Raw genomic sequence first — 108,429 nt, 5'->3', positions numbered from 1 at the left:
GCAGAAAAAACAACATGATTTTTCTTTCCCAGTTTGGTAGATTTTTTTCTCCACTGCTCTAAATAAACATTTTTTTCTTGTTTAAGTAAGAGTTATCTTACTCAGTATTTTCAATGTTTCTTCTTAAGAACTACCGTATGGCACTCTGCTAGAACAACTCTTTTCTTTTCTTTTTCCTTTTCTTTTCTTTTCTTTTCTTTTCTTTTCTTTTCTTTTCTTTTCTTTTCTTTTCTTTTCTTTTCTTTTCTTTTCTTTTCTCTCTTCTCTTCTCTTCTCTTCTCTTCTCTTCTCTTCTCTTCTCTTCTCTTCTCTTCTCTTCTCTTCTCTTCTCTTCTCCTTCCTTTTCCTTTTCCTTTTCCTTCCTTTTCCTTCCTTTTCCTTTTCCTTCCCCTCCCCTCCCCTCCCCTCCCCTCCCCTCCCCTCCCCTCCCCTCCCCTCCCTCTCTTCCCCTTCCCCTTCCCCTTCCCCTTCCCCTTCCCCCTTTTCTTTCTTTCTCTCTTTCTCTTTCTCTTTCTCTTTCTCTTTCTCTTTCTCTTTCTCTTCCTCTTTCTCTCTTTCTCTTTCTCTTTCTTTTTTTTTTTTTTTGCCTTTCATAAAGGGAGCACCAGGGTCAAAGTTGAAAAATTTGGACTCAATAAACCTTTCACACAAGTCTGATAAGAAGAGCAGATGTTTTATTATAGTATGGCTTTTTGGCTGGTTTTCACCTCTATACATTTTCCAGTGGATAGGAAGGAAAGAAAAAAGTCCCAGCTGTAGACTACTAGACAGCAAAGTGTCTTTCTTAATCACCATCTGTGGACTCACCAGTACCAAAAACCTGCAGAGCACAGGCTGTAAATCACTGCTCTAACATTTTGCAGTCACAAACAGCCTAGATTATAAAAATTCCCTGTCGTGTCTGGTTGATGGCCCAGTCCAGCACTTGAATGAACTTCTGTTGTGATGGCACAGGAAACTCTGTCATCAGCTTCTCTTCTGAAATGAAAATGTTTAGACATGTCCCTCTTCTGCAGAGGAGGAAGGGATGTTAAGTTCTAGGCATCCCTGCTAAGGAAAGGGAGAAGTGTTCATTCACACTTCCAAGTCATGCACTTCAAAATTATGTGGGCTGCAAGATGTGAAGCATGACTGTGAAGTGCCGTGGGAGTAGCCCTAACCTTAGTAAATAATGGTTTACTTTATGACTAAAGACAACAATCTGTAGGATTTTCAAGGGCAGGACCAAAAGGACATGTCTATGCTGGGGTGTGTATGGGTAGACAGCCACATACCTGATGATGTACATGCAGTAATCTCCTGTGCAGCAGATCTGGCATAAGCCAGTCTTGATGCTGCTATACAGAAAAACTTACACGCGCAAGTGTTTGCACTGCTGAACATACACCTGTGCAGATCCATCTAACCCCACTCACAGAAAAGGAGCTGCAGGGGAAATGTAACACTAACATTCACAAAGGGCTCATTTTTTGTATCTTTTTCTTTCAGGTTGCCCAAGAAAAATAAAAGTTGAGACGCTAAATTAGTCTCCAGCATATCTCCACTGAGGAGCACAGAGCTTTGCCAAAGATATTATCTGGGGAAAAAACAGATCCCCTGTTAACAGACTATGAAGATCATATTTTCAGACACTAGGAGACAGCTGATGGAAAAGCTGGTGACAGTCCAATTTAAACTGTCTGCTAATTGATTATTGCAATGCTAAGAATTTGTGTTGTCTCATTTTGAAGGCAATTGACAACATTTCTGATAGTTCAGTGGGAGTGCGATCAAGCTGCCGATATGCATTTTTTTGTATTCTGTGTGTTAAAGTCATTCCCTGGGTTGCTTCTGTAAAAGCCAGGAGAAATCTTGGCAGAAGGTCCTTGGCTAAAAAGTCAAGAATCTAGAGTCAGGAAAGGATTGCCACAATGGAAACTACCCAAACCTCTTTTACACAGGGTGCTCACATACAGCACAAGCTGCCTTAGTTTCTGATAGTAAGCCCTGCCAGCTTTTGAGGAGGGTAAAGCTTCCCCTCCTACTGGAATTGCTCAAAATACAGGATGAGGTTATTTAGTTTCCCCAATTGGAATCTGTCACTGGTTATCACAGTGGATGCAATGAGGTGTCTGGGCACACAAGAGCTGTGAGACCTTTTAAATATCTCTGTATTTTTTCATCATATTTAAATGTGATAGCATCTTGCTGACTTCTTGTACTGAGGAATTACATATAAACAGCTATAAACTCCCTGCCATAGGGACTGGCCAATCTGTGATTCCTGAACAACTTCTGCATCACTTCTAAGTAGTTCAGCAACAGCTCTCATAATAACATTACATCACATAATTGGCAATGGGGCTGTCTAGCACCAGGGCAGCTGGTCCATTCAAATCCCCAGCCACAGGGGAAGCTGAGAGTGACTTTGCCCAGACACCCTGTGCCGCAGCTGCACGCCTGGGCTTCAGGCTGGAGCAGGGTCCGTGGGTTGCTGGTGAGCTGCTGTCACGCCCTGTCTGCAAACCTGTCTCCTGGGAGCAGTGAGGTATGGAGCGAGAGCCTTGTGGCTCTCCTCTATTTGCAGATCTCTGTAAACCACTTGGAGATTTTGGAGGCTGACCACCTTGTGTTCTACACATTCCCAAGAATTAGTATGGAATAGGTATTAGTGAGGATTAAGTATGCTGTGACAGGCTTACAGCATCAGTCATCAGTCTGAATAGGAAAATACTTTAAGAGGCATTATATAATACATTTTGAATTTTCATTAAAGCTACAACACATAAAGCACAGTAACATCTTTTATTTTAAAAGAAGTCTTAGCTAAGCATGTTTCAACCATAAGTAACTACACTGCAGATTATCTTGTTTATCTTCTTGGAAGTCAGCTGTATTTTTACAATGCATGTATTTTTAAAAATCTGTCATTTTCAAGAAGTGCTTTGCCACTAGGCTATATCTACCACCCCAGTGCTTTCACCCAACAGTTCTATGAAGCTGATATCTACACCATATGCTTTTGTTCATGCTATGTATTCAAATACAAAGGCGTGGTTAAATTCTGATGTCCTTTTTGAGGGGAAGACTGAGGAAAACATCTGCCTCTTGATGGAAGCCATCTGGTATAACCAGACATGAAGTCAAGCATCCTAACACGATGTGCTCCTTAGGATTCTACTAGATTAATAGAATTACAGTTCTTCCCCTAATGCTCTCATCACATGCCATCTCAGGGATTCTCCCTTGCACCTACCTAGGATTGATTGGTGCAATTATTTTGCAAACTTTTGCCTCAGGGCAATGAAAGTAACCAGAAACAATAATAATTGTTATGCAGATTTCTGTTGTTATTCCCCCATCCGAGCTGTTCCTCTGCATAATTACAGGTGCAGAGAAAATCACAAAATAGTTACTGTGGAAGGAGAGGCTGCAGAGGCTTCTTGAGGTCAGCAGTACTGCAGAAGGTGCAGCACACCTTTAGTTTGTTCCAGAGATAAGTTAATGCATCAGAATTAGTAAGGGGAGGTGAGCTCTTCTCAATTCATCCCGTACTTGAAGTGTCAGACTTCAGTCACTCCATCAAACCCACCAGTGAGAGATCAAATATTGTCTATCCTTATCCAGTGAGGGATCAAATATTGTCTATCCTTAACCCTCCAAGGAGGTCTGGTAAGACAGATATGACATTGAAACATAAAAGTGGTAGAGCAGCTCTCAAGGAAACAGCAGCTGTTAAAGCTGCATGCCTTAAATGTGTGTCTTTGACTGAGTGGGATTAGCAGGTAAAAGGAAAACAGAGTAACCATAAGTTTAAGATACGTGTAGGGCAAACAAAGCCAGATCATTTTTGTGCTATGGTTCTGCTCTGCTGCCAAGACTATCTTCTCCACATACAATAACGGGACATTCAGACCAACAAAGTTTGTTTACCTGAGCTGATCTTCAAACACGAGGCAAGATTACACTCAGGGAATCTGGATAAAGTTAACAGTCCTCACTGATTTTCTTAAAGAGGTTATTCTCTAAGTCAGAAATGGAAAAAAAGAAGAAATTATGAATAGGGCTTCCTGGTAGAGTTCAAAGGTGGCCTCATCAGAGCTCACTGGGGATTCAAAGTTCAGTTTTCATGAGCAAGAGGACATGGGCATATTGCTTCAGTGCTGATTATTTTTATTTTCATTTCAGATTTTCGGATTTTATTTATTTCAGATTATGAAAGAGCAAATAAAGCAACACAAGTAGTAGAGAGATAGAATACTATGCAAAAAGTACTCACCTTTTATGAAGTAGCTTTGCCACATATGCAGGACAGCATGAAAAGAACATTAAGAATAATGTACACTAGGGAACACTGTGTCATTGTGCCTGTGTAGAAGGAGCTGATAAAAGAGGCACAGCAACTTTTACTCCAAAATGTCCCAGTCTCTGGTTGTTGGTGATGATGGCTGCCTCACAACCCAAGCTCATCATGATGTTCATGGCAATGTCTTGCAGGTCAAATTCTCACCCAGTCTACACTGGTCTTGTTTTAACATCTCTCTTAACTAATGTAAAGAGGAAGAAACTCAGGAATACATACTGTTTAGAGACTGCTCGTAGACTGTACGCTAACAGGCTTCTCCCTGTTGAGGAAACTTCCCTGTCCAACCATCCAGAAGCCACTCTGACATCACTTAAACTGGGAACAAGGCCCTTTTGGCAGCTACATTCCCCATACTCCCAGTCAGACCAGTTTTCCTTATGAGCTCAACGCCAGGTTTCCCTTAGCTGAGTCTCAGATATCCTGATCCTTAAAATAATTTAATCATAGAGCAATATCAAAATAACAGCTTGAGGTGGGTGCCTCTAAGGAGTGACAAAGGAAACCCTGGGCTTTTATACCCTCTAAGTTCAAGCATGGGAAAGTCTGGAGTCTCCTGTGTCTCTGTGTTGTCCAGGTCCCCTGGGTGGGTCACAGGTCCCCAGGCCCTCTGTTATGCAAAGGGTTGGCAGGTCAGGGCTTTTCGCCTTGGGCTCAGGCTCCTGCCCCTCCAGAGCTCCACCTGCAGCTCACATTGCACCTGCATACCGAGCTATGGGCACTAAATGTATTCCTCAACATCCCTATCAAAATCCTATCCAGTAGCAAGCCAGTCACTATCTGGAAAAGACTTTTGGTGGAAGCCTCTGGTGTCTGCTGCTCTGAGCTCTAAGGTTAAGATGTTAATTCAGGGAACACGAAGTAAAAACAAGGTAAAAAGACTTGGTGCACTTGCTACACAAGCACTAGAGATGCTGAGGTAGTTGAGCATTCCCAGGGAAGCTCAGACCATCTCATTGCTCTGTAGCAGGCTGCACAAAACTTGGCCCATGGCACGAGGCCTCCATCCTTGGCATGTGGCTGAAGAGATAAAAGTACCCTGCTGTGTGGCTGCCAGGGGTGGGAAGCACGTCCATGGCATCTTTTGATGGAGATGCACACATGCCCTTAGGGGCATCTCTGACCTCAGCTCCAGACAGCCCTGCTGGCCTGTGGAGGACAGCAGGGGGGTCCCTGTTAGGCTGTGCCTCTGCAGGGCCCCGTCCACATCCAAGCTACTCCATGGATATGTCCACATCCGAACTCCTCGCTGCCAGACATTGCTATTCCTCCTCCTTGCTCTGCCCATGTACTGTGGTGTGGGGCCAGAGCCCAGGGGAGGTGGCTGCTCTGCCAGGCAAGGGCACTCTCCTTTTCCTGCCCTCTCACCCAGGGGACACCTGGAGAGTGCTGCAGAGCTTCCACAGGCTCCTCAGGGTCCAGCACAGAGCAGAGTGAGGTGACTGTCCCTTATGTGCTCTGCAAAGGTGCAGCCTCACGTCCAGTGCTGTGTGCAGTTTTGGGCACCACAAAATTAAAAAGATATAAAGCTACTAGAGAGTGTTGAAAGGAGGGCCATGAGGATGGTGAAGGGTCTTGAGGGGAGGCTGTATGAGAAGCAGCTGAGGTCACTTGGGCTGTTCAGGCTGGGGGAGACTGAGAGGGGACCTCACTGCAGTTACAGCTCCCTCATAATAGAAGAGGAGGAGCAGGCACCGATCTCTTCTCTGTGGTGACCAGGGACAGAACCTGAGGGAATGGCCTGAAGCTGTGTAAAGTGAGATTTAGATTATTGTTCTGGTTTTTGCTAGGGTAGCGTTAACTTTGTTCACAGTGGTCGGTATGGAGCTGTGTTTTGGATTTGTGCTGAGCACAGGGTTGATAATTTAGCGATATTTTTGTTATTGCTGAGCAGGGATTGCACAGAGCCAAGGCCTTTTCTGCTTTCCATAGTGCCGCACTGGCAAGGAGTGTGAGTGTGCTTGGGAGGAGACAGAGCCAGGACAGGTGACCCCAACTGACCAGAGGGACACTCCAGACCACATGACATCATGGTCAGGAAAAATGTGGTGGAAGGAGGGAGACATTTGGAGTGATGGTGTTTGTATTCCCAACTTGTTCCATGTGATGGGGCCCTGCTGTCCCAGGGATGGCTGAACCCCTGCCTGCCCACGGGAAGCAGTGAATCAATTCCTTGTTTTGCTTTGCTTGTGTGCATGGCTTTTGCTTTTCCTATTAAACTGTCTTCATTTCAACCCACGAGTTTTCCAGCCTTTACCCTTCCAAGTCTCTCCCCAGTTCTGCTGCTGGGGGAGTGAGAAAGTGGCTGCATAGGGCATGGCTGCTGGCTGGGGTTAAATCAAGACAGTTGGATATCAGGAAAACTTTCTTCACGCAAAGGATGGCTGAGCATTGGAAAAGGCTCCCCAGGGAAGTGGTCACAGCACCAAGCCTGAGAGAGTTCAAGAAAAGCTGGAAAAACGCTCTCAGGCACATAATGTGATTCTTGGGGGGGGGGGGGGTTCTGTGCAGGGCCAGGACTCGAACTCGGGACACCGTCCAATTCCGGTGACGCCACTCGGGGCGGCGGGCGGGGCCGCGGGGGCTGCCGGGAGCCGTAGTTCCTCCCCGCGCCGCCCCGCGGGCCGGGCCGCCCGCGCCTGTGCCTTTAAGCGCGGCCGGACGCGCGGCGCGGCGCCTGCGCGGAGCCGCCGTGACCCCGCCGCCGTCGGCGCCGCCGGTGACTATCGGGGCGCCCCGAACCCCCCCGGCGGCGGCAGCGCCAGGTCCGGCCCCCCTGCCGGGCACCCCTGACCCACCCTCCGCCCCCGGCCGGGGCGATGGAGGAGCGGTCGGAGCGGGGCGGCGGGCCCGGCGCGGAGGGCCCGGCGTCGGTGGCGGAGATCCGCGCTCCCGGCCCGCGGCCGCTGCGTCTGCTGGAGTGGAAGGTGTCGGTGGGGGCGGCGGTGCAGATCGGGTCGGTGCTGGCGCTCTGCGCCCCGCTGCCGCCGCCTCCGCCCGCCCCGCGCCCCGCCGCCGCCGCCGCCCCGCTGCCGCCCGCCGCCAGCGGCGCCTCCGCCCGCCCGCAGCGCGGCGGCCCCGAGCGCAGGCTGCGCGCCGAGCGCCCCGGCGTGGTGCGCGAGCTCTGCGCGCGGCCCGGACAGGTCATCGCGCCCGGGTGAGTGCGGGGCGGGGGCGCGCGGGCTTGGCGGGACGCGGCGTTGGCGCCTCTGCCGAGGGGGCCGGGCCCGGCCCTGCTCACAAAGGCCCTTCCTCCCGAGCTCTGCGCAGGGAAGCTGCCCCGCGAGGAGAAGGAGGAGGAGGAGGAAGCGGCTGGGGAGGTGCCGAGGGATCGTGCTCCACTCCCGTGTTTCAGAGCTGAGCCCTTGGCTGTGAGCTCTGTCTCAGAGACCTGGGCATCCCTCTTGCTCTCTCGAGGTTCTCTAAACACAGCTCTTACTGGAAGAGCTACTTGGGAATCACACAATCACGGAATGAGTTAGTTTGAAAGGGACCACAGTCATCTGGTCCAACCTCGCTGCTCACGCAGGGTCCCCCTAGGGCATATTGAACGGGATAACATCCAGACCGCTCTGGGAGGGATATCTGTAGTGAGGGAGGCCCCTCTTCTAGTGCACAGTCACCAGCACAATCGTTCCCCGTATTCAGGTGGAACTTCCTGTGCATCAGTTTCTGCCTACTGCCCCTTCTCTTAATATACTCTTTTTTTTAGTTTGGCAGTTAGGTTGGTGCAAAACTCAGGGAGCAAACAGATCTTTTTGTGCTTAACAGAAGAAATTTTAATGGGAAACAACAAGTGCGGCAAGGCGTTTTAAAATTACTAAGTACCTTACTCATAATATTGGTAGCCTAAATGTTTTTAATAATGTAGATGTTTTAATGTATAAGGCTTCACAAATATAACCTGGTGTTGTAATTTTAACTTTCAGAAGATCAAAGGATTAAAAAAAGACTCTTTTTTCTTATAGTTTAGCAATGGGTTTGCCTTTATAGGGCTGAATGTTGGTTGACTTTTTAATTGTTAAATGCCTGACAGGTAGTTGGCACTCAGATTTCTGGGTTAAATTGGGCAAATAGCCTGCTACCATGTACTTTAAACAGATTATTCTTTCTCAACAGGAAACCAGTTAAACAATCTACTTTCCCCGTTTTATGACAGCAGGCTGTTTTCTTTTTTTAGGCAGCCAGGCCTAAACTTTTCTTGACTGGAAGTCACTGGTATACGCAAAACATCTGTATACTGGGGTGCTCTCAAAGGTTTAAGAAGAAAACCAGTCTGATGCATTTTTATATCTGTCAGTCATGATAAACATGAGGCGGTGCAAGCTATGTTTCTTGCTATAGAGGTATCTCTTTCTGACATAATACAGTGCCTTTCCTTTTGTTCCACATCAGCATTTTGCTGTTGCATCTAGTGTGGCATGGGCAATCTTTAATACCTGATGTAGAACAAAGGTACAGTAAACATTAGGTCAGACTAAAAAAGATCTTAAAAGTACAGACTGAAATTTTAAAACGCCATATGCACGACGAAATTCATGTTGCTGGCACTGAATAGAAGGGGAGATAACTTTATCTGGTCTTTTCATTGTGTTAGCCAAGCACTTGGAAGAAAAACCAAACTAAAAATATTCTAAGTGAAAAATGTAATCAATTTAAAGTAGTCTGGGTCTCCTGCTGGTGTAGCATTTTAGTTTTAGCTTTGTTCAATGTTAACTTCATGGACTGGAATCCACCAATTTTTATACAGTGTTCTTATTGGATTTGCCTGGTCATAAGTCACTTGATAATAATTAGTAAGTCCTTGCTTTGAGACAATTAGAAAATACAGTGTTCTTTATTACCGTTCTTGGCTTCTCAGATATTTGTATCTTACACAACTGAAAGATGGTATTTGATATTGACCATTGCTAGGCCTTACGTTTCTGGAATTCTGACTTTTCAGTCAGGCTCCTCTGTTGCATGTTGCAGTGGAATTTACTGGGTGAGTGCAAGGGAACAGTTCAAGTGAAGAAGTAGAATAAGCATGACCTATAGGTAGTGGAACTGGTCAGCAATTGAAGACATAACTGCATTTCCTTGGTCATGTAAAAGGTTTTTTTTGGCAAGCATTTGATATCTTGCCTGTGGCTTCCTATTTTGTGGAATTGAAATAAAAACATATTGCTAATTATCAACAATATTTCAATATGTGTTAAGACTTTGCATTATTAAAACACAGGTGTGATTAAAGTAAGTAACATAGCTGAAATTTATTCATCTTCTGCAGAAGATGCCCTTTTTGTCATCCAAACTATCCAGAGTGGTAGACGCTGTCCTGCCCTCAGGAAAGTGAACTTGGCTGATTTAGTGCTGAATTCTCAATGAAACAAAGATTTTTGGAAGTATTTGTCAGATTCTGAAACACTGTAGAAGTACTGTTTCTATTCAAAATATTTTTCCTTTTCATTAGAACATGAGAAGATAAGAATGATCAAACCCTTTTATTTGAGGATAAACAATATGAGTGGCTGGATTTTCTTGTATGTCAGTTAGGTCATAATAATTCTGGAAATAAAGACATCTTTTAGCAGAAGTCTCTCCCAATTAAGAAGGCACATATCTAACTTTTGATTTTTTTTTCATATCAAGCATTAGATTAAATCTTTTGCTGCATGAAAGTCGTTTTGCACATTTATAACACTTAATTTTTTGTAATGTTATTACCCACTTTGTAGCATTGTCAGGGGTGCAGACTTTCCCCAAGGGAGAGCCCAAGGCAGGCAGGCACTAGGTAGGTTTTGCTTATTTTTGCAGAGGTAGGCTTGCATCACATGTCAGACTGGAACTTGAGAGAGAAAGGGTGTCTAACCTTTTAGGACTGTAAATAGCAGGGAGTACAGGAATCAGTTAATGAAAGGCCTTTGATGTCAAGGAAGCATAATTTTGATGGGTAGCAGAAGCAACAAATTAAATGCCAAAAATCCTGTACTGCTCTGTGTGTATCATTAGTGCCAGTTACCATCATGGTTAATTATTCTGAAGGTGCTACAGGTGTGTCAGGATGCTGGGTTGAGTCAGTATTAATGCTTTATGCAAATACTTATATAAGCATTTCTAATATAAAATGGTTGCCCTGCTGATGGGACAGACTATTGCAAGCGTGTGTTTGGTTCACATTAAAAGAGTCTTCTGAAATATTTATTACCTGCATGTTTAACCTGGGTATCTTGGTGTCTTACCACATACCTTTAATAGCAAAAATTCACATTGTTCTACAGAGTATATTTGTGTTGTTATAAAAATCTTGTTTAAACTATCTGGATCCTAGTGAAGCACAACTTGTCATTGTTAGAGAAGATAGCAGGAAAGAGGTAGGGATTTGTTCTCTAAAACTGTAGTTTTTTGTGTCATTGCTTGATTTTTTTTGTGCCAGAAACTTGATTATATATTTTAAAAGGAATGTCTTCTTTTGGGTATCTAAAGTCACACAGGCTCGCAGCCTTGTTTACTGTCCACTTGACCCCAGACCCCAGTATCATGCATCTTATCATCTTAAGGGGAATAAAATGCTAGTGAATTGCAGTTTATTTTAACCTTGTTGTTTGTTAGACACAAATGTTTTCAGAATAGCCTGGTAAATATCTAATGAAGTTATGAGTCTAAAAAAAATCTCAGTGCTGAATATTGAGGATTGTTAAATAATACTTAACAACCCCAACTTATTGTATAATTCCTTTTTATGCCTGAATTCATCCCATTATTTTTTTAGTAAATTTTGGTATGCATCTTTCTGACTTGTGACTCTTTTTTTTTAAAATTTTCCCCCTCTCCTTTCTGCCATATACTATGATACTAAGAAACATTAAAAGAAGCCTGTCTCTCTGGTGTTTGGTTGAACTGTATAGTGAAAACAATGCAAGTTCTAAATGAGGGGCTTTGTCTTTCATTGCCTTCTCTTTCTCCTGTTCCTAGGCACCTAACAAGTTGGAAGCCCACAAGATAGCTCATTATACTGAATGGTAGAGGACAACATTCTGTTTCTGTACATGGCCATTGTAGGAGCTTCTTTATCTAAGAGGATCAAGCTGCTCCATCAGATTTGGTTGGAAACAGGCATCAGGCTTGGAATATACCAGCAGTGTGGTTGTAGCAGCCTTGTGTATGCAGTTTTTCTCAGGGTGACTTTCTTAGACCATGGTTTCCTGATTGCTTCGTGCAGATATGAGAGTTGGCTGGAAGTGCCTTCTGCCTGCATTGAGTAGGGTGTTGGAAATCGTGTAGTTAAAGACGGCTTGGTTTCTCATCTTTTTTTCTTTCTGTCCTTCCTGCCCAATCTCTTCTAAAATGGTCTTTAGTAATCAATTCCCTCATTTTCTTCAGTTGCTTCAGCAGGAGTGTTGTGTAGGGGAAGGGGGAGTAATTTATCCTTTCAGCAGCACCCCATAGATAGGTCAGATCAAAGTGATTGTGTAAACACCAGTAGAGTCATCAAGGGAATAAATGACAGGTCAGCACTGGGGAATAGCATTTTTGAGGTTGTGTATGTTCCATTTGGCATTTTGTATGATAATCTTTAGTAGCGTTCTTATCTTTACAAAGTTTCTCCCAAACCAGGGAATTTTCTGCTCTATTTGTTTGTACTGTGAGTTGATTGTCTTACTTGAGCTGTGTTGTGGTTTGAAAGCAAAACAAGTGAGAGGCTCTAAGTCAGAAATAAAATTTAATAAGAAGAAAGGTAAAAAGGTAAAATAAAATAAAATGCAGTAACACAAAGGATCACTGACAGAGTCAGAATACAACCTGAGCCAGGATGGTTGGAGCAGTCCAGATGAGATGGTCTTCCTGAAGCAGTGATCCTGTAGAAAGGTCTGGTAGCTCTGCTCCTCTGGGAATCCAGTGGGTCAGGGCTGCTTGTCCTGTCCCAAATACCAGCTTATATCCAGGTGAGAATGCTTGGCTCCTCCCCCTGGGTGGAGCATCTCACAATGGGATGAGGAGTTGTGAAGTGGGTCCTTGATGGCCCATTAACAGAGATAACTCCTGGAGGGAGTTACCTGTGAGTCATGGGCCAGGCATTGATGGGCCATTAGCAAAAGACAGCCCAACACTAGAGCACTGCCCCACTTGGTTTTAACAGTTCATGAAGATGGTGATAGAATAAATACTTTGTGTACATCCTACACTGCAACCCAGGACAAGCTGAAAGACATTTTGCTGTGTGTGACTGTGTGGGCCAGCAGACAGAATGAGACAGGTCTTTTATGCATTCCATTGTAGGACTACTAGCAGGTTATAGCAGTTTTTTAAAAATGATGGTTTGTAGATGTCTGTGCTGGAAATAGATTTTATTTTTACCCGAATGGTAATGGATTTTCTTTTTTAGTTATTGCTGTCTAGTTTCTTTAGGACATTTTTGAGCTTTACTTTAATATTAGAGTTGTTTAGAAAAACAGTTTTCAAAGGCAAATGGGCATGGTGTTTCTTCTCAGCAACTGCCACATGGTTTTCTGTAAATGTTCTCTTCTGAAGAGAAAACACATGAACTAAAATTCTCAAAGGGGGCTGCAATGCAACATATTTTTTATGTTGCACAATACATAGACATTTGTCCTGGGAGGGATTGGAAAAGTTTGAGAAAGGAAGAGAGCGACAAGACTTCAGCTTTGACTAGTTCTTAAAGTTTGTCTTGACACAAGGAGGTTTTTTTTCTCTTGAGCAATCTCGGTAGTACAACTTGCATGTCTGCTTGGACCTTTCTGATTTGATGTCTGTGTGTTTGGTGTTAACTTAAGGGCTTGCCCTAGCAGGGATCACAGTTTGGATTTTCAAGGTCAGATTTACCTAGTGGAAGACTCCCCTTAGGTAAATGGCTAATGAAGCATTTGAACTTGCTGAATAAAAGTGAGTATGGGGTGATAGTATTGCAAATTCTTAAATATCAGCAAGAATATATAAAAATATTTGCGGATGGAACATACTGGCCTAAAGGTTCAATAAAGAGCTGCCAGCTTTTAATTTTTGGGACCCCTTTTGGGAAATGAAAATAGACAGTTCATTGTAAATTGTCACTTAAAAAGTGGATATCTGGATATCTAATATGGATATCTATTTTGTATAGTTAATAAATTAAAGGTTAGCTTAAGGTCTTCTACCATGTGTGGGTAGCTGAATTGGCAGTAGTTGCCTTTTAAAGCATATTGGGGAACAAGAAATGACTTCTGGGAGAGCAGGTAATGCATTACAGGTTACAGTTTAAGGATCTTGATTATACATTTTGTTTAGGTTTGGTTTTGCTGAAGTTAGACCTATGGAATTCAAAATATGGGAAGGGTTGAACTGTCACCAACAGGAGAGACTACTGGTCTTAAAAAGGCTTTGGAAGATGGAAAGGTTTCCCCGGTTTTCTTTAACACAGTGTTGCTGTGTTAAAGAAAATGCTTCCTTTTTTAAGGCAGTAGTTGAGATACTGCTAGGTCACTATTGCACTAATATCTTAAAAAACTCAAAAGAAATGGCTTTCGTACAACTGTTGTAAGAAAAAGTGTAACATAAGGTAGAGATTTTGACACTGTAGAATTGAATAATGACTGACTGTTTGCCTTCTAGCACTTCCTAGTTTAAAAATTGCATCTAAGACTTCGCAGCATTCAGAAAGGTGTGAAAGGAAAATGGTCTTGGTCCAAGCTTAGTGGAGTGAATGCTGTCACAGAAGGGCCCTGAGTGGGGCAAGTGGCCCCAGCCAAGGAAAGCATTGCTCGAGAACTTCATTAACTTAACAGCTGTTTATCACACGTGTCTTTTATAAGCTAAGCAGCTTCCCAAACTGTTGTACTCTGCTTTCAGAGTGTGTTGGGTTTCTGGGCTCACATGATGCTGTTGTTGTCAAATGTGGAGCTGCTGCTCCTCGTTTGAACATTGTGGTGTAACTTAGGACTGTTTGGTTCATGATTGCACTTAAGGGTGTTAAGAGTTAATTTTTCCCGTGTAAGTGTGTTCATTTGTTTTAATTTGTTTTAAGTCCTAGAGGAAAGCATGCAGGATGTAGTGTCCAGGTGAGTTTGCCACAGTATTTATAAAGGGAAAGGATGGGAGGACGCTGCTAGAGTTGAGGATTGTGCATCCTGCATTAAGCCTCTTCCCGTTTTATTTATTTGGAAGTAACAGACAAAGGGATTGTGATTGCCTGAGTGCATGGTTTCAGTGGGAAAGGTGATAAAAAGTTTGCAGAAGGTGTAATATTCTATTAATAGATGCAACTTTCCAAGGCAGAGGGGGAGAGATCACAGGATCCTCCCAGATTTCTTAGCACAGGAAGAAGTAAAGCCTATGTTTATAGCTTTGATGTCAGCTCTGTGTGTGTTTGAAACTGTCTCTTTCTCAGTCAACTTTCTCTGCTTTGATGGCCAGGCTGTTTTGGTGTTCATCTGTTTCTGTTTCTCTAGATATGCACCTACAGGGGCAGGAGGCAAACCAGATTTATTCCAGTAATTACAGGTGATCTTGACTAGGCGTAGGAGGAATGCAGGGTTAAGTTGGTCTGAGGTAAGGGGATGTTGTGTGCCTTTATCTGAAGGAGAGGTGTATGCCTGAAAAAACCCAAAAATTAGTCAATGGTGGAATTAGTCCAAGACTGTTGTCTGGATTTGCAGCAGTTCATCTGCAAGTACTATTCTTCAGTAAGTGATGTGAAAGTTCAAGGCTTAGGTTAATTACTGTTCTGTCAATTAGAAGGCTGTGCAGTCACTACTCAGCCACTTCAAATTTTTGAGTAAGTGCCACTTAGATTGCTAGGGTTTATTGCATAGATTTGGATTGATCCTGCTGTCAGATGGATGTTCCTCAACTCCCAGGTGGAGTTTTGCAACAGCTGTTCGAGAGCTACTGCATGACTGCTCACACTGCAGTCAGAGAAGTGGCAATAGAAAAGCAGATGCATAAAAGTAATGTCAGCAGTTGATAACAATAATGAGGGGAGTGGGCTGCAGAACTGTTTATTGCTTAAATGAATTACTGAGATATGACAGGCTGTTTTCTTCTGTGATTATTAGAAATACTTATTATTGCTAAATGAACAAGTTACAGGGTTACAGGCTTGCATCTTTCCACTTCTGAATTCATTCTGTGTGAACTGAATGTTTTGAAGGGGTTCTATGTAAAAGCATTGGGAACTATATTTTTACCTTTTCCCTTAAAAAAATAAAAGTCTTGAATTCTTCTAAATAATAATACTTCTGGTTTTAAATGTTCTAAATTAAAAAAAACCACGTAAATAATGTTTGAAAGATGTACTAGATTTTATACAAAGGGCACTGCAAGCCCATTTGTTTGGGGTTTTTTGTATCTTTTATTATATATTAACTCTTAGAAGTGGCTTTTTGAAACATGCAAGAAGCTGTTCACAGATATTGGCATAGAAGGTGAAAGAGGGTTACCTTGTTGCTTATAATGCAAACTCTTCTCCAGAAGTAAATAGAAATACTTAAAGCCTTAAAAATCATGAAAATAGACTTCCTTCAAGCTTACAATGTTTTTTTGATTATAAATAAAACCCAGGAACTCCGGGCCTGTGTTTCTGTTGGCATTTATGACCTCAGTCTAAACCTGAATAGGTATTTTGCCTGAAAAGTAGAAGAAAAAAGTTCAGAACACCTTAACTCCTAGTTGTGAATAGTCTGTATTTAACAGAGGAAAAATAATCTCAAGACCGGTAATTTCCCCATTAGCTTTGGAGAACTGAGATGATGCCTTGAAGTGTGAACTGTGCTTTCTGTGAGCTACTGCTCATACCAGTTGTTGCCTAGTTGTCTAGGCTAGGGTATGGGGATTTTGTTTGGATTTGGGGGGATTCTGTCAAAGGACATGACTTGTTTGGATGAGGCCTTTGGGGTTCATGCATATTTGGAAAGCATCCATCTGTATTCGCTGTCCTTGAGTGTAAGTCAGGTGTAGTGGACATTCCCCCCAACAGCTTGAAGAGGCTGGAGGCCATGTGTTGTGCCTGTAGCAAGAAGGGCCAGGTGTCCTTGTGAATCCTTGGCATTTTTAATCAATTATTCAAGGACTCTCTCTGCTTCCTCACAGATATTGATGAGGATTAAATAAATTTATAAATCCAATTGTTGAACACTCTTACATGGTTTGACTAAGGTGATTCAGGCTTTGAAAACATCCTTGCTACAAAACTGGAGTCCTGTGTACAAAGGCTGTAGTTTGATGTAAATTGATTATAAGGGCGCTTAGTAGGGGCTCTAAATGCTGCAGACAAACCACAAAGTACTGTTCTGGTATAAGCAAACAAAAATGTCTGACTGAAGAAACTGTAGAAGTTGCTTTAGGTTGATTCTAACTTCATCTGACAACTAAAGGATTTGGTGCTCATATTTGTTCTAGATTGGTTGGTTAATTCAGTAGTGGCTGGTATTATTAATAACTGATCTGAAAATGTGTTCATCTGGTATTTTTACCCCTTGACAGTTTGCCAGTAACACCCCCTTGAGCATTTTGCTGAACCAGGGCAGCGACTTCACTTGCACACCAGCATTTCCTTTTGCTGCATTAGTACACTTAGACATCTTCCAATGCAATCTGGAAGGGCATATGGCATCAGATTGAGGACAGCAGCTTTAAATGATCACAGGGACAATTTGGTCTGTGTGTTTCTTGTGGTATTTGACATCTCTCTTTATACCATACAGATCTGAGGAAATCCAGCAATTGCTTGGCTGCCAACGCTCACATGAGCTACAAGTCAGTAAAGGGTAGTAGCTTCATCTTGTAAATTTGCATTATACTGCACTATATTTTCAATGTCAGTGCATGGTACCTTGAAGCAGACTTTAAAATAATAATTAAAACTTGTGTTTCCATGACTTGGAGTTGTCCAAGGTAGTTGTCTTTACAGATAAACAAATTCTAGCAAAGTGGCCTGGTTACTGTGGAGAGAAAATGTGAGTTGCTTGGACCATGTCTGTCTTTCCCCAGTCTTAGCCCTATTTTTGAAACATTTGCAGCTTTGATCAGTCGCCCTTGCTGGACTACTCTTACCAGCTGCTTGACTCTAAAACCAGCAGAAAACTTGGTTAGGATTGGTGAGTTCTACCTTACAGGGTACTGAAATCATCTTTTCTGGAAATGCAAGAGGAGGGGTGGGCTTTCAGAGGAAACACAAGGGTGGGGAGTAAAGAAAGTAGGCCATTGCCTTTCTATGGCAGCATGACGTTGGAGCTGTTGACTCTGGAAGTGAAGCTGAGCTGTGATAGAAGGCCATGGTTAATGTAACAGTCAGGTTAGACTCTGAGTAACAGAGAGAACCTCTCTGTTCTTGTCTTATGCTGAGTATCCTTAAGATACTGAGCTTTATTGTAGACAACTGCAAAGAGATCTTGTGGCCATTGTACTCGTGTGCTGCTGCTGGCCAGCCCTCCTGATGTAGGTAGTTAACTTATTATGGAAAAAAATCTCAAGAAGTTCTTGTGTCTGTTCTATTATTTCTGTACTTGCTGCTGGAAGTGTTAGATCATGCTTAAGAAAAAGGACAGACCAACAAAAAAAAAAAAAAGCAATAATAAAATGTTTAGGGGAATGTTTTCTGTTTGCAGTGAGTTCCCTCCAGTGATCCAGTAAACTGGTTGCTACAACTGAGGTGTAGCACAGATATGAGAACTCTGTTTTGGCTTTCCAGTGTAATTCAGTTACCAGAAACCAGTTCCATGGTTATGTTGCATACAAAGTTCTTCCATTTGGAGTCAACAGTAATGACCAGGCCTTAGGATTACCACGTATTGGATTTCATGAAAGCTTTCCCCCTTTTTTTTCTTTACCATGCTGCTGACTTAAAACAGATATTACTAAAAGACTTGGTTTAGAAACAGGATGTAAGTGTGGAAGTACTGGGAGAACAGTGATGAGCTTATGGTCACCTGCATCCTGAGGCTGTTGGTAAATTCTGTTAGTTCCTATTCAAGATTGTGGCCACAAAAAATAAAATTTTACCTTAATGACACACCTGATTTCTGTGTTGTTTACAAGTACATCTGGAATGAATGTGAATAGGGGCCCAGAGTGAGTTTCCTTATTTACTGTTTGAAGTTTCATTGTACCAAAGAAACCACGTAGGTAGTTTGTGGTTCTGTTGCAGTAATTTAGCTCTCAGGCTGGTATTGGAATGACCTACCACCTCCACGATTGCTCAGGAGAAGTGTTTGCGTGTCACAGCACCGTGGCTCTTACCCAGTTGCTTCACCTGGCTCATCTGCACAGCTGGGACAGTTTGTAAAACTAGAAAAAGATTTTTGCATCTTTTGTGGCAGTTTCCTTGTAATGCTATTGTTGAAGTAGCCAATTAGCTCTGCTTATTACTGTGTGGACCCTGAAGAAGAGGAAGATGCTGTTAATGTTGCCAGCAGTAAAGTATGCTGTAGGTCCTCATATTTGGAGGGGATGGGAGGGGGAATCTGTTTATTCTTTGTAGAAATGAAGTAGGGAAAGGCTCTGTTCTTCTAAGTGGGTTTCACTTAGAACCTGGAGAAGAGAACAGGCAGAAACCTAAACCTATGTTTGGTATATGCGGCCATTTAAAACAAGACATGCACACTTTAATTCAGCTCACTTTTGTCTGATAATTGACTTCGCTTCCAGGTGTGAAATTTTAAAAAGTCATTCTACTGGAGGTCTATGTTTGTTCCTTTTTAGTAATTAAAACACATGTGCTAAAATTTAAGTATTCCCAGGTGTTCCTAGAGTTCAGGCTTTCTTTCTGTAGCACTAAGTAGTGTTGGGCTTTTTCCCTGAGAGAAGTCGGCCTGATATCCTGACAGCTGGAACTGAAACTTGACCCTTTGGTTGTGTGTTGCTCAGACATTTATCAGGGCTCTGAAGTTCTTCCTATGTCCTTTGGGTTAAGCATCACAGAGAACAGTATGACAGAGGACTTTGTATCATGTATATTATATTTTATATCTTGACACACCCAAGTGTGGCCAGGAGTTCTGGTTATGTTTAGATTTTGCAGGGACAAAACTGCTATTTAGTGGTAATGCTTGGTATGAGATAAGGTACAGAGGTGTTTTTTATGAACAGTATCAATGAATAATTTTGAACTCTAATTTTCTTTTAAAAATATTTGCTCTTGCATGCCCAATATTGAATTGCATCTCAGCCCAGGAGAATGCCAGCTTCTCCTGTTGCATACTCCTCATATGGAGCGTGAGGTTACCTTGACTGTGAAGTAGAGAATGTCTAGAGATATTGTGGCTTCTAAGCTGGCATTGAAAGGCTTTTGTCTTTTTTCTATTGAAAACCAATTCATTTGGGGTATAAACTCAGTCAATGTAATCTCTTAAGCATGTTTCTGTAGCTTGTACCATGGCAGGGGCAGGGGGGTTTGGCCATATAGGTGTGTCTGTAATTTCTGATTCATACACTCAAACACATGATGAGGATGAAAAATTCTGACATGGTCATTAGTGTGTGTTGGTAGCCTAAAAAGGAGCTTAGCAGTAAATCAAGGTAAAAGACAGCAAGATAGACATATTGTCAAAGGGAGTGGGGAGAAGAGTCAAATGAAATAATGCAAACATAGCGGGATGAGAGGAGACATAAAATCTGTGAAATAATCACGCATCAAATTGCCACTAGTGGAGGGCCACTAAAATACAAAAACAAGTCTCTTACAGTGTCTGTTAAGTGTTTGAAAGAAAATAAATAATGATATTTTCAAGACATGGGATTTTGATAACTGGATGAGGAATACTTTAGTTGGAGTATTCAACTGAAAAGTAGAGTTTGTCTTCTAAAGTGATTGGAATATTGAATGTCACATTTCTGTTTCCAGCTCTGATTTCTGGTTTGGTTTAGCCATTGTTTAAAAGAAAGACTAAAATATCAGCTCATATGTCTTTATTTTAAGATGTGGTGAGGCAAGGCTTAAGGATCAGAAATTAAAATATTTATATGAGAAAATTGAAGCAATATATGTCTGCCATGAAAATTATAAACTAAGATGAAGTTAGTATAGAACTTGTCTGCCCCTGTGTTTGGCACTGGTGAGGCTACACCTCAAATCCTGGGTTAAATTTTGGACTTCTCAGTAGAAAAATGACATTGAAGTCCTGGAGCACATGCAGAGAAGGGCAGGAAAGCTGGTAAAGGATCTGGAGCACCCATCTGATGCATCTGAGGGATCTGGGGGTGTTTAGTCTGGAGAAAAGGAGGTTTAAGGGAGGGCTTTATCGCTGTCTACAACTGCCTGAAAGGAGGTTATAGCCAGGTGGGAGTTGCTTCTTCCAAGTACCAAGCAATGGGAGGAGGGGAAATTACCTCAGTTGTGTTAGGGCTGATTTATACTGAATATGAGGATAAATTTCTTCATGGGAAGGGTTGTCAAGCAATGGAATGGGCTGCCCAGTGAAAGGATCAAGACACCATCCCTAGATGAATTTAAGACGTGCAGGTGTGGTGCTTAGTTACATGGTTTAGTGATGGGCAGTGTTAGGTTAATGGTTGGTCTCAGTGATTTTAAAAGAAGAGAATCTGAGCTGTTCTGTCATGTTGAAGTCTCCGCATTTGGTTTTCATTACTGTGTAGCTCAGTAGGGTATCAATGGGGAGTTGTATCTAAGTGAATGTAAACTGTTTCTGGACAAACAAAGTCGTTCTCATCAAACTTCCTTGCTGAACTGTGGTTAGAAACTGACCTTAGTATATGAGTCAGTGACTCCTAAATGTTTGAAAATTAATAATTTGAAAATTTACATGGTTGTCTTTTTTACCATGTTGTGGCAAAAGCATGTATCTTAAGGGGCTGACACTCAAGTCATAACCAGAATTTATTCTTTCAGTTCATTCAATCTGTGTGTTACTAATCTGAGTGCCTGTAATCTGCCTTCTGTAAGTGGAATGTCTGTCTCTTTTTCAGGACCGTCTTGGTGAGACTGGAAGGATGCAGCCATCCTGTTGTTATGAAAGGCTTGTGTGCAGAATGTGGCCAAGATTTAACTCAGTAAGTACTGTCAGCTCTTTTCTCCAACTTCTTGCTTCTGATTAGGAATTCAAACTCTTCCTTCTCTCATCTAATGGAGTCATAAAATATCCTGGGCTGGAAGGAACTTGGAAGTCATCTAGTTCCAAACCCCTTGCTGTGAGGAGTGATATTTTCTACTCAACAAAGTTGCTCAGGGTCCCATCCAGTCTGGCCCTTAAACACTCTCAAGGGTGGGGCATCCACAGCTTCTCTGGGCAAGCTGTTTCCTGTGCCTCATGACCCTCACAGAAAATAATTTCATTCTTATAGCTAATGAAACCTACCCTTTTTTGTTTAAAGCCATTCCCTCTTGTCCTGTCTCTACACATCCTTGTAAATAGTTCCTCTCCAGGTCTCTTTTAGGCCCTTCCGGTTGCTAAAGGTAAGGAGAAGGCTGCTCTGAGGTCTCCACTCATTTAGGATTTAAGAACTGTGCATGCTCTTTTTTCATGGAGATAATGCAGGGTAACTCAGGTAGAAAATATAAGGAGTGTGTGTGGGAGAGGTAAATTCTCATCACACTTTGCTTTCCGTGTACTCACTACTGAGACTGAGAGTTGTATGGTGTGCCAACAGTGGCTTGCTTAGTAAACCTGAGAGCCTTATCTGTGCAGGTGCAAGTAGCCGAGAGGTAATAGCAGTCTCATTCGTCTCAAGGTCATGAAGACCTTGCTTCATTTGTACTGTGAATGGGAGCTAGCTTGTCTCCAGTGCTTTCCGTTTAAGGCTTCTTAACTGTTTTTTAATTTTTTGTGAAATACTCTGCCATGGAACTAAAGGAATTTAAGCCATAGCTGAAAAAGAAAGCACATTCAGGAGATGATTGTGTTTCTCCTTTGCTGTGTCTCATGCTTGGTAAAGAGAATGTTTCTTATGCATATCAAATTCTATTTCAACAAGCTGTATAGTTGCCTGGATTTTATAAATTAATTTTGAATACTCATTTCATTTGGCTGGAAATACTTTGGTTTCATTTTAATTCATGCTCATTGTTAAGAATTGTTTTGTGAACATTATCCCACGAACCAGTACAAGTGAACTGAATATTGAGAGTGCTATGCAAGAAGTAGCCTAGTTAATGTTTGAATGTAACTTTTTATTTAAAGTTAAATGTTAATATTTTGTAAACAAGTATTATTTGGCAAACCTAGTGAAGTTAGGATGATCATGAATAGGGCTTTGTCTATCCTGAATAAATACTTGGTTTGAGGTTTGAATACAGTTGCATCTAAATATTGCTCTACTGCTATAATTTCATTTGATAAATCCACACAAATTAAGTTTTTTCACTTAATGCTTCTTACTATGTCTTATGTCTTTTTCCTCACTTTATACAAAATGGCTTATACATCTGATATATTGTGTTATGACTGCTGAGCCTACATCAGAATACAATTCAAAAGCATTGATGCTTTTCTTGCTTGGAGAAGAGCAAGTACAGCATTCTTAGTAGTCCTACAACTAGTGGTCTGAAAATGGTTAATAGTTTTTAAAGGCTTATTTAAAATGCCACTCAGAGTTATAGATTAAGTTTTCTGAACTTTGAAGCAAAGAATGTAAGACGCTAAAATGTACACGTAAACTTTACACTAAATAAATACTTTTGTTCCTGGATATTAGCAATGTCATACACTGTGGTACAGGGAAAGACTTTGTATTTGTGTGTGCACTTATGTACAATCTGTCTCACACACGTGTACCCACACAAGGGTGACACCTATTCTGTGTTGGTATCTGTATATGCAAACATCTGTATACCAGTAAGACTGTATGTATAATATACACATAAATAAAATAGACACAGGCATACAGAGTTCCTCACTGTTTTTTGCCAATGGAAAGAGCATGTTAAGGGGATTTTTTTTTTTTGGATGGTATTTTTGAAGCCGCAGTCACTGGTAAGGCACTCTGTGTGCAGATAGTAACTTTGCCTACCCTTTGCTTATATTTTTCATACTCTGGCTTGGAAAACAAGTAGATAATTGCATGCTGAGTGATTGCAGAAAAAAAAAAGCAGAGTAGTTTTAAATTTGAGTGGTTGGGTGGTTATACCTAGTTTATAGCTTGTTTTTTCATGCAAATCAATACAAAGATGCTTTTCATCTTAGTGTCATGAAATAATTGCATGGAAGTATAACTTACTACAGTGACTTTTTGCAGGGTGTTTCTGGTGAGCTTCTTTGATCTCTATCCATTTTGTCTACTAACTTGCAATAGCAAGAATTTAAAAGAATATGTTAGTTAAAAGAGCTCTTTTTAATCATTTTTGGTGGTGATTAGTTTGAGGCTACAGATTTTAGTCTGTTTAACATTTCACTAAACTATTATTCTCTCATGTGAACCTTCTTTTCCCTATGTGATTAGGATACGAAGCAAGAATGGAAAACAGAGCGTGCCATTATCCACAGCAACTGTATCAATGGTTCACAGTGTCCCAGAACTGAAAGTTAGCTCTGAGGTAAGTACCATCATGCTTTTCTTGTTCACACCTTTCACAGTAGCTCCACAGCTGAGAAACTTAATTGCAGTGGTTTTGTAAATGTTGTATGTACTTGATACGGGAAGTTTGGCTTCCCTTTGAAGAGGAATTTGGAGTTGAACATTAGTAGCTCCGGGGTTTTGTGAGCTTATCTTAGTACAGACTGATTTGTAGGCTGGCTTATACTGGATTTTTTAGAACTGTACACTGAGAAGATGTCACTTTGACAGCAGCCTGTAAGCTTAATAGTGGAACGTTTTTGTCACTAAGAGTGAACATTAAAGTGAAAAGTTCCATTAGCTGAAATCTGTTCAAAGCTTGCAATGTTTTTTAAACCTAGCTTTAACCTTCACCTTGAAATTGACCCACTAGATACAGTGAAGCTAGTTTGCTGCAACTTACCTGTATGGTAAAATTATTTCATTGTTTTTCAAATACTCCAAGTATTCTGAATTCATTAATATTTCTAATATTCATCTGTGTTATCAAAATATGCTTGTTTACCCCTCAGTTTTTGTATGGGGAAGGAACATGTTTATTTTGAAGTAAAACATTCTGTTTATCTTCTTTATCAACCTGATCCCTTTTAACTTTTTTTATGTTGCTACTTGATTTTTTTTTTTCTTCTGGTAATTCTTCAAAGAACACCAATGAAGGGGAACTGTGAAGATGTAAGCAGTTAGAGGTGTCCCCATCATAGAGCAGTGTTTCAAAGGCCGTTTGCACTTGATCCTTGCTGCTGTGTAGTGCTCTAACTTTACTTTCAAGTTCAGCTGTCGTGCGGGTAGCACTGCAACTTGCTGTCAGAAGTGAATCAAGTGAACACAGAGCTTCACATGGTACTTGGAAAGTTTGTAAATACGCACAGGAAGAGTAAACTTTACTCATATTTCCTGGATTATAAGGTCTTAATGGTAGTGCCTGTGTGGCACTGCATAATCTTAGCTATTTATGTCAGAAGGCATACGTTCTGTAATCTGAAGTTCACAGGTATCATTTCTGTCACCAGCAGCTTCAATTTTATACTTAGTGTGGAGTTTTCAGATGTATTGTACTGAATGATGCAAAATTGCTGGATGTAGCAGTCAGAAGTTCTGAGACCTACTGATGAATTTTCCTTTGTGTTCAAAGCTACTGTTATTTCCTATCAGGACGCTGGGCCTTAAATCAGTGGTTATTTATTTACTACATTTGCAAGTTTTGTGTTGAGTTTTTGAATTTTAAGAGTTAATAGTGTCACAAAGATTCTAGAGTAGACTTTGAGAGCATTTTTCTTCTATAGCAAGAACTACTCCACAGATGCCATTGCTACAGTTATGTTGAGGCATCGTTTTTAGTGCAATTAGTTTGTAGCAGAAGGGTTTCTCACCTGTACAGTACACAAAAGGCAATAAACCTAATTTATTTCTATGGTGCTAAGCTTAGCAGTGAATATTCTGTTACAGCAAGCTGAGCAGCTGGGAAGAGAAGATCAACAGCGACTACATCGAAACAGAAAACTGGTTCTCATGGTAGATTTGGACCAGACATTGATCCATACTACAGAACAGCACTGCCAGCAAATGTCCAATAAGGTATTTGGTACTTTTCAATCCAATATAACAAGAGGAATGTTTCTAACAATACTTAAATGATGGTTCTTTAAAAGAACATTCCGTGGTTAGGTAAAATTGTAGTTGAAGAATAAAAGAAAATGAGAAAGAAGTCTTCTGTAGTATGTTCCTTTTTCTCTGCATTCAAATTAACATTTTTCTTTCTTCCATTCATGCTTTCCTGCACTTTCTTTTCTAATCATTTTGAGAGATGTTTCAGGCAGCTATTTTTAGTCTCTGCTTTCCTTCCTCTGCAATTCACAAGCTGAGTACTCAGTAATGAGACTATTTTCCCTCCAAGTCTGAGGTATATACAGTGAATTACTGTTCTAAGTCCCTTTTGGAGCAATCCTGTGAGTTCCTATGTCTGTCATTTCATGAGTATGTGTAGGGATTTTTTTTTTAACCTTTTTTGGGGGAGTGAGGAGGGGAGAGGTTGTGTGTTGTGGTTTAATTTCTTCATGAAATGCTTGTTATTGAACTGACAAGGGGTATTGGCTTGTAACATTTCTGGGAGCGCTAAAACAAGAAACATGTTGTAATGTGTACAGTGTCTGGAACAAGAGGATGCAAACTCAAACATCAATATCATGCAAACTATGATTGCTTAGTTCTTCTCTTTCCTCTTGCCATTCTTGCATGTCCATTAGGTTCAGCATATGTTCACAATTGCTAGGAAAAAGCAAGCTAGAAATGTACATTGCAATTAAGAGGAAAGGGAACCATGAATATTCAACGTAAGGATTAAAAAATCTTGTGTGTCCGAAAGGCTATGCCTTTATCAGTATAAATTCATTGTTTGAAGAAAAATAATCTTAAAAATATTTTGAGGTTTTTAACTGGTATCTTTATCTGCAAGCTTCCTTCATGTTTCCATAGACAATGCTATGTTTCCATAGACAGACTTTGTTGGAGGAAGAAAATACTTTCTCTGAGATCAATGCATATTGAAATGAGTCCGTCAGAAGTTCACTGAGAGGTATTGATTGTAGTGAGATCCTCACCTTCTGTGAAACAAGCAGGTTGAGAAATTTCCCAGATTGGTTTGCCATAAGTAAAGATTTGAATGAAAGCCACCTGCATCATAAATTTTTCAACAGTACAGGTTCCTGCATTTGAAAGCCTTATTGTTGGACTGCCAGGCACAGAGCAAAAATGTGCTTTGCATTTTATTTATCCACACAATCTTGTGGACAAAACTTGCTTTGATCTAGTAGGACCAGATAAAGTCAAAGTGAGGGAAGAGGGTAGCTCTGGAATACTGGCATTTTTGTTTGCTATTTTGATAATATTCGACGTGGTTTTTCTTCTAGGGAATATTTCATTTCCAGTTAGGTCGAGGTGAGCCTATGTTGCACACACGTTTGCGTCCTCATTGTAAGGAATTCCTGGAAAAAATTGCCAAGCTCTATGAATTACATGTTTTTACTTTTGGCAGCAGACTGTATGCACATACAATTGCAGGTGAGTAATATGTTACATTTAACAATATTTACCTACCCTACCTTCATACCCAAATAATTAATTTTCTCTACGGAGTTGTTTTCAAGTATTTGTTCTTTGTTGTGCAAAGCCTAAATAGTCCTGTAAGTAGAATTCTTAGCTTGTTTACAAGGCGGTGCCTGTATGGCCTGTAATTTTAGAAATAATCCCTTTTTTTCCCCATCAGATGTGCTTTGCTTTGCTGATGGTTAGAGAATCAGTGTTAACTACTGCCTTCTTATTAAGTGAGAAATAATGTTGATGGACCTTAACAATGATCTGCAACTTCACTTGTCTTACAAATCTAACGTAACTGTTCTATAAAATTCCAGCAATCTGGCATCATCTCATCCTGTGGGGAACATCACCCCCATATGGTTTCCTTTCACCAAAGGAAGTTCTGATGCTATAAATCAATTTACAGCAGTTCTGTTTGTGTCCTGGAGCCGAGTTACACTTACTTCATGAAAAACAGAAATCTAGCAGTATTTTCACATAATTTTCTCAAGAACTTAAAAATATTTTCTCCTAGCAAGCGAAAGCTTTTATTTGAATTATAACAGTAGTAGTCTATTGTGTGGGTCACTGGCTGAAATGTAGTTTTTTTTCCAAGAAGCATAAAAGAAATAATTGCCCTGGTTGTGCAAGTGTATGGGTCTGAATAATGTTAGGAGGGACACCATGTGTTTAAACTGTCAAGATGTGGTAAAAGCCAATTTTAGTCTTCCCTGTCAGAAGAGCATTTTCTCCTCAAACTTCCCTTTATCAGCTCCATTGGTCTAAGACAATATAATAAACGATATTTTAGGTTATGGCTGTGTCAAACTACCCATGCTTCTGTTCCATGTCTCCTAGCATTTTTTTGTATTGTCTTTCATGTTTGCTTTTTTTTTTTTTTTTTGTCATATTGCCAGGAGTGTTTTTAACAGCAATGTCCCAGTAATCTCACTTCTTGGCAAGAAAGGAAGATTCCAAAATAGTTAGAGAGCTAGCTATCCTAGTTAGCTCTAAAATAATTCAGAAAAAAAAAAAATCAAACAATTCTTTATGCATGTTAAGTGGAAGAGGCTTGTAATGACAATTATAGGAGACTTCTGAATGACGACATAGAATATTTCCGTAATCAGAATGTGATGCTAATTTGTGGTCTCCAGCTAATATTCCTTGAAAGGTTTAAGGCATGTCCTGTCCTGCCAATCCAAGTCAATGTTTCTGTGTCACTCAGTCTTTGACCATAGTTTGAAGAATCTTCCTAAAGCTTCGTCAGTCTTGCTGTTGGATTAAGTGTTGTGTACTGCTAATGCATGAACAATTCTGTACTTTTCTGTCCTTCTTAGAATGTTTTTTTATCTTCTGTGGCAAAAGAGGAATAGTTTTCTTATGTGCTAGGTTTAAATACATGGTAGTCAGAAAGTGAGGGGGCAGTCTTCCTTGCCTGGATCTGTGTGCCATGATCTGGCCTAAGGTCAGAAGCAAATGGACTTCAGAGCCAGGGAGGGGTTGCAGAGGTAGTTAACTCACTATGTCTAAGTGCTTTCCCTGTCTTCTCTCAATGTGTGATTTGGTCCTCTGCCCATTTCAGTCTGATTCCCTTTGTGGATTACCCTGCAGTCCTTGTACAGCCACAGGCTGACACTTATTGAGGTCATCATTCTCAAGCTCCCCATTTATTCCACAGAGGGAACAGCCACCAAATGAGCAAATTAGGGGTATCACTGCTTCCTGTCACAGACTTCTGGATTTCTGCCTGAAGCTGTTTAACCTCATCAAAAGCAGTCAAACTGCAAGTGGGTTATTTGCGCAGTTGGTGTTAGTTTCAGCTGAAATCTGTGGACAAACACTGGATATAGCCTTTGGTTCACTTGTGCAGCCAAGTTGCAGTGAAATACATAGAGAAATACATAGCTGATACATATAGAGAACACTATATAGAGCTGCGGTGAATACTAGAGAAATACATAGCTGATACATATAGAGAACACTTGATGGCAGTATTGGTTAAATGGTTTCTCACAGAGCTGTCAGTTTGATACTTTATTGTTATCCCTATGTTACCTAAAGAACATTGTATTAAAATGCTGGGGATCTTTTTCATAAGGAAATGGTTGTTTGCTTAGGTCCTCTGTAGACATACTATATATCTTCGTGAATTCTGAACTCTGGGTTGCTCCTTTCATGTCCTAGAAGACTTTTGAAAAGAGATGACATCTCAGTCCTTTTCTCTCTCGTCTCAGCTGACTCTTGCCAGCTGTTAAGTGGGATTAGCTGGTATTTGTAAACACCATTATCTAGAGCTCCCTGGAGTATTTCTCTACTAAATAGTTATTTCGAGCACTTGTTACTTAATTTCTTTTTCTGCTCTATATAAGAAGTTTGGTATATTTAAAACCAATGTCATCTTAAAAGCTAGTTGTAAAATGCCACAGAGAATTTTGAGTTCAGAAGCTATTAAGCAACAATAAAGCAATGTGAAATCACTCCGGATTTACAATGAAAGTTAGGACCAAGTTGAGAGCATTCATATGTATGTATGGTTTACTACAGCAAGTGTATTACAGAATGTATACAGTGTATATGTATAATCACCAGTGTCTGAAATTGTCCCAGCTTTTGAAAGATTGGGTCAACAGCTCTTTCCAGATGTAAAGTAGAATCTCAGAACTGAAGGTAACTTGATTCTTCCAAAATTCAGTTTTAGTTTTATTTATAATTACTCAAATTCATGTTGGTTCTCACTGTTGTATAACTTCTCCTGGGAACTGTTATTTACCTAAATCTTTCTCTAAGATTTGAGACATCCCCAATATGAGTTAATTTTCAACATTGTGTCTTCCGATGGTTTTAACTTAGTTTTTACTGTTCTTTTTTAAGAGAGTTTTTGTAAGAGCAGGCAATACAGTTGGGTAAGTCTATGTGCAGAGAACCAATCTGAGATAATGGGAAACAAACTACTGGGGCAATAGCTAGGTGAGTCTACTGGATAGTCCTTCCTGAAATGGTGAAGAATAATGATAGTGTCTTCCGTTTGTTCAAGAAACTTGGGGGCATACCTAGCTAAGCATCTAATTTATGAGACTAAATGGAAGCTCAGTTTGTCCTAGTCTCTCTTGGTCCCTATCTCAACCCATGAACCCATCATTACATTTTATCTCCCCTGTCCAGCTGCAGAGGAGTGTGGGAGAGTGGCTTTGTTGGGTGCCTGGTGTGTTGTAGAAAACAAATGATGTATGATGAATGAAATATTACTTCCACTTTCCCTGAGATGTGAAAATATCAAATTGTTACATTGATTTAGTTGGCTAGGAAACATCTAGAAGAAACCAAACAGTTTGACCTGGAAAGAATTTTTTTTGAAAAGAGACCAGTGCTGTTTTCTATGTTGTTACTCGGGTAGCTGAGCTTCAGATTCTTCTAAGGTGGGCTTGTATCTTTGCAGATGGATCTTCAATGAACTTCTATCCTCAGGGTATTTTTAGTTTAGCGATAAAGCATTACTGTGGGGCTGTGGAATGCTACCTAGTCTATAATCTCTGGCAGCCAGGCTTTCTGCACTTGGACCTTTTTAGTTCAACTTCATTCTTCTTACAGTTTTAGCTCAGCAACGTTGCAACTGAGTGCTTTATTGAAGTTTTGCCATGTGGTCAGTGCACTTCTGTCTAATTCAGTGTAGAGAGTTCCTTTGTATTCAGACAATCAGCTGAAGAAAATTTTGTTGAGGAGAACAGCAACTTGTATGACAGCTTTTGTAGTTTGTCAAAGTATCTGTGTGTACAGCAATAAATCTTTGTAGCTAATTCTCTCAATTCATTATGCCTAGGTACTGCAAGGGTCTCACTACAGGGGATGATTCTACGAGTTTGCAGCAATTCTTAAGCATAGTCGGGTGAGTTAAGGTTGAACCTCTGTCCTTAACTCAGAATTTTCTTGCTTTTATGGGTTTTAAGTTATTCCAGTTACACATCAATATTAATTACACGCAGGATCAACTTTCAGAAGTGATGACTAATTTTTAGGGGTTTTTTTAAACTTTGTTTTTGAAGTCCCAACTTAAGGTACTCTTGGGAGCTGGACTGTTAAAAGGAGTTGAACATATGTTCTGTGAAAATCTGAGCTCCTTGAAAGAAAATTAAAGTTGGTCCATAGAGTCTGTATTCATTTTGAATTCTGTTTCTGGTTATAATATGGCCATCATTTAAAGTAAAAGACAGTAGAACTTGAAAAGATGGTTCCCAAGTAAGTATTGACTGCCTTGTATTATTCATAAGAATAATGAGAAGTTGATACTAGCTTCAGTACAAATTCAGTAAAACAGAAAATGCAGGTTAGCATGTAGTATGCCAGTTTCTTTCTAAGCAATTATGTGGCTGTGATCTGTTCATGAAGGTGAATTTCATTATTGGAGACTAGGTTCAGAAGCATGTGCATGTGTGTTTGTACAACCAAGTCATCATTTCCCTGAATAGTGGCACTTTATCTTGCTTTAAGATCAGCTAGCACAGCTTCTGTTCTGGCTTTGGGGTTCTTTTTTGTTTGGTTGGTTGATTTTTTTTTTTTTTTTAAAGAGCGCATTCAGAAAAGTTGCTACAACTGGGCCTAGATATTTCTAGAAGTCCCAGGATATGTTCATTGTGTGTAAATGTATTGAAGTAGTTGTTAGAGGTACAACTTAAAACCTACAAACGCAAGAGCTCTGGCTGGAACTGTCCTGTAACTTCCTACTGTGCTTAAACATTGCAGCACATTGCCAACTCTTGTGAGACTTCTCTGCAGTCCCTAGGCATAATGAGCTAAGGAGAGCATTTAGTTTTTAAGGAACCAACTATAGAGAGATAAATATAAGTTGCAAAAATCATGTATCACCTGCTGTTATCTCTTTCAGCCGTATTTATTTGGCTGTCACAAATTCAGTTTTGTTGCCATCTTGAAAGAAAATTAGATGGAATTTTTTTAAATTAATCTCAGTGAATTAGCTACAAATACTTGCTCCTCTGTACTTTCTCCCATCTGATCTCATGCTTTAAAATTTCTGTTAAACTGCTGTTCCACAGATTTAAATAGCAGAAGTATATAAGACAAAAACAAGGAACAAACATCTTGAACATTAACTTTTTAATTTCTTCTTCCAAAAGGATTTTTGGACCCTGAAAAGAAGCTTTTTTCCCATCGGATATTGTCAAGGGATGAATGTATCGATCCATTTTCTAAAACTGGGAATCTTAGGTATGTATATGGGTCATAGGCATTATACAAAACAGGACAACAAACAGAGAAAATATGCTAAATAAAATAAAAATTACTCCCTCTGTACTTAATGTGTTTATATCCTTCTTTGTCTGCCTCTTAAATATCAACACCATCTTAGTAAAACTGAGGTGTTGAGCATTGCAGCATTTCCTCTACTTAATGGGTTCTGTGTTAGCAGAACAGTAAGAGTTTGATGGCATGGCATCATGTTTTCACTTACACTTCTTATTCTTGTAATAACAACCATATTGCCACTTCATCTTGTGATCTTTTATGACGACTTTTATGCTGTGCTATTTTTAAGTAAACCAAAATTCTCAGTTTGCATTTAATTCATAATTGAATACCTAGTATTCTAGTTTTCAAATGTGCTAAAAGCACCTTCTGTTCCTAGTGTTTCTTGAAATTAGGTCATCTAGAACCTTGAATTCATGTTTTAGTCTAAATTCACATTCTGATCTTTTTCAGAGTATAAAGCCAAGATTTTTTCTAAGACAGATATGTTAAATGCAGCTTCATAAAATACTGAAAGTTATTGCCTCTTCATACCTGACTGTAGCAAACGAGAAGCTTTTTTTCTTTTCTTGCTCTGTTTTTTATATGCATCTTAAATACTCTTCCTCCTAGGTGATGGGTGATGTTAGTACTTCTGTTTCCTTTATCTTGGATTGAATTAATGTACTTTTTAAAAACTCTTCTTGTGTCTTTCACCTATCTGTATTAGGTAGTGTATTGTAAGTTCCATGTTCTGCAGACATGCTCATAATAAACCGGAGCATCAAGAGAAAGTGATTTCATTGCTATATGAATTTCTAAAACTGACATAATTTATCAACTATTTTATCTCTTAGAGATCTCTTTCCTTGTGGAGATTCCATGGTTTGCATCATTGATGATAGAGAGGATGTCTGGAAGTTTGCACCCAATTTGATAACTGTGAAGAAATATGTGTACTTTCAGGGGATAGGAGATATTAATGCACCTCCTGGATCAAGAGAAATGCAAATGAAGAAGAAAGGTAATTAGGTTGTTTTAAACCACGTTTATAACTTTGTCTACTTTTCAAACATGATTGATGCAAGTCATTGAGATGGTCTTAGTAATATTGCTGTTGTGCTCAGATGGGCAATCCCCGACTATTGAAGTTGACAGCGCAAATGTGAATAGCTTGGTAAAACTGGACTGTTCTTACTGAGCTTTTGGCATCAACCAGAGCAGAAGCAAAGCAGCAGTAAGTGTTGTGGCTGAGAGCTCTGGCAATACACCAAACTTCAAGGATGTGTCGAGGGGAACAGTTTCTCCCTCACACTCCCATGTAAAACATGCTGACTTTTTCTTCTTCAGTCCCCTTCCTTGCCTGTGAGACTTGGAGGAATAGGTAATGAAGTCTGGCCTCAACCCACTGCTGTAAATGAATGTTGAAATCTGCTTGCCTCCCATTCTAAATCGTACTAATAAAACTAGGGTGAATTTTTAGCATCTGCTGAACATGATGTTCTGGCATTGGACACAAGAACCTTATGTTCAACAGGCTCAGCAGTGTAATACACATAATGGATTTAGAAAGTACACATTACTAGATTGGTAATTATTTGGGGGCAAAATGTATTGGAAACACAATGCTATAAGAAAGAATTGTTGGGCTTTTTCCAGTTTAGCCAAGGGCTTGGATTTTTTTAAAATTTAACACTTATGACATTGCTCTTTCCCTTGTTGAAATAGAAGTGTCCAATACAACAATAGAAATGTATGATCAACCTGAATCGTGTGACTGTGGTGTAGGACCTCTACACTTGATTCCTGTTGTTACTTGCAGGGCAGGAACATGCACACAAAAGGGAGACAAAGTAGCATGATTTCACAAATTGTTACCAGTGAATGTTTGCGTTCAAAGTTTTGGAAGTCTGTGGTTGCTTTGTCTCCCTACTTCTGCAGACATTTGCAGACACATCCTAAAACTGTTCTTCTGCTTTTGACTCTATTACTCTTTTACTTGCATTCAATCAGTCTTAAATTGAGCTTGAGTGGCATCTTGTGCTGTTAAAATACATATGTCTTTTCAAGGACAGTTCAGTTATTTTGTTATGAAAATTAGGTAATATGAAAGACATGGCTGTTTATAAATAAAGTTCTTGCACTGTAGTTCTGGATTACAACCTTACAAAGCAAATTCTGCCTGTCTGCCTCCCATTTGTTTGTTTTCTTTGATCTAAGTTGTAATAGTAAAACTTACACTACTAGATAAATCCTTTAATGTTTGTGGAGTTAACAAATAATTACTTATGATCTGTGATTTTAAGAAAAAGAAACTGCTTATATAACTTCCTTACAAAAGTAATGTTTGTCAGGTTTGACAGTCCTTTCTAGTAATCATTGACATCTGGAGAATTTTAACAACTTTGAAAAGCCTAGTGATTACTTCCAAGCTTAATGATATCTAAGTCCATATGTAAACTCTGTGTTTAAGGTCAATGAAAATTAAATTTTGGTTAATCTTTAAAAAAAGGAAAAATACGTATATGTTTTCTTTCTTTCCCATGTCTTAGCAAACCACTCTACAAAACCCGAGGCATTGGATTCAACAGTGATTTCAGCAAAAGATGTTGAAGAAATAAAGAATGTTATATGTGTAGAAGAGCACAGTAATGGTCTCAAGAACACGGCAAAGGCCACTTGCACTGCAAATGGGAGTACTTCTGTAAGCAGTGAAACATCTGATGGGGATGTGAACTCTCATGACAAAGTTAATACCCAGGACTCCTTAAATGATAGCACTGGTCACAAAATGGACAGTGAGGTCCCTGATGACTTGGCAAATACAAAAGAATCTCAGATTTTTTCAGAACAAGTTGATACAACAGTTACAGAGAAGCAGCAAACCCAAGAGAAGACAACAAATGACTTGGACTTTGAACTGTCTAGTGACAGTGAAAGTGATGATGGATTGGATACCAAAAAGTCATCCACTTCTGTATCAGATAGTGAGAATGAGGAAAAGAGAAGCTGGAAGAAATCGGAACAATCTCTGCAGGATGAAAATCTGCAGCAAGAGAGTTGCACTGATGTGAGTGAGAAAAAGGATGGTCTGGTGAACCATTCTGAGGACACACAGTCTAGTGAAAATATCCAGGACAAAACTGATCTTGAAGCACAAGAGGAAAGTGAACAGGAAAGCCTTGGTGATTTAGGAAATGGGTCTGGAGACAAGAAAGAAGCTGAAACAGAATCTCAGATTAGTGAACAGTCTGGATTTACAATGGGCGAGTCCTTAGACCAGAGCATGGAGGAGGAAGAGGAGGAAGATGATACAGATGATGACGACCATTTAATATACCTCGAGGAGATCCTTGTGCGAGTTCACACTGATTATTACACAAAGTATGATAAATACCTGAAAAAAGAGATTGAGGAAATTCCAGACATCAGAAAAATAGTACCAGAACTAAAAAGTAAAGTCTTGGCAGATGTAACCATAATATTTAGCGGACTTTACCCAACAAACTTCCCTATTGAAAAGACACGGGAACACTATCACGCCACAGCGCTTGGAGCTAAAATTGTGAAGAATCTCGTACTGAGTGCTGATGATCCTGATAAAGCAACACATCTCATTGCAGCAAGGACAGGTAGGTGTTTGAGCAGCTTTTAGTCTGTTAAGAGTTCATGCATTGAGCTCTTTTTTATAATCTTTACAGACTTTAATGTGACTGAGATTAGAATCAAAATCAAAGGGAAGATTCTTCCTGAAACAATTTAGCAGCCTTTTTAAAAGGATCTTTCTCTTCTTTTTGCTCAAATGTGACTTTTAATTGTTAAAAGTAGGCCCCACTAAATACCCTCTGATGTAATGTGTCATGTCTCAGTTTTTTTGTTAAGAATTGGCAATACTAATAGTCAAAGATTCAAAGTTGTTGAATAGAAACTTTTAATATTTGTGTCAAAGAAAAGTTTATGGTCATCTCGCTGTAAAGGTATAGCAAGGTATAGCTCTCTTCCTCAGTTTTTCAGATTCACCTCTCGTGGTTCAGTTTCACTTGAAATGGAATTGAAACAAATTATTTTAAGAGACTGCTAATACCCTGTCATTGCACTGTACTTAAACCGGAATTGTTTTGTCAAAGAAAATGTAAAGAGTTTAGGTTGTCTTTGACAAAGCTGCCTGTTTCTTCATAGCTGTAATGGGTAGGAATGTACCATTGGCAACTGCCACAGAGGAGCTACCAGTCAGCACCTCTAGCTTCTAGCACACTTTTTTTGGGGGGTGCACCCTGATGCTTGGTTCCCTCATTGCTGACCTTTCAAATTTACATGGAATCTAAATATCTGATAGTCAAACCCATGAAATCCAAAAGTAAAACTGCATGCTTTACATCATCTAAAACTTGCAGGTACTTTTAGGACACACTTAGATGTTGTAAGCAAAGAAATACATTATCTACCACCTACTGGATTTTTTTTTTTTTTTTTACTGCTATTCATGTGGGGGTTTAGTACATCAGGAGCAGCTTGGTTTCATTGGCTTGTATTTTAAAGAGAAGGTACTTTTCTCAAAAGTGTGTATGTTGAGAGGCATTTAATTAGTAAAAGCATATGGTATAAATGGAAATAGACATTTAATAGTAAAAACAACTGGAAGCTCAGGAGATGGAACTAGATGCATTGAGATTAGCTGGGATTCTGCGTTGTGAAGATGTGATAATTACAACAGTGAATGTGAAGTTTTGAAATCAATGGATGCATCAGTTTGGGATTCCATTGTTTTACCACAGTTGCTGAACAGCTGTTTTAAAACTTCATAAATAGTAATACTCATTTCAGCAAGGAATTATGCAAGTTCATTGTACTTCATTGGAGGCATAATAGCCATCAATATAAGAGATGTTTTTCCAATTTCAAATCTTAAAATGCTTGATTTCACAGTTGCTTTGTTTATCTTAAACTAGATGACTTCTGAATGTAGCTACACATCAGATGCAACTATTGTGTGATGGGGTAAAATTGATAAGATAAATGTAAATGAGACCCTCCCAAACATATTCATTTCTCTGGAGTAAAAAGTTTTGAAAAACTTGTCACATCATGTGATAATGAGAGGCAGTTGACTTTTTTTTTGAGTTTTTTTGGAATGTACAGTTTGAGGATTGTGTGTTTATGTAGATGCTATTTTTAAAAGTAAATGATTTGCCACCTGCACATTTTTAGTGAAACGTACTAAAATGCATCTGAATATGAAAAACTATTTTAACTTTGTTTTTTGATTAAATGGAATATTGCACTAATTCTACATGAGGTAAATTGGCAGTCCTTTCTGCCTAATGGGCAGTACTGTTGTCATTTTCATCATCACTTAATTATTTCTGTAACAATGGCAGTGAAACAGAGGGATTTAGAGTGAATAAAAATGTATTCTCCAATAACCCTTTATAAGATACTTGTGGATTGACTGGTTCTGGTTTTGTGATGGGGTTTTGGGTTTTTTTCCAACTGGAGACTATTATTCTCACCTCTGGAAGGTGGGAATAGTTATGCTGCATTGTTCTAATTTCACGAAGGAAACTTCTTAATCAGAGATTTTCAGGATATAAATTTTGTCCTGTCACAGCTGGATTTGTGATAATTCATCTGTCAATGTGATTTTCATAGTGATTCTTTTACGGTTAAGAGAGCAAATTCTTACAAGCCTCTTGCTGACAGCAAGCCATACAAATATTGTATCTTTGGCTCCCATGGCAAACATATGAAGCACTGCTTGATGTCTAATTCCTGGTGAAAAGGAGAAACAAAAGCATGTCACTTCTTGAATTTTATTCAGAAGTCAATAATGTGAGACCAGGCAGCATCGTTATCTGTACTTTTATCTTTTTTTTGTCTTTTTTAACGTGTTTGTGAAAAGTGATTCTAAAATACCTGAGTTCAGTCCTTCTGGGTGGCACCACTAACAGCAGCAGACCTGGGACTCTGACAAGCAGCTTAATGTGTATGTTTACTTTGCTCTAGCTGAGATGTAAGGAAAGGCACATACTTAATCTGCAGCAGTGTTTGGGGGTAAATACTATTAGCTTTCTAATTTTGAAGACAAAGGAAGAATTTGGCAGGGGACGTAAAAAGGAAGAAGTCTCTGTGAAACAGAGTTACCCCTTAGGTCTGGACGTGCTGGGGTTTCTCTTGCAAAGTGACCTCGTCATGGCTTGGTGCATTGAAATGAACAGCTACTGAAAAACGTTTTGGGTTGTTGCTACAGCATTCTTCCCAGCCCATTAGAATAAATAATATAAATTTATTTTATTCTTTATATATACTTATCTCTTTCTCTGCAGTTTGTTTCCCTGTAGACACAGGCACTCTGAATTCTGAAATTAATTAAATCCTCGTTCTTGAATAAAAGTAGGACTTTCTTCATTACATAGGGCAGAAAATACTGTCTGCATTACTGTAAAATACAGTATCTTTGCATCATCTAATCAACTTTCATAAATCTGAGTGACTGAGAACAGGCGATCCTATACTCCTTTCCACTTGTCTATGGGCTGCATAAATCTTGCTTCAGTTTCTGAAGCATCTGCTGTTTGCTTTAAGCATCAGTAAACTGCACTGTAGGATGAGATTTTATAGCTGTGTACACACTTGGCTAAGCAGTTATCACACTATTTCATACACCTTGTTATATTCTTTCCTGAACAAGATGAAAGACACTAGTTGATTCCTGTGTTGAGTTTTTGTTGGTGGAGCAGATAGAGCTGTTTAGATCTCTCAAAAATTATTTTAGTGTGGTAGGAATGGAAATACATCAAATTTAGACCCCAAACTTTTCTTCTATTTTTCACAATATATTTGAGTCCATGCCATTTCCTACTCCTGTGATGTGTCAACAGTGTTTTTTCCTGAAAAATATGTTCAAGGGCTGTGTCTTTCTAAAAAAAACGAGTTAAGCATTGCTCTAAACTTGGCCACTGACCAGGTAAGCCTGTTGCTTTTATTGGTAAGGCACAGTGCAGAGTTAAACCTGAACTTTAGGCATAGCTTCAGAACAGCACATCTGTCACTTGTCTTAGGTTGGTGTTCTTGCAGAAGAGCTTCAGGATTTGCTTATAAGTCAAGATCTGTATATAAAGATTATCTGAAGAGAAATAAACTTTTAGTGATCAGATTTTCTGAGCAATGTCTGGCAGCCTGGTTGCAAACTTCCATAAGGATATGTTGGTTTTGGTGTGTTGGAATCAGGAGAGAGTTCTGCAAGGGCTGCTGGTGCTCTCTCCCCATCATGTGCTTTGATTAGTCCTGGCACAGCCTTGGGCACTCACACTGAGTTCCTCTTGGGTGAGATTGAATCAGAGGCCACAGTCAACTGAGAACTGTTTTCAACAAGTGCAGAAGTAGATTTGATGAGCACCTTCCCCAGCTTTGAAAATAACATTTCCCAATACTATCTGCTTCAGACTGTATCCATCAGAAAGTAGATGTGATTAATTTGGCTCCCAGTTGCTTCATGTGGAAAACCTTCTGTGCCTTTTTAACTTTTTGGAACTACTTTAGAATTTGAAGTTGGGAAAGGTGATTAGATGACAACAATGCAAAAAGTAGCCTGGAAAATCAGTTTTTCTCTAAGTGATTTTCAGCTCAGCTGGGTAATTCAGATGTTTTTAGCTGCATCAGAAATACCATTACTTGGATAGATTAAAATCTTTTTGCTGTTTTGTCTTAAGTGTAATTCAAAAAGGAGAAGTTACACTGGGGAAAGGGAGAGGGGGCAACAAACATCACGGTGCTGTTTCTCCTCACAGTTAAATTTGATGTTCCACCAAATGTTGCTTTCAAGTACATTATACTTGTGAAATCTTGATTTATGAGGATGTCACCTAGAAATAGGAAACCCTCCCCAAGAGAACGCAGTTATGTTTCCTCATGGAGTTTTCAGTATGCTGGAGTGTGCAATGGGCCACTGCACTTCAGAAATGGGGAGGAGGCAGAAAGCCTTGATGTTGTGGAGGTGAGAAAGGCAAGACTTTTGACTCCTGGGAGGTGGGTTTGGTAACACACAAGTCTGTGTCCCCAGCTTTGACAGAATCCTAGAACATTTAGCTTGTTAGGCACCTTAAAGACCATCTTCTTCTAGTAGCAACTTCATACAAAATTGTGCTGTTTTGGCTTTCATGTTTAAGTCTTCTGTCACAATCCTGTCGACTAGAAGAACTTACAAAGCTCCTCAGCATGCATCCAGTATGAAACAATCAGATGTATGAGAATGCAGAATGTGGGGGTGGGGAGGAAGGGGCAGCAAGATGAAACACCTGGCATCAGTACAGAAACTTGAGTTTGAAAAATAGTTGAGAAAGTCGTCTCCTCGTATAACTTCACAAATTTAACATGAGGTGAAGGTGCAGTTTTACAGTTTTGTCCAGGTTTCCCCTGATGAAGTCCAAAAGGAGCAGCATAGTCTCATCTATCCAACAGCATCACCAGCTCTGGTTAACTGCTGTGTATGCTTATTAGTGAAACCACTGCTATTTTTTTGTGGTATTCAGTCAGCTCCAGAGCTGGTATGTGCAGGACTGTATTGCCAGCTGTGTCTGATATTTGATTCAGTATCTAATAATAAGCACAGGTACCAAAATTTCCACCAGACTTCTTGCTCTCGTTGCTTTTTTTTGCTCCTCTTGTTGCCTTTTTTTTTTTCTCTGAAACTCTTATGCTTATGAACCTGGTTTTAGCATCCTCTTTATAACAGCTGGTTTGTTTTCTGATGTAGTTCCTTTTCTCCTTTATTATCAAAAGAAATGTCCAAGCTAAGCCTTAAACTTCTTCAATCCTTTTTTCCCCAGATCTCCTAAACTGATTCTCTTTCAGAACCTTTGCTTTATTTCCTCTGAAATACACCGTGTGTATGAATTAAATACAGCTTTATACACAACTGTTTCTAACTGCAGGTATTTCTACAATTCGTATTGAGGTTAATTAAGTATTAATAATACCTCCAGTCAGAGCTCCTTCTGGCACTGTGAACAGGCTCATTTCCAGCAACTGTTGCATGTTTCTCTCAGTTGCTTTTGTAACTGATAATTAATTGGAAAACAGATTTCTTAAATCAGGGCATGTATGATTTCAGGGACTACATTGACCTCCCTTATTAGGGTTTTATGTTTTAGCCAGTTAAAGCCTCTTGAACTGCAAAGGTGTGCTGGGTTTAACACAGTTGCAGTTGTAAAATTGTTTTCACTTTCACTTTTCAATTGTTTCTAAAATTGTTGAATCGTTGTTGGACAGTGGTTTTATTTCTATTTCATGGCAAAAATTAAAATATGACATGTCCAAATTATTAGAGGTTTGGACAGGGCTATATCTTAAAATACTTATTTTTTATGTTTGCGTTTCTCTGGGGTTCTTAAATTAACTTTTTTTTTCTCAATTATACTAGTATGGAGTAAAGCTTTATATGTACAGCTCTTACATCCTGAACTGTGCAATTTAGAGCTGAAAAAATAAATCTATTTGTGCACACAGCATTGTTTTCTATTAATCTAAATCCAAGAAAGGGTGTGTATCTAGAGAAAAAAATGCAGCCCTACTCCTGTATTCGATTGGGTTTGGGGGATGAAAGGCAGGGAAAGAGAGGCTTTCAGCAGTTTGATAAAGGAGAATTATCTCATGCCCTTTCTGTTTATTTAGTCTTTTAGTCTTACAGATGTCTTGAACTGAGCTGCCTAACCAACTAGCTGGGTGAATCCTCAAGTGCATTTCCATTCATCTGTCTGTCCCAGTGGATTGTAGTTCAGGTTGTACTAAGTGTATTAAATATTTGAGATTAACTGCTTTGTCTCATCTTCAAATTATGTGAAGTATGGGTACTTCAAGATTTTCATCTAAATTGAAACAAGTAAAATCATGTTGTTAAATGACAATCATGAAAATGAAACTCCAGGGAACTGTGATGAAAACATCAAATTAATTTACTGTTCTTGCTTCCTTGTCAGAATTGTTCTGAAACTTGATTTTTTTTTCTGGAGGCTTCATTGCTTCATTGTTCTCGCATGTGTGAAAACAGACTGGGGCTCATATTATTAGTATCATTATATTTTACTTTGTTTCAATAGCTGTTGTCAACTCCCTAGTGTTAATATTTTTTTCCCTGGTTCTCTTCCCCGTCCCACTAAGATCATTGGAGGAGTCAAAGAGTGTATTTGACTAAAACCACAGCACTGATTTTGATGCTTTTTGGCAGATTTGCAGCACCTTTACTGAGTTTCTCTCTTCCTCTGGCATCCCCAGAGAGTAGAATTTGAGATCAGCTGTTACTTGCAAGCTGCACTTATTATTGTTTCACCTGGACTGCATGCTAGCCTGCCCTGTTTAACTTCACATTCTTTGTTCCTGTTTCAGCACAAAGGAATTCTGTCTGCCTTGCCTCCCCTTCTGGTTGGAGGCAAAGTGGAGGCTGGGTGGGGACAGCCTGTTAAAAAGTAGCACGCTGTATGAACAGGGGACCATGTGTAAAAAAAGTTACTATGATAAGTTGGTCAGGCTTCAACAGCATTGAAAAGCTGCTTCTTCTTGGACTACTAACAAATATAAGTGAAGGAGATGTTAAACAAAAATGCACTTGTGTTGTTTGTTGGGCTAACATGCTGAGGAGATGCAGAGATTTTCTGTATAAATCTTAGTGGGCTACTTCCATGGTGCCAGTTCTTCAGAAAGTTACCTTCATCCAGCTTGAGTCTGAGGTACTGCATCTGACTTAGATTCTCACTTTTATTTGCTGTGGTTGTTTTGTCGTGCTGGGGAGGAGTGTTGCTTTGTTTTTTTTCCTGTACAATTGATGACAAAATGTTCGTAGTTACTACACTGGTTATCTTTTGTGTTTCTGGGAACACTGTCATGTTGTGTTTGACTCTGTAATAGGCACAGAAAAAGTACGGCAAGCTCAGGACTGCAAGGATCTCCATGTTGTAAACCCTGATTGGCTGTGGAGCTGCCTGGAGCGCTGGGACAAGGTTGAGGAACAGCTCTTTCCCTTAAAGGATGACTACATCAAAACACACAGGTAGGTGCTATTCCTTGAGGGAATAGGGGCCATGAAAACAGGTTATTCATACAGTAATGCTGATACATTAATAAATTGATTTCTGACAAGTTCAGAATGGTGTGCAATGCTTATGGATTCTATGGAAGAAGTCCATGTTTTTGTCCATTTCTCCTTTGCTTAAAGAGAAGACTTTTAAGGGAGCCAGAGGCAGTTCAGTAACTAACATAGTCAAGAGAAAGCTCATAGAAAAGTTGTGGTAACATTGCTCTCTTCAGCAGTTACTGTTGTTAGCTCTTTTAATTTGGAGAAGTTGCCCTTTTCAGTTTATCTATAAGCTAACATAGGGAATGCCACCAAGGCACAGAATCATTCATGCTGCCAAAAAATGTACATCCTTTGACTACATGAAGAACTGGTAAAGTATGGCATTTTTTGGTGAAATTTGGTAGTGATGAGAGAGAGAGAAACAGAAAAATACCATAGAAAATTCTAAGAGGAATTGAAAGGCATGAAGAAAAGAGCAAAAACTGGAAAAAAGGGAGTAGTGAGAGGCAGTTTTGGGATGACAACAACATACTGAAAGAGAAAAGATAAAAAATAATTAGTACACTAGGGTGACAGTAAGTATAAGAGGCAGCCAAAAACATTATTAACAAAGAGAAAGTCGAACTGCTATCAGTAACAGTCCCCTGCAGGATAGTGGCATGGCTAAAGTAACTCACAAGGTACTGTCAAGCCAGCTTCTGCTTCTTGACTTGATCTGTTTGGATAGACCTGCATTTTGCAACCCTAAGAGAGGATCTTCCCTTCCATGTTTAGACAGGAAGGAGCACAGCGTAATGGGGTTTCTGTATTAAACTGATACTGGTGTGATTGACTATGCTAGAGATTTACTTTCTACTTACAAGATGCCCTTTGGGGACAGAACATGGATGTGTAAGGCTTTGAAGACACTAAAAGAAGAAATGTGGAAGTGAGGGCATTTATCAAATGTAACATGAGACAGCATTCCTATAAATGGGAAAGGCATGGCCTGCTTATGGCTTTACTAGGTACTTAGTCTTCAGTAAGTACTATCAGATGGTTTTTAATCAAACTTTGAAATATTTGCATGGGATGTTTAATTTGTCTCAGAGACCTGACACTGCTAATTATGCATTAGAAACCTGGACAGTGGTTTGTGAACATTGTTTTTTGATGTCTGGATGAATGTTAGTCTTCTTCCCTCTATTAATTTAGTCTTCCATTTTACTGGAACATGATAATTTTTCCTTCTTTCGTGTTTCAAATACAGTGCATCTTCATACTTCCCCCCACCCAAGCCTCCGTCAGTAAGATACCTATCTTAATGCAAATACTTTTACTTTAACCCAGTTAGGTGCAGCTATTTTGCAAAAGATTTTTCTCCTTAATGAAGCTGCTTGAAATAGTGATTACGGGTCCAAAGCACTTATAAACTAGAGGAGGGGAGAAGTCTGAGAAAACATTTGCATGTAAAATGAACCTAAGATAGCAAGAAAAGAATAGGTGAACTTGGAATTGGTTTACCGTGTTATTGCTGCAAGACTGCTTCAGAAACATCCATAACAGCATCTGGTAAAAATGGTTTTTGACACTTGTAATATTTGTAACAAATCGATTGAATCTTTTTTAACGTGGTGTTGCTTTCATGGAGTATAACATGCTGTTTATTTGATGATTTAAAGAATTATTCGATTTGCTTGCACTTTTTTTTGTGGCACTTCATCATAACTGGATAATTGGATAGTATGCCTAAAGGTGATTCCTGCAAGACTGATCTCTGAATGTTTCTCCTGACACTTCTGAAGTTATGTTTTTAAAATGCAGCAGGGTGATCATAGGCAGTTTAGTGTTTTAAAAAATTAGTTAGGATGACTTGCAAGTTAATACTACTTGTTTATTTTCTCTCAGAGCAAATTTGGAGAGCAAATAGATTGATAAAATAGCCTGCTTTTCTCTTTGTTGCATATATGCAGATTATCATGCTGTGCTAACTGTGCTGTGTTACTACCTGGAAGCCATTTCAATAACTTTGTGTTTAGACAATTTTTAAGGCACACTTATTAATATTTTAGTAATTTAAACATGACATTATCTTGTATTGGCAGTTTTGTGTTTTAAATTCAGTGAGTCTTTAATGAGGTGGAGGAGGAGAAATGTTACTTTAGAGATTTTCCAAGTCATTTTCCTCTTCTGCTTTAGAAGAAAAGGGAATGCTTGTTTTTTATGTTCTGGTTAGATAGCTCATTTAAATTTCTAATGCAATTTTTTTCTGAACTTCATCTAACAGAGAAAACAGCCCTGCCACGTTTCCTGATACACCCAGCACATTTCAGACAGCTGTGTTTCACCCAACACCCATCCATCCGAAGTCTCAACCTGGTCCTGAAGTTCGAATTTATGATCCTAACACTGGAAAGCTGATCAGGAAAGGCACACAGACATCTGGGCAGTCAATGTACATCCAGTCTCCAGCTCCTCCCATCACGTTGCCAGTCCACGGTGAACACTCATCCTTCAGGTACCTAAAGCACAGCTAAGAGTCACTTTATCTACATTTTTAGATTCTGTAGTAAATCTTATTATCCTTTCATTTGATCAAATTGGCATTTTTGCTTTACTTTGTTTGCTTTCTGAAAACGAGCAAAATGAGCAAAAGTGAATAATCAGCTGAGGTCAGGATGCTACAATTCCAGATGCTTTTTGTGCCTCACTGAAGTGGAAATCTCAAACCAACTAAATTCAGCATGTAATGTGTGTAGTCTTAACAAATGTTACAGTAACTGATCTCTAAAGTGAGGCAGTTTGATGTTCCTTAATGAGTATTAGAATACTGGATTGTTTTTTTGTTTAAAAAAATATACCTTTTAGCCTTTGGTTCTTGTTTGTAAAATTTTCCTCTTCACATAATTCCTTCAAATGGGGCATTAACTTTGTCTTTGAGGAATATCAGAAGTGATGGAAGAGATGTGTAGCTGACTGAGCATTGTGAAATAAGGCCATATGGCTGAGTGCTCATTACTAATCCTTAGACCGCTGAGTCAAGACACTAACTCTGGAGGTGGAAGAGACAGTCTGATTTTTGAAGTACAAAGGCTAATATCTATCTGGACTTTGTCAAAATTTGTGTTAAGTTGCAAAAACACCTCTTGTCTCTTAATGTGTAAAATACCTAGAATTCATCCCCAGTTATCTAAATAAAAGATCAAGCTTAGCAAGGCTCATTCATTCCCATGGTAAAGAAGTATCCAGTTGAAGGCAACGCTTTTCTTTGTAAAGTGTAATCAGCATTCCCTTGTACAATGTGATCAGTACAGCAGTTGTTACAAAGCAATTCAATTTTCAAAACGTATAGATCACAACTGCACTGTTTTCTACCTTTCTTCTCCCTTCCCTGCCACTTTAGCAGTATTATCACTTGTAAAGATTTAGTATAGTGGTGTAGCTTGTTATGTTTCCACTCTATTTTCCTGTTGTTAAAAATGTCAGCCGGGTTTTTTTGAGTTGTTATCTGTTTATAGCCTTTTTCTTATTTCAGCTTTCCTGTTGTTGTCAACACAGGTTTTCTGAGTCTCTCTTGTTTCTAAAGATGTCCTTTTTCAGTTCCTTTTTAGCTGTGTCTTTTTTAAAGTCTGTTTTAGTTTACTATGACATGGTAAATGAGCATTAGAAATTTTAAATAATCAAGGCACGGCATGCATCCAGAGAGGAGCTAAAAAGTTTTTTGATTTTCTGGTCAGTTATTGTGGAAATAAAGTTTTCTGGAATAAAGCTGGGCAGGCTTTACCTGTGTGTAATTGTCATGATGCTTCAAGTGCTTCAGTATGATGGGTTATGTTGATATTAATACATCACTGAATGCTTTCAAAAGAATAGGTTTTAATGATTTCCCTACCTATGTCAACAACTTGATGAGGAGATTGTCCACACCTAAGCGCATTTTTCTGTAATGCTAAAGTGCTTCTTAACTTGAGTATCTTATTTAAAAGCAGAGAAGTAATAGTTTAGCTGTCTCTTGAGTTTCATAGAGCTTCAGACAGGTTTTGAGGGCAGAGTGAGGCTGTGTCTCCTTTTCCACTCCCTTCTTTTATTTTATTTCAGTTGGGGTTTTTTGTGACAGTGCTCATAATTGAAATGTTTTAATCTGACTGTGGATCCGATTACTCTGTGCTGCAACTTTACCCCACAACTAAGCAGCATAAAAAAAGAGATGAGTGTAAGATCTATGCTGAGAAAAAATTTCATTCCATTTCCTGTTGATTTTGTTCTAATGGTGAAGCTGGTGACCTGAAAACGCTAATCTCTTAATTGGGGGACATCTCTGTTCCTCCAAGCAGTTCCACCTTCTTGAGTTAAGATCCTGAGGAGTGTTTTGGCAAAGACTAGGGGAAAAGCAAGGCAGTGTTTAAATACCACAGTGCAGGCAGAGCAGGAAGGCTGTGAAGAAATAACAAAAAGCTGAACAGAAACAGCTTTGCTGTGTCTTGACTGAGGAAGAGCTGAGGCAGTACGGTGAGCTTTATCTTAATGCATACGTCAGTGATAGCTTTTTAAAAAAGCTTCACATCCACTTTAAAATTTTATATAGTGCTTTTCTTAAGAGAAAACTACATTAGTGCAGCAATCTATTGGTAGAGGACAATGTATTTTGTGACCTGACAGACTTCATGTGCTCCCTTGTTCACAATCTACAGAAAGAGGTGAATATTTGTAACTAAAGCATTGATTTTAAGCAGAGTTAAAGTTGTTGGCACTCACAACTGCTCCTGTTGTGGGTGGGTGTAGTCAAAGCCTCCAATAATTTTCTCAAATCTTCATATGAGTCTGAATTTCAGATAGTGGGAAACAGAATTGCACTTCTGTGAGTGGAAGCCCTTGGGGACATGGTAGCTGCACGTGGCATAGCAATGGTTCTTGATGTCTTAGTCTAAGAATAGACCTCCTTGTGCTTAGGAGAGAACCTCTTCCTTGCAGGGCTGATAATTGCAAAGGGCTTCAAGTTATCTGAATACCATTTCATAAGAATTGTTTCTGTTCTCACTGTGTTAGATTTCAACAGTTTCAGTTTCTTTCCGGGATTCAACTTAAAACATAATTTAAAATTGGATATAAATAGTTTAAATTTGTACATGCAGTTTGCAGTGAAACTGTCACCAGGGAATTACAGATGGTTCAGTTAATGTAGTCAACATTTCAAGCAACAGGTCCTGCCATTGTGCTCAGCTCTGAGACTTGAGCACCTGCTTTTTTATCATCACGGCTGTTGCAGCCCATGCAGAAGAGTGAAAAAGGTTTGCAGCTAGTAGAAGGAAGGAGAATACAATGCTGTTCAGGGGCTACTGGTGGTCAGCAGCTCTTCTTTGTCTGAGAACAGGAAGGATTCCTCTCTAAAAATAACCTACATGTCAGAGCTTTGACATGCCTTATATATCTCAACAATTTGCATTTTCATACAGAACAGTCTTTTACAATCATTGCAGGAAACACTAAAGTTGTAATGGGTCATGAGACATGTCATGTAATGCTGTTCAAAGTAATGCAAAAGCTAGTGGCAGCTTGGACTAGAATAAAGAAAAAAGTTATACTGCAAGTTGCATATTCGTGAACGCTAGTAATATTCTAACAGATGAGGCAAAGCTTAAAATATGGGTGTCATTTACATGTAAGAAGTTAAAACTGGCACCCTGGCTTAAAATAATGCTAAGATGCACCAAATGCTTGGTTTGAAGAGGTGTGTCAAGCAGATGTTGGTGACTTAAGCCATACTTTAAGATTTGTATACAGAAATCTCACTTAAAACATTTTTGTCTGAATTTATATGCTCATAGTTACTATTTCTCCTACTTAACATTATCATGTTATAATGTTATTATGACAGCAAAAATATGAAGTGCCAAATTGAACATGTGACTGGAATTTAAATATTTTTAACACTTCTGTGATGATAATGTTATTTTAGCTTTTACCCTGATGTATCAAGGAAAGTGCTTGTTACTTTTGCAAATGTTGAGCCCACCCTGCACATATATGTCCTTGTGCATGTAAGGCTGGGAAGCACCAACCAACCTCTGCAGGGTTGAATATGGTGTTATTTTTTAAAAAGTACTTATGAATCTCATTTAGTTAGAAATAAATGTAAATTCCTGCATTTTTATGTCTTTAATTTTTATTCAGCTTTACAGGCAGCTGAAAATGTAAAAGTCCAAAAAATGTTTTTGACAAAATAAAAACGCCTTACAAACCTTTAAGAAGACTTTATTTCACATTGCTTTTGGAAGGCTTTCATGAGAAGACCCAGTGTTTAACTAGTAGCAGTGGGAACATACTGGGAAAAACATCTGACAGAAGCCTTTAGAAGCTATTAATATAGTTATTTTACAGTTAATATTTGTGTGTAATGTAATCAAGTATGATCTCACACTGTGTTCTACAAAAGGAGAAGTTCTCGTCAATTGTATGACAATGTGTTCTTAAAAAATAATCTAGACTTATTTAGATTTATTTCTAGTCTAAGAAAATCTACTTGGCTATCATGCTACATATAACTTCTCTGTAATTCTTGGAATGGTCAAGCTTGTCATATTTTTAATAGAGTTGTGTAAGATGCCTGTAGCTTTTGTTTTGTCATTCTGTTTTGCTAAGAATGTAAATGGCATCACCACCTGTCCTTCCTAGGCAGGGAAATCATACTTTAAAAGAACTTTTTGGAAAATATAGTGGAATGCCATATTATTTTCATCATCTGCCTATGAAAATTACTGTCTGAGAGCAATTTAATAGCAAAAGAAAGCAGTGATCTTTAAAGTAGAAAACATAGTAGAAGGAAGAATAAACCACCCAACCCAAAAACTGTTAGCCGTGGTGAGAAACTCTTGCAAAAAAATGGTTTGGTTAGTTCTTTTTCACAGCATCCAAATTGTTTAAGCTTCACAAGAAATTCCACCGTACATGAACAAGAGACTACAAAGGGGCACATGTCTGCTGTGCTGCTGAGTTGTGCTGTGCTGCTGGGGGTCTTCTGCAGCAGATAGTCCAGGTCTGGGTAGTAAGGCAGTGGCTTGGCTCTTTCCCCTTCCATTCAAAACAAGATTTTGAATTTCCTGCAACTGTCCGTGGGATCTGAGAAGAGAGATGTGTATTTGCAAAATACGAGCTGTCAAAATGAGCAAAATTGACAGCTTTGTATGGCTTTCAGATTTAATACATTCTGGAATTTAAGTACTGAGGTAAAGAAAACCCTTGGTAATTAGATAACCTTCTTAAGAAGTTGTCAAAAGGCAAAATAATTTTTTAGGACCTTGCCTACAACTGACTGGATTTGCATAAGTTAGTAATGGCTTTTTTTGTGGAAGACTGTTGGTCTAAAGCTGATTCTTGTAAATCCTGGCCTGATGATAATTAGCCATTCTGCATAGAAACTTTTCTGTACCCTTTTTCAGCCACTGCCACACTCAGAAATGGGTTGATGATCTCTCAGCTGGTAGTTGCAACTTTAAACTGCTTGTGATTTCAAATACAGTCACTTTTATACCTGCTTTTGGTAGTCATTCTCTAAATACACAGTCTTATGGCTAATGTAAATATTTTGTGACCCGTGAGCTTTATGACCTTTGGATTGGATTCTAGGGGGTGCTGAGCTGCTGTAATTTGTTCCAGGAGGCTAATGTGACAGACCACTACTGGTAGTTAATCTGTATTATGTAGTAACTTTAGCTTCTAGAAGTCTTTAGTACTTAAGTAATAGTCACAGAAAAATTTACCCAAGGAAGATAGAAGTTTCCTACTGTTGTTGCACATGTAGTCTATCTTTTTATTACTATCATAAAGTAATTCTCATGAAACTGTGATTATTTTACCCACTTTAATGAAGATTTTGATATTCCTTTTTGTATCTGCATATTTGAATTAAGTAGTGCAATTAACAATGTAATAGAATACAGACTAAAAGAAAAAGCTACCATATTTCAATACACTAGCTAAAAATAAATATTGACTATTTTGCATCTTATTGAGGCTTAGCATGTGGGAAATGTCTGAAGATTGACACAGCTAAAGTGCTCTTTGTACATGCAGAACTCTCATCTGTAAGGTTGAGAAATAGAAGAGTATATTTAGAGACTCAAAATTAAAAGCCTAGCATAGATCAGGAAAAACACATTAGAATGTAGGAATTGCTTCTGGAATAATAAATTTGTCAAGTGATGGAGAAACTCCACTTGTGCAGGAATATTAATGTATTTTAAGGGTAACACATGTGCAATTGCCACAAGAAAGGTTTGATGGCTACTTAAAAGAGAAATATGAAGGCAGGAGAGAGTGAGTGCCTTGTAAAATATAGAATAAAAACTTTAGCTGTCAGACTGAAAATAAAAGCATTTATCAGGAGACTTGACTAACCTGTTGATGAACACAGAGCTTTATTAAGCAAAGTCCTACATACATGGCAGTCATAAATTGTATATAGAATTTCATTTGTAGCTCTGAACCAAGTAAATCTTTCTTATGTGAGACCCCTGATTTTTTTCAGAGTTGTTCAGCCACATCAACAGCAGATGTTTGAAGAAGATGACCTACCAGCAAGTGAAAATGAAGAGCAGCCTGGTCCATCAAAGAGGAAACGCCAGCCAAGTATGTCTGAAACAATGCCCCTGTACACTCTATGTAAAGAAGATTTAGAGAGTATGGATAAAGAGGTGAGCTTAACTAATTCTGACAGATTTCAAACATGACATAAGTTCTAACTTTTGTTAAATTATGCATGTATGTGAACTGACCTTGTATGCCACTACAGTAACTTTAAATAAAAGCCACAGCAGACAAAAGTATGACTCAGGCTAAAATGCTGTTAGGTTCTGCAAAGCAGAACAAAATACTATGGTGTGTAAGTAGAGCTTTAAAGTAGAACTTCACTTAAGAATAGCTTTTTCAAATTAAACATGTTATTGAATTTGCTCTGTGGAGAGCTTTGCCATGTGTCACTTTAGAGTTGTTTTGCTTTGCCTTTTTTTTTTTTTTTTAAACAGTAAATTTCAAAATAATCTGGACAAAAATCAGTGATGGGATGGGAGAAGAGAGATTTGCAGGTGCAAAAGGCACAGACTGTATGGAAGACTGGGGAGACAAACAAGCATGGGGCCTCATTATCCATAGACATGTAATTGCAGCGTTGTTAAGTCATAGCTGCGGTTGTTTTGCAGGTGAAGGGAGCTTTCTGTTGCAGAGTGAACTGCTCATCTTTCATACAAAAGCACATTATTTGCGATTCATTGCGAACCTCTGGCTACCCACTTTTCACTTGCCATTCTATGCACTTTTTTCAAATGAGTCACCATCTTACATAATATTAAATGATACATAGAAGAAAAATTACCTGTCATTGTGCGCCATGTTTTCATTAATTTATCCTCTGTGTGACTTTACTATAAAATCTAGTGACCCTGGAGCTTGAATTCATCTTCAAGCTTAGATAGTTCATTGGGGTGGGGACAGGAGCATATAACTTGCCATATTCTTGGCAGTAAGTTCATTACAAGGTTCTAGCTATAACAGGTTTTGAGTTCTCTTCAGAAAATGTCATAAAAGTATGAGAAGGGAACTGCATACTTCACCAAAAAGAGACTGTATATATACAGTACAGGGTAAATTAGGGATGGACTTTGGGAAGAAATCCAATTCCCCAGAATATCTGGTATTCTGGGGAAATGTCCCATAACTTCCAAGTGCTGTGCTGATCTCCATTGAATTTCAGGTGACTTCAGGCTTTTACCTTTATCTGGTAACTCTTGGAGTTAACAGCTTTTGATTTCTTTTGCTTTTTGTTCTGAGGTATTTTGCCCATTTGATCTGAAACTTTCCCAGAAATACTATTTCTTCTTGACGTGATACCACTCCCTAAATCCATCTGTGCCTTCCATATGTATTGTCAGTGATGCTTAAAGACAATTGATATTGTGGGTCACCTTTATGATTTTATGTGCTAACTTTTTTTCTAATTGTGTGGCTTCTGAAAAATAATAATGAATTGCTGATGCAGTGTGTGCAGTGAATCAAAAGGAAGTATGCACGTTTTTCAGACTCACTGCATAAATTATTTATTGTTCTGTTTTTAAAGATACTATTTAGGAACCTTGTAAAAAGTCTGACTCTTTTGGCACTGTTTTTGTGGTTGATTGCTCTCTGCCACTACATTTATGACTAAAGAAATTAAAGTTTTTCTACGTCTCCCACAACTATAAACATCTTAAATTACAATGATTTGTTTTTAAATTATGCTTTTGCTTAAGCAGCATATTGTGCTTGGAAACTAGACTACATGAATTTCAGAAAAAATGAAGGCCAAATTCCAGTGACTCTGTCATAGTTGGCTTTGCTTTGATTCCAGGTGTGTGATTTGAGGTAAAAGTTGCTGCCAAAAGTTTTCCCTTCCACCAAGTCTCTCTTCCTTGGGTAACTGAACCAGTGGGGGGGGGATATGTTTGGGGTTTGTTTGGTGCAGAAGCAGGATGGGATTTTTCTGGTATTTCATCTTCCCCATAGGATTTTATCAAGGATCAAATATTAGCACTGAGACATGGAGGAAGTATGCACAGAGGACATATATCAGGGAGGTTGAACTGTACATGGTAGTGCCAGCAGGTCACTGTCTCCTGGAAGCTGACTATAAAAGACAGGCAAGGAAAACTTGAGACTGCTAGCGTCACCTCAGTAAACGTGTTGTGTTCGTGTAGAAGAAATGTAACACAAGTAATTAAGCAGGATTTTATGGCGTTGTGTGGGAGTACGCTTAGTAAAAAGAAATGACGTGTGGTAACATAGTCTATAAAATATAAGTTTAGTGGACTGTACACAGGAGAGTCTGCTGTCAGGAACATTATCAAATAAAGTGAAACTAAGCTTAATCACCCTTGCTAATTTGGGACTCAATTCACTTTGCTTACACTGTGACTGCTTTCAGGTCCAGAGAAACATGTTTGCCCCCATCTGATTCTTTATCAAAACATGTTAAAGGGTAAGAACCTTTTTGGAATCAAATTGTCACTGAGAGATGTGAAATTTAGGCTTTTGCCACAGAAATGCTTTTGTTTCATTTGTATGTATTCAGGTGGTTATGGCAGCCACAAGAACTGCAGCTGACTGCAGACTACCTGGGCAGAGCAAGGTAATTGGTTCCAGTCACAGCAGTAATTTCTTGCTTCACTTCTCAGGTGCTCATGCTGAGGCTGTTTGGGTCAGGGGCATGTGGTTCAAGCAGAGGGAAAGAAAGTTCCAGTGGGACTTCACTGCAGTGTGAGCCAGTCCAGGCTCAACTGTTCTGTCTCTGCCCTAAGCCACTATTGGCATTCATGGGGACCCTATGGCAAGCCAGCTCAGGGAGCTGGTTGGGACAAAGATGATAATTTCTAGATTAATCTTCATCATTCCAGCTTCCTGAAATAACCTACCATTGCTGCTGCATGAGTGCTAGTACCAGGAACAGGCAGAAGATGGGAAGGTCTGGAAATAAGAGTGAAGGCAGAACTGCATTTAAAGCTTTAAAACTGCATTCTCAATATTTCTACTGAATTCCCTCACAAATTCAGATAAGACCAAAAGGAGCCTTTTAGATTTAGGCACTGAGATCTTTTTAAATGAAATTAGATAGGAAATGCAAGCATTAATACATACTGTTTCTATGGGTATAACTAGCAATAAATTACTCCTTTGCTGTTAACATCTAAAGAAAATCTTGCTTTTTCTTTACAAAAATCTGTGAAAGGCCACACAGCCCCAGGTAATACAGAATTTGCATTAGTTTATATGTGGGAGAGTTTTGTTAGAAGCATTAAAACGGAAGCTGATAAAGAGAATTTAATTATGATATATTCCCAAATTAAATCCCTTTCCTTCCTTAACCTATTTGAAAGTGTGTTTGTCACTTTTCCTAGTAAAAAAGCTGTAGCTCTTGGGAAGAACAACTGTGGATAAGCAGCTCTCTTAAAATTTGATCTTGTGTAGATTTTTTTATCTTCTCTTATTTTTTCAGTTGTAGTTGTGCTATGCATACCAAGGAAATCAAAGGAACTGAATAGCATTTCAGCTATTGGGTTGCGGTTTAAGGTCACTTAGCCTTTTATATCTTTTTCAGTGCCAAAGATCTGGAAGATCGGATCCAATGGTAGCTCCCTTTCCCTCTGACATGAAGGACTGTTAGAATTTTAGAAAAGTAGAAGCACGAGAGTGTTCAGGGAATAGAATTGCCATTCAAAGGGCAATTCTCAATTCGGAGTAAGTGCATAAGGAATATATCCCTATTTAGGAAATATGCAGCCTCCTGGTGCCGCTGCCTCACAGTCAAGCGAATGTTTTCCCCTTTTCCTATACTAGCCTGACACAGGTGGTTTCCAACTGATTACTGCTGTTTGTCTCCATTATGGGACAGTAAAGGGCAGCAGAATTAAATGCTGCCAGTCAAATTAGCTTGTTTATAGTCATTTTTACAGGACTGGATAATTTTTTACTTTTAAATAACTGGTTATCTGCTATGTAACCTGCAAAAGATCATTCCATAAAAATGATATATTTATATGGAGTTGTATTTAGTGTGCTGTAATCATCACTAAAGAAAAATCTTTAGAGGAATGGTTTCCAATCAATTAAATGGAGTCAATAATTAGAAGCCTATTATCCCTAATAGCTGTTCCAGGATGAATTTGGTTTTCTCAGGATCAATTCTATCACTTTACAGAGAGGTGATCTGCTTTTGCTTTCAGTGTCTGAGTTGGTAAGTAACTGTTGCAGAAGCCTGTCCTGTAGGGAGAAGAAACTGGGCTGTCTGCAGCTCTTCTTGTTCCCCATTTCAGCAGGAATGGACTTCTTACCTGCAGGAGCCTTTGTTACATTCTCAGGGTGGGACTGTCATCCTTTGCCAGGGATAGGTGGAAGTTCCTGGCCTACCAGTCACTACAATGTGTGGATCTGCTGTAGCTTACTGAGAAAAAACAGACAGTGGAGTCCAGGCTTCAAATGACTCTTATTTGTTTCCAGAAATAAGATCTATTAGCTAAAGTAAGTTGTGGAAAGGAAAGGAAAGGAATGACATGCAAACCACGTAGAGATGTCTTCCCATTCATAACTGATTATCTCAGTATAAGATGCCATGTAGCTCCCCTTCCCAGAGGTTACTCATCTTGTGATCATCTTGTGAGCCTATTTCTTCAGAACTAATTGCTAGTTCCTTTTTATTAGGGATCATTTTCTTCTAAATTTGTGTTCCTAAATTATATTTGGAGGGAACGTTATGACTGGGGTAGTATCATGCACAGTTACTTAGTTAAGTTGATCTAATCCTAACAGTGTTGTGTCCTGTGTGTTACAAATAAGCTGTTTGATTTTACATACTAATTGCTTCCTGATGGACCTTGCATTTTACAGAAAAGCAAAGTCATTCTTTCTTCATGGGCATTTGTTGCAGACACAAAAGGTGATTTTTTGCATCGTGCTAGCTTCTTTTAAAATTTGAGTCAGCTTTATAAAATCTTAAATGTTTTCCCTTTTTTAGTAAGTGTCCCTTTCATAATTAGGTTGACATTTTTGTGATTAATGACTTCTATGATAAATGACTTCACCATGAAATAAGTAAACAAGGTCAAGAGTTTTCATTCCTCTCTTCCTTTTGGCTACAAATTATTCTCATCTGTTCCTTTTAGAGCCATGGCTGTCAGTACAGTTTCCTTATGTTACTTTTCAGGTGCCTTTTAATTCATCAGTACATGTAAATAGTAGAAATGCATAGCAAGAATCTGAGATGCTCCCTTTATAAAATGTCAGTGATAAAGGAAAAAGAAATTACCTTGAACTGAGCATAAGGTCCTGCTCTCAATTGCTCATATTTCAGCTGCTGCTACATCCATGGTAACAGTAGAAGGCAGACAGCCATAGGTCCTCATATGTGTCAGTACTTTCAGGACCAGTCCTTGACAGATGCCAGCATGGGTTTCACCAATGGGAAGGAAGTTGAACAGGGACTTCCAGTAAGGCAGAAAGATTAAACAAGTTCAGTAAGGCAGAAAGATTTCTGTTTGTTCTGCAGTACCTTCTCCTCCAGCATGGCCTGGGATTACTAACATCCTGGAACAGCTGTGCACACAGTTTACTGGCTGTATGATGCTTAAGCTTTTGTGTTTGTTACTGTGGTTTGGTCACGGTGTTTGAGAGAAGCATCTGTGTCTTGTCAAGTGTCATCATCTCTGCCATCTAAGGTAAAATATTTTGCTGGTTTAAATTCCTTCAGTTTGGGACTTGGGACAGAGGAAGAGAGGGAGTGAATCTGATACCAGTCCAACCTCTAGCTTTCCCATCTCTCACTTCAGTTAGTGGAGTTGCAGAGATTCCTACCATCTGGTTGAGATATGTGGTCAGCAGCTGCAAAGTGACCACATTGCAAAGGTATGTTCTGTGCACGAGTGCATTTAACTATAAAGATATTTCTTTAGTGGGAATTGCCTAATGAACTACTTTTGCATCAACATGGTTCTGTTGATTTGGGATGTATTCTGCGCGTGCTTTTCCTTTAAGTCATAATTTAAATGACACGTACAAAGACTGAAATTGCAACATTCTGCTCTTATATAAGGCCACTTATGCTCTTACATTTTGTCAATCTGCATTTTGCTTTTATCTAAGCAAATGTATCCTTAATTTCTGGTTTTTATTCAAGTTAGTGACTGTACCATGCAGTGAATTAGGAGGGAGTGTTTTTCTCCTTCAAATTGTTGAAAACTATTATCTCAGTAAGTGGTTAGCTCTTGGTTAGTTAAAAAGTACTAATTTAATGTGGAGGATGTGGTCTCTAGAGCAAATAATAGCTGCCTGGGCTCCCTTGGACAATTATCTTGTACATTAACAGTTCTTTGAATTTCCACAACTGTTTCTCATACAAATTTTCTTGTTTGACACCTCAGCATGTGCTATGTCATAAATTGTACAAATGCTAAATTTGGTTAGCTGCTTATAAACTGTACCTTGTGTGGAAGTAAAAAGAATAAGCCTGCATATACACTTTCTGTTAGTGATTGTCATCCAGGCCCCTTGGCCCTTGGAAGTGATGACGTCTTGCTGCAGTTGTCAAGACAGCTTTCACTTGAACTTGTAAAAACAATTTGAAGTAACTATTAGTGAAAGTACACATACTGAGAAGTAAAAAAGGCAAACGTGCTGCTCTTCATCAAGACAGTAGGAGACTGTTAGGAAAAGGATTTTCCAGAGCATCTTCTGATATAAGCAGACCTGAGGAGACCCAGATTGGCTGGTGTCAGTCCATTGGTGCTTCCTGGTGCTGTTTCCTTACTGAACAGCCCTGTTGTCATCTTCCTTTACATGTTGACTCTCACATCCCCTCTGGTCCCCATGCTCGGGACAGTGTTTTGTTTTCAGTGTGGAGTGCTTATTACCAAATGGCTTAACCCAGCAAGACTATATGCATTGCTTGCTTTCTTTTCCTGGGAGTTTTCTGGAGAGAAATGGTGAGGCCACAGTGCTAGGAATCAGGTTGCTGGCTTGTCTTCATGACCAAGCGATGGCTGGCTGATGCACCAAGAAATGTAATGTGTTGTTTTGGGTTTTTTTAAGAACATACTTAAAGCAGTTGTATAAGAAGGAAAGTATATTTACTGCTTCTCTCCGGTTTTATGATTTTGACACTCACCCTTCTCTGTTATGGTTAAATAATACAGAAGTAATTGAGCATTAATATATTATAATGTTAAAGCAATTATTTCACCCATATCTCATCTGATTAGTAGAGAAAGCTGAATAAAGTTTTCCAATTTTTTTTTTAATAGTTTGGCAGTGAGAATCAGAATTAAGATACTGGTACAGTGCATTGGAGAGAAGAAAGATGAGGACTTAAAAGAAGCTGGCCATCAGTAGTTTGCTTCTGCCATTGTTTTGCTTTGAAGAATTCATTTTCTACCAGAAAATAGAAACTAATCTAAAAAAGCAGCTAGGCTTTCCTCTTTTGTCTTTTAGTTTCAGAAGACATAAATATATATTTTTTAAAAAAAATCAGTATTGGTTATGCTTAAATTGTAAATCATCCTGACCAGAAACATTGACACTCTGATTGTTATTCACCTAATAGAAAGAACACCAAAATACATGTAGTGTTGATAAGACTAGTGAGATTCAAATAGGTTATCAAAATCTGAAACATGAGTTTGCCAATTTTTTTGTCTGATATTTCTCTGCAGACCATTAATTTATGCACTAATTGCATTGTGCTGATTGTCTGCAGTTTTGTTTAAGAGAGCATCATGGTTCAAGCTTGCTTAGCACTTTTTAGAAGTGTTTGGAAAGAGGCTTTTTAATGTAATACCATGTTTTACAAGGAGACAACTCATTACCAAAATAGGAAAAGGATTTTTATCAAAGTTAATATTATCTCAAGTAGGCAATCAGTTGTGGATCACTTCTGTTTTTCTGCACAGGTTGCTTAGAAAATACTGTTTAAACATGGGTTTTCAGTGTACTTCAGTGTCTTATTTTCATCTTAGAGGGTTTTTTTTTTGAATTTGTGTATCATGAGGAAATATGGGAAATATACTGTAACCTTTTGGTATTCAGATGTCACATGGTATAAGTATCTGCATTTTGTAGATAAAAATGGAGACTACCTATATATGTAAGAATTAGTTTAATGGCAGTAATGACAAGTTGTTAATTAAAATGTGATATAAGACTTTTGAGCAAAATGAGATCAATCAAGTTCTTGGCTGGTCAGGCTGTTAAGGGGAAAATAAAACATTTCACACTATAAGCTGGATGGGAAGGACCCAGGAGGATCATTGAGTCCAACTCCTGGCCCTGCACAGGACCATCCCCAAGAGTCACACCATGTACTCAAGAATGTTGTCCAAACACCCCTTGAACCAGGCTTGGTGCTGTTACCACTTCACTGGGGAGACTGTTCCCATGGCCAACCACCCTCTGGGTAAAGAACCTTTTTCTGATATCCAGCCCAAACCTGACATGACTTCTGGTTGTTCCCTTTTTTATTGAGACTTCACTTCTATTATGATTACTTTATTCATAAGCTAAGTACAAATACTTGTGCTACAATAGATATTAGTAATGGGCTGCACCAAGTGGACATCAGCTAAAGAAGTAGTCATGCTTGCTTCAGCACTAACTTCTTTTTGAGGAATATGATAAAACTCAAAGTAATAAGATTGATGAATTATCAATAGAAAAACAGGGAAATCCAGGCAAAACTTAGTCCTAGACTGGTCTGATATACTTGTCAGGAAGGATGCTTCTGCCATCTTACAGAGTCTTCATACTTTTTTGGTTCATTCAACAGTTGATTCAGATCCTCTTCCATTCTCTCAAAGGTGTTCACAAAATTGTTTCATTGTAAGCTTGGGTTTTTATAAGAGTAGCTTCTTTTTCCATGTTGCTATCATTCTGTTAAGCATAGAGTAAAAATCATTATGCAAATAAGGATAAATCTTGAGCTCTCTGTACTGCAGATATGAACAACTTCTGGCTTTTAAACTATGGCCGATTTTATAGCAAATGTGTTATTCTAATATTACTCCATATGAAATGGAAAGTAGTTCTATAAAGCTTCCACCTCTAGAATGTATATACAAGGTGTTGGTTATTCTATAGGGAAGAAGGCTTTTCCATACATTCTGTGAAGGTTTTTCAGCCAACTCTGGTAGTACATTATATCTCTACCTGGTCTTAGTAAAGAGAAGCTGAAAGCCTTTTTCAGCTGTTTGTTTACTCAACAAAATGGGGCAAAACCTCTTTAAATAGCGTTCAATAACCTTATTTTAACATGTATGTCTACCTCCATATGCTAAATGAAATGCAGCTAGGCTGTCAACACTAATTGGCCACAGTTAAAAATGAGTTGTGTGAGCTGTGTTAAACAATTTGTAAGCTGATCTCTAACATAATTCTGAGCAGCTGCATACAGGGCCTGATTGAGCCTCATCACGAGTCTAACATGGTTTTACATTTAAATTTGAGCTGTTACTCTCCATGAGTGGTATTTAAAGGTGTCTGTTCAAGTCTCAGTCTAAGTCTGAACTGGTTTTTCATGACTTTTTCTTTGTTTTATCAATATCTGCCGATACTTCTATTTCAACATACAAAGAAATACACGATATAGTATAATGTATTTTAAGTGCTGTGGAGAACCTTTGCGAACATTTGCATAATGCGAATCTGCTAGCAAACTTAACTTGTGGTTGGAATTCTGGGGTGATAAAAATACAAGTCCATGTTGATGGCACAAAGGCCAGGTTATTTCTACATACAGATTGAAGGACAGTTTAGTTTGTAATCAGCTGATCTTGATCAGTTATCATAATGTGACTTACTGTTAAATTTAATTTGCGCATAATTGCAATTGCTCGCTTCAGAGACATTTTTGAGGGAAAACATCTCTGCTTTGGTAGTCTGTTCTTTCAGGTGCCAGCTCCAGGCAGATCGAATACAGCCACTCTCTGTGATAGTCCTTCTCCGAGTGTTCTAGCTCCTGTGTCAGCACCACTATTTCCATTCCGTGTACAACTTTAACAGAGGTTAGGAAAAGCTGCAGAATTAAAGCCCCCTACTGATGTACAAAATTCTCTGCAGTGATAAGTTGCAAAATTAATAATTTCCCAAATGGCTGTGCTGCAGTAACTTTTTCATGTCTACAGTAGTGGCATTAATTTTAGATTTTGGGAGAATGCCGTTGTTACTGTGTTGTTACAGGACTTGTATATGAGCTTACACTTTCTAATTGCCAGGGGTCACAATCAGCTCCCCTGTCACTCCTTGTAGCAAATATGATGATACTGCTTTCTCTGAGATTAACACAGACAGCTGCCTATCCCAGATATTTCAATGCTACAACATCAAACTTGCTTCATCCCAGAGGTATTGAGGACTGGATATAGCTGTCATACCATGATACAGAGATCATATCAGAACCTGCATGGTATTCAATCACCTTAATATTGAGCTTGTTGTAGAAACAGATGACTCTTCAGCTGCTGGGCTTATCTTTCACTGTATTATGGATTGCTTCTTTTCTTTTTCTTTAACTTGCTCCATGCCTAATTCTGGCTATTGAGTAGGCTAGCTACGCAGGATGCCTCCATATACACAGTGCTCGTATTTCAGCACTACTTCACTTAAAAGCTACGTGCTTGTCTGTACAGAGTCAATCAGTCCCATTGCCCAGTTCAGTAGAAACGGTTTCAAAACTGCTCAGTCTTCACTGTCATCCTTATATTTCTCATAAAACCAGAAACAGTTTTCTTCAATGCTTATTATTTTAGGTGATTTTCTTGAGCACATTCGTTAACATATATATTCGTTAACATAACTATGTCTTGGTTCTTGTAATAATAAAGCCAAGATAATCAGGCTTATTGAAGAGGAAAGTTCACTGACAAATAATGCTTCATGAAGTCAGCTGATGTCTGCCAATGGTAAGTAAAAATTAGCAAGTCACGGCAGATCCAAGCTGGCTTACCCGTCTTAGGGGTGGGTTTGTTCATAGTATGTTGGAGTAAATCTGTAACTGAACACAGCATAGCAGTGAATTTGACCTAGTAAACCCTACTGTATCCCGGTTGCTCTACAAAGCAATAGTTTGAGTTCCTTTGTAGCTGTGATAACTGCAGAAAGCTTGTGCATGCAGGTAAATGAAAGCAGTTTTTTGCCTGTCTTTTGTTCTCACCATAATGGTTTCAATTTCACTTAGATTGTTATGTCTGAACAACTTTATATCCTGCTGAACAAGAAGGAGTTCAACCTCTGAAAAGGAAGAAAACCTTATTTTTCTGTAAAATACGTATGTAGTGATGAATATTCAGTCTCTCTAAGTGAAAGATATGCTTTCAGTTAACCTCAGGATGGTGAAACTCAGCACTGTGATAAGAGAATCTTGTTAAAACGTGTGATAACAAGGACTCATTGGGAGAAAGCTTTGAAAGTTGAGATGCAAAAAATGGGAGGGTGTGCATGTTGGTATCAGCAACTCTTTTTATGCTTTTATGAATATTCTTTTTGGGGTGAGGATTGCTTGGGTTCTTATATCTTCTGAAGTAAGGTCCATAATTATGGCTGTTGATCTACAACATTTTCTGACCATGACTGTGCAATAAGAGACTGCATTTCTGGTTACAGCATTTCAGAAGTTTAGTGTTTGCCTCTGAGCTGAAGCACATTAGAGCCTCAAAGGTAGTTTTAAATAATCTGTAATTCAAGTTGAAGTGTTTGGAAATTAGTTCAAATCAAGTTCCCTCCCACTCTTGGTTTTCTTATTGTAATGGAACAACCAAATGGGTTAAGCCCTAAATGCTTCTGAGCGGTTTTCAAGGATAATGTGCTAACTGTACTTGCAGGTTGGCTACACTATTAACTAATGCCTTTGGGGCTAACTTGAAAGAGAATATGTAGATTAGTGTCCTAGTACTTCCTTCATAAAAGCTGAGGTTTTCTATTTAGAAAAGCAGGTTGCAAAAACCTAGATCACCTCTCATATTAGGAAAAAAATTACTATTTTAAACTCCATTCACCAGTTCAGCAGGTATTTCCAGATGAAATAGTGAGTATATGTTTAGAACTGTCCCACTCTCTTTTAAAAACCATTTGAGTAGTCATCAAGCTGCCTTGATGAGTGAAATCTGTTCATGCCCCTTCAGAGCTGCCTCTCTGCATCAGAAAGAAACTTATCAGCTGGGCCAGAGTGCGAGTGAGCTCTAGCAGTAGATGACACTTCATCCTAGCTAGCTGCCTAAGAATCCCACTGATTATTAGGTTTGGGCTGTCAGTGTGCTGTCCTTTACAAAATGCTCATGGAGGGGAACACCACAGTTAGATGTGTTCAACATCCATAGATTCTTTCGTGTTTTTTAAGTGAAACTACATGAGAGCAGATACTGTCAAGAGGTCACCTGATGGTATTCTGATGTTCAAAAAATAGTTGTAAAATGAAGTTTATGTCCAAAAAAGGCTTGCTCTGTGAGGGACTGATTAGAAGCAGTACAAATGGACTAAGTATTTTTTGTGCTAAATTATTTTTACCCAAATTTCTATGTCTTTATATAAGCTAAATAGTATAAAACCAGGTTAGGAGCTCAGAAATTGTACAATTCCTTGCTAGTAACATACTGTTATCATGCTGCCCTCAGCACTTCATTAGCAGCTTCCTACTGATGTCTCCCCTTGGCAGTGAAGTGTCAGAAAAGATCATTCAGGGCCTAGGCTTTGTGCCCTCTTAAATTGCCGTATGTCATTTTTAATAGAATGTTATGATTTCTAACCTAATATGTCAGTGGTATTTTGTGACAGTATTTAACCAACTTGTGCAAGTGTTCTTTCATTAGTGAAATAGATTAATTTATTTTTAAAGAAATTTAGATCGTGCATGTCTCTTGCTAAATTAAATCTCTGGGAATAAGAAGAAAGTTGTGACAACTTCTGGCAAAACTGTGCTTCAGTTAATAGCCAGACTGACAGTTCTTAGAGTCTTGCAAAATTGAGACAGAACTGTTCTTTGCTGTGTATCAGCAAAGCATACTTTCTGCTTTAAAGAGAGGGTTGCTTTGAGAACAATAAGTGTGATACTGTCTTGTTTTAAAACAGGTGAGCAGTACAGCTGTAGGCTGCTACAGCTTTTTTAACCTGTTGCTATAAAATTTTGCAAGATAAGAGCTATAGTGACACATGTATGCAGCCAGCTGAAATCCCAGAAATGTCCACCTGTGTTAAACAAAAAGAGAACAGGTATGGATACTCCTAGTCTTTACCAGGCCATTTTTGTTCACTGGGAAAAGACTACGGTGATGTTAGTCTTTGTTCATCTTGCAGACTTGGTAGTTTCTGTGAATTAAAGAACACCAAAGATGTATTTTTATAAGAATTTCCTCCTTGTTCCTTTTTCTTCCCTCCAGAAGTTTATGTATTAATATTCTGTTTGTGTAGCATCAACAGACTCTCTAGGTATTCCAGTCTCTGGATATTTAGATAGTGCTTATTTCTACAAAAAGACTCTTAACAGAATTTGAGTGCAACAGACTTATCACCTGGGGACTCACTCGCTCCCTCATTTCTTTAAGATCAAGGTTTGCCTAAAGTGAAATCAAGACACTTAGTAATATGTGGCACTTGAACTTGAGCATGCAGCTTGAGTTTCTGTTCTGTTGCAGTTTTGGTTTGTTTTGTTTTTTAAGACTTGCATGTAGAGGAAAACTTGAAAGATAGCCCAGTCACAGAAATTGTAATCTTCAGAAGAGAATTTGCTGTGATAGTACCAATAGGCTGCGGTAGTAGTGCATGGTGTGGTTCATCAGATTATGAAATTCTGTATTGGTCACAAAAGAGCATATAGTAATACTTTTTACATAACTTTTCCAAGCCATTGGTCTGTTGCACTCTTCCACTTCTCAGGTTGTGGTTACGCATTTAATAAAGATGGTTCTCCAAAGTCTCTTTGCAGCTGCTTATTCCTGCTGTGGTGTATTGTTACTCCTGTGTGATAGTGTAGACGTGAAATGAAGTGTGACAGGGAAGTGGTGTAGCTAAGCAGTAATCCAGCTTAAAAAGCACTTGAAGGTCACTAAGCTGCTGCTGTTTCTGAGATGTCATCACACAATGAGCAAGGAGGTAGTTTTGTTGCATCACTCTGCAGCAGGACACCTGAAGTGTCAGTCTCTTCTGCCTTCTTGCTTCTGCTTCTCTTGCAAGACCAGGAAACCCTGTGGTTAAATTTAAATGTACCATCTATTTGTTGAAGGTGTACTCACTCATGTTTCTGCTTGGTGATTGGTAGTGTTACACAGGGGAGGGGAAACAACTCTCTCTGAGAAAAAGGAAATTATGAGTTTTGAAATTATAAAAATAAAGCTGAACTCCAGCATACCCTTTAATAGTTTTATTTCCATTATTATTAAAGTATCAACCCTTCAGAAATCAGAAAGGAATGCTCAAGGGTTTAATGGTTAATTGCCTGTCCTAGTAGAAAAAGGCATGCTGTATCAAACCTCTTGCCTAGAGCTCCCCCAAGATCCAAAGTAACAGGTTTTCTTTAAAAAGTATGTACCCTTTTAAACTCATAGCAACTCATTAAATGATGGTGATGAGAGTTCAGCACCTGTCAACAACAGCGTGACTGTTTGAAAAAGACAAAGGTGAACAATTCCCAAATATGTACAGTGATGGGGCAAGAGTCAGCAGACAAGAATTGCAACAAGGATAACTTTGACTCTGTATAATGAAAAACCTTCTTACCTCAGGGGTGATCAAACTTTGGAAGAGGTTTCCAGGAGTGGTCCTAGATCTCAGTATGTGAAGATATTTTTAAATGCTCCTGTACAAAGCCTGGAGTAGCTCTATAGAACTGGTCTGACTTCAAGCAAGGAGCTGGACAAGATGACCTGAAGTCCCTTACAACTTAAATTATTCTGTGATTCTAGTTTTTTACAGACTGACAGAGTCTCAGATGTCCCATAAGGCGTTTTTCTCATAAAGGATGGGCTAATTGAGATAGAAAAAGCAAGATTAATATTTTGCATAGTGGAAATGTTAAGCACTCAAATGGTTTCCATTTCCTTTAAGCTTGCAAGTATTAAACATGTTTACTAGTTAAATCCTGTAATTTTTTTTTGTAGGGGAACTGATATTGAAGAACGTGCTTAGTTCATGACTAAGTATATAAATGTACAGCTTTTTCTGACCAGCTTTGGTTTCAGCAGGATGCATTTTAATTTACATGTAGTCATCTAGGACATACAAGTCAATCTCTAAATGAATTATATGTGAAAGAAACCTCATAAAAGCTTTTTTTCTAAGGTTTAGTAATATTCCTTAAACTGTTTAGAGCAATTGTTTCTCAGTTTACCAAAGTAGATGTAATAATACTGCCAGATTTGATATTCTAAGCTGAAGCATGCCTTTATCAAAATGAAGATAGGACAAAGGTAGTTCTCAGTGTATGGAGATTTAAATAGAGAGTGCTTCTTCTGTTTAATCATGAACAAGACTGGTCATTTCTGATGTTTCTGATTCATCACCTGCTCCAATGAGCCAGTGGTAATTGTGGTAGAGAGCAGTGAAATCTGCATTTGAGCTGTTTGAGACAAAGGAATATTGGACACTTGCATAAATCCATTGTGTGACTAAAAATTGAGTCAGAACTTTGAAAGGAGAAAAAAACGCTCTAATGCTAAAGAAAAAAAGCAGATGAAACAATGTGAAAGACAAGTTCTTCTGAGGTTACTCAGAAGAAATGGGACTGAGTTACATCACACATTCGCCCTTAAATTTTATGTACTGAGGGACAACTTAACCTAATTCAGACAGCTTGTCCTTCCAGTGACATCTTTGTTTAAGAAATCTTTTTGTTTCAAAGTGACTTAAATTCAGCCCAAATCTCTTAATACAGACTGTGTCTGTTGTAGCAAAGTTTTATTGTTCACATGTATTATGCCCTAATATCACCTCTCAAAAGCATGCTGAAATACTTGCTAGGTTTTTTGTTTTTTTTTTTTGAAGACATAGGTGGTAATATCTTGCTCTTCAGTTAACTGTATCTAAACATTGGACTGGTCAGAATAAACATTAAAAAAGTTTTTCAGTTCATTGAGGAAAAATGTGAAAAGTTTTCATATACAGAATAAAAAATTAAGATCAAAGCTAAGTTTAAAATTATTAGCCTTTTCCATATTTGGAAAAAGGTATGTGATGTCAGACTAAGTGGACTCTTTTCTGTGCAATAAAGTCATGGTGCAGGCCACAGTTGCATATAGGTATGAGAGTGACCTGAAAAGTCATTTGCTGCTGAGGAGGCATTGTTCTGTTCTCCATGTCAGTAGAGGATTGCTTCCCTGCAAAGAACCCCAGGACAAACCTCGTCCAACTACTTGCTTTTTTGCCTTACCTAAGGCCAGAACTTTTCATAAATAATGGTCAGTAACAGACTAAAAACACATTCTTTCTCTGAAGGGTAACTGTAGATCATGCTCTTACTCACTGGCCCTTAACTTACATTGTTGGAGCCTTTTCTGGAATTTTGGCGTGGGTATTTTCAGCAGTCTAAACTGAAGAATCATTGCATTTAGCAGCCACAGAGCTCTCATGTATGCTAGGGTGTCATTGTTTTAGAAATTCGGCAACCAAAGGAACAGAGGACTCCACACTTACTGCCTTCAGTGTGCTCAGGCTGTCTCTCCTCTCCATCCCAGCCCTAAGCTGATGGGCAGGGAAGGTGGAGTTGAAATGCTATTCTTATTTTTGAGTGGTTTTCATCGAGTCTGTCCTCCTGGATAGGTGAACTGTATTCTGGCCACAGGTACTGTGGTAACTTTTGTTTTATCGTAGACTTCACCCTTTGAAAAAAATTACAGGGGAGATTTACAGGCCTATTGCTATTTAACAATCTTTTGGCAGAGGATTTCTTTTGAAAACAGAATAAAGGAAAGGAAGATTAGAGTTATGGATGGCTTTATAATCAGAAAAAGCCATAGCTTCCAGGCTCCAGTGATGTCTCTGACTCAGGATAGCTTTAGAGGAATGATCGTATTATCTCCCTTGAGACGTTTTCTTGTTAGTCTTTGAATTTAAAAAAATGTTATGAATATTAAAATCAGTAATTTCTAGTCCATGTGAATTTAATTTAAATTTCACAAGTTAGTAGTTAGGAGTGGGATTTTTTGTCTTTCCAGCATCCGTGAAGCGTTACCAAGTGACACCAATTTTCATTATACTGATAATCAGAGAATCATATAATGATTTGGATTGGAAGGAACTTAGGTCATCTTGTTCAAACCCCCCTGCCATGGCAGTTAGATCTTGTTCCAACTTCCCTGCCATGGCCAGAAACACCTTCTACTAGACCAGGTTATGCTAAACCCCATCCAACCTGGCTTTGAACACTTTCAGGGGTATGGCATCCACAGCTTCTCTGGGCTGTTCCAGTGGTTCACCATCCTCACAGGGAAGAGTCCCTCCTGATATCTAATCTAAATCTGTCCTCTTTCAGCTGAAAGCCATTCCCCCTTGTTTCATAATAAAATCTATGTTTTAGAAGGACTTTGGAATCCTTAAGTCAGCACTTGAGATACCCTAATTATAAGGGAAGAATTGCACCTTGTGTTTCTTTTAGCAGTTTCATGTGTTTATTCTAGGCATCTTAAGTTTACAAGGTTTCCACTCAAATCTAGACATTGATCTTCAGGTGGGAAATTAAAAGTTTTAAATTACGTTCTTTGAAGAATCAATCCCATTCAATCATAAGCATGGACACAGGTTTGTTATTAGTGTTGCTTTTTATACCAATATTGGTATGCAATGTCCAAGTGACATTTTATTTCATTCTAGTCAAAGTATTAACTGCAGTGGTAAAGCCCAAATATTGTGAATTGTGTAGCTGTAGTTGCAGTTACCTTACCTTTTCATTTGCAAGAGGTTAAGTGGTCACATTATCAGAGGCAGTGAGTTTCCATTTTTTCCCTTCAGATCTGCCTTTTAGGAGCACAGTCTGTTGCCCAGGGCTGCAATTAAAACTTGTGACAGCATTGTAGCCAGTGCTGTTAGCAGCATTGGGAGCTCCAGCTATTGGGGCTGCCCTGCCACTTCATTTCCTGTCAGGATCTCAGTGCAGCCTCCAAGGAATTGCAGTGGGGCTCCTTGTAAGTAACTTCTACATGGTGTTTTTAAATTGCTGGTTTTCAAATCTGAGCATAGCAACTATGCTCAGCATCAAGCCAAGGCTTTTTATTCTCACATAATTGCTTTTCATCCTGAAACTGAAGGTTATTACCCAGAGCTGCTAATATTTCTGTGTGCAACTTGATAACAGTAGGTGAAAATAATTCTAGACCACAAGTGCCAGGAAGCACAAGTTACAGGTTTGATTTTGCTCCCATTTTTAAGGCCTGACTTTGAATATAACTCAGAAATCTGCTTACTGCCTAAACTAAAAAAAGCTACCTGTGGCTAATGCCCCTTCACAGAGGAAAAAGGCAATCACCTCCCACTCAAAAATATACCATAAAGTGTTTAGAAAAGCAAAATGTATTTTAAATTATCCTTTTTGAGCATGAAGGTCTCTTATTCTGGGACTTCAGCTGCTGAGGAACAAAGCAGTAATGTCTTTATTTCATTAATACTTTTCTATTACAAAAAGACAGTAAAATGTTGTAATATTTCTTTAATTGCAAATGAAGAAACTACTGGTAAGTATCATTGGGGGTGTCTTTTTGTTGAAAGGTAGAGACAAAAAGTGGTTTTGAATATAAATACAGTAAGTGATAAAAATTAAGAAGAAAAACACATTCCCTTCTTTTGAAACTATTTGGATATTCTGAAAGCTTGTCATGAAACAGTTTTACACCATTAAAAACAGATTCTTTGTTGAACTCATTCACAGAGTAAATAACTGCTGATCTGTGATGATTAATACAAATTCACTTGACTACAATTCTTATTCTAGGAAAAGTTTTCTTTTGTTTTGGAATTTCAATTGAATTCTGTCTTTAAGTACTACTATATTTCTTTACACTTTGGTTTTGCTTCCTTGCTGTTTGGCTTAACTAGCAATGAAGAATATTTTATAAATATACTGTTGAACTCAGCCCTTTTTATCAAGGGTACAGTGTAACACATATATGTAAAAACTAGATTAATGCTGTATTTAGTAGAAGATCACATTCAAATAGGCAACTGTCACAGAAACTTTATTCTGACATACAAAGCTGCATAATTAGCACCTGATCTTGCTTAAGTTTGACATATGGGTAACATCTGTATTATGCTGTTTAGCACAGAACCCAGTGGGATTTGAAATTAGGAGGACTGCCTGTGAAAGTTAAGTGACCCAGCACTTTGCTTTCTGCCTCCTGCTCATTCAGGAGGGGCTTTGTCAGTTCAGTCATGGCCTCTCGCTCTTCTTCACTGAACTGCGGTTCTTTTCTGTCAAGCAGTTAAACTTTCCAAGTCAATTGCACAAATACCAGTTCTGCCTCTTCTTGATAAACCTTTCCTTGCTTTACCAAATGCCAGGTGTATGCTTTGAGGGGCTTGAGGAAAGAGAGGATGAGCATGTGCGATTGTGCCACAATAACAATTTGACAGGTGATGGTGTGCGCTGTGCAGAGAGAGAGCACTTTTGGATGAACCTCTTGTAAGCTGGGTTATGGGAATATAACTGCACCTGCTTTAGAGTTATCAGTCCTGTATTAATTCCTGCAAATTACTTTATAATGTGGAGTTAATAAAGTTTTACAGTATTATTTACATTTATTTTGCCACAGATGGAGCAGTTTTGTTTTCACATCTGTCCTAGAAGGTTTGAAAATTCAGTGCACAGCTCCAGAAAGATGGAGCCACCACTCTCTCTAGTTTGATTTACAGTCTAATAGCACCATTCACTGTTAATTTCATATGCTCAGAAGTGCTGCAGAGTTTGTAATTTTCCATGTACTTTTTCCTACCTCTTCTTCGTCTTCATGACAAAATTATTTGCTGCTCTTCTAAAGTTTCTAAAATAGCTGATTTCTGTAATGTAGTAAAAAGCAATAGTTTGAGACAAAGCAGAAGGGAATGTTGGAAGGGGAGCTAGGAGTAAAGATTATAGGATCATTTTAGTGTTATTTTTTGACCTTATATACCATGGGGGGAATATAAGGTACATATTGAAACCTTTTGATGCATTCAGATAACAGACTATATTGGTTTTTGAAAATTCATCCTAAAATAAAATGCATTCAACACAATCTCAAATAAATGGTCAGGACACATAGGTTTTATGCTGAAATTGAGTTGAGTTTTAGTTGTACTTACCATCAATACCAATTGCTTGCATTGCTTACAATAAACAGTCATTTTTGTGACAGTAGAAATAGACCTAAAGAACTCTTTGTAAATGCTTGGTGGTTTTTCTGTTTCTCCCTTAACTTACACAATCAGTTGGAGCAAAAGTCTTTTTGGGAAGACCGGAGGGGAGAGGCAGAAATGTGTGTATCCTCTGTGCAGTACTGGAGCACAAAATTAACTGATGTTTATCAAACCTATTGTTTTTGTAGAATTTTTTCTGTAATTCCAGTAGAGATGTTTCAGACGATTGTACCACTTTTAAGAGAGATCTTTTAAGCAGTTGCAAGTGTTGTTGTGTTGTCTGTCTAAGGGAGCTTCTTAGTTCTATTAAAACTTGAATCCTAAAGTACTTGCTTGTTGAAAAACAAGAATTAAAGTTTAGTCACAGCCCCTTTTTGGTTTTAAATATGTAGTTTGCCTTACTGTGTAGGTAGTTGTTACTTCCAAAAAATGTAACATGATTGTGCTCTGTCATATCCATGAAGCTGTATCAAAACATTGCCTGTATCTTAACTAAAGGAAAAATTGAAGTTGCTCATAGCAGTTTGTTTTTGGTATTTTTCTTGGAGTCTTGATTCATTTTGAGTGTGTAAACTCAACTTCTGGAGTAAAACCACTTCCAGCTGATCTGGTTAGTTAGTACTACAGAAGGCTTTGACTTTCCTCTTAGCAAAGCTTTAGGTACTTTTCAGCTCTTAATTGGAGAATGAGACAAAGTCTTACTGCTCTTTGGTCTTTATACTTTGCATGAGTGTATGCTCTGCTCCTCCTAAATGAGAAATAAAATAGCTTTGTCACATGAGGACCTTTACTGGCTTTTGTAATTGTATGTTTTTAAAAGAGCTCTCAGGCTTTTGATTCTCTTGCTGAATTGAACAACTTCATCATTTTCAAGGGATGAATCATTTTTCTTTTTCAATGTTAATGATTGTTGCTGGGTTATAGAAGTCTATTTCAAAGATAGTTGCTATGGGTGTTAAAGCAGCAAGCATCCCTTCACTCTACCTTATCAGTAAGATTTGGTATTAGCTGGCATTTTCTTCTGAAGTGTTAATATGTTCAATTTATATTAATCATATAAAATCCAATCACATAAGCTGAAGCTATAGTTGGTACTTGGTACATTTGTATCTGTCATGTTCTGAATCAGATTAAAAGTTTCCTCTGTTCTTTGAACTTCATTATTTATTCAAAGTTAGTGATAGGTATAGATAGATGGTGTTTTTAGATATTAATGAAGTTTTTTTGCCTATTAACTCATTTGAGTGTCATGGGCTGAAATCTCACTGCCTCAATGAAAATGTGGATTGTTTTCCATTTCTTTTGAGATTTGTGGAAGATGAGGATGTAATACTTACATTTTTCAGTACACTTGCAATTTAGCTAATCATTAACCAGGAATCCGTGTTTTGGGTGACTTTCTAGTTACAGATTTGTAGAGACATTCCACATCATTTTCACATGCAGTGATTTTTGAAATTTTATGTATTTCTGTGATTTATACATATATTTTATATAGTCTTTCAGAGAAATGATATATATGTATACAACTAATTCTAGTAATTCTAATATTAAATGGCATTTCAGACTTCAAACAGTAATGTTATCATTGTACAGGATGAAAGAAAAACAGACATGGCAATAACTAGTCTGTCAAAACGGTTCACACAAAGTAAATTTAAAAATATTACCAAACTTGTTTGGGAAAAGCATCTCTAATACTGAATGTCTATCAGCCTAACTTTATCCTTTGAAAACCTTAACACATTTTGTAGTGAGAATGTAGTTTTAAACAGAAGGCTTTCTGAAAAAGTATTGGGTTTGGAATGAAGGACTGTAATTTTAAATGTTAAAGACTTGCAGGAAAGGAGTTGTTAGAGCTGTGGATCTGTCTGTCAATTACTGGCCGTGTCAGCTACCTGGAGTGTCTTCTACCAAAGCTGCTCAGGCGGGATCTTCTGCCATCCCATCCCAAACTGTAACACTTAAAACACTTAAAACACTTGAGTCACTGTGTTCTGCACATACAGAAAAATCCCCATCTTGTGTACTTCACATTCTTCTCTTTGCTTCACTGTTGGCTTATCTCTAGCAGTGCTTTCCATCTCCCTGACCCTGAATTGCATTCCATGATTCTTATGTGCCATGCATATGACAACTGCTCACAGGAAAAACATTTTTGGACTAATGCAATTTCATTTGGCACAGCAATTTCAACAGTTTCTACCTGAAAATGCCATCTCGATTTAGATGCACTAAACTGGTTTGCAGTTACTTTAATGAGTTAAACAAAGAAATTAAAGGTCCATTTATGAATGACCAGATATAAGTGACTTTCTTACAGCTTTCTTTAGCTTTTGGGGTTATTCATGTAAAAGCAGCAGATAAACAGCATAAAACTTTTTAGTCCGTTTTCATATGCACATATTTTTCTTCTTGATAAAGCAGATGGATTATAGAGAACAAACAGTAGTAGTAAAGCATATTTTATGTTGAGAGAAGCTGCTTCTAGGAAAATTCTCAAATATCAGTAGAGAAATGCTCACACGTGGCTTATTTCCATGTCTTCTGCCAGTCACAAAAATTGAGAGAATGGGGGATCTTCACCTGTGTTTTCTTACGTTTTCATCTCTTTCTGAAGGTTGAATGCCCACTCAAAGAGAACATAACCTTTTGAAGCTCATTAGGGTGGCTCATGAATATGATTTGCATTTAATGATGGTTTCAGCAGATCCAGACCTGTCACAGGAAATTCATAGGTTTTTAGATGATTTTCACGTCCTATGGTAATTTTTCAAAAGTAAAGGACAAACAATTATTTAACAAAATGTGTAAGCCTTTTGATAGATTTGTCCTTATTAATTGGCACGGTCAGACAGTCAGGTTAAAAGGGGTTCATACATTCTGTTTCATTCATATTTTATTATTTAGAAATAGACTTCTTTGCAGTTATATGTGTATCAAGGAATACCTGTAAATATAAGAATTCTTACCAGAGATTTTAATATGCCTTGCCCAAGTGATTCTATATGTTACAATAATATAAAACTTACCTAGTAGAAGATATGTGTCAGTATGTTTCAATAGTATAAATCATTTATCCCTTTAATTTCGGAAGATAGCAGTCTTTTTATAATACTTTCTTCTGTGACTATCATGTATGTGAATATATGTATATCTACCTTAAGCTAAGCATAGAATAAATATACCATATTTGAGTAAAATGTTGCTGCAGTTGTTACAGAAGCTGTGTTGAAGACATTGTGTTTTAATTTAAATTTTGACAGAGAAGGCCAAAGAAACTTGAAGCATATTCTTAATGATTATTGAACAGTGATCCAATAATGATGAAAGATTAATACAGATTAGTCTGGTGGAAGATAAACTGACTCCTCCACTCTTTGGCAGGTGGATGACATCTTGGGAGAAGGGAGTGATGAAAGTGATACTGAAAAAAAAAAGCCTGAAGAGGAAGGTGAAAAACCTCAGACTAGTGCAACAGAGACTCTGGGGAGGAAGGCAGATCAGAGACCTGGATCATCATCATCATCATCAAGTGAAAGAAGTTTAACAGGCAGTGTACCCAGGTATGAATTTTTCAAATGTAAGAAGTGTTAATGATGTTTTGTTGTGTTTGTGCTATTGAGCATGCTTTCTTACAATCTGGTATTTGCGATCTGATGTTAAACTATGTGTAGGCAACTTTTTCTTGTAAGTCTGTGAAGCTGTCATGCTTATCTCTGCAATGTTTTGGGATTTATTTAAGGAAGTGGTCTTAGTAAATGTCTTATTGAGAACCAGGGCATCACCTGTTCAGAAAGAACTGAAGGCAATTGAACTGCACTTCTTTTAAAGTTGTCTCAGTCCTGTATCATACAGAACCATGTCCTCTGCAGTGTGACTTAAAGTAAAATAAGGCATGGTTTGAAAAGCTATGCTTTTTTTTCCTCCTGAATTATTGAGATAGTTTTATGTCGATCGTTCGTAACAATAAGATTGCTGGGATACTTTTCTACTTAGAAAGAAACTTAAACTTGCTAATCTAAGTGCTTATGTTAAATATGTTAATGAATTGTTCTCAATTAGCAGCTTCTTAATAGTTTTTAAGCTAAAAAGTCTAGAGCAAGGAATATAAGGTTTTAATTAAGAATTGCAGGGATCATCATCCTGTACTACAGGGTGCTGGAAGTGCAAACATGACTCACATGTGTGTTGTACTTCCTTTCTGCTCTCTAACCAAATTCTGTTCCCAACCATAAGACTTTAGGCTCTAATGCATTTTCCTTAATGAGGATAATATAAGTAGTCGGTCTTAGGCAATTGACTTACATTATTTTAACTTTTCTGAGCTTTGTTCTAGCACACAAAGAAGGTATGAGAGAAACTTCAAAAACTGCCACAGAATGTGATATATAAATGTTTAGGGAGAGATTTTGATTGGGGTAATGATGTTGCTGCGTGTTGGGTTTATTGGCGAAAGAGCTACAGAGGAAAGTTTCATGGCCTCTTAGTTTATCATGGGTAGTTCTAATCATTAAACTTTTCTGAAAAAAGTCTGAAATTTGTGAGGATTCGATTTATTTCAAATGGGTAGAAGAAATATTTTCTCTTAAATGAAGTGTGGAAGAGGAAAGGCAAGCAAATGTTTAATGTTTTAGAACACAGCTTGAAGCAGCAAGGCATGGTGGTGGCATGTCACTGTTAAGTCATCCTAATACTGTGATGGTTCATTGTGTGGAAGATATACCAGATTCTGGAAAAACCAAAAGGAAGAAAGAGTCACCTTAAGGAATATTGCTAAACACTATTCCCCAAGTATGGTGTAAAAAGATAGAGCCAAGTGCATTTGTAGTTAAGTTTTATTCTATATACAGGAAGGTTTCCAAGTAACCTTGGCAATACTTCTTCACTCAGAAACTATATAGACATAGTAGTGTTCTTGCTGGGATAAAGTCTTTGAGCAGCTTCTAAAGTAACTTATCTATTTTCAACCTCTCCACCTCTTAAGAGGTTCCTTGTCAGTTTGCTAAATTGCATCCAGGATTGAGCTTGAGTGGCGTGCTGGAAAACATACTCACAGAAAGTGCTGGTTCAGATGCTGACCCAGTGTCTACTAGGCAGGAAATTCTGCTTGATAAGAAAGGAGCCCGTCGTTCCAATTACGTTTTAAGTTTGAAGCTTTAAATTGATGTTTTCATGTTCAGTCAGTGTTGTATGTACTAAAGAGATACCATATAAGAAGGGTAAATGTAAGAACAGTCTCTGAAAAACAGAATATGAACAAGAAACAGTCCAGATATGACCCAGTACTCCTATGATCTGGCTCAGTTCATTTCTGTTAGAGACGAGGCCTACAGAGACTATACGTTTCTGCTGCTCCTCTACACCTTTCCTGTAGTTACTGACACTGGAAATATAGCACTTACAAAAAATTCTAGTGTTTACATTTAATGTTAGTCTTCAGTCTTGAAACTTACTGAATACCTTGAATGTTTCTCCAATTGCTGCCACTTGTGAAATTCTCAAGCATGGAAAAAGAAATAAACTTAGAGAAAACCGATAGCTCCTACTGGAGGGAAAATGTAGCCTTTCTCCTAGATCCACTGCTAATTCATAATCTAGGAAAATTGAGCTCAGAGCCTCAGAAATCCCTCAACTATCTTCTCTAGGTTTTCTAGACACTGCCCATTTATTAGAATTTTAAAAGGAATGGTGATACTTTGATTCCTAAGTGTTTTCTTTCAAATATTATAGAACTTCTTTACAATAGCCACTCTTCTAGAAGACAGACATGACAGTTTTCCTTTCTTTCTTACTGACAGAAAAGACACTGCTGCAAACTCCAGTGCAAAATTTTGTTGGTGACATCTTTTATCCCAGTTGAACAAGTATATTCATTGTCACTGTAACTTTATTCCAGTTCCCAGTCTTGAGACATTCTGCCTTGATAGTCTCAGGACCTAAGTTGTTTTACAGCTCAGTGCTTCTCAAGCTGTCAGACTCAGATTTGTTATAGTCTGGGATATTTTTCAAAAACAATTTCAGTGACAAACCATTCAAAACATATTAAGGAACTATCTGGTATGTGGTCAAAGTCCTCTTGAAAGTACCCTTAATAGCCTGCAGCACATCTCAAATACAGCTGACAAAACAATTGTAGAAGTTCAACCATTTTGCCAAAGAATGATGGTTCCTCTGTTTTCTTACCCAGGCAACTCATTGCATCGTTTCACTAGTAAAGTTGTAATGTTATTACACTTAAGAGTCTTCCAAAATTGCTTTCTAGATGATGTAAGCATGCTGTTGATTTGATTTTTACAGTATAGAAAACTGTAAAATGAAGGATCTAAATGAAAAATGAAGATCTAAATTTAGAAATACTGGTGATTTAAAGTAATTTCCTGCCGCCTGGATCATTTGTTGCATTAGCATAGCTCACTTAGTTATCAAGCAATCTGTCTGTTAAAGAGCTTCTGTGTAAGGTCACCCTAGGAAAAAATATATTGTGTGAAGTTAATTTTAAGAACTAAATCTTTCATTATCTCCTTTCCCTTAGAATGGATTTTATTTAAGGGGACGCTCAGTGATGTCTAACTGCAAAAGGAAAGGAGATCAAAATTTCTGTATGTGGTCAGTGCTTGGATGTTCAAGGAAACATAAACCTCAAGTCCAGAGTGAACAAATCCTAAAGTAAACAATTGCTTGCGTTTGTAGGTAATTGGAAAATGTTGTTTGTCTGAAGAAAATTCAAATTCATTTTGCTCTCATTGTTAGAGCTTCTCCCACATAATTGTTTCAAACTTGTAATCTGAATTCTGTGATGTGTGGTTATTCTAAACTACTTACATTTCTGGAGCCATTAGAGTTTCCCATGCATAATAGTGAGGTCCTTTTGAAAATCTCTTGTTCAGACTCCCTCAGTAAAAGCCAGAGTTCATTACTGGAATTGGCCAGACCTGGAGGATCAGTTCAGTTCATTTCTGAAACTGCACTGAGGTTTTGGCTGTGGGCCTGCCGTGTCAGTGGCCGTGGGATTACAGAGGAACATGTCTCATTTTAAAGAGACATGTTCCTCAAAGCTTATTCCATCTATCTTCGTGTTGCAGAGGCAGCACTTCAGTTAAGCGTTGGTGAATGAGGTTGAATCTTGCAGCTTGTTCAGGGGCTTTATGATCTCTGCATAGAATTAAGATTGCTGGAAAACTACAGAAAGCAAATGTGGCCCATTTATTGATTTTGGCAATGAGATATTGAATCCCAAATCAATCGAGGTATGTTTGATAGGAGCAGTAGCTCATTATTGTTCCTTGATGTAATTTGGTAAATAAATGCAGTTTTCCTACTTGAATGCATTTAATGCATTTTAATGAGAGTCTCACTCTTATTTTAGAGAGATCCAATATGTCTCCTTAACAAAGCAGGAACCCCACTCAGCCTTTAAAGACAATGTATAATCGTTGTGTAGAGGGAAAAACAGACCTAAACTCTGCCAAATTAGAGATCCTTGGCAGGCAGCTACCTCCTCTCCCAGTTGTGGTAAAGGCTGATTTGCTCTAAGGGTTTGCAGTGATAGGTGGCATTTGTCAGTTTGAAGGTGCTTCCCTGGAAATGCTTTTCTTAAGGTGAAGCAAGTTAAGGAAGTTCATCATAGATGATATGATGGCTCCAGTTTTATAGATTGTTATACTTACAAAGCTTCAAATTGAGTCTGTTTCAGAGAACAGCCCAAATTGTCTCCCATGATTAATTTCCTGTAAGTTCAGTCTAGTTCAGCATTCTAAATTACACATCTGGGAGAAGAAAGCATCCTTCAGGTAATAAGACAATGGGATGAATACTTTTTTACATAACCAAATTCTGACTGATTTTTTGCAAGGTTGTTTCAAGTACTTTTTTTCTTGGATTTAAAACTTAACTTATATGAGTTATAGAACACCTGGATTGGCCAGCATGTTCCAGGTCTGTACAGTACTCTTGTGATGAGTTTAAATGGCTATTCAGAGGGGTGTTTTGAGGTGTTAAGAGCTGAAACTTTCGCCAACTTCATTTTCCAAAAATTAGTTAATGTATTCAACCTCCAAAGGAGAAGTATTTTTCTTGATTCCTTCTGGTACATTTTTTTCCTTGGCATAACAATTGTTCTTATAGTTACTGCAAGCTGAGAGTATGTTTAAGTGACTAAATTTCCTTACATTTCTAACACTTTGGAAGTAAACAGACTCTTTGATGTAGTCCACATAAGCAATTAAAAAATTACTGCAGTTTTAGTGAGGTGTTTTTTTCTCAGAAGCAATGGTGAAACACTCCAGACTGAAAACCAGGATCAGCTTCTAAAGAGAAGCACTTCTGTTGGCAGCCCATCGTGCTGTTTTCACATGAGCCGGCTGTTCTGCAAAATTTTAATGTCATTCCTGTTTGGAAGTGATCTTGATGATGACTCTAAAATGGAAGAGGATTCTGGGCATGCAAAGCATAATTTGCTTCTTTACTTATATAATAAAAATAAGTTTTCATATAGGAATGTTTTTATTTGATAGATCTCTTGTTATGCAAAATTTCCACATGAAAAAAATCAATACTGAGGTAATAACAGCTTTTTGAAGCCATTTTAATTAACTTCTTTTTTTTTTTCTCCAAAGGTAATTTTTATTTTCAAGTATGTGTGGTCCCAAGTACTCTACCCTCTGCTACATTGAATCAACAACTTACTTTCAGTTTGCCAGCTAGAAAATTGTAGATCCAGGTTCTAGAGAATTGAATAAATGGAAAAAAATGCTGGATCTCAATTGATAGTTTATGTATCAAGGGTGTTCCTTTTTCAGGCCCTCTTGAAAATTGTACAGATGTCCTGAAAACCAGTAGTCCTTCAGCTTGTAATCTTTATCTGATAGGGTTACCATCTGATTACTGACCATGTTCAAAGCTTCATTAGGGTTGTTTTAGGCAACTGAGGCAACTGAGGCATCCCATCTCCATTTAACATCATTCTTTAGATTATTAAGACATTGGTTTTTTGACAGTTGGTACTTTTGTTTTCAGTGTTCTGTTTAGGTTGATTCTCAGCTTTTTGTCTTTGTTTCACATATTTGTGATAAAATTGACCTTGCCTAATTAGAGAAAAAGTAGTTTGGAGACATAGGTGGTTTTGCTGACTTGAACTTTCTTCATCTCTTAAGTTAAATCTCACCCTTTGGTCCTTGTCTTTGTTACAAAGCACAAAAGATGATTTTAAGAGTAAGCTGTGCCAAGAATGTTTGTACTTGAAAAGTGTAGTTACAGGCCATGCTTTGTTTCATTTGAAAAGCTTTTTTTTCATGAAAAGTAGATTTGATTGAAGTGAAATAACGTCCAAGCTCTTAAGGGATTCTTTCTCTATAGCAATCTTTTTCATAAACCTTCAGTAAATACTAGGAAGTTATTCTGAGTGTGTCTTTACTCATTGATCTGTGGAGCTTTAGCTGAAACCTGAAAATTAAGTGATTTTTAAATCAGAAAAGTTCAACAGAATTAGAGTGTTATTGCAGGTATCTAGTGAAGTCACTGAGAAACTCAACTTTTCCAATATCTTATTGGATACATGTTATAATTATCAGTGGAGAATTAAAAAATGCAGTAGAAGTAATTGGGAACTAGAAATGTTATGATTCAAACTATGTCTATGTGCCAACATGTTTTTGTTTATCACCCCAGTTATTATCTTTAGATTTTTTTTTTAATATGCTAGTCATATCACTTGGCTGTAAACACACTTCTAAAAAAAGTCATTCTTATACTATGGCCTTCACAAATATTATATATAATGAGTAGAGCTTTATTTGCAAGTGAAGTAACATAGTTTGCTATGACAGTCTTTCTTTTGAAGGAATATATGAAGGCTTTTAGAATAGAGAGCACAAGCATTCAGATGGCTATGACAAGTGCAAGTCTTGTAACAGTGCCACTAGAAGACAGAGATTTTTCTTCTCACTAATGAGGTTAAGCATCATTGGGTTTTCTTACAAAATGCTGAGTTACTCTGTAATTCATTTAAAACTATTACAGAATATAGTTTTTAAGCTCTCTGATAAGAGAAACTGCTTGCTTTTTTTTCTTATTGTTAGAGCAGGATGGGGGATCCAGCATGACTTCTGCCCTGAGGAATCTGTCAGCTGCAGGCAGTGCTTGTGTGTATGTTCTCTGAGATGGAAGGGCAGGGCAAAGAGTTGGGTTTTTTCCACCATGTGAAATAATTTTTTAAGAGGAAAACTGTTTTTTATGCCTGCAGCAACCAGAAGAACTGTGAGGCCTTTTTGTTACTTATGGCTTAAAAAGCAAGTTACTATGCTGGCCACTTGCTGCTCTTCAGTGTTTCCTCATATGAGAAACTTACCACCCATCTTATGTTCAAGAACAGAATTGTGGGCAAGTCACTTAGAGGGGTAAGGAGTGCTTCCTGTGGAGGGGGAATGCAGAATTCTACTTTCTTTTTCAGCTTAATATACCAGTGTTTTTCCACTGGGGAGATGCCTGCCTTCTGAAACAGCTATGAAGCATTTTACCTGGATCTTAACATCTGCTTTCCAATGAGGTTTGCTGGGCTCACTGAACAGGGTTAACAGTATGAAGGGATCCCTAACTCCTTAGGTGCCTTCCAGCTGGTCAGATAGTATTTAGTCTTTAGCTGTTTATAGAGTATTACTTCTCTTAAAAATCTGGTTTTGGTCAGGAGGTTTTTTTTCTTCTTTGAGCAGAAAGGGGTACAAGCAACACACAGATTTGGTCACAGTCATAAGGGATTCTCTCATTAGGTCTACATTTCAGGTCATTTAAGGTTTTAAATATGTTCCATTATGTTTCAAAGCTACTTCAATGATTGTCTTTCCTTAACATTTCAAGGAATCTTTTCGAATTTAAGATTGAATCATCCAACTCTTTTATACACAATATTTGAAATAATGGCATTTGCAAAATGGCAGTAGTATTCTGCTTATTTACTGTGTCTGAACTGGTTAATATGTCTTTGTTGGATGCATTGCAGGAGTTTGCTCAGATGTATATTGCTGGATGTTTCTTAAATAGCTTTTCACAAAGGATTCAAAATTCCATTGCCATGAAATGATTACAGAAAATTTGCTCTTATTCTTTCTATATAATCTTCCTAGGAAGTCTTTACTAATGGAAAGGTCTCTGTAGGTTTTTCTATGCTAAAAATGTGATTTTCAAGGGGTTTTTTACATATTAAATTTATTAAAGTCTGCATTCTGCTATAATGAGTGCCCTGTTAAACTAGAGCTTTTGTTTTTTCCTCTCTCTAAAAAGCTGTGAGGTGTTATCTATGGCATGTTAAGCCTGGAAGAGTAACTTTAAATCATATGGAAATAACTGGATTGTAAAATACATGTATGAGAGCTATTTCATGGTTTTGTGGCATTGGTGTCAGGAGAAGGCAACGATGTAGAGGGATGTTCTACATCCACAGTAGGGTGAAACACTGCTGGAAGCTACTGGTGGGTAGGTGAGCTCTAAGGTGTATAAATGTGTGGTATTATTTTCAATGCACTATTTTATTTAATAGTAGGAGAAAAATGTCTGACATGCCTAACTAAATTGATAGTTTAAGGGACTTACATTTCTATTAATTTCTCTTAATTTCTCCAAATGAGAGAGTATCTGGGAGATGTGTCACAAGAGGGAGCGCTGTTAGAAAGGGAGTTTGGCACTACTTTCTAGAAAAATTGAATGAAATTCTCAAATACAAGTTTAAAAAACCCTTTAAAAATACTTCTTCATTTGATATTCTGCACTATCTGATAGAGTGGACTGTTCCCATGAGGAATTTTTGAGATAAAATCTATATCAATTTGTTTATTTTTTTAAGAGAAATTATCTTTCCATTAATATCTTAAACTTCCACATCTGGTGTGTGTGTGTTCTTCATTTTTAGATTTTATGTTTAGTTTTCTTTTGCTGCTGTGGTAGAGAAGCTTTTATTTTATTCTTCATTTAAGCAAATTAAGCTTTATGATCTCATATAAAAGAATTCATGTGGACGAGTCTAAAAGCTTTTAAATCATCAAATATAGTTTGAACTACTCTAGCTGTTCAGGGAACAATTAGCAAAGCATAAAATAAATGAATATATTATTTCATATTTCCTCAGAGGTAAATCAGAGAGTATGCTATAGGACATTTAGTTCCAAATGTTTGAAAGCAGTTGTGAGAAATGAAGGAGTTCCTGTGTACAAAGTACTCAGCTGAGAAGCAAATGGTAGCAGTGAGGGTTCCTTTGGTACTTGAAGGTTGTATCTCCATTAGTGTTTTAGCCCAGGTGAGGAGTGTTTAGCCTTGGTGCGGCTCCCAAGGGGATCTCAGGGTTCATCATTTCCTTTAGATCAGTGTAAGCTGGTGTTTTGCTCCAGAAGCTTGCTGTGGGCCAGCCACTAATGCACCTTGAGTCCAGAGAATGAGCTGAGAGCTCATCCAGAGTAAAACCCTATTTCTGCCTTAATGAACACCAGTGTATTGTCTCAGTGCATACAGTGTCAATAGGACAAAAGTAAAAAAGTCACTGGCATTACTCTGTTTAAACTTTTATATAGAGTTGGATTCCTTTTTTTTATCTCTTTTGACATTCTATCTAGACAGCGAACACAATTTTGCTGTTATTTCTTGGTCATTTAAATGTTGGGGCATCTCAATACGCTATTTTAAAATTTCAAGTGGTTAAATTACTTAAATTATAAGCATGACACTGATAAATGGTAAAAACAGCTGTATAAGCAAATGAATGCATGGCTCAGTTTCTTTAATGAAGGCACTTAAGTAGATGAGTCGTTCATATCTTCAAGCTTGTTAATGATTTTAATGGCCTAAAGTTTCAAGCTGTTACTGAAAATACACCTACTACAGCTTCAGTTAAGTTGCAGACTGAATTACAGTTGTGTTTCCAGCTGCTGATTAGTCTTGTTGGTAAACAGTGTGCATCCAGTTGTCAAGAAAACTAAGAAAAATACTTGAGAAAAGGAATCTGAATTTCAGAGGAAAGATGTCCTTGTGGTTTGCCTTCATTTTTTTTCAGAGAAGTCTTTTTCACTTGCAGAGAAGTACAAGTTTACAGTTAGCTTTATTCTTATAATGTTGTCTTTAACACTACTGTCATCCAATTACACTGTAAAAATTACAATTTATGTTGGAAAGTCTTCTCTTGACTATGTATATAAATTGCATTTGCAGCCTGGAAGACTTAGAAAGGAAAAGCTGCAATAATTAAAAAACCTTTCTTCTGCATAGGATGCTTACCTAGGAAAGCAAGCAGCCCAACAGCTTCATTATCTATAATGTGTACGAACATTTTCTTACACACTCAGGGAAGAGCCTAACAGGCAAATTGTGCCATCTTCAGCTGTAGATGCATGAGCTGCCACTGCATTGAGAAAATCAGAAAATTGTTTGTGATTCATGTATTCATTCTGTTCTCAGTAGAGTCTTAGTCATGAATTACCATAATCTTGGTATTTTCAATGGTTGTGTGGTGTCTTCTTGCTTGAAACTGTGTTTTATCCACATACAGAAATGTAGGCACAAAACCAGATACATTCAGATGAACTGAAGGAAGTTGTAGAAAGCAAGCCTCTGGGATTCTAGAGCTTTTTCCAGAAACCTTGAGTAGCCCTTAGAAGTTTTTTCCTTTTGCAGAATTTTGCAAGTAACCCTCTTCCCAAATTGAGGAATGAAGAATGAACTCATAATGGGACAGATGACACTCTGGAAACTCTTCCAGCCACAGGAAGCTGTTCCTATTTTCTGGGGGTTTTTTCCACTGTTTTCTGGTATCATGAGTTGTCCAGGAAGAAGGGATTCAAATTTTCTACAGATTTGCAGAGATAAATCACTTAATGTCTTGTCTTTATAATGTATAGCCTGAGTTTGTTTGGCTGTGGTCCTTTTTTCTCTGAGAGTTAATGCATCAGTATGTAAAACACCAGAGTATGCAGTGATTGATTATGACCACCACAGCTGCGCCTGGGAATCAGTGGATTGGGTTTGAGGCAACAGAGAGCAAAAATGATGGGAAAAGTAGATCTCATCATAGCAAGTCTGCCTATCTTTGTGTTCTAGTGCTGTGATGGTGGAGGCAGGACCAGCATACTGCTGGATTTCTTTCTAAAACTTTTGGAATATATTGGGTTTAAGATGGGGAGAACAGGCGAGAGTAACTGAGTGCCAGATGTGTTTCCTCAAGTTCTTCTGGCACTCAGATGTCTGCCCGGGCGCTCAGCACTGGAAGCACCTCCCATAACAGAGAAGATGAATAATTTCATATCTCTGCAAGCCTAATCTAGCATTTGTTCTGCATCAGGTTCTTCACATGATCGTAAAGTTTCTGGTGTTTGATGACTTCTCTGGTGTTTGAGTAGCATGAAATACTTGTGTATTTTTTGAGGAGTTCTCAAAAGAGCTAGAAAGGCAAGACGATAGTGCTGCAGGCTTTAGTATCTCCAAGGATAAAGCCTCCCTGGATAACCTGTGCCAGTGCTTAATCACCATCACAGTGAGAAACTGTTCCCTGATGTTTAGAGAGAACTTGTGTATTTCAGTTTGTGCCTGTTGCCTCTTGTCCTGTCACCGGACATGACTGAGAAGACCCTGGCTCCATTTTCTTTACACTATCCATTCAGGATTTTTTACATGTTCAATAGATCCACACTCCACTCCTACATCAACAGTGTCTGAGGATCTTGAGACACAGAACTAACGGCCTTGGTAAAGTACCCTCTGCTTTTCCCTCATTCACCAGGCCAGTCATTTCACTGTAGAAGTGTATCAGGGTGGTCAGTCAGTTTCCCCTTGAACCTATGTTCAGCACTACTGGTCAACTTGTCCTTCATGTGACTAGAAATGGCTTCCTGGATCAGTTGCTCTTTCACCTTCCCAAGGACTGAGGTGAGGCTGACTTTCCCTCAGTCCTGCTCCTTTTAAAGGTGGGAGTGACATTTGCATTCTGCCAGTCTTTAGGCACATCTCTCAACCACCATAGTCTCTTAAAGACTGAGAGTGGCTTCACAGTGACATCACCCACCTCCCTTGGCACTCGTGGCTGCATCTCATCAGGGGCCATGGAGTCAGGTATGACCCATTTGCTTAAGAGTCCTTCCCTGTGCTGATCTTCTTCCACCAAGGGTACCTCTTCCTTGCTGGAGTCTTTCACCATCTTCTCTGGCCCCTGAAGGTTTATCGTGCTAGTAAAGAAAGACTGAGGCAGAGGAGGCACTATTACCTCAGCCTTTTCCCATGTCTGTATCACTGGCCCCCCTGCCCCGTTCAGCAGCAGGCTCTCATTTTCCCATTTCCACATTCTTCTGTTTCATACTTTGAGTACGAGACCTTCTGTTGTCTTTGACAACATCAGCATCTCGTGGTCATGGCAGCTAAGGCTCCCTTTAGCCTTCCCACCCCCCAGCCTGTGCCTCATTTATGCCTGAGATCCAGCAGAGCATCTGTCCTCACTGGCTTCTCTGTTGCTTGGGATCAGCACTGTGCAGTGCTGTGACAGGAAGGCTGAGGCCATCCTGTGCACTGAAGGAGTGGAGAACATGGAGTAAATATCTGAGCAATGTAACTGAGAGCTGGAAACATACTAATGGATGCTGAAATGCTAGAGCTGAGCTTGTACAAGTTCAGGTCCAGCACCTCCACGCAACACAACTTCCAGACCAGCAGCTTCTTTTGAATAGCTTATAAACCCTCCAGAACTGAGTACAAATAGGATGTTTCCAGTGTGCTACCTCTGAAGGGCTTGTTTTGAGTGTTTTCCATTATTCCTCTGCTTTTGCACCCATATGGGAACATTCTATGGAGTTGCAGTACGTAAGTCTGGGTCTTGCAGTGCCCTAGCTTCTATCAGTGGGTTTAAATTTTACTTGCGGTCTCTTGCAATGTGCTCATGTTGCACCTGATAATACTCAAATGTGAATTTTCTGTTGTCAAGAATAACCCAGCTTATCCTGTGATACTGATCTGATCTTTGTATATCTTGCTGGGAAGAAAGGGTCAGAAATGATCCTCCCCACCAAGTCTTGTTGCCCCTGTTCTGTACAGGTGTAAAAACTAAGGAACGTTTTTTTGTAAGGATAGTTTTCTGTAAAAATATTTGACCCATAGCCAGTTATTAAAAGCTGTTCTCAATAAAAATAGCTTTCTGTAGATACTATTGACACATTGCATCAAAGTATGGAAGAAGGAAGGAGAAATGCCATGTTCTCCTCAGTAAAAAGGCTCATCTTCCAAAAGAGCTCGACAGCAACATAACTTTCAAGGCTTGGAAAAGTTTTTCCTTCACTGTACCAATTAAAACGACTTTGATAATTGCTGTCACCTCCTGCAGAGTTTTAGTATTGCTAAATCTTTTTATATTAAAAATAACCCCTCAAACTGTTCCCATTGCCTATGTTTGTAAAGTTCTTCTTCCAGCTCTCCATGGGTTTAACCTCCTTCACTGTTCATAAAGGAAAATATATGAGCTTTAAGGTGATGCTTTATAGCAGAAGCTTAGAGCACAAGTATAAGATTAATATTAGAGTGTAATAGCTATGACATTTATATTGCTTGTCCAAGGAATGTCTTTTTTCCAGCAAAACACTTTGCAATTCTTTTGAGCTGGGAAACTCTTCTCCATTTCATCACTTTTTAATTTTTACATGGCTGTATGTCTTGGGAAAAAGGCAGGTTTTTCTTGTGAGGATGAGGGAGAATTTGAATTAAGGAAGGTAGAAGTTTTAGGGAAACTAATAGAAAAGGTGTGAAATGTCAGGTATCATACCTTGACATAAGGAACTGGTTAGTTCTGGGGGATCAGAGGAAAGACAACCCAGCAAAATCAAATCCTAAGGCAGGAGAGAACAAAATATGCTCTTGTAAATCAAAATTAGGTGCTCTGGATGTAAAGCACCACACACCTTGCATGGCAAAGTCATCACTGGAGTTTCTTGCTGCTGTGGTGCATCCTTTCTGTGAATGGTACAAGCCTTTCAGGGACAATGGGATGATTACATTTTCTTTTAGATGTGTCTTTCAGGGGCTCCCAGTCTGGAGGACGAGAAGTTTCTGAATCACACTATTTGAGTGTCGTAAGAGTTTAGGTACAGGAGTGCCTGTCTTAGATATTCTGTCAGTTACCTCTGCTGGTAGTGTTTTACAGCTCTGTAATTGGTTAGACTTCCCATTGTCTGAAGCCACTCTTCTAAATGAATATGCCATAGTGTCTTTCTATAAATAAAAACGTGAATGAATAATTCCCATGGGCTGGCTGAGGCTTTTATAATCCCCGAATTCCTGAATGCTTATTCAACATCATCTCTCTTCTCTCATCACTCTCTTCAACATCATCTGTCTTCTTTTTTTCCTTAGGCTTCAGAAAGTTGTCATCTGTTTCCATTACAAAAAAGCTTTTAAATAATCTTAAGATTTCTGAAAGGACAATTGATAAAACCCTATATTGATTTTAAAAGGAGACTGTCAAGTCTGTTACGCCCTTCAGATGGCTTCCTTTTAGAAATCAAAGTTCTTACTGCATATGTGTATATTTATGTATGTCTGGATTGTTGTTCCTATCTGGGGATCATAAAAGATGACAAGCCAGAGACTGAAACTCATAATTTCTTAGGCAGCAGGGACAAAAAGCTGTGTTCCACTAACAAAAAAATTCAAATTACAATCTCTATAAAAAGAAATTTTAAGTGATTGCTGTCTCATATATATGTTGAAGATAAAGAGTTTTAAAAGCGGTAGTTCTCATACTGGAGGTTATATATGTTGATATAAAGAGATCAGCTTTTGATGATATAAATAGTCATAGCTTCTTTTTTATCTTAGACAGTTATTTATAAAAATTGAAAAGGGGATGGAAATGGGCAACTCTCCCCACAACCTGGACATCAGTTCTGAGGGATAAACCTGTGTGCAATGGAAAGATCTCTGCAGTTCAACCTGGGCAGTTTTGCCCTGAAGACTCATCAATGAATCTTGTAGGAAAACTACTGTGTATTCTTATTATAATTTTGTTTGCTTATCTGGAATATAATGTTGTATATTTTTTGTGTGCCTACCTAATGCTTTAGAAAAATGTTATTAATATTATTAAAATCAGGAGATTTAAGAAAGGTATGCTGTGTGATTAAGCAACCTTGTGCTTGCAGCTCTATTTGGGAAGCTTGCATTGCTTTAGTTTTCTTTTAGTCTCATTCTTGATGGTTATAGTTGTCAACCTGTAGCCTTAGGTTTCTTTGGAAATTGTATGATTCTGTGTGGGGAAATTAAAGGTATAAGAAATTCTTCATAGATGCCTTACAGAACACTAAGAAGAGATTACCTTTCCCTACTGCACATTTGTGCCTACTGAAGTATAACATCATATTTCAGATGAAGTTACTTAGGATTGACAAATGTGAGAAATGTGTAGATTTCACTAATCTTCGAAGCAAAGCAGCAGAAAGAATATTGGTCACTAGAGAGGAACCAGTGTGAGGAAGCACTCATCAATTCAAAATATACTTTATTTTTTCCCCCCTTAAGGTATTTCAGGTTTTTCCAACCAATTTTCAAGGAACAAATAAAATTGTTTTAAGCAAAAATAAGAAGGTAATGTTGCAGATGGAAAACTACAACACACGTGGAGCTAATTACTACTCATATTTGTACATTTTTCTCCTTCACATAAGCCTGCTCTTAATCCTGTGGAAAGCAGGAAACTCGTAAACTAATTTTCAGAGAAATAAAAACCTCAGAACTCCATAGTACTTTTTCTCTCAAATCCCCTTTAAACAAAATTTTTTTTTGCAGTTATATAACATGGATAATAGTGTTTCCAGAGTGAAGGCATGGAAAAAGCACTAGCCTAGCTTTGAAAGTACTTTAGTATGATGAGCAGATGAAAAGGAGCTACTTTTGCTGTCCTGAGTTTGCACTAAGAAACTTAAACTCCATTTTAAAAGACACTGAGGATTCCAACACAAGGGTTGTTTGAAGGTAGAACTTAAGAGGGAGCAACATCTTCATCTTGTTCTTTTGGTTTCAGTAACTGTTCTGTGATGAAAGGGATTGCATGAGACAAATTACTCCAGAGCTAATCTTTGACACCTGACACTCAAACTTTCAAACTTGGGGCTGAGACTTCAACGAAGATGTGTTTGAATAGGAGTTCTTCAGTAAAGCTCTTCAGATGTTATATAATTACCTGAAATTCCAGTTTTCCACTTACTGCACTAGCCTTACAATTCCTGTCAAAAGGGATAGGCAATTCTAATTCTTCTATATATTTATATCTATTTCTCTCCTTGCTGTACTCTTACATGAAATGCTCTTTCTTCTTTCTGTATGTCAGAGATGTATCCTGAATTTTTTCTTGATAAAATACTTCCCCATGTTGAAATTATTAACGTGTAAAGAAAGTACAAAGGGATTGCACTGTGCATGGGAATTTTGAGATACTCAACTGGTTCAATCTTCATTTACTGCAAAATCAAAATTCAAAATCACTGAAAGATTCTTGAGAAAATACAGGTCTAGTTAGGTGTGCTGCATATTCAGTGATGCATAAAATGCATAGGGAGACAAAGGTGTGCTGATTAAACTACTGAAGAGGAAGGTCCTTGTTCTAAGACTCCTGACAAAAGTGTGTCACTGATATACTGAGCACAAGTGGTAGATGCTAAGTTTGCTTCACAAAAAATCACAGAAGGACATTGTTCATTTTGTTGCTGCTTCTGACATGTTCTGAAATACTTGGAGTTACTGCAAAGGTCTAATATAATATCTGTTAAAGAGGAACAGGCATTTTGGAAAGCCTCAGATCATTAACTGGATAAGGGAAAAAAATCACAGGAGAGAACTGAGAGTGTGAACTTTCACACATCTAGGCTATTAACTGCAGCTAAAATTAACCAAAGTGCTGGTTCACATTTCGATCATGAGACTTCAGTCTTGCTCTTGTATTTCTCTATATTTCCTATAAGGAGCAAATGCACAGCTTGTGCATGTTTGCTCAAAGTGTCAAGCTGTTAAATTTCCATTGCAGGTTTTTTTTTTTTCTTTTTTAAAATGGAGATTCTTATTCTCCTAAAGGCTTTTAGAAAGTGAACTGCACAGTCTAAAAGTTCTCAGGTCCAACTAGGCAAACCTTGACACAGAATTAATGTGCACTGTGAGAGCCTGGGTTGATCTCAAGGCATCTCTTTAAGGTATAGCTGGGCCTTTCCCACAGTCCTAAAATGACCAAAGTTGTAGGTATGCCTATTGTGTCCATGTCAGCTGTTTCTAAAAGAACTAACTCTGCTCACAGCTGCAGCAGCAGAATGGAATTCATCCAGTGTGCTGCTACTTGTTGCCTGGTCCTTGGTGCTGATCTTGTCCTTGTAAAGAGCAATATTATCACAAATACCTGGGGGGTTTTGTAAGTCTTACAAAGTAAGTGCCATAGCTGCAGTTCAGTAGGACTGAATGATTTTTGCTGATTTCTCCTAGGATGGGGCTTTTTTGGAAAGAATATCTGAGCTATTTCTCTTGTACAGTATTCCTAAACAAATTGAATAAGTGATTTCTCAGTAACATTTATATCTACAAAACATAAGGCTTTTTTTCACATCAAGCCTATCAAGTATAAACAGCAGTTGAATTTTTTAACCTTCTTTACTTTTTGTAAGAGATTTTTTCCAAAGCCTTTCTTTGTGGATATGATGCTGCTGCTTTTGGCAAGTTTCTTTAGCATTTGGTGTTATGAGTGAGGTGTTCACCACTTAAACTGTCAGCTAAATCTATTAAGTTTTATGTTAAGAATAATGTAAGTTGTTGCAGTTCTAAGAAGATTTTTTTCATTGTTCACCAAAAAGCTGAACAGTAGTGTTTTGAACTTCTGCAAGATACTTTAGCATAATTCTGTGGTATCTTCATGTATCACTCCACAATATGTAAATTGCCAAAAGACATACAAACTGCACAAGACTACTTTTCTCACAAAGTGGTGAGTTATAATACTTGTGTTTGTGTTAGACCACATCAAATGAGAAGCTTGAAAATGCTTTGAAATAGATCGTAGTTAGAGTGAATATCTCCCTTTAGCTTCTTTTACAGTCTAACTGTGAAAATACCTAGAAGTTGTTCAGATGCAATAATGCAATATTATTCAGTCTATTTGTGTCTGTGTGTGCAGTTATTACTTGGCTTACACTGATACTGTGGTTATACCTGTTAGTTAATACAGCAATTATGCAATTGAGATCAGGAAAAGAAGTTTCTTTGGAAAAGTGAAAAATAGCATAAAGTTCTCTTATTGCTTTCAGTATTAGATTTGAAAGCTACTTTGTCTTACTAAGGTTTTGATCAAATTCTCTATATACTATGTCATCAATACATTTATTGGTCATGGGTTTTCCTATTTCAGTACTGTGTAGATTAACTATGCAAGTCTACACAGCACTAAGTTGCAACAGTTCTAATACTTCAGGGGAAGAATACACAAGCAATTGGAAGTCTGTATGTTACTAATCTGTTACAAGAATTAGGAAAATGCTGTTAAAGTATATCCTTATTTTTTCTAAATTCATTTTAAGACAAAATAGGTTTCACTTGTGCTTCTCAATAGAGGTGCACTGATATCTGTAAAATGAACTGGGGAATCTAAGTTGCCAATTTTTTTAGGGGTAAAAGTTTGGAATCATAAGTCATCAAGCATAACAGTATTTGCCTTGTTCTCCTTGTCTCCTTTAATGTTCTAATAAATGTGAAAATATGTACAGGAATTGCTGTTATTCTTACATTTCTCTGTTCTAACTCTTGCTGTCTATAATAATTCAGTGACTCTGTCTATAACTTAAGAGTTCTGAGTGAAGTAATGTAATTGATTTCTCACTAATGCATCAATGTATTTGAAATAGAAGTCTTTCTGCAGTCATTGCTTTTTATCACTGCAGAGCCATTAACTAATAGCTTCCATCCTGGGACAATGGAGTGACTAGAGCCTGAGGGAAAATAATTTTCTGCAATATATCTGCAAGAAGCACCAGTCTACAAGAGCTGGATTTTTGTAGAAGCAGACTATAGAAATCATTTGTTGTAATCATTTCGGGAAGAGTGAGGGCTGAAAAATGATGAAAGGAATTCACATAATCAGAGAGAGGGAACAGAGAAATGAGATGTGCTTTCTAGCAGAGGATTCTTGTTTAACTGTGAGGCCAGCTGAAGAAGACAAATTAAATGAAAAACAAAAGTAGTGAAAAACAACACTTCAGCTTGGAGAAGAGGCTATATGTGGCAGGGATGATCCTGGCACCCTTCCAGGACCCCAAACCTAGGCTTAAGCAGTGATCAAGACTAGTGAGAAGAAATTAGGTCAACATGTTTGTCGTTTCATCTAGCTCTGTTTTTCTTGAGCATGTGCAGTAGCAATGAGTTTGTCTCAGAATCAAGAATGAGTGTTTTGTTTGCATTAATTAGTATGTCACAGTTAAGTGATCTGTAAAATCCACAACGCTGAGATCGAAGTTGAAGGAAAGTGTAGGGATTGACTACCTGGGAGTCAGAATAGCCCTGAGCAAGTCTGGGGAGCCTACAGCAGAGTTTGGTGCTTGTGGTGAAGAAGGGAGAGAGCATGTGTTGATGAGATTACAGTCAAACCCTAACCCACAGGGTTCTAGGAGCTGTCTGACACTGTATGAGAAGCTTCCAGACAAGGAGAACTCTTGATAATGTAATGCTACCCCTCGAGCTTCTGGGTTGTGGGAGTGAAAAGCTTTCAGAACGCACAAAGGGCAGTTACGTGATGCTGGTTCCTCTAGCCCAGCTGGGAGAGATGTTATTGTGTGGAACATTTCATTCAGGTATTCCTACATCCAAAAATGCCAAAAGCACAATTTAAGTTTGAAGAAATGAAAGCTGCAGGAAGCTAGGATAATGGGAAAAGAATTTGGGAGTTAATGACTTGATCTGCTTAATGGTCTGCCACTTTGAAGAATGAGCAGCCCCAGCTTGGTTCATGTGGTTACCAGGGCAAGAACTAGAACTCTGAATGAATTTAAAATCTTGAGCTCCTAGTATTCACTCACAAAGAGAGGAGTAGGAAAACCATTTCATTCTGTCTTCAACTTCAGAACACTTGTGACACACAGAGCAGACAGTTCTTTCTCTGATGGAATCTGAATTCCGCTAAGAAACTGGAGCATCAGATTGTTTGGGGTGTATTTCAGTTCCTGCACAGGAGTAATTAACAACACTGGGTTCCAGTATCCTGCCTCCACTCACACAACAGTTCCCCCAGCACTGTGTGAGTATTTATGGACTTATGACCTCCAGCACCACTAGCCCATTCCAGCAGTCCGTAGATATTAATGTTGTTTTGCATCTGTGGCTAATGGTGTGGGATAAGAAAGATGTAAAGCAGAAGTTCAGGGTAAAGCAAGCCTGTAACACACTGCTTTGGTTTGCATGTTGCTGAGAGAGCTGCACTGGGATCTGAAGAATAGCAGGGGGTTGCCCCTCAGGTAACTTAGGCAGCATTTTTTCCTTTAGTCAGGCTGAATGCTTCAGTGCAATTTATGAGCTATTAAACAATTTATGTTTTTCCTTAGTAAGATATGTGGATATCTAAATATCCCTTGAGAATAAGGAAACCAAGAAGTACATTAAGAACTGTCAGTGAAGGTTTTTAATCCTTCAGTGTGTTGAGACCTAGGACATTAGCGGGAATACTGTAAGGCAACATTGTTCCGATCAAGAAAAATAGCTCTAGTTTCCCTAATGAATTCTAAAAGTACTTCAAATTCCACATAATAACTAATGTGCATTAATCTTGATCGCTGCAAGTCTTTAATGGCTGCTAAACAGCAGTGTATATCTTCAATTAAAATGCCAGCTTGAAGCATGTGCTAAAAATGTTGGTAGAAGAGCAGCAGTGCTGCTTCTTAATGGAGGGAGGGAAATCTAGGAATCAAAATGGGTAGATATTCCCATTTCCAAGTAATTTATTAATCACTTGAACTCCTAATAGGTTCTTCATCGAGAAAAACAAAGTCAAATGTTTTAGAAAACTTGCTTCAAAAGACTGTTGCATCAAGCCTGTCTTGGAGATCTGTCCCTGAGTTGTTGTCAGCCATGCCCATGAAAAGCAGAATAGGGATGTTTTAATTCCCCACACCACAGCAGATGTCACAGGAGCAAACGTGTCCTCTACTGTGTGACCCAAGCATATACCACTGCACTGCACAGAAGAGGCTCTTGTTTGCTGAGGGAAATGTCTCCTGTTCAGAGCCTCCTTCTGCTGTTTCTCAGACTATCACTGTGCCTTGAGTGCTCCTTAACTATCCCAGTAAATGTTTACTGGAGAACACAATTGAATACATGACAGTATATGTTTTGCCAGTTGCAGTGAAATAGCCCATCAGACAAACCACATCACGTTAAATGTTCTTGCAGAGTAAGTTTCTGCTAGGTAGAGAACCTGTAAGGCTTGCAGATTAGCAGAAGAAAGGCATGTCTCAGCTGATGTTGCTGTTTGCTTCAGACCACTGAATGGTAATACCAGAAAGTTGTTAGTGTCCCAGGTGTTAGCAAGGGTGGATAAACAGCATCTGAGCAGTAGGGCCAGAACTGCCTGCAAGACGTTGGTATGTGGCCAGGCTTCTCTCTGTCAGGGCTGTGCACATGCACTACCCCTCCTCACCCCTGAGGGTCACCTGTGCAGGCTGAGAAGCAGGCAGGGGTCTCTGAGTGAAGTCAGCTGTGAAATGTGTTCTGGCAGTCTGGGAGAGGGCCTGTAAAGTGGTTTTATTCCTAAAGTCAAACAGAGAAGTGTCTCATCCCCTGCCTGGCACTTCAGACGTTGCTGCTGTCCCTGCATCAGTGTGGCTATCTCATTCTCAGAAAGCAATTAGAAAGAGAACAACTTGTAAATCTCAGGTTTTGTTACATGTTTGAAGTGCCGTGTCTCTCTAGTCATTTGGTGCCCAGAGAAACATCTTCACATTTTCCTCTTCTGCCCATCCATATATCCAGGTATATTGATAACTGTACTTTATCGGAGCCTATGGTCAGTACTATTACATGGATAAGACCAGGCTGTCGTGGTTTAACTCCAGACGCCAAGAACCACACAGCCACCCTCTGCCCTCTGTGGTAGAGAACCAGGAAAAAAGTAAACCTATGGCTTGAGATCAGAACAGTTTAATAATTGAAACAAAGTAAAATATTGTATTAGTATCATAAGAATTGTAATGAGAAGAAGGTAGGTTTAATTTCTCTAAGGGAAACAAGTGACACATGATACATACAACTGTACACCATCTTGCTGCTTCTCCCTCAGCAGCAATCAGTCTGTCCTGTCAACTCCCCCCGGTTTACATGCTGGACGTGGCGTTCTGTGGTCTGGAATATCCCTCTGGCCAGTTTGGGTCAGCTGTCCTGGCCATGCTCCCTCCCAGGTCCTTGTGAAGCTCCTCACTGGAGGACCCTGAAAAGCCCCTGGCTCAGGGTAAGCACTGCTGAGAAATGACTGAGCATCAGTGTGGTATCAACAGCAATCTCATATGGAATTCAAAACATCACACTGTACTGGCTAGTGGAAAGAAAATTAACTCTCTAGGACACAGGCTCAGTAGCTGCCTTTTACTCTGGACTGATAAATGATAATAAGCTGCTTCTCCTTCAGATGCCTTCTTCATTAGTGGTATTGGGGAGGGGGGCTACAGATGAATGATACCTTGAATCTGGGTTTTGGACAGCACCATCATAAAAATTGCAGCTTTGCACCAGAAAGTAGAGAGCAAGTATAAACTGCCTTTGCTAGTTTGAATTTATTCCAGAAATATCGACAAAAAATTGTAGAGCAGACTGTATAGGGGATGAAGACTGTGAGCCAGGAGAGCTGCGATCTGCTGCACTGGGTCGTTTGTCGCATCGTGGCTGGTGTGAAAACAACAGGTACGGGGAATTCTCAGCGGTGTGATTCCATTTGGTACATAAGCTGGGGGTTGGCACATGCCTTTTGATCCAGATTGAATTTGTGATGCTCGCTGACCCAGTATTGTAGAGATCCAAATTTAATTAACGCAGACCCACTTTTTAGGGAGTTTGTTGGAATTGCACACTAACATAAAGATGGGTGGCATTCTGTTTCAAATGTATTGCATGTGTTTTTATGGTGTATGTATCATTTATGCTAACCTTATAAAACTGATGTAAAAGTCATGTGGTTCTGGCAGATATTCTTACAACCTCAGTTCAAATTTGTCTTATTTGCAAACCAAGCCTTGGCACTACTTTGCTGTTTCTAATGGAAACCTAACCGTTTCTAGACCAAATCTGTAACAAATTTTTGAAAATTTCTTTTGCCAAGAAGTGACTTCCTGCTTGATGTAATTTGATTTTGTAACTTACTAACTTTTCTAAAACATCCTGTAGCAAAATGGACTGTTTGAAGTCAAGTGTTGACTTTTTAATGCTGATAAATTATTTTCTAGGTTCTCTGTAGCTTTGTTTTATAATGCAGTTGTGTCTCCAAAACAGTCTTCCAAAACCTGTTTTAATGCATGAAAAAATATTTATTGTGTACAATTTCAACAACTAACTACAGAAAAATCTAAGTTGTCAGGGCTAGGCATTTGGAGAAGGAAGAAGTGAGGAGTGCCAAGATAACATGTCTTGCCATCGGGATAAAGCAATAAGTAGTAGAGAAATGTAATATTGCAGGAAGATGTTGTATGATAGAGAGAACAGATCTTGCAGCCCATTGCTAGATGAGCAATCTCAGTCCCAGGTGCCATGGTGTAATCCACAGGCTCACAACTGCTCCAATAGCCCAACTGTTGTGGAGGAAATACTCACTGGAAACTGACTACAGAGATGGTGGTCAACAGGCCCACCAAATTTTGAGGCAGGCAACAGAGTCAATAAACTGGGGGCTTATCCAGTTAAATCACATGGCACTGTGAGAAGGAGGAAGGTCTGACCTTTTTTGGCAGGAGTGAGCTAGTGCATTTCATGAAAGAATATACCTGTGGGGTGTGTATTTTGGTCCATAGAACACAACAATTTTAAAGGAATTTGAAATCTGGTTTTTGTGTCTCATTGGAGATGACTACTACCAGTATCCATATAGAGTCAGTGATGTGTTTTGTCTTATTTTCAATATTCTATGATAAAGCAGAGGTGTTCTTAGTTAATGTTCTTGTTAGCAAAGCAGTGAATGAACATCCTAGAAGGATGTTTGGTTTAGTTATTTGCAATTTAATCTCAATTATTTATTAAAAACAAGGACAAAGTAAGAGAAGAGTAAGTAAAAATCAGAATTGAAGGCTTTGACAGAATAATCTTTCAGTATAACTTGGTGTAGTCCATAATACAGATTAAGATGTATCTAATTTAAAAAGCCACCATATCTTACTTCCAACCTCCTTGGTTAGCATAGTCAGTGTTTTATCAGCTAAATTCTATCTTAAAAATTTAAGAAGCCAAATAATGCATGTTGAAGAGTGTTCTCAGTGTTTGTGAGTGATGGTGGCAAATCCAATCAGGATTACAGGCATTACTGTGCAGTGCTGGGGGTCTTCAGACAGGAGTTGGTTCTCCATTATACTGGCACAGGGGTACCTCCACATACACATTGTGCTCCTGTGAGGAAAATGAAGGAAGCTCAACTTTTCTCAGATAAATCAGATGATGTTTCTTTTCCAACTTCTTCTTTTGATGTATGGTTTTGAATTTTCTAAATTGCCCATACATCTGAGTTTTTTTGCCCACTTTTCATCTTAATTTTTATTGCATACAACCATTCTTTAAAACAATGACTCATATTTAGATCACTAATGAGGACATTATTCTTCATCACTATCTGAAACTATTGCCTTTGTATAACAGAAATTAGTTTGAGGAATTAGTCCATTTTCAAAAAACTTTTTTCAAACCAAATCCCAGTTAAGTTACTGTACAATGCCCACCCAGGCAGTGGGAAGGAAGGCTTGAAACTTTCTTTGCTCACTGCTGAGCCTTGGTACATCCTATTACAGCCTCCCAGAGTTACCCAGGATCTCTGCAGAGCTACTGTCTGACTTTTGTTGTCAGAATAGTTAACATTTGTAAACTAGAAGAAGCTGGAAAGAGAATTGATGCAAACAACAAAGGCCTGATTTAGCTTTCAAATAGGATTAAGAAGTTATATACCAAGTGCATCTGTCCATTTCCCTTATGAAAGTGCCAGGTAACAGTCTGGCATTCCACATAGCGAAAAGTATATTTAATTTTCTGTTGTCTTCTACATGTCATTGACAAGATTATTTGTTGTGTGACATAAAACTGTCACTGTTACCTTTGCCTTTTGAAGAAATAGTCATATTGAATGTTGTAAGTGTCTTATAACTATGTTATTTTTTAAAAACTTGAAGTTAATAACAAATAATATTTTAGGGATGCAGTTTATATTTCTGTGATGTAATTACAGAAGCAAAATTGTAGGTTCAACTTTTCAGTTTTCTATCATTCCATTCAATTGTTATCTGTGTGTAAATTAGTTGAGAGCAAAGAAAATCACGCAGCATTTAATTTTAAAGTTTTATTGCTACACTGTTTGGTTTTGGAATATCTCAATGTTTAACTATTAAGAAATCACCATTTTCTTGAAGAAAACATTGATGCTGTCAAGAAACCAATATTGGAGTGATTTTCTTTTCCCCTTGATCTGAATATTAAGAAAACACAGGCCCATCAACAGTTTTAGCAAAATTTACAAATTATCCTTGTTAAATCCAGGAATTGCTACAGTGTGTTAGTTTAAATTTTCTGTGACTTCCTGACTAAAAATATTCTCAATTTAGATATACATTGAGTGTTTGGTTCAGAGAACTACCTATAAAGCTGTTGTAGGATGGTTTTCAGTTTCCAAGATAGTTTCTCACCATTGGAATTGTGCACAGGTGCGCTAAATTTTAAAGCAGAAAGGCACTGAGGGTGTAGAGAATTTAATTAGCTCTCACTTTATTGTTGTGTTAGTTAAAATACTCTTTGGAGATGTCAGTTGGAATTGGTGGGTGCCTGGAAGAATTTTTTGTGAGAAGCGTGAAAGCAACACTGTTCCTCCAACTGCAGGGGCTCTCTCTGCACCCTGAGGGTGTGCAAGGAACATTCTCAGTGCATTTTTCTGCATATTAGATTTCTGGATCATCCTGTAATCCTGCAGACAGCGTTGGATGAGTTCTTGAGGAGATATATGAGGTGTCTGGCGTTTGTTCCTGCGGAGCTAAATAGTGTCCTGTTTGTCCCAGCACGAGCATGAAGTGCAAACACACTGCAGCTTTGCCAGCCGTGCTGGGGCGGTGCCGGTTGTTGCTCCCACGGCTGTGCCTGGCAGTGTGCTGTGCTTGTGCTCTTCATCCCAGTGATGAGTGCTGGGACAGAAAATCCAGTGTTCCTGCACAGATGTATGAGGAATATTGCCAGAGGGTAGACACCTGAGTTACAGGCAGGCTATGGACAATTGCTCACTCTTGTATCAAGTGTACATAAAAGGGCATAGAATCAGAGTGGTTTGGCTTGGAAGGGACCTTAAAGATATTGCCATGTATCCCATGTTAAAAAAACATAACCAGAAAACTTGAGACATCTCTCTGAAAATTTAACCATCTTGTCTGTCTGTTTCATGTGACATATTAATGCTCACAGCATTCATTTTCAGTTTGTGTGTTGTTATAGCTCAAGGCATTGAAGCTTGTTAGCCAAGTACTGGGCTGGCATCTTCAGAATGGGTTGAAGAGTTTTACTGGATAACCAGCCCTAATTCTTCATAACCGAGGAATATTGCCAGAGAACTAGCTTATCTGATTATGTTGTTCCCATAGTCGAATTCCTGTGGAAGGACATCAAATTCCAGTTCCATTACCAAATGCCACATCACTTTCTTTCCATTGTGGAAGGAGTTTACAGAAAGCTGTGGTCCAAGTGTATATAGAAACCAGGACAGGCCTTCCACATGGAGCTTCAGAGGCATGCCTGGGTGTAGGTTATGTTGCAGGGCTGTGATGATGTTGGAAGGCAGCAGGCAGTTTCAAAATGCCCTTTCCAAACCCTTGCCCTCCAAATTACTTAGGGGTGCTGTGCAAGGGCTCTCATTTGAGAGAAACTTGGCTGTATTTGGTAGGAAATTGAAGTCATAATTTACAGTGCCAATGCTGTAAGCTGATTGCTTGTAAAGGACTAAACACATTTAGTCTCCAGACTCTACTTTATTATTGTACTGATTTTAGGAGCTATTGAAAAAAGTCAGGTGAACTTGCAAAAAATTAGAGGTTTACTCATTATCAGAATAGTGATGGGGATTGTGGGTATTTCAAGTTTCAAGGATATGTGAACTTGTATTTAAATACTTTCTGTAGTTTTCATTTACAATTTTAAAATAAGGTTTGGAAAAGATTTAAGTTTGTTTTGTTTAAAGCAAGGGTTATGTTGCCCTTTGAGTTCTTTTGCTAATTAGATGTTTCTATTTTAATGTAGCACTGTAATTCTTAAAGGGGTGCCATTAGAATGCAAAACAAACCAGAGACAATCTGCTTTTCAGTTAAGAAGGGTGTTTTTTCAACATTATTTTCAGCCAATTATAAATTAAGGCCTGAAGATAATAGAAGCAAGAAATACTGGACTTCTTTTACTTTGTTCCCTATGGCACTCTTAGTGAACTAAATTTAAAGTAAATTCATAAGAATGCAGTTTTCATTCAACCTGTACATTGTAATCAGATTTTAGTGGTCATTTTAACTGTTCAAGAGCTAAATAAATTTTCATTGTCAGGGATTTTTTCTGTGCTATTTTTATAGGCATGCACCTTATGCTATTGCACCTTTGTAAACCTCTCTCTTCATCTGGAAAATCACTATTTCTAATTAGCATTCTGTAGATTAAAATTCCCTAAAAGCTACTTTTATATGTATATAATTACAAATGTTTTTTTCTTTTCATTTTTAATGTCATCGTGAATTGTACTTGTAGTTTATTTAAATCACTTGACAATTCACTTAGATGAGAGAGTTTTTTTGAAATTTAGTTCTTTTCTGAAAGGATTTTTCCAGCACACGAACTGGTGGGCCTCCTGGTACTGAGTATTACAAAGCAAAAATACTTAACGCAAAGGAAAAGGAAATCTGGGTTGTAGAAGTTTTTTCACAGAGTTGTCAAATATTTAAAGTTCTGCATTCAGTGTTTTGGCAGTTGTTCATATGTGAGGTTAAAGATACTCAGTTATTATGGACGTGTTTGGCTTTTAATAGCAGTTGAGCAAAATTCGTTATAAAAATGTAAATCAGGCTAATGGAAGCCTGCAATGCTGCTGAATCACTTTCTCTAAATAGTAAGAAGGAATCCTCTATGAGCTTAACTTTTCCACTCAAAAGTGCTGCACACTATGGCTCTGAAACTGGAAATCACAAAGAATGGGCACAAGACAGTGAGGAAGATATACATTTTAAATTGTTTGTTATGTTAATAGATACACTGCCATGGGGATATACTGCTTTTTTTCTGAAGGTAGAAATTATTAACAGAATGTTATCTCTCTTTCCTGAATTTGCAAAGAAAAATGCAGCTCTTCGTTCCTGGTGTCCTTCCTCCATTCTTCTGTCAGGGTTAGCTTTTTATTTGATACCATAATATTCATTTAAATGTTTTTTGAATGCCTGTGAAGCTGCAGTTTACAGTACAGAAATACTAAAACATTTTTATATCATAATAAAAAATGCTAACATTCAGGAGAGATTTTTTTGTTTTATTCTATAGAGAACTAATACTTAGCTCTCTTTACTTTTTTGGTCTTTTCATGTTTTTTTCCTCCCCATGAGTGACTAATGTTTCATATGAAGATTGAACAGAGCTGTCATTCTAGCCTTGCTGAAACAACAAGAACTGACAGAATAGATAATGGTCAGGCTTTTGGATTCCCAAAGATACTGTTTAATACAATTGAATGAGGGATGAAATGTGGGAGATGCATCCATTAAGGTTTCTGGAAAGTCTTTTTGTAGTCTGGAACTGCACTCTTTAATTAATTAGTCACACTGGGTATTCCAGATCCCTGTATTTTGCTGATTGTCCTCACTGAAATCTAGTTGCTATGAAGTATGTTGAAATTTAAAAAGTTACTTTCTTGCATAAATTAATAATTTTGCTAGTCTTTGCTGTAATTATTTTGTAAATTAACTGTTCTGCACTTTCAAGAAATAATGAACTGGCAGTGAGTTATTATTTCAGTGAGCTGTGCTATTGATTTATGTCCCAGTAAACTTACAGTATTTGGGCTGGCTCTAAAAGCCCACTTGTCCTGACACATCCTTTAATAAGGTATCTGCAGTTGTGTGTGAATGTTCCATATATGTAAATGACAATCGTCAGATCGCTAATTTCATTTTTCAATGGGCAAATACCATCAGATTCCATGGATGCAGCCTTACAAATAGATGAATATAAATGCTTTCAGCTGCAAGCATTGTGGAATAGATTCCCTTCATGACTTTATTTCTCAGTTAGCACTGCCTGTGTACTTCTTATCCACTACTTGTTAAAGATGCACTGCTCGTTTCTTCTTTTGCTGAGTAAGACTCTTTCAGGTTTCTTTAATTCCCAATTAGCTTTTCTTTGCTAATAGTATCATTAATGCCTGAAATAGCACTGTAGCTCTGAAGGCTGAAATCATCATGAAGTCAGCAAGTGTTGCTAAAGCTCCATACATTTGTATGGCTTTTAATGAAAATGTGCTGAGATTTCTTCCAACTGGGCATTTTAAGCATGGGAGCTTCCTTGTCCAAACTGCATGCTAATAGAGGCTGTGTGGAAATAATCACTATTATGCCTCAGAAACTGCTTTTTATTGTGAATTAGGCTACATTTAGTGCCCTGGAACTCCTTCAGCATGCCACAGTTAAGTTTCAGTAGCAAAGTATTCAGGTAACACTTTTGCTTCATCCCATTTTTCCTTGTTAGGGATTTAGAGCCCAGAGTGTGTCCCAAGGTTTCAGCCTCGCCTGCCTCTGGAATATTACTTCTACCCCTCTGTGCTGAACAACAAAACCCAGCTGACATCAGTGGGAGGAAATGCTCTGTAAAACAGCAGCAGTGTCTCTTTTTGTCCCACAGCTGCAACAGAAAGGGAAGATGAACATAGTACTACTGTTCACTTCCCATTTTGATTTGGACTCCCCTTCTGACTTCCCACCAGACCTTGTCCATCTCCCTGAAAAGCTTAGAAAGGGCAGGTCAGGTGTCAGTCAACCAGCCCACAAACCAAGCAGTCAGGGCTAATGAGCATTCCTCTTTCTTGGAAAACAGCAATAAAAATTTCTGTGTAAAGAAAAATTGCTTTGTATTTCAGCATTGTTTACAAGCTCACAAGTTTAACTCTGTTAATCTTTGCCTTTATTTCTTTTGGATATGTATCATTCATGTCAGTATTTATCAAAGGTCTTTCTTGTTACATGCTATTTTTCCATGCTCTCAGAAGTAACAGGATTATCATTAAATTACTGCTTTTAGCTAAAATAGGTTATTTTATTAGTTTTTCATGACTGCAAGTCAGTGCATTCTCTTCTTAATGAAGCCCCACCCGGCAAGGAAAGTTATTTGAGAAATGCCTGCCCCTCTGCATGTATTTTTCTGCTTGAAATTTGAGCAAATTATCCAGAAGGATTTTGAAGGTGTTTCTACATCTCATTATGAATTCTGTGCAATGCAAAAATCTCAACTTTATTTTTGTCTCAGAAGTACACGTCTGATATAAAATTCCCTTTGGCAAGGAAAAGAGATTTTAGGATTCCACAAATCCAAATTCTTTTGCTTATGGCTACATCCCAGTTGAAGCGTTAGATTTTCCTTGGAGATCTTTCAGAGCCAGGAACATGATTCTTTCAGGAGGGTATGGTGCACATCAGTTTCCTGTTTAAACTGGTTCATTCTCCAGAGATGTGAAGAAATGTGTTGTTCAGCCTGGCAGTACTAATCCAAAGAGACACAAAAGGGAAGGATGGGACCCCAAAGTTTGGAAGCATGAAAGTGTGGATGCTGGTGCAGTGAGATTTGGTTGATCAGTTATGGGTTTATTTTTATGAAAAAAGCAGAATCTTGAATATTTCAAAATCATACAACATTTATACTTTGGTAATATCTCTTTCACACAATAGCTCTCTTCTTTCTTTTGGGATGCAAGAGGAGCGTAAATCTACTCATTATTTTCAAACAGTCTCATACTTTCTTCAGAAGAACAGAAGAAACAAATTAACACTACCTTGTTCTTTACACCTACTGCTGTCAGTACATAACAGCAATTAAAAAATGAATTGTGTGAACTGGCTACTGTTAGTTCATGTAAAAGCAAGTGCTATGCTTTTTGTCTAGGCCTGAAAAAATATGAGTTCTTTAGCCTCACTTTTTCTCATGTTGAATATGAATCTCTTAGTAAGCACTGAGATACCTCCACTCATGGGCCTTGTCTCTGTCTGTCCTTCCAGGGGTCACAAGCGCAAACTGGACGAAGATGATGCTGCCAGTGAATCCAGTAAAGAATCCAGCAATGAAGATGAGGAGGGAAGCAGTTCTGAAGCGGATGAAATGGCAGCAGCACTTGAAGCTGAATTGAACGACTTCATGTGAGATTCATGCAGAAGACAGAATTTGTAATTATATTTTACTTCTCATAAACAGATCGGACTTCAGATGAGTCCCTTATGTCAGTACTCAATGTTTTTTCCAAAATGTGTGTGTATATTTTGCAAAGCAACTCAAGAGGTGATACATTATTTTACAAAATCAGAAATAGATGTTTTTAAGTTGTTTTATTAAAGGAATATATACTTTTTTAAGCAAAAAAAAAAAAAGTGTTAAATGGGACATGATGTGCTATGCCAAAGACATGTTAGGAGCTCTGCAGAACCTTCATGTACGGAACAGTGGTACAAAGATTTGTGATTAAACACATCAAGTTTCTAAAAATACTGCAGGCTGTGGTTTATGGGTTGCAATCTTCAAAAACAGGAGGAGATAAAGGAGATGGAATTGTCTGGGTAGTACAGCAGGAACCTGACAAACTGGTCATCCTTTTCCAGAAATAGAGCTATCAAATATAAAAGGATTTTTGAAATAAAAAAGAACTATTTATATTTGTATAGAAACAGAGAACGTGATATGCAAGCTTTGTGAACTCTGCACTTGACCCACCTGTCATTTGCTTGTAAGAGAATACATAGTGGTCAACATTCATGTTTTTAGGTTACTTTGTTGAATAGCTGGGTTCTTTAGAGACATTGTTTAGATTTTTAACTTTCCTTCTCTGTAACCAGAAATTTAGCACAGCAGACTATATGGTCCTGTACTGCCACAAGATGCATATTCACCCATTCGTGTTGTCTTGGAAGGAACAAGTGCTACTTCAGTCTAGGTAGAATTTAATTTCTTTGACAAGAGATCTGATGTAAAGTTTTTGTATATTCTATTTCATATTTGACCCACAAAACAGATTTTCTTTCATTTAATAAAGGTTCATTTTGTATGCTTTGTTTCTCTTTCCTGTTCATTTCCTTCCATCAAGCATAAGACACTTCTCTGTATTATCTTTTCTTTATTCTGCATGAAAATAATGAAAAACATTGAAAGCAGGTGCAATTTTGTAGATTCAGGCAGGTAGCTGAAGGACAGAAGAGAAACACTGGCTCAGAAGATTCATGAACTCTAACATCTGACTTTTCTCAGGTGTCTTTGACTGGCCTCTGAAATTACCATAAGAGTTGTTGCTTTGGTATTGAATTTCTGTGGCTAGGACCATGGTTTATTCTCAATTGCTAGCAACTGGAGATTGAATCCTTTTAACAATATGTTTGCAAAAGAAAACTCTTTCATTTGTATGTCATGGTTAAAAGGAAGTGCATCCTGGTGCAGAAATTTTTCCACTTAGCAGTGAAACAGAACATTTCAGTGGAATTTCAGCTGCTTTACAAATAGCACTCTAATTTTAAAGCTGCATAATGACAATCAGAGGAAGACTGTGAAAATATTAGAGCCTTTTCAGATTAATACTGCTTTTCCACTTCAGAACATGAAATCAGCATCCACAGACAAAAATAGTGGATTTTTTGGGAAAATGTTCACAGGAGCATTCCTGGACATTTACACAGGTACCACACAGCTGAATGCTACAGTGCTCTGCCTGCTGTAGCTCTCCATGAAAACAAGCAGGATGTCTCCAAGTGATTTTTCATAATGTAACAGAAGAAAAAGACTAATGCTTGTGAAATGGGAAGTTGAAATACTTTCCTTTTTTTCAGCAACCTGAATGCAGCATCCCCAACTACCAGAGGATGACTCCTTGCAATTAAATACTAAAATGCCAGGGGTTGTGGGGCATGTTTTGTGTTTT

At 38.3% G+C, this 108,429-nt stretch overlaps 1 protein-coding gene across 1 annotated transcript; it reads left to right on the top strand.

Moving 5' to 3' along the window:
- Window positions 1-7,482: 7,482 nt before the first annotated feature.
- Window positions 7,483-107,565, top strand: CTDP1 (CTD phosphatase subunit 1). The gene is made up of 13 exons (XM_083859344.1): window positions 7,483-7,499; window positions 21,239-21,322; window positions 23,708-23,801; window positions 25,268-25,396; window positions 26,728-26,878; window positions 32,026-32,116; window positions 32,992-33,158; window positions 34,687-35,766; window positions 43,034-43,175; window positions 45,469-45,699; window positions 51,706-51,871; window positions 75,441-75,619; window positions 106,529-107,565. Exons 2-13 carry the CDS (start codon window positions 21,282-21,284, stop codon window positions 106,668-106,670), a joined length of 2,613 nt encoding a protein of 870 aa, XP_083715470.1. The 5' UTR covers window positions 7,483-7,499; window positions 21,239-21,281; the 3' UTR covers window positions 106,671-107,565.
- Window positions 107,566-108,429: the final 864 nt, after the last annotated feature.

Source organism: Zosterops lateralis (assembly GCF_965231275.1).
Source record: "Zosterops lateralis genome assembly, chromosome: 1".
NCBI classification, from domain to species: Eukaryota; Metazoa; Chordata; class Aves; order Passeriformes; family Zosteropidae; genus Zosterops; species Zosterops lateralis.
This window is presented reverse-complemented; position numbering and strand designations above follow the sequence as displayed.

Excerpts from the sequence above, each read along its gene's own strand:
- CTDP1 (XM_083859344.1), top strand. The coding sequence starts at position 21,282 with ATGAAAGGCTTGTGTGCAGAATGTGGCCAAGATTTAACTCA. Across the intron at positions 26,879-32,025 it reads GTATGCACATACAATTGCAG|GATTTTTGGACCCTGAAAAG; the intron begins GTGAGTAATATG and ends TTCTTCCAAAAG. Across the intron at positions 45,700-51,705 it reads GGTGAACACTCATCCTTCAG|AGTTGTTCAGCCACATCAAC; the intron begins GTACCTAAAGCA and ends GATTTTTTTCAG.